Source organism: Myodes glareolus, chromosome 14 (genome assembly GCF_982192425.1).
Source record: "Myodes glareolus chromosome 14, mMyoGla1.1, whole genome shotgun sequence".
Lineage (NCBI taxonomy): Eukaryota > Metazoa > Chordata > Mammalia > Rodentia > Cricetidae > Myodes > Myodes glareolus.
The window spans coordinates 20,843,649-20,987,827 of record NC_142039.1 but is presented as its reverse complement, the minus strand read 5'-3'; the positions used below and the strand labels follow the sequence as shown (position 1 = coordinate 20,987,827).

Sequence of the window (144,179 nt, the reverse complement as noted above, 5' to 3'; positions counted from 1 at the left end):
CTGTGGGAAGTCCAAGACCCTCCCCCGCTACATCCAGGCCTAGGGAGCTGTGCATCCAAATAGACTAGGGTCCCAAAAAGTCAGTATATGCAGTAGAAACAAGTCCCAGTGCCTTTATCAATCAGCCCCCATTGTTGTCCACAATCAGAGAGTCTGGTTTGATCACATGCTCATTCAGTCCTGGTCCAGCTGTATTTGGTGAGCTCCCATTAGAACAGGCATGCTGTCTCAGTGGGTGGACCAACCCCTCGTGGTCCTGACTTCCTTGCTCATCTTTTCCCTCCTTCTGCTCTTCAACTGGACCTTGGGAGCTCAGTCCTTGCTCTGATGAGGGTCACTGTCTCTATCTCCATCTGTCGCCGGACAAAGATTCTATGGTGATATTCAAGATAATCATCAGTGTGATAGTGGGACAAGGACAGTTCAGGCACCCTCTGCTCTTCTGCCCAAGGACCTAGCTGGGAACAACCCTGTGGACACCTGGGCCTAGTCATAAACAAAGGACATTAAGCCTATAGTTCACAAGACTAGAGAAGCCAAATAACAAGGTGAACCCAAAGAAAAACATATATAGATCCTCCTGGACATTGGAAGCAAACAAGATTGCCAGGCAAAAATAGGGAGCATGGGGGTGGGGGTAGTGGTTGGGGAAGGGGAGAGGGGAAGAGGGAAGGGAGAAGGGAAAGACTGGCAAGAGCTTGGGGGACTGGGAGGGTGGAGATGGAGGAAGGGCGGATATAGGAGCAGGGAAGAAGATATTTACATTAAGGGAATCATTTTAGAGTTGGCAAGAGACTTGGCTCTAGAGGGGTGTTCTTTAGTTCCTTAGGTCCTGAAGGAGTCACCACAGACCGGTTTGGGTGGGATTTTGTTCATGAATCAGTCACCTGTTGTGTAGACCATCTTAACTCCCCCCTCCTCATTAGGTGAGAGAGCTGCCTTGCTCTTTATTCCTTAACACTCAAGTAAAGTGCAAGACCAGGCGATCAACCCAGACAGTGCTTACGGCTAGGTCTGCACAAGCTCAATTCTATACCTGGCCCAGCTCTAATCTTTCGGCCAGTATTTTACATTTATTTCTTTTCTAGACATTTTCTTAGTTTATTTAAAAAGCTAACTTTTTAAGACAGCTGTTAGAAACTGGTTGTTTTGTGGGCAGAGTGCTGTGGCTAGCCTCTATTTATTGCCATATTTGATACCTTGCCAGATCCTTGACTACTCCATCTTCTTTATTTTTTATTTTTAATTTTTAACTACAATGCCGTGATTAGTATTAATTTTCAATAATACTTGGTGTCTTCTTCTGTCTTAACACCTACATTATTCTGTTATTGAAGAACTAAAACCCACAAAGCTACACGAGAGGAAATTAAGACTATCTACGATCGATCAGAAGGAATAATCCTGGGTGACATTTTTAGAATATGCATATATGCTATTTATGGTCATGCAAGAATATATTTGGTTTTAGTAAACAAGAAATTAAATTTTGTTCAGTTACTTAATTTTTATATGCAGCATTGCGAATATTTTATGCTGGTAAACCCTTTCCAGCACAGAGTTTTTAATTGCAGTACATAATTATAGTATATGATTAAAGCCGTACTTTACTAATGCACATTAGTGAGCATTGTTTTCTGCCTCCATTTTTGTCATAAATGAAATATAAAGCATCATCCTTTTATATAAAACATTAATTAGTATTTTATAAATTGTTTTGCTAAAACCGAACGTATTTATATGTAGGCCATTTAGAGAATATATAAAGGGAAAATATTTGGAAAAAATAAGCCATAATTTCCAGGATGGAGAGAGAGTCATTTACTTTCGTCACATATTCTTTCAAACATGTTTTGATGTGTGTGTGTGTGTGTGTGTGTGTGTGTGTGTGTGTGAGTGCGCGCGCTTGCAAAATGCAGTTGTAGTTCCTGAAGATTGACGCTCAGACGCTTGTTGCCCAGGGGGCCGCCATGTGTCACCCTCAGGCCTGCACACAAGTTAATCTGCTTCATTCTCTTGCCTTTCCCAGGAAACGATACTTTCAGAACTGCCATTTTATAGATGAGGACAGTAAAGTACAGGAACGGGTTATCTTCAGAAGTGGCAGAGGTGGGATTCCATCAAAGAGCCTCTGATTCTATCTGCTATTCTGGAGACTTTGGACACAACTCAGGAGTTCACACCCAGCCAAGGCTAACTAATACCCAGGTACTGGGTTGACTGATAGTCATGAGATCCCGGGACATGGTCCCAGCTTGACTTCAGTTTGATTCAGGAGACTTCTGTCTCAAAGATTCTTTTAATTCTCTGTCTTCTTTGCCAGCTGACAGAGTGGTTAGGTCCCTGGCCTGTTGGAATTTGCCTGCCTTCTGTCTCTACGACCTAAGGGTCTGCTCTGTTCATCTGACAAATGGACACGAGTCAAGGCTAACGTGCCTGGCCGCTCCAGGGCACAGACATATTCACACATTAAAGGAGACTTTCTGGACCCTTCCATTGTAAGGAGAGTTAGGAAATCTGAGAAACTAAGGCGAAATTATGAAGAAAGAAGTATGTATGGCCTGAAAAGCATCCATGAACAGAGACATCTCTCCAAAGCTGGGCCTTCGTCTACACATAGATCATATTGAAATATAAACTGTTCTTAAGATAGGCAGTTTGAGTGTCCGCTGAATTGGCATTTATTTATTTGCTTGTTTGTTTATATTTTTGACAATGTGAGTTTGAAATTCCCAGCAAGCAATAGGGTTAATGCTTAGGAATATGAAACTCATAATTTGAGGGACAAAAAGGTTACATTGGAACCTAAGGTTGTGAAAATAAACAACACTCTTTCACTCTTTTTCTTTCTTTTCTTCCTTCCTTTCTTTTTTCTTTTCTTCCTCTCCTTCCCTCCCTCCCTCTCTCCTTTCTCTTCCTTCCTTCCTTCCTTCCTTCCTTCCTTCCTTCCTTCCTTCCTTCCTTCCTTCTTTCCTTCCTTCCTCTCTCCTTCCCTCCCTCCCTCCCTCCCTCCCTCCCTCCCTCCCTCCCTCCCTCCCTCCCTCTCTCCCTCCTTCCCTCCCTCCCTCTGTCCCTTTCTTAAATAGAGCCCAAGAAAGAAATACTCCCACTGTCTACCTTTTCAGGGTTCATAGGAGAATGTTTGGCAGTTTGTAAACTTGAGCTTCTTTTTGTCCATACAGATGGGAGGAAGTGTTGTCCTCCAGCGACAGAGGTAGTCATTTTCACAGCAGAGGTGACACCAGTAAGACCTAGATACCATCAGCCAACACTAAGGTGGCTCAAGCAGATCGCTCGCTCGTCTCATGCTCATTCCAACTTCCATTTGAAGTTCTACTTACAGAAGGATCCTGCGGACCTTACAAAAAGTAAGAGCGCTGCAGAATGTCCTTCTAAGAAACCCTTTTCCCAGCAAGCAATGGTAGAGGAACAGGAAGTGCCAGAATCAAGGATCCTTCGGCACTGTGCGCGACACACATTTCAGTACCTTGGGACTATTCTACCACTATCATCTATTTTGCATTCTGGCGAACTAGCTTATGCCGCTCTACTGGGGATCAGCAATCATGTTGAAAGGCCTCAACATGAACTCCATTGCTAATGGAGAAATAGCATTCAGAGTTCAACATGGGCCCACACACATTCATTTTTGAGGTAGGCAGGGTGTACTGTGTTTTCACTCATGCTAATATACGTACATCTCAAAGTGAAGGGAGCTGGTCCAGGACTTCCAAGAACATGGTTGTGATGTAGTGAGCCCCAAGTGCAAGCTCTTGGAGATACCACTTCGGTTGTCCAGACTGATAAGATGGTTTATCTTCTACCCAAGCTAAAATAAGTCTTTCTGTGGGCTGTGGTGTGAATTTCTTGTCCCTATAAACTCTTAGGGAAGGAGATTGTTTTCTCCTAGTTAAGTCGGAGAGCTTATCCCATGCCTCCTCTCACTCCCTGAGCCCAAATGGAGAATTGCAAGGCTGAGAAATCTCCCATGCGTTTCTCTATTTCCTCGCGAGTTGCCTGCTCAATCAGATGCCCTGTGATCTCAGGACAGGCTCTGATGATGGGAATTAGGCAGCTGGCTGCTCCATTTGAGTACACTGCAGGCTGTGCACCTCCTGTCTGCCCTTTTTTTACTTGCAAAACGGAAATCTCTCTAAGCTCCATCATCTTTGACACTGCTGTGAAAGCCAGTTTTAGCGATAAGATGAACGAAGCCGAATGGGATGTGTGGCAGGGATATATTTTTGACCCCATATTTTAAAACTTTGGATGCAGCAGACATATCTAAGCAAAGTTGTGCCTCGTCTGCTAAAATGGAAGATTAATATCCAATAAATTACCTCCCCAATTCCTTAGTGCCGATTTTCTGTTTTTAATGCATGGTGCTATATGCTATCATAAAGAATCAATTAATCTTCTCATTCTATTTTTTCCCTAACTTTTTTCTTTTGATTAATGTGTTTTTATTTTCAAAAGTGTTTTTGTGTATTATGGCATTTTATGGCAATTTAAATATGTCATTAATATTTGAATTTTTAAATCAAAAATCATAGAATTTTTTTCTGAATATTTAAAAGTAGAATAGGGTAGGATTATCATTTGGGAACTATTTTGATCCAAACCTTTCTGGAGGCAGCAGAATTAATTTGACCTCTAAATGCCTCCTTCAGAACTATGGCTCTCTTAAAATGAGAATTTGAATCAGGTAAGGGAAAGCCAATCTCTGTAAAGTCTCCCACAGTGCACACAGTAAGTAGTTAATGTAAGCATGACACAATCTTTCAGACTTATAACCAGATAAACTTGAAGAGATATCTACTTCCCCATTTTCTTTTACAGTTACTTTTACTTATTTATTTTGTTTATAGCCACGTGGGGGTGGGGGATGGGCATACATGTGGAAGTCAGAGCAGAAGCTGCAGAGGTTGGGTCTGTGCACATGGTTCCTAGGGATCATACCAAGGTGTTAATCTTGGTAGCAATTACTTTTACCCACTGTGTCATCTAGAGCCCGCTTCTCCTATCCTCCCTTCCCCCAACCCCCACCTTTTGTAGATTGTTCTGCCTTTAAGGTCTAGCAATGAAGGCATCATGGAGATGGGGTTACAGCATTGGGGTTACTTTCTAATTTGAGTCTTCCTATAGGATCCTAGGAAATGCTTTGGTTTGCATGCTTCATTTCCTCCTCAATAAATGTTGGGAATTTATTCCTTGCATTCTTGAAGGCTGTGTGATATAGAAAAAGGAGCTTGAATTTCAAAAGCAAGGCTATCCAAGTTTAAGATGATTTATTTTTTTTCATCTTACTGTCTGAAAAATTAGGCAAATTCTTTAACATTCATACTTCTGATATACTGATTCTGATTCTGATATACATATATATTCAGAATTCAGATTCTGGATATATATATAGTCTCATCTATAAAATATAAGAATCACATCACAATTTTGGTTTTATTGGGGGATTTAAGGGAATGTTGAATGCAATGCTTCTGACATTGACGAGATGCCCAGCACATTCTGATGTTGCTCATTCCCCACTTCGTCCTCCAGACCCTTGTGTGGGATAAAGGTAGCATCCCCACTTGCATGGCACAAGACGTGAAGCAACCTGCTAAGCATTTTATTTTGAGATAGGCACTTATGTAGCCCAGGCTGGCCTCAGAGTTGCTATACAGCTCAGGACTCAAGGATGTCTTTGAACTTCTTTCTTCACCTTCAGAGTTGGTAGGATTACAGGTATGAACTATGGTTTTTGTGTTGCTAGGGATCAAATGTAGGGTTCTGTGTACATTTGGTAAGCACCTGCCAACTCATCTACATCCTCAGCACTAGCATGTTTTATTAAGTCATTCACTCTTCATAATGACCCTCTGAAGTAGACATTATTATATTAGCTTTGTAGATGAAGGAGCTGGCATACAGAGAAGTTAAATTATATCAATAAAGTCACAAAGCTAAAAAGAAAAGAAACCATGGGCCCGAATCCAGACCCTGTAGTTTAGAAGTTCTTTTGGCTTTCTGTCAGAACACTGACAGGAGAGCCAGGCTTACCCTTTCCTGGGTGGGGCCAATTATAGTTGAAAAAGCCTATGCTATTCGTTGTTCTCATTGCTGGGGCAGAATCCAGAAAGAAGCAACTTAAGAGAGATTTCCCTCCACCCCTCAGGCCCAGAGTTCAGAGTGAACAGTTCCTCATGGCAAGGAGGACATTGTGGTTGGCCAGCTCCTGTCGATGGCAGCAGGTATATGGAGCGTCTGACTGAGAATTGGACCAGGCTGGATCCTTCAAGGCCCACCGTTCTAATCCTTCATTCTCCCTATAAAATGCATGCCTAGAAGATTCTAGTACCTTCCAAAATAGGGCCAATAGCAAGGGATCTAGTGTGCAAACACGTGAGCCTAAGCAGGATTTTCCATATCAAACCAGAACATCCCTTTAGAAACTTTCTGTATAAGGGTTTGGACAGTTATAGGAGTTTTACTTTAATAGGTTGGAAAAGCAACATAAAAAGTTCAATTGACCATCTCCCCTTCCTTCCACCCCCCCCACCCTCCCATGCACCCAAGGTTGCCTGGCAATCTTGTCAACTTCCAATATCCAGGAGGATAACTATATGATTGTCTTCAGGTTCGCCTTCTTATTTAGCTTCTCTAGGATCACGAATTATAGGCTCAAAGACCTTTAACTATGGCTAGAATCCACTTATGAGTGAGTACATACCATATTCCTCTTTTTTGTGTCTGGGTTACCTCACTCAGTAAAGCGCTTTCTATTTCCATCCATTTGCATGCAAAATTCAAGATGTCATTGTTTTTTACCGCTGAGTAAAACTCTAATGTATATGTTCCACATCTTCTTTAACCATTCTTCTATTGAGGGGCACCTAGGTTGTTTCCAGGTTCTGGCTATTACAAATAGTGCTGTTATGAACATAGTTGAACAAATGCTTTTGTAGTATGATAGGGCATCTCTTTGGTATATTCCCAAGAGTGGAATTGCTGGGTCCTTAGGGAGGTTCACTCCCAGTTTCCTGATAAACCGCCACACTGATTTCCACAACCACAAATTTATGGATGCACAAGTTTGCATTCCCACCAACAATGAATGAGTGTTCCCCTCACTCCCCATCCTCTCCAGCATAGGCTATCATTTGGTGTTTTTGAGTTTAGCTATTCTGACAGGTGTAAGATGGTATCTCAAAGTGGTTTTGATTTGCATTTCCCTGATCGCTAAGGAGGTTGAGCATGACCTTAAGTGTCTTTTGGCCATTCGAAGTTCTTCTGTTGAGAATTCTCTGTTCAGTTCCGTACCCCATTTTTTTTTTATTGGGTTAATTAGAGTTTTAGTGTCTAGTTTCTTGAGTTCTTTGTATATTTTGGTGATTAGACCTTTGTCTGATGAGGGATTGGTGAAGATCTTCTCCCAGTCAGAAGGTAGCCTTTTTGTCTTACTGACAGTGTCCTTTGCTTTGCAGAAGCTTCTCAGTTTCAGGAGGTCCCATTTATTCAGTGATTCTCTTATTGTCTGTGCTACTGGGGTTCTACGTAGGAAGTGGTCTCCTGTGCCTATGTCTTGTAGACTACTTCCCACTTTCTCTTCTATCAGGTTCAAAGTGGTCAGATTAATGTTGATGTCTTTAATCCATTTGAACTTGAGTTTTGTGCATGGTGATAGATATGGCTCTACTTTCATCCTTCTACAGGTTGACATCCAGTTATGCCTGCCCCATTTGTTAAAGATGCTATCCTTCTTCCATTGTATACCTTTAGCTCCCTTGTCGAAAATCAGGTATTCATAGGTTTGTGGGTTAATGTAGAGAGAAGAGAGTAGAGGAGGATTGGGGAAAGCTTGGGGAAATGGGATGGGGGGAGGGAGGAAGGATAGATATGGGAGCAGGGAAGTATATATCTCAACTAAGGGAGCCAGTTTAGGGTTTGCAAGAGACTTGATTCTAGAGGTGTTCCCAGGTCCAAGGAGAGGTCCCCAGATTGTTCCCTGGACAGCAGAGGAGAGGATGCCTGAACTGGCCTTGGCCCATAACCATACTGACGAATATTTTGCATATCACCATAGAACCTTCATCTGGCGATGGATGGAGATAGAGACAGAGACCCACATTGAAACACTGGACTTAACTCTCTAGTTCCAAATGAGAAGAAGAAGGAGGGAGAACATGAGCAAGGAAGTCAGGATCAGAGGGAACCTTCATCCGACGATGAATGGAGATAGAGACAGAGACCCACATTGGAGCGCTGGACTGAACTCACAAGGTCCAAATGAGGAGCAGAAGGTGGGAGAACATAAGCAAGGAAGTCAGGACCGTGAGGGGTGCGTTCACCCACTGATACAAGGGGACTGATCTAATGAGAGCTCACCAAGGCCAGCTGGACTGGGACTGAACGAGCATGTGATCAAACCGGATTCTCTGAATGTGGCTGACACAGGGACTGTCTGAGAAGCCATTGATAATGGCACTGGGACTTCTTTTGTCTGCATGTACTGGCTTTTTGGGATCCTAGTCTGTTTGGATGCTCACCTTTCTAGACCTGGAGGGAGGGGGGAGGAACTTGAACTTCCCACAGGGCAGGAAACCCTGACTGCTCTTAGGACTGGAGAGGGAGGAGGAGAGGGAGTGGGGGGAGTGGGAGGGTATTGGGAGGAGGGGCAGAAGTGGAAATTTTTATAAATTAATAAAGAAAATAATAATAATAAATTCAATTGACATTTTTTGTAAGATGTTATTAGACTATCTCAAGATGATAGAAGTTACATTTATTCATTTTTGTTTGATTTATTGTGTGTATATGCCCATGCATGTGCGGGCTGGAGAACAACATGTAAAATTGGTCCTCTCTTTTAACCACATGGAACATAAGGATACACTCAGATCTTCAAATTTGTCAGCAAGGACCCTTGCCTGGCCCATTGACAAAGTATCTGATATGTTAGTATTTATTTAAGATCTCCAAAAAGAAGTCTCTCTCTCTCTCTCTCTCTCTCTCTCTCTCTCTCTCTCTCTCTCTCTCTGTGTGTGTGTGTGTGTGTGTGTGTGTGTGTGTATGTGTGTAATGCAGTCATCCCCCCAAATTCTTGTAACTGTTGTTTTCTGGGAGCAGCATTCAACTCAACTCACAGTTTGTGATTCAACTGCAGATGTAGAAATCGGTGTCCATGTGTAGAGTCCAGCTCATTCAGCTGGCAGATGGCTAATTGGTGGCAAAGTTGAGATAAGACACAGGCCTTCATCCTCCAAACCGGGTGTTCTTTCCCTCCACCATGTAATACTTCTCTGGATAATAGCACCCGAGATAAAGAATCACATTATGATTTTCCAACGCCCTTGCTTAATCCAGTTAGTACATTCAATAGAACAGACATGTGTCTTTACACTGTAATATTTTTTTTCAAAAGGACACAATGCTACTTCCAGGGCCATAATTAATGTATTTGATGATGGTATTATTTTCCTCTTACTCTTGATTCCAGGGCTGTGTGTAGAGTTCTTAAAAGCCAGACATCAGCCTTAGGCTGGCTTTTGGTGGTGAATGAGCCTTCCAATGCCAGAGACCTCATCTCTAAAGTGCTCTTTAGATAAGAGGGTCATATGGGCAGCACAGCTTTGGAATACAGTTCTAAAATCTTTAAAACATTTTTCATTCGATCACAGATTTGAATATTACATTCGACTAATCCAACAAACACAGGATGTCAAGTGTAAGATAACAGGTTAAGTTCTGGGAAGGGAAGAGTATGGAAAATGCATCCATGTTGAATAAGGAGGATGCAAATAGAATTATAGAGGGACTCCTAATTTAGTAAATCCTACTTCCTACTTCCTGCAAGTGGGGAAGATCAGAATTGATTTGAACCCGAAGCTTTCATTAGCTGGCTCCTGGTTTAAGGGAGAATCGTTCCAAGGGAAGGCACATTGGCGTTAGTTAACCCCTTGAAGACACACCCATTGTGGCAGCATGCCCCAATGGTCTTGAATGAAACATTTACATCTTGCCACCAAGTTAGGTTAGTATCTGACTCAGCGCATCCAGTGGCCCTCAAGGTTTGCATGAGAAGAAGTTTAAAGGCTGAGGAGATGATTCTGTCGGCAGAGTGTGGTACAAGCGTGAGGACCTGAGTTCAACCCCAGTGCTGTGGAGGTGGAGACAGGTGGATCCCTGAGACTCAGTCTAGTTGGTGACCTGTAAGCTGAGTATCTTTGCCTTGAAATCAACATGAAAGACACCTGAGAATGACACTTGAGTTGATCCACATACTACATGCACAAACACATGTGTGCGCGCGCACACACACACATACACACACACACACAGAGCGGCAACTCATTAAAATGGTGGATATCTTGTTTTACAGAAGGAGTAAATATGTTAAAAATTTTAAGTAAATAATGCATTGGAAACATAAGGACAGGACCCCTTAAAGGTCTCAATTTCTGGACAAGAGAGCAAATAAGAGCACAACGTAATCCCCTGACCTCCATTCTTCTCGAAGCGCCTTGGGTTTACAAATGTTCCTCTGTAGCTCTAGTGGGCAACTGGGCCTGCAACTATCTGCAGGCCACGCCTGTGAGCCGCCTGCTTACAATACTATATTTGATATGCAAATGACAAGGCAGAAAAGGGAGCTGGCTGATAAGACGAGACAAATTCCAAGCGAGGGTCACAGTCTGGGGAAGCACAATGATCAACTTCACGCATTAGATGTGTGTCTCCTCTTCCTTTGTCAGAGGGAATACTTATTAATTAAACCAAAGAAGGCAAATGTGTACCCCATGGGCAAATTAGAACATCAAAACCTTAGGGAAGAGTGGGTGGGAGTCGTGAGTGAGCCTGGAGAGGAGCTCTGGGGAAGGAAAGGAATCTAGAATTTACCATCATTTCCACGAGAATCAACCAATAGCCAAACATTTTGTTAAATCAGAGGTGAGAATTTCAGGTAAAGGAATGCCGTGGTTCCAGTTAAAATAATTTATGACTCCCGCTTTCTTTGCAGGAAGGATAAAATGAGGACTTGGAATTCGTAGTAATTACCACCAGATTACAGTGATTTCCAGCTCACTAGCCTTCCAATTGCACTGCGGCAGACAACACTAAAATCTTACATGAAAGTATTAAGAAGAAGCACAAAAATTAAGACGGTGAAACTACTTCCCGAGAAAATTGTGTCCCCCCTCCCCGACATCTGGAATTTCAGAATTTTTGTCTTTTTCTGTTTCCTGCAATCCAAGTTTTTAGTTAGTCAGAAATTTCCAAGTTTCTAAGCAAAGCCAGCTTGCGAATGCAAACACTACCCAGTGAGGGAGATTTTAAGTGGGATTTGCAGTTCTGCAATCCTCACCCTGGGCAGGCAGCACTGGCTTCCTTGTGTGGCTGCTGGCCCCATTGCTTCCCTTTGCAGCAGTTCTCAGTGGGAGCTTCTTACTGTGTCTTGCTGTTTCTTGGCAGGCGCTTCCTTCTGGGGTAGTCTTGGCAGCATGTGTAGGAAGGAGGTAGATGAGACATCTTACCCTCCAAGTGCGGATTTCTCCATCAGTGACAAAAGCATGCAGGCTGGGATTCTCAGCATTGCCTATAGTCAGGGTTAGCTAATTCCCAGAAATTCTGATTTGATTACTTCCGAGTGGAGCCCAACACTGGTACTCTTCTATTTAAACATTATTTTGTGTGTGTGTGTGTGTACTCGCTTGTGTGCACAAGTGCTAATGTGTGCTTGCGTTCTTGTGCATGTGTGTATGTGTGCTCATGTTTTGCAGTGTGTGTGTGTGGAGGTCAGAGGACATCTTACTGGATGGTTCTCTCCTTAGACCACGTGAGTCCCAAGGACCAAGCTCAGATTGTAAGTCTTGGCTACAAGTACCCTTACCTGCTGAACCGTCTCATCACCCTATGGTGTAATTTCTAGTGGGACGTCATTCACTTTACTGTGCAAAGTTCAAAACAAAATTAAGGATTTTATTAGATTCAATGATGCAGGTGAAAAATCAAGATGATTTCACTGAACTATAGGTAAGTCGAAATTTGATTCAAGTTTGAAGTGGTCTACGTTACTGGTTTAAGTAAGTGTTCCAAAATCCTTGTTGGAGTGGAGAGAGACATCTCAACAGTTAAGAACACTGGCCCTTCTTTCAGAACACTTACATGGTGACCGATAACTGTCTATAATTTAGGGGATCCAATCCCTCATTGGGCCTCTGTGTATGTGGTGCATAGACATACATGCAGTGAGAACCCTAACAGACATAAAATAAAAATAAAGGTAAAAAAATTCAAAATACTATTTGAACACCCAGAAGCATAAAGCCTACTGCCCTTTTGCCATGGAGCTTGCAGCTTGGTGTGAGTAACTTTGTTTTTTTTTAATATGTATGTATGTATGTATGTATGTATATATGTATTTATTTATTTATTTATTTATTATGTATACAGTGCAGGCTAGAAGAGGATACCAAGTCTCATTACAGATGACTGTGAGCCACCACAATGCTGGGAATTGAACTCAGGACCTTTGGAAGAGCAGGCAAAGCTCTTAACCACTGAGGCATCTCTCCAGTCCAACTTTGTTGTTCTTTACTTGACCCACAGTCATGAGACCTTAGCCTCAGCTTGTTGTGTGTCAACAATATTGAGGAATATGTTAACCTTTTCATTTCCTGAGGCTTGCCCCCTTTTTAAGAATCGGCTTTGCTCTGGATGGAGGCTTTCCCAATTCAGAAACATGCTTGCTTCCTCAATTAAAAGTAAAACAAATTTCTTGAATATGGTCCTCTCAGATTTTTAGAGTTTTACACGTTTGTCCTGGGAAGAAATAGCTGAAGTTCTACTACCATACTGTGAGATATTTTACATTCAATCAGAGAGTAAGTAGTGATCTTTGAGAGATTATATCCTATTTTGCTGATACCAGGTCTATTTTCAGTTTGTCACCTTGCTAAATAATGCCAGACAGGACCTTTAAAATAGCAATTGTTTGAGGGACTGGAGAGATGGCTCAGCAGTTAGGGTCACTTGTTGCTTCTGCAGAGAACCTGAGTTCAGTTCTTTCTTTGTAGCTCACAACCATCTGTAAGTCCTGTTCCAGGGAATCTGACACCCTCTACTGGCCCCTGTGGGTTTCAGGCACACACATGGTACACTTCCTTACATGCAGACAAACACTAATGCACATAAAATAAAACAAATGAAAACATTGCTTGAGTTAGCATACACGATCATGGGTTTCACCCGTGGGAAGATGGCTCAGTAGGCAGAGAGTTTGCCTTTCGAGTCTGAAGACTTGAGTTTGATTCTTAGAACCTATGTAAAAAGACTGGTTATAGTAGCAAGAGCTTGAGATCCTAGGGCTGAGGAGAATGAGACAGGAGGATGCCTAGAGTCTATTTGGTGTGTACCTACTCCCACTGTGCATGCGGTAATGGGTTTCATTATGATATTTCCTCACACATGTGCCATTGTACTTTTTCATATCTACCTCCCCCTCAACCTCACCCCAACTCTCTCCTTTGTAGTAGTGATCCTCTCCCTTCCCACAAACCATTCTCTCTCCGGGCAGCATGGCTGTGCCTTAGGAAGTCTTATATCAAGAGAGTTAGTCTCAGTGTAAGACTGGATACTAAACCCATTTACTAGAGCTTCCCGAATGCACAGTGCCCTCCTGTGCTGTGCTAGGTGGGACAAGACAAACTCTGGGGAAGACCAGGAAACTTACAATCCCACTTTGTAACAGGGAAAGGAAGGGACTGAAGCTAGCTCTTCCATGGCATCCTCTGCTCCTCCCTTCTTAATCTTCTTAGTGAGTTTATACTCTGCTCTGTTTTATGTGTACCAAGATACAATTTGAATAGAATATGTGATAGGGTGATTTTTCAAGGTAATCCCAGGCAATTCTCCTTTAGCCATAGGTGGTTGGCCTCTAGCTTCTGCATCTCATCATCAGGGACTAAATTCAACACGGACTCACTTAAGGTATCAGTGGCCTAGGGGAATTTCCTAAAGCCCTTTTGGGTTTCTTAATTCCAGCGTTGCCTGGGGCTAAATTTATTTTTCTAGTGATGCTAAATATAGCAGCTCAGTATTAAACAGCAGACATCAGAAGCAGTTTGCATTGAGATTATGAGCTTTATATTATAATCAGCAAGTAATGAGAGAAATTTCCAGCAACATCTCAAGGACAATCCGCCTGTGGACTTGCCGTTTCTACTCCGCACTCAGGTCTGGTTAGGAGACCTGGCACAGTGCACTCCCTAGACTGTCAAATCTCCTTTCGGGTGTCCTTCAAGAGACTTAGATCCTCTAAATCTCTCTCTTTTTCATCCTCTACTCCTCCCCCCGTCTTTACCTCTTTTCTTGCTTTCTTGACCTTTCCCCTTCATGGGGGCCTAAGTCTGTTTTTTTTTCTTTATTTGACAAGAGTCGGAAGATTGTCACTCAGTTCGGTTCTGCTTTCCCGGGGGGACCGACTCTATTGGGAGCCAGCTCTTCTAACTAAGGATGCCTTCAGGTGTGATTCCAGGCCACAACAGTAAGCAGGGGTCAGTGTTGGCAGCTGCATCACCTGCTTGTTCCTGAAATGACTTTAAACTCTTTACTAAAAAAGACATGTTCAAACTACTTGCCAAACTTAGGCTGGTTTAAAAATAGGAGGGAAAAGAGGGAGAGATAAGGAAGGAAGATGATGAAAGTATATCAAAGGCATGAAAATGTTTTAATGAACATCATTATTTTTATTATTTTGTGGGTGTGACATTTATTTACTTTTGCTACTTTACTTGTTTATTTATTTTGAGGCAAGGTCTTCCTTTTTTAACTGGAACTCATTATATAGCCCAGGTAGGCTTCAAACTCATAGAAATCCTCCTGCCTCATCCTCCCAAATACTAGAATTACAGATGTAAACCACTACACTTGTCTGAAATTCATTGTTTCATTCATATATATATATGAAATATATATATATATTTATAAGAAAATACACTGGGGGATGCATTTAGTGGTTTAAAGTTGTGGTGGCTAATGCCTTCAATTTCCAAGTCAGATTTTACTTTACACTTTGCAAACTTATTTGTCTGTTAGTGATATCTGTGGTCAGGAAAGACCAATTAGGAAATCAAGAAAATTAGCGAGCACACTGGCACAGGCCTGTAACACAGCATGCAGAGACAGAGCCAAGTGGACTGTTAGAGGTTTGAGGCCAGCCTGGGCAATGTAGCAACTTTCAGCCCTGCTAGGATTTTTTAGTGAGTCTTATCTCAAAAATATTAATATATAATAAACAAAAATTAGTTAACCCATAAAAATCTCAGAATGAACCTATGTACCAGAAACACATGTCTGGTGGCAGATTACTCTTTGCCATGAGAAATTTGGAAATGAGCAATACTGAGACAGGGAACAAGACACAGTGAATAAAATATTTGGAGACCAGAGTTTAGGCCCTCGGTACCTCATAAACACTAGGCAAGTGTGGTGACCATGATCCACATGTAATTCAGAAGCTGGAAGGTGGAGACATAGATTTCCCCATTGTTACCTGACTAACTAAACTAGCAAAATCCGGTTCAAGTGAGAGACCCTACCTCAGTGTATAAGGTGGACCATAATTGAGGAAACCATAAATTAACCATGTACATGTATACGTGGGAACATGCAAATACAAAGATACACCACACACGTGCACAAAATTGCCAGTATGCTTAATGTTTTGTTAATAAATGTGAACACATCTCCATGTCATATTGAAGTTAAGAGCAGGCTTCAAAAATGGGCATTAGTTTTTAAAAAAAAAATCAACAAATGTCTATTGAAATCCATACCTTTGATAAAAGGAGACATTCTTGGTTTTGTTCCTTTTTCCATTTTTAGGGGTAAATGGAATGTTTATATGCATGTTTGCATGTGGGCATATGTGTGGATATGTGTGGATATGTGTGGATATGTGTGTTTGTGCATGTAGAAACCCAAGGCTGATATCAAGAACCATCCTTGATTACTCTTTGATATTATTTATTCAGAAGAATCTTTTAGTCAAACCCAGGGCTTGCCAATATGACTAGTCTCACTAGCCAGCTTGCCTTAGGGATTCCTTGTCTGTTTTCTGAGGTTTAAATGATAGGGTCTCCGATGCCCACCTAACACTTGTGTGGCTTCTCATACTTGCGCAGCACGCACTTTAACTACCTAGTTCTCTCCCAAGCCTGAGACAGTCTTGCCACTTGAAGTGAAATATGTCGCAGTTTGAGTTTTTCATGGTGTATCAGCATGCATTTGCCAATGGAAACACACATTTTAGTCGTGTTCTAAACACGTCAGGGCCACAGTCCACGGGAGAACTCATCTTCATTTTCTTTGCTCAGAATGTGTCTTTGGGAATGCAGACTCATGATAAGATGTAAATTAGAAAAAGAGTAAGTAAGAAAATAAACCTCGATTGTGAGACCCTTTCTTAAAATAACTTTTACTGATGTACTCATTACATGAATAAGATACCCCAGCACTGTGTAGACCTGAGATTCCCCAGCACTGTGTAGACCTGAGATTCCTTAGCACTGTGTAGACCTGAGATTCCCCGGCACTGTGTAGACCTGAGATTCCCCGGCACTGTGTAGACCTGAGATTCCCCGGCACTGTGTAGACCTGAGATTCCCCAGCACTGTGTAGACCTGAGATTCCCCGGCACTGTGTAGACCTGAGATTCCCCAGCACTGTGTAGATCTGAGATTCTCCAGTACTGTGTAAATCTGAGATACTCCAGTGCTGTGTAGACCTGAGATTCCCCAGCACTGTGTAGATCTGAGATTCCCCAGCAATGTGTAGGTCTGACTTTGGATTTTTCCTAATACATACATAGAGTACCGACCAAATGTCTAACATTTGTGCTACATATTGACGATAAAGTAATATCTGTCCAGGTTGGATACAGGCCATGAGTTCCATATTTAAATACATAAAAAATGTTGCTCATAATGGTGTATGTCTGTAATTTCAACTCTGGGGAGGCAGAGAAGACGAACAGGTCCTTGGGGATCACTGGGTAGCTAACTAAACCTATTGTCTTTATCCAAGGCAATTTCTATGACAGAGAGACCCCATGTTAGGGGAAAAAAGATACATAGGTCCTGAGAAACAGTATGGCTTCCATGTGACATGTGCCTATATGTGCATACCTGTGTCTACAAACAAGCTAGCATGTACCCCACTCACAAGCTTACTCTCTTGCTTCCAAATGTCTCTGTTTTCAAATTCGTAGGTCAGGTGGGGAAAGGGACAACTTAACAAACAAGCTTTGTGTAGTACGGCTTAGGACTTAGCTGTGGGGATGTGGAGGGGAGGGACTGGCTTTCCCATGGGCAGAAATAAGAGGCAGTTCTAGAAATACGTTTACGGGTCACCATTTCTATGAGACTATAAAGGCATGAACTTCTCCACTTACTTCTTTAAGAGGTGCTATTGACCAATTGAGTTTTATAAAAATGAATGACTAAGTAAATAATCAATAGTCAAGTGGTGAGACTATATTGGTGAGCTAAATTGTCATAGTATCTGACTTATTAATGAGTCACCAACATTGAATAAGTGAATAGTTGACGAGAACTATCACATGCACTCCGAGACATGCAGGGCATTATAAGCAAGGGCAACAGGAAATTGATGTAACTAGAAGATTAAAAAACAGGCTGTGAGATTCATGGATACTTCAGTAGTTGGGGCTGGAAAGATGAGTGAAGGTTAGAAGCAGAAGAGCATGAGCCAGGATTTGCCATGGTGAAGGGTGAGAGTGTCTGAGCGTGGGCAGAGATGGGAAAGGATTGGGAGAAGTGTGAACTGGGGAAATGCCCGTGTTGCTCCAGGGTAGTGTACTGCCATGCTCCCTGACCTCCATGGTGCACCGGTCGGCTGCGACTTCTTTTTCTTTAGTATTATTTTCTGTGTATGGATGTGTTGCCTGAGCGAATGTGTCTGTTCACCACATGTGTGCCGGTGGAAACTAGAAGAGGGAGTCAGGGCCCCTGAAGGTGGAGTTACAGACCCTTGTCAGCTGCCCGGTGGGTGCTGAGAATTGAACCCAGGTCCTCTGAAAGAGCAGCCAGTGCTCTTAATCGCCGACCCTCCCTTTCCAATTCAATTTCTTCTTTAGAGACTGTTAGTATTTCTAAGTAAATATCCACACTCTTAGGCTGGCTGGCTAGAATTACACAAGAAAGGCCACATCCTCCTGAGACAGTCATCGCGGCGCACTTCTGTCATCAGTATCTTAAGATCTGAGCTTTTCTATGAAGCTAAGTGAACACCAGGGATAGGTTTTGCTGGGAAATTAATATCACAAAGACTGTTAGAAATGGTGAAATTGAAGTCATGCAGATTTGCTAAAGTATGTTGGACACTTTTGAGGCCGTGTTGAAAATTTAAACTATTTTCTAAATGGAAAGACATGCTAGCTTTCTAATTGAAAGACATGACGTCATCCAATTATGCTCTATGAGATGTCTCACGGGGCTGTGTGAAGGATGAATGAATTGGATCTCATCAAAATAGAGATAAGCAGACACTTGTGAAGCTATAGTAACACTGAAGGATGGGAGAGCGGAGACTAGTGTGGATGGTCACAGCGGAGGTAGGGACCAAGTTAGAGACGCTCTTGGGAGCCAGTATTGCCAGGAGTTGGCAATCAGCTGAATGGGGAAGTTAAAGACAGAAGATGTCGGTAAGATCTTCCATGTTTGTGGTGAGAATGAATGAATGAATGAATGAATGAATGGAGTTGCTAGGTACTTAGAAAAGGCATCAGGACCAAGGGCTCATATCTGAAACTTTGCAATTTGAAAAATCAGCAAGCTACACAACTGGACCTGTTATGCACTGTTGGCTATGTGGCTTGAATCTCAACGATGAGACCTGAATTGAGTTCAACATGTGAGCACCATCAGTGGGTAGAAGGGTTTCTATGTCAAGGGAGCTGCGGAGACTTTCTAAGGAAGCCAGTCACTGAGGGGAGGTTTAAGAAGACTGGGATTGTAGCTCAGCAGGCAAGCACTTCACTATGGTATATATGATACCTTGGGTTGAATCCCCAGTACTGCAAGAGGAAGAAAAGTAAGATTTAATTTGAAGGGCAGGGGACTCACTGCCATTATCTTGACTGCTTAATATCTATACCATTGTTCTAAGTTTGGGGAATTACACTGTTTATGGAAGGTGGTAAATGATAAAGTCAGTCACACATGGTGTCATGAGCATCATAGCCTCTGTTGCATGACAGGAGATCGTTCACTGAATCAAAGTTCAGGAGCTGGCTGAGGAAGTAGAATTCTTTCTCAAGAGAAAAACTGCAGCTACCAGGGCTTGTGCCAACACAGGCACCTATATGTGACTAGAACGTTCCATCTTAACTGTGCGAAAGTCAGGCAGACCTTGGGCATGGAGTGTGATAAGTACCTGTTCCAAAGTCACCCGTGGTAGCTCATCTTCACAATCAACTTGATTGTATTTAGCATCACCTAACTGTTCCACTTCTGGCTGTGCCTGAAAGGGCGTTTCCAGAGAGCTCTAACTGGAGAGAGAAGACCCGCCTTGAAGGTGGGTGGCGTCATTCTATTAGCTGGGGTTCCAGACTGAATCAGAAGGGGAGTGGGGAAAAGCCAGCTGGGCACCAGCATTCATGTCTTCCTGATTTCCGAGTATGGAAACAACGAGGCAAGCCCCCTCATACACCTGTCACCACAGTTAGAGCCATTTTCTCCCCCCCATACCTCCCCTCTCATGACGGACTGTACCCTCAAACTGTGAGTGAAACAAAACCTCCCTTCCTCATGTTGCTTTGTCAGGTGTTTGGCCATGAGCATGCGAAAAGGAACCAGTGGCTCAGCTATCGCTGTCTTCACTGAAGGAACCAAAGTGTGACTGTGCAAGGCTCAAGCCAGATCCGAATTCTAGGGGCCATCTTACTTTGTGCTCGTGCGCTGGGCTCTATCAAAGCTAACCCAGGGAATCCACAAGGTCAGTATGCTTTATGATGTCTAACAAGCTTGTTAATGTACTGATCAGGCCTTACAAAACAGCAGACTGTGGCGATGTTGAAAAAAAATTAGATTTTATTTATATTTAGTACATTTGCCTGTCTGTGTACGCAGCCATCAGAGGACACCTTGCAGGCATTGGTTCTCTCCTCTCAGTCTCAAATATCAAACTTAGGCCACCAGACTTCTCAGGAATCTCCCTCATTCACTGAGTCACCTGGATGGCCAGGTGGCAGGGTTTGGCCTTTGCTTCAGATCTGAGTGTATATACTGTAGCATTAAAAAATGCGATCTACAAGCATTTTGGGGTAAATACATTTACATGCATGAAAAATACTATGTCTTTTCATTCACTTTGATTTTCTCTTGCTTGGCCTGGAGGTTCCAGGTGGCCTCCCTTCAGCACACGATGGTAGAATGAGAAAACCCCCTTCAGATGCCTGTGTGTCAGTTGAGGGAATCCATTGCTAAAGGCACCATTTAGTTTGCCTAGCAATTTTGGCTAGGTCTCAGAAAATGTCCATCTTTCCAGAGATAGCGTTGCTGATTCCCAGTATGAAGGGGCTTACAATTCTGTAACAAGCAGCCGAACCTGCTTCTAAAGCTGACTTAGTTTGCATACTAAGGTCCTCTGGGATTTTGCTAGGGCTAGTTTTCCTGAGCATGTGCAGTGGCTCCTATTCCAAATGAAAGAACTAGTTTGTTTGTGTTTAATTATCTCCTCTTACAAGATCTACCCAGCAGTATTGCTCCACACAGCTTGAAAGAATTTAATTAAACAAACAAACAAAAACAACCCTCGCTTTTGTTGTTATTGTTGTTCTTAGTTGCTGGAATGAAATCAGGCAACGATTGTGCCAGTACATGAGATTTTTTTTCCTTCTTATGAAGAAACTGCTATTAAGACTAAGGACAAAAATACGTAGGTACATAATACAGTTTTTTTAAAAAATCATATGAAGGGTCTCCTTCTTTGTAATGGTCCAGAAGAATGCAAATTCTGAGATGAGTACCTTTACTTTCCATGGAAAGTTCCAGAACTCTATAGGCAAATTCAAAGAGAATGAAAGGATTTACTAAAAGCCAAGTGTCTTTTTTAATTTTTCCAAAAAGATCTCAGAGAAGTAACAGAAGATACTTGTCCTCACACCGAAGATCAACTCTGGAAATAACTCTGAGGTCATTTGGTCTACCTGGGTGAAAGGACAAGGGCCGGGAGGGACCCATGATGAATGGTTAGTGACCAAGATGAGGTCTTCAGCTTCTAGTGACACAAGGTTTTATTATCAAATAAAAATATTAGGTTATTCATTAAGCACATACAGGCTTGTGGTAGGAAAATGAAAAACGAGCAAGGCATGGCGATATCTCAAAGGTGTGTGCTGCATCTGATACGTTCCTAAAACTCAGCGTGGGGACGCAGCTCTTTCTGTCTCAGCCTCTGTTACCTCCTTTCTCAAGTCTTCCGAACCCTGGTAGAGAAAGAGAAGATAAAACAGAAAGGAGAATCTGATATCCCCTTGCAGTTGAGAAACATTTTTTTCTACACGGCAGGCCTGAAAAGTGAGCCTTGGTTCTTAAGAATTAATCCAATGGAACACACTTTTATTAAATACACTCTTAGTATGAACCACTGTCCAGGACCATGGTAGATATTTAAACAACTAAGAAATTATAACTGGTTGCTTTCAAGATACATCAGATACGTTCGGCTAAACTGTCAGCCGGCTGTGTATATTCTCAAATTAAAAATTATTTTGCTTATTGTTAATATGTTTGTGTGTACGTGATGTATGGATGCATGTTTGCACATGCCATAGCACATGTGTGCAGGTCAGAGGTACCTTCCCAGAGTTAATTTTCTCCTTTCACAGTGGGTTCTGTGGGTCAAAATCTGGATATAAGCCTTTCAAGGAAAAGCACTTTTACCAACTGCCTAGCTTTCTTGGCTACATTGTATATTTTAAAAACACTGATTTTTTAGTACAGTGACATGTACCTGAAATACAGGCTCCTTTGGAGACTGAGATGGGAGATTTATCAGAGCCAAGCATTTAAGATCAGTCTAGGTACCATAGTGTGACCTTGTCTCCGAAGATATTGTCCAATATTTTAGGGAAAGGAGATGCTGGATGAGCCAGAAAAGCCAGGCTTGCTTTCAGTTTCAAATTCTACATAGTACTGAAGAGACAGGAAAGAGGACAAACTTTGTATAGTTTCTTTTCATTACTCATATCTTGGAGGGTCTCCTCTGTCGTCTCGCTTCAGATAATAACATTCAGATCCTGTTTCTTTATTGCAATAGATATTTTTTTTTCCTACTGAGGCATTCTGATCATATGACACTTTTCACTAAAGCCTTGAGAGCTAATGAAGAGATATCGACAAGCTCATGAATGTTTTCATTTTACCATCACTGAATAATTGTTGAACATCTATAATGCTTTAGGTGCCAGGTGTTAAGAAAGGAAGAAAATAGCAAAGCCCAGTTTATGAATGCATAGATCCTGATTGGTGTTCTGTGTAGGTGTAAAATGGTTGAGAAGTTATTTGCATCTTTTAGTGACAGAAATTCACTGTTCTGTGTGATGTTCTTTGAAGGCCTCTTTAAGAACTTTGCTTTAAAAGTACTCCTAATAGCGTGCACAGATACACACTGAATCCCACTTTTTTTATTCCTTTAAAACAGACAAAGAGGAGACTGGGAAAGAGCTCCACTGGTAAAGCGCTTGCCTTGTGACCATGAGGATCTGTGTTCGATCCTCAAACCCATGTTTACACAAAGCTGGCATAGCGGCACACACTTGAAACTTTAGGACTTGTAAAGCAGAGGTAGGCAGGTTCCTGGGGCTTGCTGGCCAGCCAGTCTTGCCCACTAGCACCAGGCTAGTAAGGGACTCTGTTCCCGAAGAATTAATTAAACGATTGTGGATAGCACCTGAGAAATGACACCTGAATTTATCTTCTGGCTTTCACATGCAGGCACACATAGGGGCAACCTTATATACAGGAACACATGTACATGCACACACAGGAGCACACATATTAAATCGTATAGACAAGAATGGTATGATGTCAGAAGCCTGTAATCCAGGCACTTGAGAAACAAAACCAGAAGGATTACAAGCACAAGGCTAACCTGGGTTACATAGAGAGACACTGTTTCAAAGAAGAAGAAGAAGAAAAGTAAAACCGAAGCCACATAAACATCTTGTAATGAGTCACAACTGACGAATTAGAAGCTCCAAGGAAATCAGTGAATGCCTGGTGGATCCTTTCCAATACATTATTTGGGTCTGAACCAATCGGGTATGCAGGAGGTGAGTGTTGACGGAAGGATGAAGCCATGTGGCAGGGAGAATAAAAGTGCAGAAGTTAGAGCCTGGAGTGATGAAAGGTCGCAATGAGGAAGGAAAACCAGGCAACACTGAGTGGAGGGAGAGTGGAGGGAAGATGTAAGGAGAAGGGCAATTGAGATAAACTCAACTGTGGCCACAGTTCTGTGGTTAGCTGACCTTGATCCTTGGATAGATCAAATCTGTCAACCATCCTGTCCAGACAGCAAAAGGGGACCTCTGCTGACATTTTGGAACAAATCTTGAGAAACCAGAGCTGACCCGTGGATCTAAAATTCCAGCCTGAAAAAGAATGTGACAGACAACAGGCTCATTGCTGCATGTGACCCAATGGCTTTTACCTTGTCCTACACATAAATGTTAAAGTATTGACCCTCTTCTAAATTACTAAATAGAATCAATTTAGCCTTTTGGCTTCAGTTAATTTACTTATAATCTCAGCATTATATTTTGTTTAGTCTTTGGACTATAGTTTTGATGTACAAAATATGACATCTATAAGACATTGTCTTCTTACACTTAGGAAGGTCAATCTAATGTATTATGTCAAGTTTAAATAAATAAAGCACGCACCCTCAAAGCTCTACCCCGCTTTCTGAATAGAGAGCTAGGAAAGCATGTTGTTGAGCCTGGTGCACACCCTTGGGCGCGCGGGTTTGTAATTGAAATGTTGACATGACCTTAAAGCATCGCAGTGTGAGCAGTGTTGTTCTAATAAATTTTGTCCCTAATCCTCAGAGAGGACCTAAAGAAGAGATTCACTTTCTGTATCAGGTTTCATTTACTGAAAGGCTTCTGAAGATAAAGCTCATAAAGAACGGAGGGACAGATACGATGTGGGCTAACGGGTTAAAGGGCTCGAGACAGCTCTGTAATTCTCAGAAATGGGAAACAGATGTTGTTTGACATTTTGAAGCACAGTTTCCTTCTTTGCGTACTTTTTTTTTTTTTTTTTTTGCTATCGCAGTTTTCAAAGCAGAGATGTATTACTGTAAATGAGAATAGCTCGGCAATGAGTTTCCTGCTTAGAGAACAGAGGGACCTAATACTAAGACTAATTTTTATTTAATGCAGTGTCTTTTCACATAAATGGAATCACAAATTGCATTTGAAAAGCAAATGGCCTTGGTGGAGTTTATCACGAAACCCAGCGAATTAAATCACACCTTACGAAAATGAGTAAATATAATTGGAAGGAAACATTGCGTGAGCCTTGGACTCTCCTACATATTAATTTTGGTTGCTAAGGGAACTGCCCTGATTTGTGCTGACTTCAGGTAAACTCTGTGCAGATAAACACCTGCAGCTTCACACCTGCGGGCTCAAGTTGGAATGAGGACTTGGGTTTATGTTTCAAGAGAGAGAGAGCAGCAAGAAGGACGTGGACGTGGAGCATGATTCGTGGGATAGACTGTCTTGGGGGACAAGATTCAAAATGAAACTGGGGGCACGCAAGGCTCCAGGTGGCCACTAGCTCTGTCCTATTGGAAGCTGCACTATTGAGGAGAGTTTGTTTCAGAGTGGCTGGATTGGACAGGAGCAAGGAATGAATCCAGATGTTGGCAACGAAGTGAGTCTATCCCAAACTGGGAAAAGCAAGCATTTCTGTTTGCTTAGTGTGTATCTCACCAGTGGTAGTGCTAGCAATTTCAGTTTCTGAAAAGATTAAAGCATGAACTATAGCAGTTGCCTCTTTTCAGAGACCAGGAAAAACTATGGTTAAATAGAAGGCAATTTTAAAATTTAGAAAAGCTTCAATAAGAGGGCAAGTTAACAAGATGAACTGAGTGAACCATGAGACCCATGGATGGTTTGTGCTAGATGCTTTCTCAAGGTTACACAAAACTAATGTGTCACTTGTATAAAAGACATGAATTTTGTATTAATTCTAGCAGAGAAAACTGAGTTTATTATATAAGGATTAAAATTTATGCAATCAAAATAATAAGGAAAAGCAACGACAAAGCATTGGTCTTAGTTCTCTCTCTCTCTCTCTCTCTCTCTCTCTCTTTCTCTCTCTCTCTCTCTCATCTTTTTGAGACAAGGTTTCTCTGTGCAGCATTGGAGCCTGTCCTGATACTTGTTCTGTAGCCCAGGCTGACCTTGAACTCACAGAGATAATCCTGTTTCTGCCTCCTGAGTGCTGGGTTTGAAGGTGTGCGCTGCTACCACCTGGTGGTCTTAGTTTTCAGGACATACGCAATGAGCCATTCGACTAAAGGCATATCAGGTGGGTTTAAATTAAAAGGAAGGATTTTTTTGGGGAGGGGGAAGTGGCGAAATGAGGCGAAATATCAAGTGTTCATGGATTCCGCTTTTTTGTTTATGGGGAAAAGGCATACCCCGATGCTGAAACTCAGCATAGAATCATATCTCATTTGAGAAAAATTCCCTACCATTTCCTGTTGCATTCTTCTCCTCTGTAGTGCTGTAGTGTGGTCGATATCAACGACCCAAAGAGCAGGGTACTGAGAAAACGAGATTCAAGACAAAATGAAAACAAAAATTAAAGGCTACAAAAGCCCTCATCAAACCGAAGAGCACACGGAAAAGACCCTGCTGAGTCAGTGGCCAGGTGCTTGGAGAGGCAAAGGTCCCTGCAGCATGACTCAACGTGAGAAGCCAGAGCAAGTGTCATGGGACTTAGTGTCATGGGTTTAGCTGTAGAATACCTGCAGCCAGAAGGGGAAAAAAGTTTGAGTCACAACCATGCGTTGCTCTGTGAGGTAGAAATCTGGTCTGAGCCAGAACCAGAGTAGACTCTGTTGAGACCACTCCGATGGCCGCATCTACTCAGGGACTGGGGACAGGAGAGCCCGCACCTATGCCCACATTGAGACTGCCTATAGACTCTGTCCACGCCCAGTTGTCTTTTCTTTGTTTTTACATCTTCGTTATTGGGCAGCTACTTTCAATTGAGTGGAGCAATGCCGTCCTGCTCTCTTACCTTCTCCTCTTTCTCATAAGCTTTCCCGAAAGCAGAAGTCAGCATGGGAGCTAGGAGTCTGCCTGCGCCAGTCTCCCAGGTGCTGGGATTATTTTAGGCCTGCCCAGTGAGTTTCTGTACCTCCCTTTCCTTCTACCTTTAGCTGGAAGAGCCACAATTATTCTCTCTGCTTGCTCTTATTGCTTCTCCTGTCTACTTTCCCCCCCTCTTTCATGCTTTCTGTATTGCCTGAATTTGAATCTAATACTGGTCTTTCTCTGATTATTCCCTTTCTGTTCCAACTCTTAGAAACTAGTATCTCAGTACACACCGTACTGTTCTTCTACTGCTTGTGGTAGGGGTATCTGTAGACTTTATTTTACATGGGGTAAGACTAATATATGGCAGAAGAGCTATCTTTGACCCTGATCACAAGCATCACAAAACCTGTTCTGTCCCTGCCCTTTGGTCCTCCTCTGGTAAGACTGGGAGCTGGACAAACAGCCTCTGGGTGTGGGCTTTGGTATGCAGGGGTGTCCTTTGTCCTTGCCCAGCAGGCTGGCACAGGGCTCTCGGTTTTCAGTCATTTCTCTTCATGTGACTGACCTCCTGACGGCTACCCTGCAGTGGCCATGAGGGGCAGAGGAAACAAATTCTGGACAATAGAGCAGAACCTGTTAAGTCAGAGTCTAATATGAAGTCTAAGAGAACGCAGACTCCTGAATGGATTAAAAGTGAACACAGGCAAATAGATTAATGAAATAAGAAACTCAAATGGGATATAAAAGAAAAAGTAGATGAAGAGATAGAAAAGCTGAAAAAGAAAAAAAAATGTATTTTTTTTCAAATGTAAAGCTCCAGTAGTCAAATAAGAACATCATCAGAAAGTCTCACCAGGAAGACGGATTAAATAGAAGACAGATTATCCAGGCTTGCAGACAAGTGGATGAATTAAAAAAAAATTAGAAAATACAATGTTGAAATAATAGGAATGTATGAACCATATGAAATCTATGGGAAAAATAAAAGACCAAATCTATGAATCATGAGCACACAAGAGGAAGGCGTTAAAGATAAAGGAACAGAAAATATATTCAGCACAATGGTAACAGCAAATACCCAAATTTAGGCCAAGGGATGGCCATCCAGATACAGCAGGCATTTAGAACATGGACCAGAGAAGATGATGAATGAACCCTTCATGTAGTATTAGAGACATCAAAGAAAGAATATTGAAAATTGCATGAGAGAAGCAACGAGTCACCTATAAAAGCAAGCCCACCAGAATAACAAATTTCCCATCAGAAACTCTAAAAACCGAGAATGATGTTTTGAAGCTCTGAAAGGCAGCAGTTGCCAATCTAGATGACTATATCCTGTAAGGCTCTCCTTCTTAGCATCCTTTCTATGATAAACAGAAATTACAGGGACTTCTGGCCCCTAATTCAACAGATGGTACCCAAGGAAATCCTACACAGTGAAGAGAAGGATAAGCACAAGCATGAAGTCACAGGAAAGAATAAACTACATCTTAATAATAAACAGGCAAGTGAAGATTAGAAAAACAATAAACATTACAAAGAGAACAAAATTACCGATTTCATTATGTGCCTTTCAATAAGTCTGAAAGTTAATATTCTCAATTTATCAATCAAAAGAACCAGACTAGCAGATTGGATTAAAACAACAAGACTTCCAATTGCCTCTAAAATATTCACCTCAATGGCAAAGACAAGCCTTTCTCAGGGCAAAATAATTGGAAATGCCTTCCAAGCAGGGAGTCTAGAAAACAAACAAGTGTAGCTGCATTAAAATATATCACAGAGTAGATTTAGAATCAAATTTGAAGAAATAAAGTCACTTCATACTGATTAAGGGAAAAAATCTATCAAGAGGACATTACAGGGACCAATGGGGATGACTCATCATGCTCAGGCAAATACCTCACAAGTCTGGTGGGCTGAGTTCCAACCCTAAAATTCATGTAAACATGGAGAAGGGAACATATTTTGCAAAGTGATCCTCTGACTTCTATATGTTCACTGTAGAACACACATGCAAATACACACATACAAACATACACATTAAGAAAAATAAAAATTTAAGAAAATTAAAAAAATAAGAAAATAATAGAAGTAACAAACACTCCCAATGATGTAGCAGGATACAAAATCAATATTTAAAAATTGGTTTCTTTTCTGTATATTAGTAGCAAAGATGCTGCGAAAGAAATCAGGAAAGCAGGACCACTCAAAATAGTTTAAACAACAAAATCACCAACAATCTAGAAATAAAACTAAAGAGAAATGAAATGCCAAAAGATCTGAAAAGATTTCTATAAGAAATGTTTTAAAATACTAAAGAAAGAAATGAAAGAAGACATAAAGAGTAGAAACATCCCAATGCTCATTAGGAGGCAGAATATTGAAAATTGCTCTATTATCAAGTCATATCTTGATGCAATTCCTCTCAAAATTATAATGATGTTCTTACAGACATAGAAAACCAACCTTAAAATTCATGTGGAAGTCAAAAGACCTTGGATTGCTAAAGAAATATGAGCAGGTAAACAAAGTTGGAGGCACAACTTAATCAATAAATGAGCTAGTGAACAGACCATTTTCAAAGGTGAAGTGCAAATGTCCAATAAAAAGATGAAAGAAATGTTCAGTGTCCTTAGAGAATCAGGTGAAACTACATTGAGACACCATCTCATCTCAGTCAGATAGGATATCATAGACAAAATAACCAACATTAGCAAGAATATTGGTGGAAAATGATCTTTAGACACAATTGTTAATAGGAATGTAAATTAGACCAACTGTTATGGACATCAGTATAGACATATTCCTAAAAAAAACCCAGAATCACCATATTGTTCAGACACATCAAATCTATGTATGCAGACCCTAAGTCAATATTTCACAGACATACTTGCAAATCCATGATCAATGAAGTCTGTTCACAATATCTAATTTTGTTATCCACCCACAGATGAATGGATAAGGAAAGTAGAGTATTAGAAGACATAAATAGGAATAAAATTATGCCATTTGCTTAAAAAATGATACAAAAATATCAATGTTCTCACTCATTTGTGAATTCTATATTTCACATAGACACATAAACACACACACATAAATACATATATATTCTTCCTGTTGATGTGAAATATATGTGACATATATATGAAATATATATGACATATATTCTGATGTCATATTTATGCATGACATGAAATTAAAAATAAGAGGTGAAGGAAAGAAACTAGGAAGAGGGGAAAAGAAGAATGGGAGAAAGAGGAAGATTCGGAGTTTAAATATTATCATCAACATTCACTCTATACTTGAAAAAAATGGTCTTTATGAAGTCCTGAATTATTTATAGTATATTAATACACAAGCTTCAAAGGAACACAGTGAGGAAAGCAAGCAGAAAAAAATGAGAACAAAGAGTTTATATTTGGGTTTATCTCATGGAATGTAATTTATAAAAACTTCTAATGTATACTCAACATTCAAATCTTAGAAGCACATACATACAGACACAGGGCAAGCAATTTTAAGAGCACTTGGACAGTTCAATCATAACAAATTCAGTTTCTTCAGTGTTATGTTATATATGATATAGCTTTGTTTGTATAGCATTATTTTATTTGGTTGTTTGGTTTTTGAGACAGGACCTTACTCTATAGCCCAGGCTGGCCCTATATTTGTTCCAACCTGTGTTAGTTTGAGTAATCAACCATTCTGACCTCAGAGTCTCCAGTTTTAAAACAAAGTAAGAAATAGCTAAAATCTTTTGAGCTCCTTTAATTTGACTCATCATCTTAGGAGCAATAAAAATAAATTTTATGTCAGGTCACAATCATTACCTGCTCTAGTACTTTGCAAATGCAAACAACTATACAGTTATTCTCAACCTGTGGGTCATGACACCCTTTGGGATCATTTATTGGATATCCTGAATTTCAGATGTGTACATTATGACTCATAGCAGTAGCAAAATTACAGTTAAGAAGTAGTAACAAAACAATCTTATGGTTGGGAGTAAAAACAACATGAGGGATTGTGTAGTGATATTTCATTTGTATTTTGATAAATAAAGCTTGCCTGAAGATCAGAGTGAAACCGCGATGTGGAATTTCCCTCTGCATGTTGTGAATACCATTGGCTAATGAATAAATCTGTTTGGGCCTATTGCAGTGCAGAATAGGGCAAGGTGGCAATTTTAAGTAGATAGAGGAGGAGAGACTAGACAGAATCAAAGAGAAACCATGTAGCTGCTGGAGAAGACAGATGTCCAGAGCCTTGATGGTAAACCACAAGCCTTGTGATAAAATATAAAATAATGGAAATATGTTGATTTAAGATATAAGAGCTAATCAATAAGAAGCATGAGCTAATAGGTCAAGCAGTTTTGTAATAATATAGTTTCTATGTGATTATTTCAGGTCTGGGCAGCTTGGAAACAAATGAGTGGCCTCTCCCTACAGATTGGCACCAACGTGGTCCACTACATCCACGTAAAACATGAGAAAGCTTCGAAAGGAATTCTAGATACAAAAACCAACAAACAAAAAGCAGAGTTAAGCACAGCTTCTTGGTAGGCACCATTTTTTTTTTCCAGATGGTCTCTATTTGGTAGCAGCAAGCAGGAATGCCAGAGCTCCTTTAAGAGAAGTCTTACTGACCCAGCAAAGAAATGGTGGCTTCCTGGTTCATACTGCCAGCATGAAATCTGGCTCTTTCAAGAGGCTGAGCACTTAAATGGGGTTTATGAGCAGCATTCTATTAGTTGCTTAATGGGGACATAGACCTGCTGTCGCCATTGAGCTGGTGCAGCACACATGACTCTCAGAGGCAGGGAATATGCCTCTGCCATGTTGGACTGGGAAGAGCCAACAGGCAAGGCAGCAGAGTTGGTCCTAGTCGTGCCTGTTCAGCATTTGAAAAAAAAAAGGTGCTCATGGTCAAAAAGTAATTACAGAAATGCAATAAAGACAGATTCAGACAGAAATAAACCCGTAAATGGGTCACAGTGTGTTTTAAAAATGTACAAAGGCTTGCTAGAGAGATGAAAAAGAATATAGATAGTTATTAAAGGAAGCAAATGGTTGAAAAAATAAAACAGTCTTTAATGAGACAGAGTTCAGACAGTCATAGCTGTATTTCTTAATTATACATTATATTTTTAAGTGAGCTACACAAACACAATATCTTAATCAAGAGTCAAAACATACATATAACAAAATTGACTTTAAATTTGTATCAATAAACTAAGATCCATACCAATGCAAAATATTCATCTCTATATCATATCCCATTTAAATGTAAGGAGACATTTATAAACAATCATTTAGGGAATTTGGGTGCAGTTCTCTCCAAACTGCTTCCTTCTTTTCCTTGGGTAAAGTAATTTACATACCATGTTCCTCTTTTTGGGTCTGGGTGACCTCACTCAGTAAAGAGTTTTCTATTTCCACCCATTTGCATACAAAATTCAAGATGTCATTTTTTTTACAGCTGAGTAAAACTTCAATGTGTATATGTTCCACACCTTCTTTAACCATTCTTCTATTGAGGGGCACCTGGGTTGTGTTGAGGTTCTGGCTATTACAAATAGTGCTACTATGAACATAGTTGAACAAATGCTTTTGTAGTATGATTGGGCATCTCTTGGGTATATTCCCAAGAGTGGAATTGCTGGGTCCTGAGTTAGGGGGAGATGGGTAGAGAGAAGGAAGAAGGGGAGGATTCAGGAGAGCTTGGGGGAATGGGATGGGTGGGATGGAGGAAGGGTGGATATGGGAGCAGGGAAGTAAAAAAGCAAAAAAAAAGAGAAAGAAATACAGATAAATAATCATCTGTAATAGTCAAGCTTGTAGTCATGTTAGTTAGGTTATCTAGATACATACATACATACATATATATATGTGTATATATATAAGTATATATATATATATATATATTTCAGTTAAACACATAATCTTCAAACCTTTCAAAGACCTACAGAATATGGGATATAAAATATTTTAAAAAGTTAGGACTTTTTATGACAATGAAACTCATCTGTTCCTGGCAGCACCAATCTACTTTAAGAGGATGACGGGCATCAAAGAGTCTCTTTACAAAGTTTGTTAGCCATTTGGGTAAGATACTGCACTTGCCTGGACTGTTTGATACTATGTTGTATGAACTGGACATGCAGGACCCACAGAAAAATAAGTGCTGAACTTGTCTAAAGGTGAAATGGTTCTTCGCAGTTCTTGTTTTATGAAATAGTCTGGCCACCTAGATTGCTCAGTCGTTAGAGCATGAGACTCTTAATCTCAGGGTCGTGAGTTCAAGCCCCACGTTGGGAGCCAATCTGTAGAAAAGAGTAGTGGGCTGCATTCCCGCCTAGTTTGCGCAAGGCTAGCTTTACACCTGAAAGAGTCTGCCAGACATTCTGCAGGACACAGAAGAAAGTGACTGACAAACTGCCAATATAGGCAAAACTGTCTTTGAAATTTACATGGAATTTTCATGGAAAAGTCTGCTGAATACTATGAGCCTACAGTCTGAAGATGGATGCCCCATGTTACATAAGAACTTTGGGTGACTATACAGACAGAATGATGTCTCTGTCAATTCTTGAGTTTTGGAAGTTGCTTACAGTGCACTTCCTGTTTACTTAGGTAACATTATATCCTTCTGGGGTCTCTAAAGAGTTGTAAAATAGATAGATATAATAATTATAGTTTTCATTAGTTATAATAAAAGACAAAGTCGATACAAATATTGAAACTATAATTCTTGCGTGGTTACTGTTTTGTTACATGCGATCTTGCTATGTTAAAGTTAAAACCTTATTTTTTATTTAGACAGAAAAAGGGAGGTGATGTGACACTTCCCTCTGTATGCTGTGAATACAATGGATTAATGAATAAAGCTACTTTGGGTCTGCTGCAGCACAAAATAGGGCAAGACAGGGATTCTAAGCAGATAGATTAGGAGAGAGCAGGCAGAGCCAAATAGAAGCCCTGTAGCTGCTGGAAAAGAAAGATAATCGAAGTCTTGTCAGTAAACCACAAGCCTTATGGTAAAATATAAAATAATAGATATAGGTTAATTTAAGATATAAGAGCTAGCCAATAAGAAGTATGAGCTAATAGACTAAGCAGTGTTGTAATAATACAGTTTTTGTGTGATTATTTTGGGTCTGGGTTGCTGGGAAATGAATGAGTGGCCTCGGAATACAAAGCAGCCTCGCTGGACAGCCTAACAGGCAGTGGCAACACACACCCTTAATCCCAGTAGCCATACCAGTTTGCCATAGAAACTGGGAGGTAGTGGGGGCACACCTTTAATCCCAGCCCTAGAGAGTAATATAAGATAGGAGGAGACAACTCTCACACATAGTCTCATTCTGAGATTCCCGGAAAAAGGATTGCCATTTCAGACTAAGGTAGAGGTAAGTACCAGTAGTTGACTGTTTTAATTTTCTGACCTTCAGGTTGAACCCCAATATCTGTCTCTGAGTTTTTATCAATTATGCTATTGTCCAATGTTTGGGGTACAAATTCATAAAAAAAAAGCCATTTGCCTGAGGTATATTAGAAACTATCACAGGCCAGAGCTAGACCCAAACCTAGTCACTTGGGTTTGGGATCAAAACTAGCTCTGCCCTGGCTTAACTTCCTGCCCTGCTGCACCCATCTACCCAAGAGGATATAGAGAATGTAAATGGGAGCCTATATTTATGAAAGATCTAAAACATATTAAACAAGCAGTAGTATCTTATAGTATGCACTCATCATATGTGAGTCAGTTGGTAAAGGCATGTGCTTTAAGAAACAAAGTTATTTCACATGACTGGCTTAAATTAGTCCTGGCTGTATTAGATCATGGTCCACAGTTACACTGGAAGAATTATTTAAGAGAGGAAGCTAAAGCTCTTGACCATCAAGGTAGATTCAGAGGTTTTGATACCTCCCATGATAAAATTCTTGGTGAGAGCCATTATGCTGATTCAGATAGTCAAGTCATATACAGTGAACACATCTTGTCCCTATGCTGCACAGCTGCTTTAAATGCTTGGGACAAGATTCAAGAACTAGGAAAAAGAATTAAATAATATACTAAAGTTATACAAGACCCAAGAGAAACATTTAGTGACTTTTTGCAAAGATTAACTCAAGCTATACAAATAGTGATAGCAGATCCAGAAGCTAGACAAGAATTTATTGAATATCTGGCTTTTGAAAATGCCAATTTAGAATGCAAAATGATACTTGGACCTTTGAAAATCAGATCAGCACCAATGGAGAAATTAATTCTATCCACTGTCATTGTTGAGTTCTTTGACTATAACACTGAGCCTTTGGTAGGAGAAGCAATCTCCAAAGATATGAAGAGACATCAGAACACCAGCTGTTTAACTGTGGTAGAATATACCATTTGAGAAGGGATTGTAGACAGTGCATGCCCAGAAATAATATTTTTTTTCTTGGAATGACCCAAATAGAAGGCCCCAACCTTCTGGACTGTGTAGAAGAGGCAGCAAAGGCTGACATTGGACCAATGCATATAGATAAACAAGAGACAAACAAGGCAACTCATTTACCATTGGGAAACTCCTTGGGGGACTTCTTGTAGGGCACCAGGTCAAATGTGGTCCAGTCATTTCCAGTCACTGTTGAGGACACACCTCCCAAGGAAAACTAGAAAATTCAGTGCCTGTTGTAAAAGTCATTATACACTGAATGAGAGAATAACCATGGAGGATGAATAAAAAACTTCAATAGAAAATGTATATTTTGGAAGATACCTATAAATGATCAACAATCAAAGCTGAGAGTACAAATAAATAACATTATAATAGAAGGATTATTAGACACAGGTACAGATGTGACTATTATTACTCCAGAATCTTGGCATCTGAATTGGCCTCTTCAGGAGGAAGATGTTCAATTCCCAGGAATTGGAAATTATCTCAGGTAAAACAAAGCTTGAAATGTATTGAATGCATAGGGCTAGAAGGACAGAGAGGAAGGCTGAGGCCATATGTGGCTAATTGAGCAGTAAATCTATGGTTTTGTGATCTGTTACAACAATGGGATACCCAGGTTAATATTCCTGCAGTCTTAGAAACTGATCATAAAGCAACTCATGTTTCTGGGAAGGATATTATAAGGTACTATAAAAAAAACAGTCACTGATCACTCAGGCTGTGCAAAAACACAGAACAACAACTGATGAACTCTCAGAGGTACCAATGGCCCTAACTTTAAAATGATTAACTAAGGAACCCATTTTTGTTAAGCAATGAACTTAAAATAAAGAGAAACTGAAGGCTTTAAAACAAGTGGTACAGGAGCAACTAGGTGTTCAGTATATTTATTGAAGATTCAATCAGCCCTTGGAATTCTCCTGTATTTGTTGTTAAAAAGGAATCTGGAAAATGTTGAATGGTAACAGATCTAAGAGCTGTTAATAAGGTAATTCCGTCAATGAGCTCTCTACAATCTGAAATTCTTTTACCTTCCCTATTCTCTAAAGGATGGCCTCTTATATTTATTAATTTAAAATATTGCTTCTTCACTATACCTTTACAAAAAAAATGACAGAGAAAAATTTGTCTTCACAGTGCCTACTTATAATAATTCTCAGCCTGCCTAAAGGTATCAATGAAAGGATCTCCCACAGTGAATGTTAAATAGTTACACTCTGTGCCAATATTTTGTAAGTCAGAAATTTCCTGAATCTATAGTTTAACATTACATAGGTGACATTTTACTATCAGGTTCAAATTTAGATACTTTAGAGAGAATGCTTGAAGAAGTTAACAAAGTTTTACCTTGTTGGGGATTTCAAATTGCTCCTAAAGAAAATGAAGAGAGGAGATTCTATTAATTATTTATGCTATAAAATAAGTTTGCAAAAAAATTAGACCTCAAAAGGTGCAAATTAAGAGAGATTGATTGCAGTCTCTTAACATCCAAAGATTGCTAGGTGACATTTCTCATCTACTGTCAACAATTGGGATAGAACTTGAAGACCTGATTAATTAAAGCAAAACCTTAGATTGTGACAAGGACTTAAATAGTCCCAGAGACTTATTAGTTCAATCTGGGAAGGAACTGAGCTCAATTGAAGAAAAATTTCAGAACTCATATGTGGACTGTGTGGATCCAAATCTTAACTGCATTCTTGTTATTTTACCTTCCAAAAATTTCCCTTCCAGAATTTTAGTGTAGAGGAAAGATAGTATCGTAGAATGGATCTCATTACCACATAAACTGAGTAAAAAGTTAAAAACTGATATGGAAATGGTCACCAAGTTAATTATAAAATAAAATTGATACTTTATCAATTAGCAAAAATATATTCAGCAGAAATGAAAGTACCCTTTCATTGTATGCAACATACCAATAACTAGAACCCCTACATTCTATACTGATACAAAAAATCAGGAACAGCAAGTTACAAATCAGAAAATTTAAGTAATGTTGAACCAAGTTCTTATGATTCTGTCCAAAAGTCAGAATTATATGTTATTCTCTTGGTACTAAGGGATTTTAAGGAACCTATCAAAATAGTTACTGATTCACAATATGCAGAAAGAGGTGTTTTGCATATTTAAACCAGATGTTACAGAATTGGCTTTATTATTTATTCAGGTCTAAGATATAATCAGGAATAGGCATCAACCCATATGCATAACACATATCTGATCCCATACATGTCTGTCAGGTTCTCTAGCCCAAGGTAAGGCAGAAACTGATAAATTATTGATTGGAAATGTGCTGAAGGCCTCAGAATTTCATAAAATGCATCATGTCATTAGTAAAGGTTTTAAAAAAGTTTCCACCACATAGCAACAAGCAAAGGAAATTATAAGGAAATGTTTTATTTGTTCTTTATATGTGGATGTGTTCCATTTTGTAGAATTTGTAAAATTAAAATATATACACCACACCATTGATACTTTGTCAGGCTTTCAATGGGCAACTGCTTTGTGTCCATAAAAGACTGATTCAGTAATCACATATTTAGTAGAAGTTATGACCATCATGACTATATCTGCACAAATAAAGACAGACAATGCTCCAGCATATACCTCTGAAAATGAAACCGTAGCACAGACAATAAGAGCAACAATGAATAAATGGGACCTCCTGAAACTGTGAAGCTTCTGTAAAGCAAAGAACAATTTCATTAAGACAAAAAGGCAACCTACTGAATGGGAGAAGATCTTCACCAACCATGCATCAGACAAAGGCCTGATCTCCAAAATATATAAAGAACTTAAGAAACTAGACATTAAAATTCTGAATAACCCAATTAAAAAATGGGGTACTGAACTGAACAGAGAATTCTTAACAGAAGTTCAAATGGCCAAAAGATACTTAAGGTCATGTTCAGCTTCCTTAGCAATCAGGGAAATGCAAATCAAAACAACTTTGAGATACCGTCGTACACCTCTCAGAATGGCTAAAATCAAAAACACCAATGATAACCTATGCTGGAGAGGATGTGGAGTAAGGGGAACACTCATCCAATACTGGTGGGAAAACAAACTTGTGCAATCACTTTGGAAATCAGTGTGGCAGTTTCTCAGGAAACTGGGAGTCAACCTACCTCAAGATTCAGCAGTTCCACTCTTGGGAATATATTAGGGTAGATATGGGAGCAGGGAAGAAGATATCTTAATTAAGGGAGCCATTTTAGGGCTGGCAAGAGACTTGGCTCTAGACGGGTTCCCAGGTGTCCAACGGGATTTTTCCAGCTCGGTCCTTGGGCAGTAGAGGAGAGGGTGCCTGAACTGGCCTTCTCCCATAGCCACACTGATGAATATCTTGCATATCACCATAGAACCTTCATCTGGCAATAGATGGAGATAGAGACAGAGATCTGCATTGGAGCCCTGGACTGAGCTCCCAAGGTCCAGATGAAGAACAGAAGGAGGGAGAACATGAGCAAGGAAGTCAGGACTGCGAGGGGGTCCGGCCACCCACTGAGATGATGTGACTGATCTAATAGGAGCTCACCAAGGCCAGCTGGACTTGTTTGATCAGCATGTGATCAAAGCATACTCTCTGAATGTGGCTGACATTGAGGGCTGACTGAGAAGGTAATGATAATGGCACTGGGTTTTGATTCTACTGCATGTACTGGCTTTTTGGGAGCCTAGTCTGTTTGGATGCATACTTTCCTAGACCTGGATTAAGGGAGGAGGACCTTGGACTTCCCACAGGGCAGGGCACCCTGACTTCCCTTAGGACTGGAGAAGGAGGGGGGAAGGAGAGTGGGGAAGTGGGAAGGAAATGGGAGGGGTGGGGAGGAGGTGAAAATCTTTAATAAATAAATAAATAATTAATTAATTAGTTAATAATAAAAAAGAAAATGAAACATTTTTTTGTTTATTATAATTAGAAGCATGTTATAGGTATCCCACACAATCCTACAGATCAGGCAGTTACAGAAGGATCAAACTGAACTATAAAGGATATGTTAAATAAACACAAAGGGATAATAAATACCCTCGGAAATAGATTGCATAATGCTTTATAAACCTTAAATTTTCTTAATGCTAATGAGAAAGGAGAAACAGCTGCAGAGAGACATTGGATAATTAAATAAAAACTTCTGTATTAAATCAGCCGGTGTACTTCAAGGATGTGTTGACCTCAGAATGAAAACCAAGAGATGTGCTCTTTTGGGGAAGGGGTTTCATTACTGTTTCCACAGGAGAGGAAAACCTACGGATGCCATCAAAATTAATCAAGATTTGGTTTGAAAAAGACAAACCTCTTGAGAAAGAAATGATGGCTCATCCACAGAGGTGACAATCTTCACAGCTGCATGGAAACCTCAAAAAGTTTGGGGCAGTGTTCTGTTTTTGTCTTTGCAGGAAAATAGAAAATACCTATCTTTGGGAAATCAAGAGACCTTGGACACCTAGATTTCTAAAGAAAAGATAACTATCCAGAAAGTATCATCAAGCAAAGAGAGATCTGACTTATGATGCCAATATCCTCTTCAGGGTAAAAACTCACTACTTAAACATACATATCTCCTTACTTCTCAGTATAATGGTAGTCCCAAATCACTTAAAAATCAAAGCTGGCTCAATGTTGCAAAGGAGTTTGGGTGACTGTCCAGGCAGCCAGCCCTCTCTGTCATTTCTCACATTTTTTGGAAGTCGCTTGCTTGCACTTCCTACTTACTCATTTAATATTATTTTCTTTTTAGGTCTCAGAGGGAGTTCAAGATTAGATAGTTATAGTTACAGTTTTTCTTGTTTACCAGATGCAGAAAGAAAGTTATGCTAGAAAGTAAATTAAGTACAGAACTTTGGACTCACTAAGCTAGGGTAGATATGGAGTATTTTCTCTGAATTTGTCAAATGCAAATGGACTAGAAATTGTTGCTGTTTTTATTGCTTGCGTTTATTGCATATAGTCATTATACTTATTGTATATATTTTTATGTGATTTCTAGCCTTTTATTATTTTAGACAAAAAGGGGGAATGTAGTGGTATTTCATTTGTATTTAAATAAAGCTTGCCTGAAGATCAGATTAGAGAGTGAAACAGTCCCACTAGTCAGGCTTTGACCAGGCAGTGGTGACACACACCTTTAATCCCAGCAGCCACACTAGTTTGCCACAGAAACCAGGTGGTAGTGGTGCAGGCCTTTAATCCTAGCACTAGAGAGGAATTTAAAACGGGAGGAGACAGCTCTCACACAGTCTCATTCTGAGGATTCCTGGAGGCAGGATCACCATTTCAGACTGAGGTAGAGGTAAGAGCCAGTGGCTGACTGTTTTGCTTTTCTGACCTTCAGGCTGAACCCCAATATCTGTCTCTACGTTAATATTAATCATGTTACAAAACTATATTAAAGTGTCATATCATCAGGAAGCTTGAGAACCACCAAACTATCAGCAAATTTTTATCCTTAATAACGTTTGTAGGAAAATGAATCCTAAGTAGATCTAGGGAAATGTAATATGCATAGAGTTCTAACTTAGGCCAAGCACACCATGGAAACTTCCAGCTCAAGCAGACCAGCCTGCATGCATCAGGTAGCAGCTGAACTGTTTTACTCAGGGCAATCATCTTACTCCTTTGGTTCCACTGTCAGGAGCTTATGTGCAATGTCTGCACTACGCTCCAGGGCCTGAGGCAGAACTATGCACTATAGGAATAACATTGCACTTTTTTTTTTCTAGACAGAAAACAAAAGCCTTTGTTTCATGTCATGAAAACATATATGCCCTGCTGAGAACCTCGCAAGATGATAATCTGGAAGCTGCTAGCAGAAGACGCTCTGGCATGGCGCTGCTTCACACTGTGATCCTTGCCATCAGACTTCTATAGGTTGCCAGCGCTTGGGTTTCTGCAAGCTGGCAATGCTGCCTTGGGCACTCCTGTAGCCTAATGAGGGTGAAGTAATATGGCAGATCTTACTACCCCAAGGGGCAGAATGCCACCAATGTAGGGGTCACTTTTAGGAAAACTTGGAGAGAACAGAAAAGCAACTGAGATGAGATACAGAACTAGATAGAACCAGCAGACTTGAGTCTTGCAATTTCGGACAGAACCCAACATAACAAAGAGCATATGTTGATAATATTGCCACTTATGAATGTTAAGGACTATCACCTGTCCTTTATGTGTTATGTATCAAAGGCTTCTTAAAGTTCCTCGAGCAACATGCTATCTGCACTTTCCTGGGAACTTGGCATTCTTGACAGAGGCAGAGCCTTAGTTATCGGCTGCCAGTGAAGCTTATTCCAACTATTGATGTTGAAATCCTAGAGTAACGCTGCGAAAAGACCCTTGAACTAGAAGAAGCAGAAGACAGCAGTTCAAGTTTCACAGTCAACCATATGCCTGAATCTCGTCAAATGGGTTCTTTTCTCTGGCTCTAGTGCTGTAAAAAGCAAAAGGTGGGTTAGAGGAGCTGTGTGATCCCTTTCAGCCTTGCAGTTCTTGGTAATTATTCTTTTAAGGTGAATAGTGCTTAGTACTTCCCAGCTCCCCCCTGGCAATTCCTGATATGCATGCATGGAAAGACAGCCCATCCGAGCAAGGATTATTGGATAGCTCTTTGCTCTGCAGCGACTTGTCACAAGAAACGTTGCACAATAAGCGCCGAGAATTTCAGTGCCTTATTTTCAGACCTTTTATGCCAGAAGATGTTGTTGCCCCCAAGAAAGCAAGGCCTTGCTCCTTCACCTCCGCTGGAGTTTTGTTTGACTGTTTCCTTCCCAGTGAGGTCTTTCTTCACCACTTTGCTAATAGAAACCATCATCACCTCTTCACTTCCCAGCCCCTTTCTCTGGCCCTTATATACGGCTATTAGGTAGGCACATTCATGAGCGAGAATCACATAATTAATCTAACAGTGGGAATTTACTAGAAGAGAGAGCTAGGCTATCGTACACACCTATAATCACAACTCTTGGGAGATAACCGGGAGTTCAAGATCATCTTCAATTGCATCGAGAGTTCAAGTCCAGCTTGGGTTGTATCTCTCTCCCTGTCCCTGTGCTTTTCCCTCACCTCCCTACTCCTCCCCACACATACACACATCAAACTAAGTAAACAGAAGTCTGAAGGAAAAGAGGTCCTTCTCAGCAAGGAGGCAGTTCCAAGAAGAAACCACAGCTGTTAGTGTTCTAAGCTTTGTTTGTGTCCTACCAAAATGAGTTTGTCCTACCTGTTGAGTTTGAGGTCAGTCTGAGCTATAGTCTGAAATTTTGCCTCAAAGCAAAACAAAGCAACAACAACAACAAAACAACAAAGAAGGAAAAGGAGAAGAAAAAGATGACCATAGCGTTAAGACATAGACATGCAGTATTAACTAGCCTTGTTCCTGGAACCAAAATACCTGGTGACTGAAACAAGGGGCAAAATCCATACAGTGGTAATAGCATGTTATGGTTGAACTGTGAAGGATACTCACACACGCTTTGTTTGGTTAAGGTCTCTTACAGAGTTAGGAATTCAGAATTACTGCAGAGTGCTAGCTCCTCCTGAGATATGACGAAGAATTCAAAATTACATAGATCATGTATTAAGAAATACTTCACTTAGATTGTAATGACTGGCAGCTTAGCAGGACTGTGTAACCAGAATAGTTGAGTTCAAATCTTGTTTCACCATGCTAGGCTGTGTGATTTTGGGCAAATGACTGCTTCTCCATTTCTTCACAGACTGATGTATGACATCCAGCTCCTGTTACATATGTGTTGAACATCACTCCCATTTTATGACAAAATAGCCCCTATTTTTGATCTTCACAAAATAAAAATGGAATAGTCTAATATTTATATTAGTAACTACTATTCATTGATCTCTGACTATATGCAAGAGATTGACCGATATTTTATATAAATTTATATAAATTTGTTAGTTATTCATCTGACAACACTGTGAAGTAGACATTATACAAAAAAGAAATTGAGGTCCATAAAAAGTATATAAGCTGTCCATTGACATTCAATAATCTTGTCAAAATTTACTCTTAGGTCTAATTCTAAAATATATTTCTTCCCAGTAGTATATCTCCCTTGTCTTATTTTGTGTAAGTTCCTGGTGTGATTTTAAACAAAACACAAGCACTTGAGATATGCATGTATTTTTCAAATATCTTGTACTTGTATAACTTTTATTTTTGTTTAACAAGAAACATTAACATGAGTTCACTTAATTCTCTTATCAACACCATAGTTCATTGACATAAAAAAGTAAGTCTTTTGACTACATATGAAAAAAAATCACTCAAGGCTCAGTGGATACTTAAGGGGAGCAGCTTTTGTCTCCAGCGTCTTTGATCTATAATTGTCTCATTTGTCAGCAGGTTGAGCAAATAACTTCCACAAGATAGGTTATGAATGAATTGATGGGGAGCTAGTCTCAGGGGGGAGAACAAGTGTCTGATAGGAAAATGAGGCAATCCATATTAGACATAGTCCAGCGGCGCAGCAAAGGAAAAATCCCCTGTGTACTTCAGTCTGGGTTTTGATGTGGGAAGAGCCAGAGAGACCATACTTGTTAGCTGTCTTAGCCTCTTTACACATATCTTGACAATTAGCTACCCCAATGAAGTTCAAATGGACCTGGGCACTTGTAATGATAGACATAAAGGGGGTTGGGGGAACCTAGGCCTCTATAGAATAATTCTCACTGAGAATAGAAAAGAAACAACTCTTATACAATATCACCAAAGCCTTTAATTGTACACCTGCAACATTAAAATATGAGGAAGATACTATACTGACTAAATCTCCTTCAAGTGGAAGGGAGTGAAATACTGGTTCTTGGTCATACTTTCAAAACTCTACAACCATCTCTAGAACTTTGTTTTTTTGCATATGTGTATATATGCGTGGTTTATGTGTGTTTGAATGTATTGGGCACATGGTGTGTGGTGTGTGTGTGTGTGTGTGTGTGTGTGTGTGTGTGTGTGCCTGCTTGCAGAGGCCCAAGGCTGATGTTGAGTATCTCCCTTTGTTGCCCCTCATCTTCCTCTTTGAGGCACAATATCTCAGTTAAACCCACAGTTTACCAAACAGCTAGACAAGCTAGTGGACTTGCTTTAAGGATCCTCTCTATAACTTCAGAACAGTAGAATTGTAGGTGGGTAACCACAACTGCCAGCATTCATATGAGTTCTGGAAATCTAAACTCTGGTCCTCATGCTTGGACAGCAAGGGCATTATCTTTCAAGGTATTTTCTCAATCCATGAATACCTAGAGTCTCTAATTGTTTCTCTATTGCCTGTCTCTAATTGTTTCTCTATTGCCTATTTTCATTTCAGGCTGCCATTAATTAGCTTAAGCATCTTTTTCTGGGTATTAGGAGGAAATAAATATCAAGACTCACATAGTTTTATCTCTTTATTATAGTAATGATGTTTATAATATATTTCACATAATCTCCAATCTGATAGACAAATGTTTCAGACAGCAAGAGAATTCAATTTGACCTCCTGTCTTGGGATACAAGTTGTTATATAACACAATGCTGGGGATGTTTTTCTTTCAGTTCAAGCACATTTTGTTTCATCATCTCAACAGTCACCATGGCTGACTACGTAATATTTTTGTTCACAGCTGTGCAACTACTTCTTCATATGACCTCGATTCATGGAGTCTACATTGCTGTATAGTGAAATGGTGCTTCCCTAGCAAGGATAATACCACATTTTGAATATGCATGCTCTAAAAAGCAACACGTGTAAGATTTCAACCCACAAATTGCTAATTCTTACCATTTTAGTATTTCCTACCTATGTTGCCTGTCCATAGTTACAATATATCAGATCACAAATATATTGCTTAATGCCAATAATACTTTTTTGCTTTAGTATTTAGAGTTTGCAATACATTTTTTCATGCTATCTCAATAATAATGTAAATGACTTATTCATCCAACTTTGTGGATGAGAAACTTACACTTGATGGAGCAAACAACTTACTTAAAACCACACAGCTGGCAAGCAGACAAGGTTAAAGTCTTCAGATGAGCATGTCGTTATGTAAGGAACACAGAGGAGGGCAGGTACAGATGTGCTAGCAGACAATTAGATATCATGGACCAGAGGATACTAGTACAGAAGGTATTTCTCTGTTTTTTTTTCCCATAGGCATCATGAACAAAATGCTTTTTTTCTCAATTCTGTATAGAATGTAGAAGACAAAGGTCTGATTATCAAAGAACTCCAGTTGTCCCGAACATTAGTCCTTTTACCATTTAATTTCTTGATCCCTCTAGCTAAAATTGGTGTGCAGAAAGTCTTAACATTTGTGTTTCTAGTAAAAATTCTGAATTATTTTGGGATGTGCTTGTGTGTTTGTGTGTTTCTGCATGCTAGTCAGTAAAAGCACTTGAAGAGCCAGAGGTCAACACTGAGCATCTTCCTTTGCCAGTGGTCTTATTACTATTTAAAATCTTTGTGTGTGTACGTGTGTGGGTGCATACAATGATATGTCTGAATGCAGATGCTCACTTTCTACAGTGAGGAAGGTCAGAGGATAACTTGAAGTGCCAGTCTTCACCCTTCACCTGGCTGGAGACAGGCTCTTTCATTCTCTGGACATATGCCAGGCCTACTGGCCCTCTAGCTTTAGAGACTCTCCTTCTCAGCGTCACCATCTCCCTTTAGGACCTAACGACAACACATGCACAGTTCTGCCCTGGGCTTGTGTGTTTGGGGGGAACTGGAACGTGGGCCCTCACATTTGCCTGGTAAAGATTTTACTCCCCGAGTCATCTCTTTAACCTTCCACCTAATCACCTGAGACAGAATCTCTACTGAACCATGGGTTTGCCACGTTGGAATTTTGGCTATTTTGACAGTCACTGAGTCTCTGGGACCTGCCTGTTTGTCCTTACAAATTCTGGGGTTACAGGCACATATAGTGTTATCCCGCTTTTATTTGGGTGCTGGAGGTTCAAGTTCAGGTCCTCCTGCTTGCACAGCAAAACACTTTGCTACTGAACTATCACGCCAGCCCTCGGTTTTATACTTTTATGGGCAAATCCTTCCAACATTTTGCAGGGCTCCCTGGTTTCTCAATGAAAGTTGCACAGCATCTCTTTTATTACCATCAAGTGGCATGCTTAGAGAGATAGATAAACCATGAAATTATAGGGTAGAGCTGTAATTACCTCAGCTTTCTAAACCACAAGGCGGTATACTACACTACTTTCTTTGGAGCATGATAGCGTTAATTGTTATTGCTGTGTTATCACGGAGCATTAGCTAACAAAACCAACTCGGCTACCTAGTAATTCAAGAGTGCTTGTCTAATGCGTCGTCTGCGTGTGATAAATTTCGATATGCATTCATGGGAGGTGCGGCCGCCACCGCCGTCCTTGTAACCCATCATGGTGTTGTTGCTTTTGTTCAGACGGGGATTACAGAGCTCATGAAAGCCTTAGGGCTGGTTTAGTGGGTCGAGACTGAGGTTTTGAAATACCCGAGACTTCAAGTAGGTTCAGAGTCCAAGCATGGTTGATTCAAACGTGACATCTCTTAAAGGGCTCTGTGCGCGTGCGTCTATTAAGGAAGAGAGCTAAGAACTTGCTTTCGTGATGCACCCAAGTGAACTTGGAACATCCGGCAAAGCAGTGGAAATAAATACGTTTATGTTCACTGAACAGTGATACCAATTAGCTAGTTATTGGTGTAGTGGGGAAAGAGGAGAACTGGTTTGGAAACAGTGAGAACTCTGGTTCTTCTCCCTCCCCTTTTCACCCATCACCTAGTTCTGAGACACGTCTGGAGCCAAAGTTTGGAGCATTTCTCTCGACTTGTAAAGCACATCTGAGTTTTGGAATAACAAGCAGCTAGCCTTCTGGTTAGACACTGTACCTGGATTTGCGAGTCTCTGTTCTGCGGTATCAGTCTATCTGTATATCTTCATATCTGTGTACACCTATTTGTGAATGTGCATATCTCTATTTATATCTTTATGGGACATGTTGGCAGGAATAGGCCCAGATGGCTAATTCAAGTCTGAAGTTAGTGGATAACAAAAGGGAGCCCAAAGAGGGCCTGGATTGTTTAGGGCCTGAGGCTCCAGAGTTTTTCAGAAATCTTGCCATATTTTCTGTCAGCCTGAGTTCTATGCCACCTCGTGCCTCTATTGGCTCCCGTGGCTGCTGTGTAAGATGAGTTCCATAGTAATTAACAAGCAGACATTTAAACAGATTTGCAGATAGACTTTCTCCCATGATTTTCAACTCACATTATTCCATACACTCCTTTACAATGGCTTCCTACAGCTTAACATGCTGTCCCAAGGCCCTTGTGGACTTTCTTCTGTTTCTGTTGACCTGGAAAGGAAAGATCTCAGTTGAGGTCCTACTGGAGAGGTTGCTCTTCTTGGAGAGTTATGTGGCAGCTTCCTGCTCGGTTCCATTTCGTGGGCTAGTCCTCTGAGACTTAACATTTTCCTTCCTCTCAGTCACTGGGTCTGACTCAGGTGTCATTGGCCTCATAAGTTTCACAGGTTCCCGTGAAAGAAACTGATTCTTCAAAGGTGATTTTTATCCCCTAATTGATCACAGTCCCATTGCATCTGGGAACTCACCCAGTTTTACAATCCCAACTAGCCCCCGAACTGGAGCCTTCCTCTCTACTCTTTGCCGTTACCTTTTCCATGAGGGTTACTCATTTGTTTCGTAGCCGTGCACCCAGCACCACTCACGTGTGCACTTGGCACCACTCGCGTGTGCACCCGGCACCACTCGCGTGTGCACCCGGCACCACTCGCGTGTGCACATGGCACTACTCACGTGTGCACCCGGCACCACTCACGTGTGCACATGGCACAACTCACGTGTGCACCCGGCACTACTCACTGCTTCTGTTTCTTCAGCCACCCACCACCCTACTACCCGAGAACCCACTGCTTAAACATTGCCATGAAAGAAGGTAGAATGGGTGGTGAGTGAGGTCTTTACGTTGACTCGCCGTATGCTTAATTCTAAAAATAAATGCACAGATTCTTTTTATAATAAAAAAAGGTCATTTCTTTGTCCCATGCTTTTACTTTGACCAGTGTGTTACTGTGAAGCATCTTTTCCCAGTTGATTAATTTTTTTTATGTAAGCCTTCATATATGAAACAGGATGTTTTGTTAGCCACTTCTCGAACTGCTCTAAAATAACCGCTGAAAGCAACTCAAGGGAGAACTGGTTCATTTTGGCTCACAGTTTGAAATTAGTCACTTAGGGCAGGTGGTCACATGGTTTCTAGTCAGGAGGCAGAGAGATGAGTGATGGTGTGCAGCTCACCTTTCCCTAAGTTTTCAAACTAAAGACCTCCGGAACGGGGAGACTCTCACTCAAGTCTCGGGATAACATGACCCCCCAGGAACTCACGAGAGGCCATCCTTGTTGCAATCACACGAGGTTTATTGACCAAACAGGAACCAGTGCACTGGGGCCGAAACTCATTTCCCATGCAGGGATAGAGAGTTCAACCCCGAGTTGCTGGGAGGAGTATTTAAGGGAAGAAAACCATCCAAAAGGGGTAGGGAGGGTGTCATTGGAAAATTCCAAAAATCCCAGTGATCATTGAAAAATTCCGAAAATACCAGTGATGATCACAAGGGAGTAACTCCCAGTTTCTCAAAATTATTCTCAAGATTATAATCTAACTTTATCTTCAGCTAGTTCCTGGAATAGAGTCACTGAACTGGCTGACCTAGATTTTTGGCTCTATTTTTCCTGCTGGGGGGTCTGGATTTATCTGGGTCTCTCACAATCTAGAACACCAGCATATGGGGACCTTGGCATCCACGTTCTGAGCAAGTCTTCTCTCCTCAGGTGAACCCTTCTGAAAATAGCTGATAGACACACCCAAAGGTGGATGTCTGTGGTCTAGGGAGACTTATTTCCTAATATCAAGGGCATTTAGACACTAGGCAGTACCCCATGGATCTCAAGGCTTTTTCTTCCGACTGTCAGAAATAGGCACTATTCCCAGTCTTATATGAATGTCAGTGCTTGTGACCTCTGAGACCTTATATGTGGTTCTACCTCCAGACATGGGAGTTTTTGCATAGGTAGACTACAAAAAAAAAAGATGGATATTGTCAGGGACTCTGCATATTTCTGGCATCCAACTTAAGCTCAGCTCTCTTTGATACTTTGTGCTTAGAACACTAGCTGCCTTTGTCCCTTAATACCTCAGTTCCATAATCCCAACCCACAGATGTTGCCAAGCTCCTCCTATACTGTGCTACGCAACACTGGGGCCCAGAAAGTCTCTGAAGGGGTTTCCTTACATTTGGATTCTTTGCTTCTCATCCTTCTGCAATCACTGCTCTGCATTGCCAGGGAGAAATGGTTTCAATACACTGTGAGTTCATGTATTTTGTCCATTTCCTTTTTTTGGTGACTTTAGATGGGATGGCTGCCATTATTCAAACTTGACTGGATTAATTTATTTGAAATTGTATTTCCCACATTTCTCTAAGAATATACAATGATCAGGATAGACTTAAGTCCAATTAACCAATATTCTTGTAATATTTTTATCTTTTAAAGTAATTTTCCCTCCTCTGAGAAAGGTTGCAAATTGCTAAAGCCATGTGATCTTCCAAATTATGAGTTGATAGTTCTACATGACTTTCTCTCCTTTTACTTTATCCACAAAGAGTTAGGCTTATTCTAATAGAGTTTACTGCTGGTCTGCAAATGTCCAGAGAAAAGCATGCGCTGTCATATTTGGCTCTATTGTATCTCACTCTATGCCACTTGCTTCATTATGTATAGCACTTGAACAGACCAGAACTTACAAAGGGATGTGATTTGAGAAGCCAGGAACCATGCATCTCATGAATAATTAGATTTCATGTGTCTCATGGATAATGTTGCTAGCGTCTTCTCCATTCGATACTTTTCTTCTCTGTGATCCCAAATATTTGGATGCCAAATAGTGTTAACTTTGCTCTAAATCTTTACTCATCTGTCTCTCTTGCCTTTCTGTTCCCTCCTTAATAAGATAGCTTTAAAAATATCCTATTGCAACAGACACAGACACCACATACACACACACACACACACACACACACACACACACACACACACTCATGTACTCTCTCATACACACATCTATGGGTTTTACTGCTACTAATTGGTAGCCACCACATAGGGATGTGGTGCATTAGATCATTACATTGTATTTCTTCTTCCAATATTTTTAGCCTTTGAGCAAAATATTTCCTTTTCTCAACCATTCCTATCACCCACAGGCTCTGGTCTTTCTCTCTGCCTTATTTCACTAAGCATCGCATTTTTTCACTTTATCTGTGTTGTGAGTGATAGAATTTTCCTTTTTTAAAATGTCTTATTCATTAATTAACAATAAGGCATTTGGAAGATTGGGGTGGGGGCTGACTAACATCTGTCTTCTTTTTGGTTGGCTTTGGTGACAGAACTAAACAAGCATTGGAATGTATGATATGGAGATGAGAAGTGGCTTAAATCAACTTTGTCAAATTACTTCGAGATAAATACACAATTTCAGAATCATTGTTTGGTACCCACTTATGACCACAAAGAAAAGAGAAGCATTATTCATGTTTCACTGAGTTGGGGAAGGAGGAATAACATTATATAAGAATGTTCTTTTATGTTTACCTCTTGAAAAATATCCATTTATAATATGTAATTTCATGGCTTATTGTTTTAAAGGCTAGCCTCGAACTTGCTAGTTAGCCAAGGATGACCTTAAGGAGATCTTCCTGCTTTTGTTGCATGGGTGTTAGAATTACAGGCATGTGTTGCCAGTCAATGCTAGTGATGGGAGCCAGTGATTGCTACATACTAAGAAAGGACTCCAAAAGCTGAGCCATATTCCCAACTCTTGAAGTTAATAATATGAACAACTTGAGGGTCAGCTAGGAAAATTCTGTGATGCTTACTATAGCGGTGCTATGCATCTCAGGCCTGTGTTCATCATAGCTGGATCGTTTCAGGCACTGAACCCAGACCAAGGTGTCATGGTAACAAATGGAGACATTTGTGTGGCATATTGTAATAAAGAATAGACTAATTTTTATTTCAAATAAAGGTTATCACTTGATACCTTAAAGCTGTAGAAGTGGAGAATACTGACAACGTTTAAAAAGCTTTCACATTTTATTCATGAAATGCTCTGTTTGCCCTCCCACTTTCCAGTCGCAGGATCTCCAGCAAGCAGCTGAACTAAGTCTCAATCTCTTCATCTGAAAAATGAGAGTAATGGTGTCACAGTGCCATCTTGAACAAGGTTCTAAGCATCATGCTTTTCATTATTCTAGAAAGTATTATTAACTTTTCACAGTTACACACTACAAAATATGTACACTCATTTCCTTGCTTGGGTATAGGCCATAACAAATAATTTGCCTCCTACCATTTGCATGCTGGATATACTCAGAGTGCAGCTACTTAGCTAAATGTGTGAGTCCATCGAGGTAGTCTGTACTGAGAGGAAGCTATTAAAACCTTGCTGTGGGGATGCAGACTAGAAATAGTAGCATGAGATACCCAAATGAGAGTGAGGGAATCCTCTGACTGAGATCGTTGGGATTAGGAGAGTAATTCTTTGGGATTAGGATAGTCTGAGTCATTTTAGATAAAATCTGGTCGGGAGATTTGAGAAAGCTGGAGGGCAGACAAAGTCATTTCCATTTCATCCTTCCCTTATAACTGCAAACAGCAACCGTCCAGGCGCACAGGCAGTGTGCATCACTCACGTCCAAGACTTTGAGAGTATTGACTAAGTACCTTGAGGACATAGCATTTGCTACACTTTTCCAGCCTGCTACTTGCCATCAGAATGTAAATTATAAGCCAAAATGTACAGAACCCGTATAAACAGAAAAGCTAAGTATATAAAATAATATTGTTAAAAGCTAAGTGTAAAAGAATATGTGGTCACCTAGAGTGAGAGTGTCTACCCAGCTCAGCCCGTTATAACAACTCCTGTAGACAGGATGGCAATTTACAGCAATGTTTATTTCTCAGAGTTCTCCAAAGCGGGAAGTCCAAATCAAGGTGCTGCCAGATTCAGTGTGTGCTGGGAGTTTACTTTTAGATAGCTGGCTCCTTTTTGTATCCACATGAGGCAGAGGAAAGAGAGAAATAGAGAAGAGTAGAGAAAAAGAGGAACAGGGAACAGATAGGAAGTGGGGAGAGGAGAAGTTCTCTGGTTTGCCTTGTTTGCTTCAGGACACTTAGTTTCACTTTGGCCATTTCGTCATTCCTTTAGATGACCTACTACTACCTCATGACCTAATTATCTCACAAAGCCACCACCTCTTAAGACCACCCCAATGAGTGCCTAGAATTTCTTCCTCTTTTTAATTTATTTTTTTTAAAAAGAAAACAAACTGTCTTTCTGTCATTATACATACCAATCCAAGTTCCTACTCTCTCCCCTCCTCCCATTCCCTGCACATACCCTCCCACCCCACTCCCATCCACTTCTCAGAGAAGGTAGGGTACATTGCTTTGGGGAATGCCCAAGGCCCTCCCTACTCTATCTAGGCTGAGCAGGGTATCCATCCAAAGAGAATAGGTTCCCAAAAAGTCAGTATATGCAGGAGGGATAAATCCTGGTGCCACTGCCAGTGGTGGCTCAGTCTGCCCCAGCCATGCAATGAACTGTCAACAACTTTCAGAGGGACTAGTTTGGTCCTATGCTTGCTCCTTCTCAGTACAACTGGTGTTGGTGAGCTCCCATTAGCTCAGCTAGGCTGTTTCAGTTAGTGAGTGGTTAGAATTTCAACATCTGAATTTGTGGGCAACATTCGGTGCGTATGACCATCCTATTGGCAAGTATACATTTTTGAGTTGCTACAGTGCTTGGATTTCTATCACTATGAATCTTTGGGGGAGATTGAAGGTAATGCCTTTTACCCACCTCACATTGCTGTTATCACAAAGATGGCCACATTGGCTCTGAAACCATTTGGACCATACGGATGTTTTCTTCACATGAATGGTAAAACGAAGGTTTCAGAAAAGCACGGTTATCCACGAAATAAGGATTTGGACGCTCTTTAGGCATGTAACAGAGCACCTACTGTGTGTGTAGGTGGGGCAGGAGGAGAATAGAGGCCACAGAAATTCCTGCTAGAGTGCCTTGGTGGCCGGAAAGTGGGTTGGGAGGCAGAGAGAAACGTGGAGAAAAGGACTTAGAAACTGCTGAGCTGAGAGCCCTCTGACTCCTTCCCAGAGCACAATACTCACACTGGAAAAGAAGGTGTTTGATTAGCTTTAGTGCTTCAAAGGCCAGTCTACACTCTGACCCTGAAAAACCCCTTGGCGAGAAGGAGAAGTAAAGAAATAATCAGGCCCACTTTGGGATAGGACAGAGACTGTGTTAGCTACTTTTGTTATTGCTCTGATAAAATGCTGGACAAGTAGTTTGGAAAAAAGAGATTTGTTTTGACTTATACTTTGAGGGATACAGTCCATCATGGCCAGGAAAACATGGCATCAGGTGTGACAGTCTGCTGGTCACACTGAATAAGCAAGTGGGACCGGGCTATAAAACTCCACTACTGCCTTCAAGTCACCTACTTCTTCCAGCAAGCTTCCACCTCTCAAAGGCTGTACAGCCTTCCTAAGCAGAACGTCCCACTGAGGACCAAACATGCCAACATCTGGGATGGTGGGAGACCATGCTAAAATCACAACAGGGTCCTGACCTGCAGCTACTGTGAATATATCCAGAACACTGTGTCTTCTTAGTTTTTCAGACTCTCAACTACTATGTCTGTGGTTGGAGTTTGGAATCCTGGTTTGCATTTTATCCAAGGTCACCACCAGCTAAAGCGTGCTGGGATTCAGTGGATCATCCTCCGCATAATATCTGTCCCTACACATGTGCTAAGTTCATCAATCCAAGATTTACGAGCCATAGCCTTCTCAGCAACGTCACACTGCTATGCAGGTAGAGGCACCTGGGATGTGATAAATTGAGTCAATTATAAACACAAATCCGGAAAAGCAACACAAAGGAAATTTAGCACTTCTTTCTCACTTATCTCTTTCTCTCAAGGGACAGAGGTTTTAGGGTCTGAATTATCTACATGAATTGTCTCAGCATTTTCTTTCAACTTCTATATGGAGATATCTCAAATTATAGCCAACATTACCATTGCCCCCAATCTCTTCTTGGCTTCAAGATAATAAATATCCTCTTACAACTTAAAAAAAAAAATTGAGATGCCCTTTTCACTTTGACCATGCAGATGGAGAAATTGTAAATAACCAATCCTTGACACTCTTCAGAAATAAAATGTGATGAAGAGTTCAGTTGTCTGATTAGATTCTTCCAATAAAATCTCGCCCACCCCATTCTTATCCCAGGACTAAGGAGCAAGTGCACAATAGACATTATTTTCCCTTTGAACGTACTCGTATCTTGTCAAGATGTCATCAATACAAATACTTTGACATTTTTAGTACCATGATGGGTAAGCAGGTTGAATTTTTCAATCCTGCCCCCCCCCCGCCCCAGCCAATATAAGTCAGTCTGAGATACTTAATTCTATTTGAGATCCTTTGCTTCTATTATAAACAGATCCCGCAGTGGGAGATAAATTTCATGGCAACAGTTTGGACTTTTTTATGAACCACCTGCAAATTTTCTGCAAACAACATGTTTTATGGGAGCTCAAGGCAATGTTCACCCATCAAGACCTGACAGTCAGGGGAGGATGGATGAGGCCTTATCTCAGGCACACACGTAACCTTCCCTGTCCCCTGGCCTGACCTCCCTCTGCACTCATTTATGAAAATGATTCATCTTTAAAGAGCTTCCTCGCTCTGCCTGCAGGCAGTAGATCTTTTTGCACTGGACTTGTGTAAGCTGAGGTTATAAACTTCGATGTGTAAGCTAGTTGGAGGGGCTTAATTTGGAATATTGGGAAAAGAAGAGTGTACCGTTCGTGTACTTCCTTAAAGGAACAGCTTCATTAAGGGACTTCTTTCTACCGAGAGATGCTTTCATGGAATTTCACTGAGAAGCCATTGCTAGGGTGTGACTTTTCGTAAGTCTTGCCTTGTACTGAGAACGTTGGAAAAGAGGCTTGGCAACTCTTCCCTGCGCCGTACTGACATTTTAGCTAGATCTCTGGTCAAGAGAAATGGACCGGGCAGTATAGACGTCATGTTGTAGAGGGCACCGAGAAGGGCGTGGAAGATACTGTTATGTAGCATTTGCATATTCCTTAGAACTGAAACCCTTTAGCAAGAAAGGAATAGGAACTGAATGAGGGAGCCAAGATCTCAAAGGGAGTGAAAAGGGAAGAGATGGTTCAATGATGTAAAATGCTCATGCACAAGCATGAGGAACTGAGTTCGAATCCCCGACACCCACATTCAAAGCCAGACTCTGCAGTGTACCTGTAATTTTGTCACCAAGGGGGAATGAAATGGGAGAGTCCCTAGCACTCACTGGCAGCCATTCTAACCTATTGGTGGGCAGTTGGAGTTGCCTATTGAAGTTGCCGTTTTCAAAAGTAACATGGAGAACAATAGAGAAAGATGCCCATTTTCTGAGCTCTCGTCTCCACAGGCTGTACACAGAGGTTTACATCACCATACAGCACTTGCACGTGTTCCCTGCCCTTCTCAGACAAATCTTTAAAAAGTTAAAATTTGAGGAAAGAGAAGACAACACAGATTGGTTCATTCCCTTAGGCAGAATTTGTGGGATGGAACACCTGGCTTTATTTATAGAGTTCTTGAGAACTGAATCTCACGTTAGAAACACGGCAAGAAAATACGCCCGGGTGAGGGTTGGAGTAAAGAAAGCAGTGGAGTCTCTGGGTGTGATGCAGGGGCAGAGAAATGGCCCAGGAAGCCAGAAGACCAAAGTTCATTCACCAACCCTGTAAACAAAGAAATAAACAAGTAAGCAATCAAAACAAACAGAAAACTAAAAACCAAAAAACATTTTTTTAAATATTTATTTATTCATTTATTTATTATGTATACAATATTCTGTCTGTGTGTATGTCTGCAGGCCAGAAGAGGGCACCAGACCTCATTACAGATGGTTGTGAGCCACCATGTGGTTGCTGGGAATTGAACTCAGGACCTTTGGAAGAGCAGGCAATGCTCTTAACCTCTGAGCCATCTCTCCAGCCCCCCAAAAAACATTTTTTAAGCATACAGGAGCACTGATCTGTCAGCTCAACTCTGCGGTGCCCTTTATGATCTCTGAGGATGTTAAAATGAGGCAGAGGTCAAGGGATTAGAGCAGCTCATTAGTTTTCCAATGAGAAACCCTGAGCAGTCTTTGAAGGGTGTATGTAGCCCTTCATTTCTCTTCTTGGAGTTCTTACTGCCATGAAGGAAACAGCTTTGCACAGCCACACAGTTCCACCATTGTGCTCTGGCTCACCACTGGCCTGGAGAAAAGATGGAGTTAGACAACTGTGAGTCAAACCCATGAGTGTCGAGGCAAAATGGATTTTTCTTCTTTTAAACAATTTCTCTCAGGTGTTTGTCTCCATGCCTAAACGTTTCGACTAAACCCCCGCCCACTCCTTGTCTAATTGGATGACATGTAAAATAGAAAACACTCCAATACCACTTACAGATAATTAAGATGAAGGGTAGAGACAAAATCAAGGGACAGAGGTTATGTTCGGAGGTTTCTAGGTTCTAAATAGAGATGTACAAACCACTAACATTCAATGTTATTTCCTCGACTGGGGGGTGCATAGGCATTTTGTAATTTCTTTTCAAACATTCACACAAAGTATACATGGCCATCTCCAGTCCTCACATGTAACATGAGGGGGCCGGCTTGTTGGGGTATCTGTCCTGCCCAGTACCCCACAGCAGGCAGGCCCCAAAGAAAATCACGCACAAGACTCCATAAGATTATAAACTGATTGGCTCCTTAGGTCAGGCTTCTTGTTAACTCTTATAACTTATATTAACCCATTATTCTCATCTATGTTAGCCATAATGGCTCCGTACCTTTCTCAGCTGGGCAAGTTACATGCTGCCTCTTCAGTGGTCTGCGCAGGAGTGGCTGAGGAAGTTTCCTCCTCCCTAGCCTTATCCTATTCTCATTGCCCCGCCTCTACTTCCTGTCTGGTTGACCCGCCTATACTTCCTGCCTGGCCAATCAGCGTTTTATTAAAATACATGATTGACAGAATACAGATAATTCTCCCGCACCACTCACACAACATATCTGCTATAGCTTTATAGATTTCTAATCCCCCATGACTTCTTTCCCATTTCTCCTTTCTAAGTATAGCCAGAAAGTCCTCTGAGCATTTCACGGGTTGTGAGGAGTTTGTAATGTTCATCAGGCATTGTAAGGTCCTCTTACAGGATATGTCTTGCTTGCCCTGACTCTGCACTATTGTCTCGTTTCTCAGCTGCCCTCAGCTTTGCTAGCTAGCTATGTGTAATTTTTTTCTCCAAGAGCTCAGTTTATCCAGAATACGGTACCATTTGTCCACCACTGTGGGTCTCCTTGGGCTCTCAAGGGCAACAACTGCACGGTGCTAGAGAACATACTTCTGTACTTGTGCTGTATCCGTGGTTCCACTGTGGATCCCGGCAAGATGAGGCTACACACCCCAAGTACCAGTTACCAGAATCTCTGGCACATCTGAAACTTTACACTTTGCCAATGGGCTCAGTGTGCTTACACAGTGGACTCTGTTCTTTTCGAGAAAGGATTGACAATAATCTCTGTGAGCATCATGCAAACAGACTTTCTGTTTTTGCATTTATTAGTTATCTTAGTATACTTGGGCATGTCTTGGAAGTAGGGACAGCATAGACTCTACTTTCAATCCCTAATCTGTATAGGGATGAAGAAACAGACAACTATACTCAGTGATCTTGTGTCCCATTAACTTTCTTTACAAATTAGGGAATGGAAAGAGCTATATTTCTATGTTCAAACATCTGTTTAAAGGGCTGAAGATGTGACTTATTGAGAGAATATTTCTGTGTAATGTGTAAGAGATTGGACTTGTTCTCTAGTATGGCAAAGAGAAATCAAAGTATTTTATTCTTGATAGGAGAGGTGAGGGCAGGGAAGGTCTTCCTAAAAATCCCGTTTCTTTGATAGGGAATGATGAATTACATTGAAATTATCTGTTGTTTTCTTGGAAGAATTCTGTGTTTACAGTAGTCCTTAATGTCTACTATTACACTCTTAAAATTGGATAATGGATTGATGGATTTGGAAACAAACACATGCTGATAAAACAAGTCTGGAGATATTGATTTGAAATAAAAAATGTCTGGAAAAATTTTATGCTTCACGATTTGTTATAAATGTGTGAGATGTTGTTATTAGATATTTACTGCTTAGTCTTAGGCACTATTAACCTTAAATAAGACATAGTTGCATTGGAATAGTAAAGATCTACGAACATTGTCTTGTCAGGGTTTCTGTCCTGCCTGGTTCCTGCAGTCGTTAAGTTCCAAAGAAATCATACAGAGGTCTACATTAATTATAAACTGATTGGCCCATTAGCTCAGGTTTCTTATTAACTCTTTATAACTTACATTAGCCCATTATTCTTACCTGTGTTAGACACATGGCTCAGTACTATTTTCAGCAGCATAGTCACATCTTGCTTCTTCTGTACCTGGACAGGACTGCAGAGGAATGGGCTTCCTCCTTCCCAGAATTCTCATTGACCCGCCTCTACTTACTGTCTGGTTGCCCCGTCTATACTTCCTGCCTGGTTACCGGCCAATCAGCATTTATTTAAAACATAATTGACAGAATATAGACAATTGTCCCACACCATTGCCTTATTTGAGTTCACTAAGTGAAAAACAAAGGATGAAAACATTCTCAAAAAAGTAGCTCTCAGGAAAAAAGAGAATGCACCAGTGTTTTAAAAGCTTGTAAGTAAATGTGTTTGAAATGAGTTTTTGACAGCTCGTAGAAAACAAAGGAAGAGAATTGTGTGCCTAATGATTTATCTATTTATTCACGAGGGTACCAAGCTTTATAACCAAAAATAACAACAACAAGAAGATTAGTTATGGGACTAGGTTCACGCTTGGTCATTTAGTTTCTTGATCAATTTTGCAAAGCTAGGAAAAATGTTTAATGAAATAGTTGAGTCAAAGAATTGCTTACTATATGCTAACTACAAAAACCACATATTTGATAAACAAAGAAAAGACATTTGAAATGATGGGGTTGTAGCATGAACACTGAGCACCTGTCTGTTACCACACACAGAACCAGCCCCACTGTTCCAAGTTTCTCTGGTGGAGATCTTTGTTGCATTTATCTGAGTCATTATTACTTGACTTCATGAAAAGATGCTTTCAAAATTTTACTTTTTTACAAACGGCCAGAGTTCCTCTTGCTAGTCACACTGTCAGACCTGACATTTGGCTCCCATGATACGCAAAGTTCAAGAAGACAGGGAAAAGGTTTTCTGGGAACTATCGTTCATTCCTGCTGCTAATGAATTGTCATGCCCTTCTGAGAACATGACCCATCAGTCCTCTGAAGCAGAGTGTCAGATAACTAAGTCATGCTCAGCTGATCCTCCAGCAGATAGACGGTGAACTTCACCAAAGCTATCTGCCCACAAGTCTTCTGAGATGAAAACAGTTGAGTTTCAGATAACGAGGAAACTTGATGACTTTTAGCACAGTCATGGTTTTCCTTGGCCCACACATTGACAATGGTGATTTCTGGGTCTTTATAAGCGCTTTATTTGCATATCTCATCTTTAGTAACTCATGTTGAGACCACAGAAATTGTTTGAGAATTCGTGATGCCAGGCACACAGTATATATTCAATAAATATTAGAGGGGCCAAGGAGAGTGAGAACTAGTCTTGGGTATGAGCAATTGGACTTTGATAGCACTCTTGCCTTGGTTATTCTCCCACAAAAGTATTCTATACATGTAGGGTCCAGTTAATTGTTACAGAAATGTTGTCCTCCTAAAGCACAGAAGTTCATTATGCTGATTTTACTATCTTCCCATTCTGACTGTGGCTCACTAACATCGGAAAGACACACTAAAATAAGCTAAGGACGTGAAAGAGATGTTGATAACAAACGCAGATTAGACCATAGCTAGTCACTGACAAAATAGCCTGGGGATGGAATAATGTTAGCTGATGTGTATAGATTAACTTTTCTAGACTTCTCTAGAATAGAATATGGCAGGTTTTTTTTCCTTTTGTAAGGAAGGCACTGTTTTGATGTCATAAAATGATCCTGTAGCAGGAAGCCTGGAAAATAGACTTAAGAAATTTTTAGTCACCTTCAAGGTAGCATGCATCCATCCAGAGTCTTGTGGAAGTGGACTTCAGAGGATGTGCTATTTTGATTTTCTTATCTAGACTGATGATGTTGATGAAAGTAATAATGATATAAGCAGTAAGAAGGATTGATATTTATAGAGCGTTTACAACCTGCTGGGGATCCCTGATAATTGCTTGACATCTAGTTTTTTTTTTAATTTAATGCCCACAACAATCAACCTGTCAGATAACTGCTTATTACAATGAGGAAACTGTGGCTTTGAGTTAAGTAAACTGCCCAAGGCCACAGGGCTTGCTAACCATGAAGATCTGCAGTGGATTCTGGGAGTAGATTGTACTGGTTTAGATCACTCAAAGCAGAAATACTTACAGCGATTTTAGGATTTAAACGATTGCAATGTAAACATAGCAGACAAATAACTGTGATTCATATTTATTCCACATGTGTTTTGCTTTCATTGCACTCATCCCTTTTGAATAAGGCTCTGCAAGCTATGGCCTCTGGCTCAAAATTTGCCTACCACCCATTTTTATATGGGTTGTGAGTTAAGAATGATTTGTGCATTTTTAAATGATTGAAATTTTTTTCCAATGGTGTTTTGTAGGCATATGAAAACAATATGAGCTTCAAACCCCACAGTCTAGAAATAGGTCTTAATAGAACAGTGTTTAAGTATTATCTCCAGTTGTCCTAGGCCTACAGGGGTAGAGTTGTGTAGCTGTGAGAGGAATTTGGTGGCACACAAAGCTGAAACATGTAGTGTGGGGTTCTTTACTGCAAAAGCCTGCCAGGAGCTAGTGATGGTATATACCTGTAGTCCCAGCATTTGGGACATAGATGTTGGAAGATCAATAGTTCAAGTTCATTCTTGGCTACATCAGCATTCTTGTTTCAAAACAAAAGAAACCAAGAAGCAAAAAGCATGAAAGTAAAAAAGATAGAGAAAAATCAACACCATGACAGCTTTTGCTCTTGCTTTTCCATAGTAAAGTGCTGAGAAGTAAAGCTTTGAAGGCAGATTAAACATGTGCATTTTGTCTTCCTTGCGTTTATATATGCTTGGAAAGGGCTACTTAACCTTCATGTACCTTAGTTTCCACATCTGAACATTGGTGACAATGGTACCAACCTCAAAGAACTATAGTAAAGGATGCTAATCTATCAAGAACAATGCTTGGCATGTGGCTAGCGCTATCCCCATCCTTATCATGCTAAATTTTTATGGGATAGGTACTAATCACTCTTGTAAACATCTTGTAGCTCCTTCACGGATTAGTTCAGATAGAGAAGGTGAGTCTCTTCTTGACCTACATCGCCTCTTCCCTTATCAGAACTGGGCTCGTTTCCTTGGCTCCTCTTGCCTTAGGTCAACAAGGCACTGACAGCTCATCCACACACCCATCTTCTCGAGTACATCTGGTTCTGTCTTCTCTGTCATTGGCCTTGGGCTCCCTTGGCTGGTGTAACTGCTTGGGTGGGTGTGGGAAAACCCTGTGGACTTGGGAACTGAGGCAAGACATGAAAGCTCACAAGGATTACTGGTGTGGAAAGATGGCATTGAAGCCAATAGGTGTTTTAGGAGTGAGTCGGATGAAGTGTTGCTTCTATGAAGTGACTTTAAGAAACTTGATCTGCATCCAGATCATGTCAGCCCCACTGAAAAGGATTTGTGACTTCAGTATGTGATGGGTATACATGTGGGGCAGGGGAAATGGGCAGTGGGGAAAAGGGAGGAACATACAATAAAATCTAACTATGCTTGTTTAGCACGCCGGAGGCCAACTCTTGCCAATGACAATATAGTGCGGTATGAAGAGACGCTGGGTTGTGGTGGGTGCTGGTATCAATTGTTTTCTTTCTAGAGCTCTGAGATGGGTGTCGTTCTAGAACAATATGGATCTGGATCTCACTTAAGCAGGGTGAGGGTTTTATGGGACTAAAAACGTTAGAGAAATAACTAATTTGTCACAATAATGGGATTTCAAGACAGTAATGATGTTTTCTGGTTCATCACTCAAACCCATTACTCATCTATCGCTTGGTTTGTTCTGCCTTCTTTCTCCTGCCTTCTTGTGCATCTGTCTTTGAATGGTTAAAGGACTGAAGAATCCTAAATTTACAGGTCATAGCTCCCGACTCCATGACTCACCTCAAATGCAACTTTGAACTTGTGCAATTTCAAGGTCATCTTTCTTTAGACTTGGAGGAGAGAGGAAGATGAATGAGGAGGTTATTGTGATTAAATGTGTAGATTCCAGACTCACGCCTACTTTATTCAATTTATATCTCCCCAATCTCAAGACAATACATCCTTGTTTTTGTATCTCAGGCTCTGCATCTATAAAACAGGAGTTGCTCTCCAAAGGCTATTGAGAAGATTGAGCGAGCTACTTGGCTTAGCTGGTTAACAACAGTGGTCACTGTTATCAGCTTGTTGGTTTGGGTTACCATGATCGCTGTCCAAGGAGATGTTTCGGCTACATATATTATTATAATGAGTCCCCATAATTGGCCTAAGAGAGAGGTATTATCCTCCCTACTAGATGGGGTTTGATTAACTTGCTTAATGTCATGATGCAAAGTGACAGGGCATGGATTCCATCCAGGCTCATAGCTGCAGATCCCATGCACTTTCAATTCTCAGATTCATTGATTCTATACTCACACTATACCTAATTATGCAAATTAGGTAACTTTTTGCATACTTAATAAGGTAGCACTCAACACTTGAATAGTTTCTTGTAATTTTTTATTTTTTGCATCCATCTTCTTACGGAATCAAAATGTGAAGGTAAAAAAATGTAACACAGGCTCTAGCACTCCCCTAAGACTAGTTTTGAAAGAAACTACTTTGCTTCCAGCTAGACACCTAGCAGGAAGGCACAGACATTTTACTTCTTATCTCATTCTGTGGGTGCCATGCCAGGGAACCTTAGATGATCTTGTAACTCAGAGTAAGTATGTAATGCTGGGATGTGGGATTGTGTGCTGGTAGAGACAGGAGTGAGAAAATATAATTAGTTGTTACCAGAGGGAAAAGTTGAGCTGGGTGGAGGCTCGGAATGATTCACTTGGTCTTTGACTGAGGTGACTTAATGAGTTTCTGCAATGCCTCTGATAAACATTTGGTTCAGGAGATTGTGTTTTGCCCAGGGAATAACCATCCCACCTCTTCATTATTGTTTAGAAGCAATGAAGCCATTTTGTAACTTGGTGATTCAAAGATAGAAAAATAGAGGGCTGGAGTGATGGCTCAGTGGTTAAGAGCACTGACTGCCCTACCAGAGGACCAGGCTTCAATCCTCAGCATCTACATAACAGCTAACAACTGTAACTCCAAGATCTAAGACTCTAACAAGACATATATGCATGCATAACACCAATACACATAAATCAAAGATAAATAAATCCTTAAAGAGATGGAAATATAAAGGAGAGTGGCTCACCTTGATAGGGTTTAGAGTTCCACATGATGTGGGCTTCACATGATGAACCTATCCAAGAATAAAATGGTATATTTAAAGATACCAGAAGCTAAACTGTTCTAAAAATAAGACAAGGCAGCTCAAAATCATAGGGAAATAGATGGTCTTTGGAGACAGACTCTGATAGAAAATGATCTACAACAAGCAATGCCACAAAGGTAATGCTAATAGTGGGATGACTTTTCATGAACATATTGGGTTCCACAAACATGTTTAAATTTCTAATGCAACTTAAAAAAGAAAGATTTATTATTTAAAAAAATCATTTTGTGTGTGTGTGTGTGTGTGTGTGTGTGTGTATGTGTGTGTATCGTTGTGGGAACATATGCATGTTTATGTGTATGTACATGGAGGCTAGAGGTACCAAATTGTCCTTCCCCATGGGAGGTGTTGAAGTTGGGTTTTCTGCAAGAGCAGCAAGTGTTCTTCATTCCTGAGCTAATGTAGGAGGGTCTTCTGTCTATGTGTTACTTTCATTGGTTAAATAAAGAAACTGCCTTGGCCTTTTGATAGGCCAGCCCTTAGGTGGGTAGAATAGACAGAACAGGATGCTGGGAAAAAGAAGGCAGGCAGGGAGAGCCGCCATGGAGCCAGCTGCCAGGTTAGACATGCTGAATCTCTCCGGGTAAGCCACTGTCATGTGGTGACATACAGATGATTAGAAATGGGTTAATCAAGGTGCGAGAGTTAGCCAATAAGAGGCTAAAACTAATGGGCAAGGCAGTGTTTAAATGATTACAGTTTCTGTGTAATTATTTTGGATAAAGCTAGCCGGGAGCCGGATGGCAGGAACGCAGCCTGCCGCTCTTCATTTTACAACACTGAGCCATCACTCTAGACCCTTAAGGGGACTTTTGAAATAGTTTTTGCCTTGCAGTATTTGTTACCATTTGCTTAATATACAGAGTATAGGAGATGACACCTGGTATTGATTTTAAAACTGTTCTTCTTTTTGTATTTAATTTTATTTGATAAATGCTCTTTAAAAATGAAACCCAAACAAGATATCTCTATCTGCTAGATGTGACTTTCCAGGGCAAAGCAATGAAGGTGGCTGAGTGGTTGTGTCTTTTATAAAAAAAAAACAAATGAAAAGGGACAACCACTTATAGTTGCTGAAAGCTCTAAGAATGTCTAGACGTTAGCAGAATGCCAAGAATCAGGTGAGAGTAGGGTTCTACACTCTATCTTATGATTCTTTCTGGGAGCTCTACACCATTATCAATGTAGGATGAGCAACTTACAAAAGCCTTTCAGGGTGTCCCCAGACCTTTGGTCTCTGTGCATACAACATGTTTGCCTATATCATGTGTCCCCATTTTCCCACACTTAAGAAATTTCCATTCTGCTTTAACAGTATGCAGATCCAGACTCTTCCAAATGGTTTCTCTTTTGACAATCTTTGCAATTTTATGTATTCATACAATGTATAGTGATCATATTCACCCCTCATCTTCTTCTCTGGCCCCACTTCCATTTATGCTGACTCCATTCTTTGTTTTAAGTAACGCCCAATATCATCATGTCTTTGGTTCAAGTCTTGTCTAGAGAGCCATAGCTGCTGTCTGTTCTTGAGTCCAACAGTCATGTCATATCAGGAAGACAGCATGTCATAGTGTACCCACATCTTCCGGCTCTTACAATTCTTCTATCTCCTCTTCCCTGGTGGCCCCCGGGCCCTCGAGGGGCTGATCACCTACTCAACAGTCACTTTATTCTCATCAATTTGATCAGTTATGAGTTACTGCATTAACTATTTTTTTTTCACTGAAAAAAAAATCTCATGAGAGCAGCACCTGTTTCTGGATACAAATATACACATCTAGAAAGTAATTTAACTTACCTTTAGCAGAAATTAGTAGTATGTCGCTCCCCAGGGTTTGTGACTTCCCAACCCACAAGTTTTTGACCAGACTTACAGTACCAGACATGTGCTCTTCTGAAGAAGCCCATTTGGGTTCTCAGTATGCAGGTCAGGGGGATCTGCCTGTGGCCTCACCTGGGCAACTGCACTCACATCCGCACATCTCAGCACACATGTACCCATAACCCAAAAGTAGTAGCAGCAATAAATCAAATTCAAAGAAACTGGAGATTTGAATTTGAAACGAACAAACAAAAAACCCAACCATTTAAGGATGAGTAGGGGTAAGAAAAGACTTTTTAAGAGATACAGAGGAAAATTATGAACTCAGAGGAGTCATTTCTGTGTAAGTAGAGTTCCTGGAACCACAGGGAGGTGGTGCTTCCAGCATGCTGCGTTCTGTCCATCTAGAAGGCAGAATTTGAATGATTTGGAAGAGGCAGTGGTCTTCTTGGAGCTAAGCCCAAAGCTGCCAACTGGAGCAGGGAAGGCGTCTTGTTCTGGTGCTGTCATTAATTTTACCATTTACCTCTTCATTGCTTCAGACACTGTTAGGGGTTGGTAGTAATCTGGTCCATGTCATCATTTTAAAGGAATCCAAACATACCTGAGGACCACCATTAGGTGTTACCTTCGGAGCTTGTCACTATGGTTTAAATGGAGTTTCTAAAGATCATGTTAATTTTGCCAAAAGTATGTGTGTGTGTATGTATGTGTGTAATGTGTGTTTATGTGTGTATATGGTGTATGTGTTCGAGTGTGTGTGGAATGTGTAGTGTGGACATTTGTAGAGTGTGTTTATGTGTGTATGTTGTGTATGTGTTTGAGTGTCAGTGTGGGGGGCATTCCCTTGTATCTGTGAATATAGAGAGGCCAGATAACAACTTCAGCTACCAGTCCTAAGGCTAGATCCATCTTGTTTTTTTGAGCTGGGGTCTTTCACTGGCCTGGAACTAGTCAAGTCGGCTAGCTGACAAAAGTGGCCCAGGAATTCTCCTGTTTCTGCCTGCACAGCTCTGGAAAGAATTAGAAACAGATGCCACCACACGTTTTTGTTTGCTTGTTTGTTTGTTTGTTTTTAACTTTTGTCGTGGAGATTGACCTGAACCCAGAACATGTTTTCATGACAAAACCCCTGTGTAGCCATCTCCACAGCCCCAAACATTCACATTTTTAATGTAGTAAACATTGCACAAACACCTTCTGAAACATAGCACTTGGCTGTCCTCATAATGTACTGAACTAAGAAGGAAAGTAATTACTTTTCTTTCAGTTTTGCAGGTGACAAGGCTGAAGCTCTGGGAGATTAGCTGATTTATTCAAGACAAATCACTATCTATTAAGTGGCCGATTCGAAATCAGTTTCAGGCATCTGGGACGAAGATGCGATTAGAGTATTTGCAACTTTCCCAGAGAAGTCTAATGCTTTGTCTTTGGATTAAGATGAAAGAATTTAACTTGGTCAACTAAAGAGTCACCTTAGCCAGTATAATGGACACCAGCCAAGAGTAAAGCACCATGCGAGGCACCAGATGGATACATAGACAAACGTACGGCATGGTTGAGGACCGAACGTCTCCACAAAGCTCATCAGATGCAAGTGCAGATTCAAGTGTAATATGGTAATACTTGAAAAGTGAGCACACTAATCCCAGAGAGAGCTTGATGCAAAGAGAGGGAACTGCTGGGGGAGGCTTTGAGAAGACAAGTCGTTTGCAAAGAAATCAGGAGAGAAAGGTCACCTTGGATGCAGCTGCGGAAATGCTCAGTGAAGACGATGAATACGCGGCAGACAACCACATAGAGAGCATGGTGAAGAGAAGTGAAAGTCAAGGTAGGGACAGCTCACCCTCACTCTTTCATCAGCTGGAAAGTTCTCCATGCAGCAGTGCCCCACAGAAAATTTTGCGCAGGTCAAGTGGTCGGTTATTGCAGAAGCTTGGACTGTCAGCCTAGGAGTGTCCACTACTGTGTGTGTGTGTGTGTGTGTGTGTGTGTGTGTGTGTGTGTGTCTGTGTGTCTGTGTGTATGTGTGTGCGCGCGCGCATGCGTGCGCATACGTGCATGAATACCTGTGAGTATGGAGGCCAGAGGTCAACCTTGTATGCTGTTCCTCCTCAAAGATCATCCACCTTGTTTCCTTGAAACATGTTTGCACACTGGTCTGGAACTTACTGCTGCAGCTGGGCTGTATAGCCCATGAGGCCCCAGGAGGCCTGTCTCCACTCCCTCAATGTCCCCACTCTCTCCTTTTTCTTTCTTCTTAATAACGTGGGTTCCCAGTAGTGAACTCAGGTCCTGGTGCTTACAAGGCGATAGCGTCACTGACTGGAGCTGCTATTCTTTCTTTAACCTAAATTATTTTATTAAGTTAGTTTTTTTTTTAAAATATGACGGTTAATTTAGCGAAAGGTTTCCAGAAGTTCACATCCGTTTTTGATTGATTGTCTTTGGAACTGACCCATTTTTGTTCTGTTTTCTAACGACAGGTATCAATAACTTCAATAATGAAAGCTTAGGCAGAAGGCATGCGTTATTTTCGCCCAAAACATTAAGGTTTTCATAGATCAGTCAGCAAAGGCCCATTGATAAGGGTTTTTCTGCTGAAGGAGACTCCCCCTCAGGCTACTCTTGGGACTTTCCTGAGAATCTCCCCAAGGTTGACTCTCTTTATGTCACTGGATTGAGGTCTAACATTGAAAAATACATTTTTTTTTCCAAAAAAGAAGAAGCAAATGTCAAGTCAACAATGTCAGAAAGAGGGCTGAGTCTTAGGCATTTATAGAAGATGATCACATCTGACATTTAACGTCACTTGTTCGAACACACACGTACACGCACGCTTGTGCGAACACGCATACAGTGTTACGGAAGTGAAAAGTGAGGCTATCTTAAATCTTATCAAAACCACTATCAGGAAAAGATGACAAAAGTGCTGTATGCTTACTGGTAGCTCCAGTCCCTGCTAATGTTTGGCAGATTCTATAGCCAGTGGACAACTCTATGTTATCTGCTTGAGATAGTGGTGATACTATAATGCTGGAGGTAGCAAGCACAGTAAAGAGAAACTAAAAGGCTCCGTAGTTAGTTGCATAGAGTTGTGTAATGTTTAAGGTGTGCCAAAAGCTTCTCATTAGCATGAGCGTGTTCCCAGCAGTGAAAAGGAAAACATGTCATCTACTCTTGTTTGGATGCTGTATATATCGGGAAATGTGTTACCTGGACTCATAGGAGCCCTGTGGTTCCTCTCACAGGATGCCTCCCTGCCTAGCAACGATTTCACCATCACAAGATGGAAGTTAGGAGTTAGGTACAACTTTTATCTATGCCTTTAATTATAGATGCACCATTCTAGTCAACTAGCTGACCTCCTGAGTCTGAGGAAGAGGTAATTTCCATTTCTATGATATGGATGGACACTCCAGAAGGACAGGCTTTACCATCCCCTCCCCCCCCCACACGATGAAGGAGACCTGAAGTCTGTAGACAATTTGCAAGACTATCACTTGAAAACATGATTTCATTATGGTTTTAGAAAAATCCCCTTTAAAAAAATGTATCTGAGTCTCTAGGAAGATGATTCCATGGGTGAAGGATCTACTGTGCAAGCAGGAGGACCCGAGTTGAGAACCCAACACCCAAACAAAAGCTTGGTGCAGGGGTGTGTGTCTAGAACCCCAGCACAGAGGGGTAGAGACAGGTCTATGGGCTTGAGAAGTTTGGTGATATTACCGTTGGAGGTGTTTGTTCCTATGCATCCCAATAGTAGAGCTATCAAGGTACAATCAGACCATACATAGTGCATAAAACCAAAACTAAGCTAAAGCAAAGACTACAACAAAGCATGTCTTGCACCAGGTGTGCTACCCCAGTTCCGCACCAGCCTTCAGTGAGTCACCAATAGGCACCTACTTGAGTGGAGTCACAGGGGCTCAAACACAAATTCTGATTTCTAGTCTTCTAGTCTTATGTTTTTCAACCACCCTGTCATATTCTCAACTTTATTTCATGTATTTATTTTCTGCCAAAACTTATATCTTTTCTTCCTGGGGTCACTAAGTCTCTCTGTCTGTTAGGGACCTGGATGAGGAAAGAAGAATGTGGATAAGAAGGGGGTAATGAAGCATGGATTCAGTCAAAGTATGTTAGCTACATGAGTGGAGACGGCAGAAAGAAATCATACGTTTCCACACAATTAATGCAGACTGATAAGAAGTCTATCGTGTCCCAAACTGATGTAAGAAAGCTTGGCTTTACAAGAGTGCCCTTCACCTTCCTTACACCTCATATAAAGTGTTGGAAGACAGCAGTGCTTGATTTTCAGTCATGAAAAGTGAGGAACACAATTGTGGGGGGAAAGCATTTGTCTGCTCTCTTTAGAGTTTTTACCCCCAATCATCGACGGAAACCAATGCTTTGGTTGAGGGGCCCAGAGGCAGCACCAAGACAGAAGCACCATGAATTAACTCAGTCATGGTTTACTTGTTCTAATTCTGCTACTCTTCTGTGAAGAACCTAAGTATCTATGCCCCTAGCCATCACCGGTGTGACTACAAAAGGAGCAGATACTGCATTGCCATGGTTGGAGCCTATTCTTCATCGGAGATAGAGAATGGTGGAACAGGAAACCAGGAAGATAGCTTAGTTGGCCAAAGACTTGTCACATAAACCCAAGGACCCAAGTTTGGATTCCTGTCACCCACGTAAAAGTCAGTAGCCTGCATATGTAACCATAATACTGGAGCAAGAGAGACAGTCTGATCGTGGATCGTTGTTGGCCAGTCAAACTAGCCAAACTGGTAAGCTCTAGGTTTAGTGGGCTATCCTGTCTCATAAAATAAGACAGAGGGTAGTAGAAGAAAGTACCTGATGGTGACTGCTGGCCTCTACATGTAAACTCATGGGTGAGTGTGTGCACATATGTTCATGTGCACACATGCATACATCATAACACATACACCATATGTACACACACAGAAACAGAGACATATTAAAAAATACAGACATCTATGTGTCTCATGTGATTGGTTTAAGAGGAGGCTTCTGATAGGAGTAGACACAGCAGGTAAGAGGACCTCATAGACTATAGACACACAGCAGAGTCTGTTCTTAATGTTCTGCTAAACACAGATTAAGCAAGCTTGTAGCACCAGCTGCCACTGGCAGCCACCTGACGACTGTCAGGTAACAGACCTCAAGAGGAACTCAGTGCTTGTAGGGACAGGCCTCAAAGAACAAAGAGGACTGTGAGGTGAGAGCCCTCTCTTTTCTGCATTTGCTGTTCTATTAAACCGAAGTTTCCCTTTTATTCCACCCACTTTGTGGTGAACTACCAAAACCATCACCGTGCGTATTCTGAGCATGCTGGGAGAATTTGAAGAAAGGAAGTTCACCTTTCTTTCCTCCTAGCAGTCAACTGGCAATTACGTTTATACGAATAAAAAACCCCAGAATGGAGCTGGAGAAATTGCTCGGAGATTAAAACATAGAGACCAGCATGAGAACCGCAGTGCACATCCCTAGTATGTATGGAAGGATGGGTGGGCATAGCATCCTGCCTGCCCTTCTAAGTCTCCAAAGACAGAGACACGGCATACCTGTAGCTGGATGGCTACGAAGATTAGTCTTGATTGGGGAGCTCTGGATTCAATTGAGAGATCTTGCCTCAAAGAGTAGGGATTGGGAGTGATGAAAGAAGATTCCTGGCTTTAACCTTGAACCTCCATATGCAAGTACATGCATGTACACATGTGCCACACCATAGTTGCAGCCCACACATGCAAACATGAATGTATGGATGTGTATCCACTACACAGGTATTTAAAAATATGCCAGAGTAGCCAAACATGGGTCTCGTGGGTGGAACCCCAAATTTCGGTTCTGACCTTCATGCCATAAACATGGCATTGAGCCCAAGCTTCCATTTCCCTCCTTTGAAAGGTAATAATAACCCTCACCCCACCTGCTATATGGTTATTTCCTTAAGGCTAACATAAATAGAAGTGTGAAACTGCCTTGAAGACCCAGTTCAATTGAATGTGTTTTAGGTATTAACTAAATACTTCAATGAGTCAGGATCCTTAAATATGTTTGTGCCTAAATTCTTCTAGCAAATTCCCCAGGTAAATCCCTGTGTCCCCAAAGGCAGGTGAGAGAAACTGGTTTAAGAAAGTCCGAAAAATGTTCATAAAACCCTTGTATAATAATAAATGATGGAAAAGAAAGTTTCCCCTACATTTGTCTTATATAAGGCCAGTTATGGAACCTGTGTTAGTCTTTTTATTTGTATTTATTTATTTATTTATTATTTATTTATTTATGTCACCACGACAAATACCTGAAATGAGCCACTGAGGAGAAAGAAGATTTTTTGTCTTCTATTTCAGAAGCTTCGGGTCATGTGTTGGTGCCCTGGCCAGACACAATATGACAGCTGCAGAGCTTGTGGTGCTCACTGCATAGCAACCATGGACCATGGAGTGAGGTGAGGAGCAAGGGATGGAGGGAGGATGGAATGGGGGAGGTAGAAGGAGGGAAGGGGCTGTGTGTTTACAGAGCACATCCTAGGTCATCACTTCCTCTCACTCGATTCCACCCTCTGCTTTTTGCCACTTCCAATAATACCCCCATGTTAAGAATGTGTCACGAGAGTTTAAGCTGTTGTTTAAGCCAGATTTTTTTTTCATTTACTTTCCCCAAACCCAAAAGCATGCCACCAAGTGACTCCCTGTGACATACATGAACCCATAGAGGGCATTTCATGTTCAAACCATACTAGCTAAGTAATGTGACTATTTATGTTTGAGAAGACATTCAAAATTCAATTGCCATTATAATAACCTAGGACTTGAAATTAGATCTTCGGGATTTCTTCTCTCCCTAGACCACGCTCTGTGCCCAATCTCTCATTTATTCTCTCTGATGGTCCCGGGAAGTGAGACATTAGAATCCACACTCTCGTGTGAGAAAGTGATGCACAGAAGTCTTTGCATCAATGTCTTATCATTCAAGTGACTGAGTCAGGATTTGAACCTTATTTCATCCAGATCTGCTTGAGTCCTAATGTCTGAGCCCATTATCTTCAGGATTAGATTTGGAAAGAGGTCACTGGTGTCGAGGTGTGGCGCGAATGCGGCAGGAGTTTGAAGTCAAATTCCTATAGGGAGGCTTTGTCACACAGGCAGCACTGGTTACCTGGTTTGCCGTCTTCCTGCCCTTTGCCAGCTTCCTTCTGGGAGACCAGAACATTCTACACAGTCCTCCTACATATTGTAGCGTGCCAGAGAGGCCAGGTCAGGAGAGACAGGAGGGCATCTCCTCCAACCAGAGGCTTAAACAGCAGTCAGTGCCATTTGCCCTTAGGGAATATGATCGGAACACTGACAATCCTGAGCCTATAAAAAGCTCACCGTGTTTGATAGAAGTTATTTTACTCTTGGCCACTGCCTAGAGCAGTGTGCTCAATGTAATTAAAATTGTTTTAATGGCTTGGAGTCACGGTGGTGTGCGTCGACTTTACACCGTGGTAGCAATTGCTTATTCTCTCATCCCCTAATCTCAGGCTGCAAATGCTCCTGTTCGCCAGGTGTTTTCCTTCCAGTATCCCTTCTCCTTCCTAATTTGGACATCTAATTTTCTGTGGCCTAATACGTCAGATAAACACAACTGTCCAGGCTCCATGCAAAATAAGAACCCATAAGACCATTAGTGGGGTGGATAGGGGTTGGTAAATAAGATTTGAGGCTGTAGAGCTGTTTGGGCGCTCGAGTTGTAAGCTGCATTCCAGGTGGTGGAGGCTTTCCAATGGGAAAACCCATTAGGTCACCTGGTAAGCTTCCCTAGCTGTACGCGAGAACTGTGACTCAGAGCTAATAACAATGGCTGATATTTATTGAGCACTTAGGATACCTCAAACAATACTTCTTACACATTATTTCATTTGCTATTCACCGCACATCTATGAAGTAGAAACTATCCTTGCTCTTGTTTTAAAGACGAGGAAACTGAGGCGTGAGAAGGTTAAGCAATGGGCCTGATGTTGCAGAGCCACTAGATGGTTGAGAAACAGTTCACATCAACACTAACCACTGGAGCTGACTAAAGGGACTCGCCTGGAGCCAGTCAAGAAGTCAGTGAAGGGTAAAGATGAGAATTCAGGTCATCAGATGATCAGATTCCCAATTTAGGCATGGCAAACAGTACCCTGATGTCTAAATCCAGTGTATTACACACACACACACACAATACACGCACACACATACAGATATACACAAAGACAAACAAATTCACTCAGAAACATATACATAGACACACACAGATACACGCACACACAACCATTTGTGTCACACACTCTTCCAGAGTTATCTTTCGAACCACTTATGTTTTCCCTTCTCTTTCCTTCACAGCACCATTGACAATCTTTAATGTTAGTGGATTTGGGCTCGTATAGGAATTTGGGCTATTAGGATTCCTTCCCGTCTTTGATGGAATTGCCATGAAGACAACGAATAGTGACTTCCTAGAAGGAAAGTATCTGGACACCTGACTCTGAGTCTTCATTTCATAAGGAGAGACCTAAATCAGTAAGAAATCTTTTAGTTTTATTTTTTTAACAATCATATGTATGTCTACAGTGTATTGTGATTTTATGCACCACTGCTACCCTGTATTATTCCTCTCCTATTCTTGCTAATTCCTTTCTTTCCAGTTAGTTCCCCTTCTACCTCCATGTCTCTCTCTCTCTCTCTCTCTCTCTCTCTCTCTCTCTCTCTGTGTGTGTGTGTGTGTGTATACAAGTGTTGGGCACACTTGTTGTGTTTGTGTTAGCACAAACATGAAATATCCTGATGACAGCCCTTCACAACACTCCTCTGCACCCTCACTTTTTTTTTCAAAGTTTATTAAATTATGAAAGTTTCCATTTCCGCCCCTCCTCCCAACACCCTCCCACGCCCCACCTCCCCCTCCTCCTCCCTCTCCATCCCTAAGAGCAGTCAGGGCTTCCAGCCCTGTGGGAAGTTCAAGTTCCTCCCCCCTCCCTCCAGGTCCAGGAAGGTGAGTATCCAAACAGACTGGATCCCAAAAATCCAGTATATGCAGAGGAAACAAGTCCCAGTGTCATTGTCAGTGACTTTTCAGAAAGGCTCGGGGCCAGCCACATTCAGAGAATCCGGCCACATTCAGAAAATCTTGTTGGATCACATGCTCGTTCAGTCCCAGTCCAACTGGCCTTGGTGAACTCTCATTAGATCAGTCCCCTTGTATCAGTGGGTGATCGCACCCCTCACGGTCCTGAGTATTTTTTCATGTTCTTCCTCCTTCTGCCCCTCATTTGGACCATGGGGGGCTCAGTCCGGTGCTCCAATGTGGGTCTCCATCTGTATCGCCATCCATCGTCGTGGACCCTCACTTTTATGGTCTTTCTGTCCCTGCTTTCAAAATGCCTCTCGGACTGTGAAGGGAGCTATAATGGTGTCTTGTTTAGGGCTGAGAATTTTACAATCTCTGTCCTCAGTACTTGATAAGTGGTGAGTCTCTGCCAAGCTGTCTCGCTCTGAGTATGCAAAATTCTCAACCATGCTTTTTTGAACACTTATATTTTTAAAATATTGATTTCTTTTATGTATATGAGTAACCTGTCTCCATGCACACCAGAAGAGGACACCATATCTCATTGTAGATGTTTGCTAACCACCATGTGGTTGCTGGGAATCGAAACCAAGACCTCTAGAAGAGCAGCCAGTGCTCTTAACCGCTGAGCTATTTCTCCATTTTCCATACTTGAACACTTATAAAGAGTTTATTTCTAAATGAAAATCTATCAGCAGATGTCAGACATCTCAGCGTTTCCCCTCTCGGAGATGGCTCCGAGGTTAAGAGCACTGACTGACGAGTCCCCATTTGATTTCAAGTCCTCCTTTCCCTTCCCTTTCTCACTTGTCAGAACATGATTACCTGTGCTTGGCGGACTGACTCAGGGCACTTGGGTTGATAATTGACGCATTTTTATAAACCACCTAACTTCATTCACAGCTAAATGAAACTGCGTTGTGTTTCTTACTGTCTGTATATTTTCATCGGCTGAAGGGCACCTAGATGGGTTTCAGAACTTGGTTATCACGAACAGTGGCAAAATAAGTATAGGTATGTGGGCATTTTTGTAGTAAGCCGACTCGATTCATATCTACTTATATGTGAAAAAAAATGTTCTCTTTGGTGGTGGTACAACAGAAGTCAAGACGTGTGAATTAGAAAAGTTTCAGCATTTATTATTTATGCTGTAATACATTTTGCATCAGGTGCATTGATAACACTAGAGGCAGCCTTTCTTATCCCCTGTGGAACTCGGAGAGCATTGATTGTGTTCCCCCATCCTATCTCAGAACGATCGTGGCCAGAGAAGAGGGACTAACATCTTCCTTCTAGAATTCTTCCAATGCAAGACTGGAAGCCCATTACTTCACATATTTTGGCTCCCTACTCTCCTTTATTGGATGGCAGGGGAGTGGATTAAAGAACCAGGAAGCAGGAGCGTTGGTAGAAACATGCTGCAGTGGTTTCCCATGCAGAGCCGAGTGACTGAGTCTTCAATACATTTGGATGCACCTTATCTAATTATAACTCTGCGGCTGGATTGTTCTTCTTTCAGTCAAGGTTTCTATCCAAGTTTCCATCTCTGTATCTGCTCCAACAGATCATTCTCAAATAACTTTCCCCATCGTTTGTAAGTACTTCCTTTGAAACCTGATTATTAACTCTAGGGAGTTCTCGCTTGTGTGTTTGCTATTTCCCAACAGGAGTCCTGTTCAGCATATCATTTGGTAGCGTTGTGGTTTGTTTGGATGGGTGGGTGGGAACACTCGTTTCTGCAGTGAGAAAAGACACTTAATGCTAGATCTGATAGTGGTGAACATGTATGTGGGGGAATCCAATAAGAGTTATAAATAGTAGCTACTGTTTATTGATCACGGGCCACACATCAAACAATGCCATGGCTCTGCATACATCATCTTAAATCTTCTTAACTGTGTGAATGAGGAAACCAGGCTCCAGTTTTCTTGAATTTATCACATGAAGCATAGTTTTTTTTTCAAAGTAAGTTTTAGAGATTGAAAACTGCATGTATGGGTTCAGATGGTTTGGAATATAATGTAGATTTTGAAAAAAAAAACATTGCTTAACCTCATTTTCTTCTGGGATTTTTGGTTTTAGAGTTTTTGTTAGGTGAGATTGTCCAGAATATACTGTGTGCTGCAGAACACAGGTAAGCAATGCTCCTTTGTTATTTCATAGGGAGCATGGCAAATCAATTACCTTTTCTGTACCTTAATGGTTCTGCTCTGTAAAATGGGGGTAATTATAGCACCAACCTCATTGAAATGTAATGGGGATTAAATGAGTTCACACGGGTAGCAATCTTAGAAACAGTTGGCGTATGGTAAGCAGTATATCAGTTAATTACAATTATTTTCATTTTTATTCCCACGTTGGTTTCTAGTTTCCTTACACTTTCCTGGAGCATGTCTTTCACAGATGCACATTTGTGCAAAGCAATGGTGTGCTCTTTTCTGTAAATCTCAGTGGATTGAACACTGAATCGCAATCAAGAGTTTAGCCCTTCATTCAATAAAGGAGGACTGCCCACAGGGACCTGTGGTCCTAGTGGGTCCCCCAATCCCAGCGACAGCCGATTAACCAGATTGTCTGGCCGAGTCTGTGAGAGTCGAGATCGGGTAGGAGTGTTCAGGGCCAGTTGCTTTTGTTAAATTCGATGAAAGTTGACCAACCCGTTGCCTGTAGCAATCTAGGTTAGTCAAACTGAGACTTGACTAAGAGGCCCATCATAATAAGCTAACAAGAAAAGCGAGCGAGGCGTTTGAGTGGCAGAGTTGTGTGGGTGGCACGGCTGTTGTTGAGGGAGCTGATGTTAGAATTTTATTGCACTGTTATTGCAGTTGAGTGAAATAGCCGTGACAAGACAAGACAGAGTCCCGGAACAATACCTGCACGCTCTCCTCTTTTCTTCTCTTTCTCTTTCTTCTTTTTGTGCCTCCTCTCCCTCCCGTCTCATCACTCTTCTCCCTTTAGTTCTTTCTCTCATCCTTCTTTTCCTCCCTTCTCTCTTCTCGTCCTCTCCTCTGTCCCTTCCTATCTTTCCTATTCTCCCTCCTTCCTTCCATTCTGGGCTTGCCTTCCTTCTGCTCTATCTCTGTGTTTTCTCATGGAAAGTCAGGCCTTTCCTTTGGGGGACAGACAATGCAGTGACTTTGGTAAGAAGTGGAACGTTCCAGCTGACCCCAGGTTAAAGGAATTCTCCTGTCAGCCCCGACTATGAAAAATACATGTTAGACAAATCTTCTGAGTGCATTCAATAAAGTTAATGCAAGGAGCAAGAAGAGAACTGCAGAGGGTCAGGGTTGAAATGGCTGCACTTGACAGAGCTCACAGAGCAATGCCAAGGCGAGCCCAGTGCGGTCTCCATTGACTGCGTGCTTGTGAATCTGTAGCAACTTGTTAGGTTGACTGTTATTGCAATATCAGAGTGGGAGACAAAGAAAGCAGAGTGGAATTATTCCCTGTGCACAGAGGTTCTGAGGTACCGGGCCTCATCTTCCCTACAAGTCGGGGGATTTGGCACCTGACACTCTGGCACTGAAGGAATACATTAAGACAAAAAAAAATTAAAGAACAGAAAAAAGAAAAAAAGAAAAAGAAATCTAGCAATATGAAAAGCTCTGCTCATGCTCTTTTTCTGCTGCCCCTTTCTCAGTGATCACGAACTCATATCTAAGCCATTTGTACATCAAAACTTGTGGTGCTGTCTGCGCACTGTCCCAAGTGTGAGCTGCCCCAAATCTGATTTCTTTCTTTGAGGACCCTGTAATTTTAACTTCTCTCAAATCCGGTATCATGCATGTATTGTTGTACTATTATTTAAGTTGTATATTAAGTGTCATTCACTCATGGAGACTATGAACCCCAAAAAGGAGGACTACATCTTTTATGAATGCTTCTCCTGTGACAGCCTCCTACCTATGATAACAGGTTCTCCATCGGTATTTGTCTCTTGATTGTTGGCATGCTTTGCCCCTGCTCCCTGCGGGTCCATAGCTAGCGACCTTAGCATGGGAGTCCCTTTTGCAGGGGACTCTCTGCTTGCTATAATTAGGCCTCCATAAATAAAAGGAGACGGCTCAGAACCTGTTCTAATACAGCCTCCTCTTTGTCCCAGGAAAGTGACAAGCCAGAACAGAGGTATTCACGAATGGACACATTTCAAGTTTGCTTGCTTCCGAGTTCGGGAGGAATTATACATATTCTTGTCTGTAAATTCCCAATGGAGCTAGCATTGCCTCATTCACACGGGTCTGAGAGGTGAGGCAGGAGGATGAGGCTGGAGGGATGATAAGCCACTTACATTGGTGGCTGGGCATCCCGGGAAGCAAGCAAGAGTCAGATGTAGCTTGAGGTGGAAGATTTATAATGATGGAGGCTTTGTGGAAGCTGCAAACCCTATCTAGAGGGGAAGGGGAACAAATGGGGTGACCGGTGTGTGTCTCCTTATTTACCAGTTGGAGATGGAGCTAGCATGCTCCCCTTGACTTCAACCTCTATTTTCCCGGCATTTTTCCAGACTCTCACTTTTAATTTGAAAGCCAATTGTGAGTGGGAAGTTTCAGTCCTGGCACACAGGTAACAAACAAGCAAATAAGCAGGGCTGAACTCCTCACTGGGTTTTCAGGTCATTCACTAACCGGTCCAGGTATCCGATTCCAAAGCAAACATATCGCATATCTATTAGGATCTCCTTGAGTCCTTTTAGAGCGAGCATAGATCTGTAGAGCAGATTGCAGGCCAAGCCATTGAGGTTTCTGAAGATGGACGTTTCATTTTTCTTTTTTAACTTCTGTGTTCAGTTTTTCAGAATGGACATTGTGACTGGTAATGTTTGAGGGAACTAGTTAATGGGGTCACCTGATAGAACTGCATTCTCCACAATTGCTCCTAGGGTGCTCACTAACCTTCTTGGAAATGTCTTGCACCTCCAATGATCATGGGAGTTTCCCTGGCCTCAGTTTCTTCGGTTATAATAAAGCGATGCACATTGATGCGCTTATTAAATATTTAGTTTCATTTCATTGGTAGCATTCCTAAGAGTGATCATATGTTTGCACAGGAAAATTCGTTGGGGAAAAGATCGCCACCTTTATGCACATTTGGTGGAGGTGGTCAGGGGGAAGGGACCGTGAACTCTCAGAGCTATTGAGTCACAGAAGGTAGGAGTAACAACTGTGAGAGCTGACCTACTTAAGTGGATTCTTTTCAAAACTTGTTATGCAAGCAGCTGCTCGGGAGGCCTGTATGGCCTCATACTCTCCATAAAAGAAAAAAAAATTTGGTTGTTAATCACTGTGGTGGGTGGTACTGTTGGGCACAGTTTTCTTAATCAAAAGGTGAGACAAAGCTTATTTTAATTGTTGGATTTATTGGCATCTCCTGACTTTATGATAAGTATTCTTTTCAGTGCAGAAGCGGGGAGCCTGAAAACTTCACTGATGCTTTGCCTCTATGACCCCATCTCACATACAGAAGCTTATCAAACGCCAAGTTGTTATCTTTCCGAGCTCTGCTCACACAAAGCGCTTCTCCATGGACATGTGCTTGCTCAGGGCCATGCCTAGGAGTCACATTGCTCTCTCTAGGTTGGAGTGGAGTCTACTGAAATGCCAAGTGGCATTTGGCTACTGACTAACCGTTAGCTGGGCGAATCCTTTTTCTCTGTAGTGAGATACTATTTAGTATTTTGGTTTTCCACATGTGGGGCTTGTTAGCTTTGTTTTGGTGCTCCTATGTGCTTCTCTGTTTGTACGAGTGTCTTGGTGGGTTTCCAAGGTGAACACCAACTGTTCCTTGATATGCCATCTCTATATGCATACAGCAGACTTCAGAAAGTCTCCAGAGACAGATGAGGAGAGCCGTTCCTAAGGTTCCATTATGAAGAGTGTTCTTCTATCCTTCTGCAATTCTTTATACACACAGGAGACTGAACCCAGGACCTTTATTTAGTTAAATGTATCCTTTACTGCTCAACTACACTTCCAGCTAAAATAGTCTGCTTGTTCAAAATTGAATCTGTTCAAATTGACCTGGGATCCTCAGGCTTTAGTTGTATTTGGAAGCCTTGTTTCACCTTAAGAGGATGGAGCTTTCAAAACCGGAATGCTTAATCCACGCCTATGGTCACAGTCTTCTCTAGAGGTCCTGGATCTTTGGGACTATAGCAGTACTCAGAAGACATTCAGAGTCCATCAGATTTGGAAGCAGGGCTAGGCAGCAGAGACCAGAATCAGGACATTCTTAGAAACGAATTGAGCACGTAAAATCAATGGAGTTGGCTTGAAATACTTTCACCAGGAGTGAATAGATGTCTCAGTTGGGTAAGTATTGCTTGTGAGCATGAGGCCTGCACACAGATTTCCACCACCCACCTATAATTCATGTACAGGGGTGAGCATTTGTGTCATAGCACGGGGCAGCTGAGACAGCGCTAAGCTGGGTGCTCCCTAACTAGTCCACTTAGTCAAATAATGAGTGAGAGAATCTGCCTCAAAGAGCTCACTGGAGAAGCAATTGAAGAAGATACCTGACATTAATTTCTGGCCTCCACACATACCCACACAGGAAAGAGTTCCTCCTCTACACATCCTGTACATGCACGCATGCACACACCCCCCCATGCATGCATGCGCACACACACCGCACACATGCATGCATGAGCATACACACGACACACATGCACGCATGCATACATACATGCACGCATGCACACATGCATGCATCCACGGACACCACCACCACCATTACTACCACCTCTTCTGATTAGCAAAATAAATTCTTCTATATAAATTATAAAATTGGAAAATTCAGTCCTTTTGATTTTTGCAAAGGTGACCTTGTGACCATGTTTGGTTTTTTTTTCCCTAAAAAGTCTTATTTTTTCGGTGTGTATAAACTTTTTTTTTTTCCATATGTGCACCACATGAGTGCCTGGTACCCTTAAAGGCTAGAAAAGGGTTTTGAATCCTTTGGAACTCGAGTTGAGCCATCATTTGGGTGCTGGAAATTGAACCTGGGTCTTTTGAAAGAGCAGTCAGGGCTGTTAACTGTTAAGTTACCTGTCTAGCACCAGCTACAGCCTTTCATAAGGACAGCCATCTGCAGATCAGAACCACTAGACACAGTGCTGGTTCTCCTTATCATTATTGATGAGACACTCCAACACTGATTGTTAAAACGACCCAGGTCAGTTAGTTTTTCCCTTGCCTCCTGAACCAAATGCTAGTCAGAAGGAGACCCAATGACCATTTGAATTTTGTCTTTCATTTCGTAAACTGCACCTTAAGTGTATTTTGAAAAGACCGGATGTTATCTAGAAGACTGACTTCTAGAATTTTCCACTACGTGTGAACGTCTGACTTATTTTGCCCAAGCACAGAAAGGCTCTGCCCTCTTGGGTGACTGGGTGACTGTGGAACGCTTGCTTTTGACTCTCAGCAGCAATTCATTATGAAATAATGGCGCAGCTTGTTTTTCCTGCCCTGAGTTTACCACAGCCAAGCCCACGTGGCTGGAGACTAACCCGACTTCCTCACGGCACAGGAAGGTTTATCGTGTGCATTCTCCCCAATTTCAGCATTTTATTAGACTTTAATTAGCATTTTCTCAGAGCTTGGCAGTTTCTGAATGTTTTAAAGTCATTTTTATTAGCAGCTTCTCCAACACACCCGTGGAGTTGCTTTGTGTTCTGTGCTTTTAGGCATGCTATTGTTTTAATGGGTTGTATTTGAGCAAAAGTGCAAAGAGGACAGACAACATTTCTGTGTGAAGCTTCGTTCCTTGCTCTAAACTATGGCAGAAAGACAAAAGCCTTGGCTGCTTATTCATGTTTGCTGTAAGCAGTAGAGTGATCCATCTCTCTCTAATTTGCTTGTGGTCTAAGTTTCTTTTTGCTTCTGAAAAAAAAGAACACCTCAAAAAACAGAAACCTCCTCAAAAATTTAATTTATGGTAAATTTGGGAAAACATCTGACTTAGAGGGAGATGCATCACTTAAATACAGCCTGGAAAAAGGTAACAGAACTAAAGAAAAATGAACAACTATGCAATTTTAGTAGGTAATAAATTCCATGTTTTTTTTCTGGTTTACTCATATGAAAAATTAGTGTAATGATATAATGGCTTATGTACCTCTTTTTATCACATAAAGGGCATCTAATTTTCTGAAATATAAACTCATGATTAAGATCTGAGAATGTTTATTAGTAGCTTCCTGATTTTCCCATTCTTTCTTATGAGCAATCCTTTACATTTGGTCTATTTGAATACTCACGGAAACTAATGATCACAATTCCAAATGAGTTCAGGATATTTCCTTTTCTAACCCTTCTCTAACTCAGTCACCCCCTTTATACATGTAATGTGTCATTTACTGAGCATTTGAAATTTGAGTTGAAAGACCTAATAACCATCTTTTTTCCTTCCTTTGTTTTACAACAGTTTGGATGATGGTTGTTAGAAAATGAGCCATTAACACTGAATTAATAAAGGATTTACTTACATGAAATAGTTTTCTACTGAAATTTATATACTTATAAAAATAATATTCTTTCTTTATCTAATATATAAGTAATTTAGTGCCTCCTGACTCATTAAAACTATTTCAATAAGATTTATAATCTGATAAGTAGAGAGAAAGACTCACATTACGTAGAGGTTTAAAACTATATAGTCATGACCATATATATTTACTTTGCTTTTTTAAAAAGTGTGTTAATTTTGCAGCTTTAATACAGAATTTATTTCTGCCTTGACAGTTCCTTACACTTTATCTTTTAATATGTAAGATTGGAAAGCACACAGCCAGCAACTGAATGAGCAAAATAAATTTAAAAACCCCAGCACATGGGCTTAGTTAAATTAGAAAATACTTGTTTATAATTAATAACTAGTTACTTGAGAGAGTTAATATCCTTATCAATGCACATTGCACACTCAATTGGTCTTTTCCTATTTACTGGTTTCATAGATCAAAAGTAAGCAAAACCATATATTTTTGAGAAATATAAATGTAGATGCATGTATGAGTATTTGCATATAACAGTTCAATTATGTGATAAAATGAACCAGAGGAGTTTTTTGACCATTTCAAGGAGACTCCACAACTTTCACATATGTATTTGTTCATTTTCTCTCCTTTGCGCCAAATATATTTCTATTTACTTCGTGATGTATAAAAATGCTTAATATTTATTTCAAAGAATCAATTTCAGAATGATACAACAAAAGATCAACTTATATTTTAGTGATTTTCCTGTTGGCCATGTGGTACTGAGAACGTGGAAGAGGGCGAGTCCCGAGAAGCACAGAGGACTCACCTTTTCCAGGTGACCTGCGTGACTTCGGGAAGGGAAACAGATGCAGGTTCTCCCTGATAGTTTTAGATCAAATCTGTTCCTCTGAGAATAATTTTGGTTTTCCTTTTCAGTCCACATTTCTCCTTTAATTACTATGACTCACCACTATTGGTGAATAATTAACACTCTTAAGACTCTGTGTTTTCACAAATCTTTCCTTTAACGCTGATGGCTGAGTCTCGGGAACCTTTCGCTGACTTACTTTCTGCTAGGATTTCTTCATGTAGACTGGTCTAGGCTTTCCTAGGTAGTTTTGACTCATGCCTACCAAGATCTGCTACACAGCATTTTCTTATGGAACTGAACTTTTGAAATGATATTTTTACAGTATATACTCAAAGAAGGGATGGCATTTCTTTCTATTTACCTGGATGGGGGCAGAATGAAAGAAAAATGAAAGCAAATTCAACTTTGTAGAAAATTGTTAAATTTACTTGAATTAAAATAGCTTTTTGTAGTATTTAAGTGGTCCATTTAAAGGTAAAAATTTGTAGCTTTGAGGTAGCCTGCTCTCCCAACAGCATAAGATCTAACATTTTAATGTTTTATTGAAGAACAACGACAATAAAGTTACAATTAGTCACCATTATAGACAAGTACAACTCTTTCCTAACAGAAAATGTTTTCACGGTTTACAGTATCTTTGAAACTTGGGTCCAGTGAGTGAGAATCAACTGGTTATACATCTTTAGGAGAAGCGATCATTTCCTGAGGGGTCAGATTTGGAGAACTAGTTTACCTACGATCGTAAACCTGATGGGTCAAATCAAAACGCTAGCTACATGTCCGAGGGACTAAGACTGGAGGAAGGTTTAACTGAGACCTATCTTAGCCGTGATTCGACACCCACGTCAATGGCATAACCCCAGCAAGAAACACATTGAATGTTCCGAAAAATTCATTCTCAAGGCATGCACATGCAAACAAAGAGAACCCCAACAACACTCACAGTTCATTTGAATTCACAAGGGAAAATTTTCAGGACGAATGTTGCTTTGACGTTGTCTTATGGATGCAGAGGGAAGCCAAACCTGTTTTTAATTGCAAAACCAAATGGTTTATGCATGGGGCTCTGCCATGCTTGTGCGAACATGTTGCTTTTATAGTTCTCTCCCCTTCCCCCCACGCGAGACTAGGCTTGCCAACATTGTGTTGGAGCATGGTCACATTTAAAATGAGAAGCCTTGCAGGGATTTTGGGAGGTGGGGGGTGGGTGGCGATGTCAATCTGTCAGAGATGTCGCCAGGAGTGGATCTAACTGCCTATCTGTTACCACTTGCTAATTAGGGATTGGGGTGATCATTGTCATAAACCTTGCCATGAAATGTGCAATAAAATGCATTTTCTGCGGGCAGAGGGTGCTGTTTTCAGAGGGTGGAACAAATTCTAAGGATTTCTAATAATCAGAACATCGCAAAACCTGGACCTAGAGTTGTTTTACTGTTTAATGTCCCGATGAATACACACATTGTTGCTTGCGTTGAGTTGCTTCAGGCGCATAGCTGGAATTCCAGTACAGGAAAAGTAAGTAGAATCCAGGCCATGGAGAAGTTTATCTTCATAGGGCCAGCAAGAGCATTTAGAAATACACTGTTCTTACTAGAGTCATGCTGGACAGGCATAAGAAACAAACCAGGAATTAGCAATAAAAGCAGTTTCCTTGCCTCTGCAAGGAGCAGAGAGATCGTGACACAGTCAGCTCGTAAGGTGTTTTGAGATGAGTCTGTGGTTCTGAAGATTACTTACAGATAAGGTAGACTCAGAAAAGGAGGCCCAGGCTTTGTGAAGGAAATCTCTGTGCTTCTGCCTAGGACCGGCAAATGAAAGGTTCCCCTAAAATGTTTTCTGCTTCTGTGTCCAGTGCTGAAGCCTTTGGCACTGCCAGCTCACTGGCTGTCACTGTCACCTCATCTCCACGTTCCTCTTATTGGCTGTCCTTTATACAGGGCACATACACACACTCCCACTCCCCCATACACCGACAGACACATAAACACACACAAAGATACACATTGACAGAGAGACAGACACACACACACACAGACTGAAACACACACAAAGTTTGGCTTTAAATGTTAATTTCAGAGCCATTGGGAACACGAATCCAAATGCTAAGATTAAAAAGTATGTTCTTTTATTTACGAAAATATCACGGGAGTACCATTAACCTGTACAAACACTATGTTAATAATTAGAAAGTATAAAAAAAGAATTAGAAAGGAGGTCACTCTTTTCTCAATGAATCAAGTAGCATATTTTTTGATAATACTTTTTCTTCTGTTCTCTTCTGATACAGAGTCTTGCTATGTAATTCTTGCTGGTTTAGAGCTTTCTAAGAAATCCTCACTAACCTCAAACTGGTTATCCCCCTGCGTCTGCTCCCAGTTGCTGATATTGTAGATATATACAAAACCTTGACTATATCAACAAATTTTCTTATGACCAAAGATGTTGACTTATCTATTTATTTATTCTCAAAGGAGGGACTGAACAAACCTTGAGGAAGACAAGATCCTAAAACGCCTTCCCTTGAGTACTTTGGAAGCTGTGACCACCAGGAGAGCAGGAGCTGAGCTACCCATTCGAGGAACTTGGCCTGTTGGGTGGAGGGAATCACGTGATAGAGCAATGGGAATGTCCACCCATCTGTAGTCTTCGAGGGTCAGGCTACAAAGTGTAGTTTATTCAAAATTGTTTATTGATGCGTATGTACATTTAAGCGAATTGATGAAGAATATTCCACTCTGACACTCAATACAAACTGCTTTTCAGTTCTCATGGTCTTTTTATTTCAGAGTCTATATTTCATCCTTTAAGTCTTTTTCATCAGAACCAGATTAATAGCCACAGTGCTTATACTTGAAGCAGGTGATTGGCTGGCTGTTTTGGTCTTGTGTTTCTTCTAGATTATGTATCCAGAGCTCATAACACTGGCAACCATCCTCAAACAGAATTCAAACTTCTTGAAGGCAGAAATGAGCACCATAACCTCAGTTATATGCCATGTATTAACAAAATATGTGACAGTTATTGAAAGCAGGTGCTTTTATTAGAAATTTGTTAGAAAATATAATAAAATGACTCTTTAATAAAATGACTAATAAAATGAAGAAACGAAGGTTCATATAACTTAAGTGATTTTTCTACAAGTGTTTGCTAGAAGCTAACTTGTGAATCAAAACCATAGCTAAACATCACTTATGCCTTCTATGTCAATCTAACAGAGGATGCCATGGAAGGAAGGAGTTTGGTGCTAGGGCAGTGGCATGGTTTTTGGGTTGAATTAGTAGATGATCTGTTTTGAAAGTAGTTCAGTAAGACAATAAAAATACAACACAGTTCTTTCCCCTGTAAGTAGGAGCTTTGTGGAGACAATTTTATTTGTGTGTGTCTGTGTGTGTGTGTTTGTGTGTGTGTGTATGTGTACAGATATGATATATGGGGGACAATAGGAGGTTGACACTGGGGACAAAGGATGCCATTTAGATTGCCATCTCCATCTTCAAGGGTTGAGCATAAGAGATGAGTTGTATCGGCTTCTTGTCTTGGGCACTCTAGAGAACATGTAGTAAGGTAGCCAGCACAGAGTCAGAGGATCTCTGGTGAAACTTCGGAGGATTCTGGAAACACAGAGGAAGGAGAAGGAGCTGTAGAAAGTGAGGCAATAGGCGAGATGTGCCCGATTTTGGCAAAGCTGTGGGCGGAAAGCTGGTCTGACCTCCTAAGACACACAGCAGCTCCCTAGTGAAGCTGTGACTCAGGACATGTGGCAACGAACCCTAGCGAGAAACACCCTGGCTTTCAGGCACAATGCAGTTCTCAACCCTTGTCAACCAGGGCTGGCTATATACATTTCAGACCCGTGATTTATGGATTTTATCATTCATTTAATACCACACAGTGGCAGTTTTCAATAAAAATATTAGAATATTAAAATTGCTCTTAATATACAAAATCATCGCCATCGTATAATGCATAACTGGTGGCCCATACATACAGATGTATTATGCTATCAGAACAGTGAAAACGATGCAGATCACTAGCTCTGTTTTTGACAGTGCTGAAGATCCAAACAGGCCCTGGCACATATTAGGCACGTGTTCTCTCAGTGAGTTACAGCTTCAGTTCTGAGTCATTTGCTTTTATTTCATTCCTGGATCCACACTTACTCCACGAGCACCATATTATTTTTTCTGTGTTCTGGAGTCTGGAGGATCCCATGGCTCACAGGTCATGGGTTGTCACAAGAACTCTGTGGGAATTGAGCAACAGGAAGGCAGGAAACATTGTGTGTATTTTCTCTGCTTCAGAATATTCACCACCGACCTATTGGATGTCACTTATATGACTTCATTTCCAAGGTGGAATTGCTAAGAATTTCAAGACAGCAGCGGCCAAGCTCTGAATCAAGGGAAGGATCCTTCTCAGCAAGAGGGTGGGTGTGACTGGCTGAACAGGGTCCTGAACCTAGTCTCGCTGTCAGCATGATGTCAACTCTGACAGCAAAGCAAGGGCAAAAGATCAAACAGGAGTTTTCTGCTGTCTGACCCTGAGGGATCAGCCATCCTTCATCTTGCTAAAATCCAGACCACGAATACCAAAGTGAGTATTCAAAAGGCAGGATAAATCTCTACCCCTGTGCATTTGGATGAACTTGAACAGGGGCCCGACTGGCCACATGTACACAGTAGGAATACGTCCCCTGTACTCCCTTTAGATTTTCTGGGTGACTTGACTTTTCCTCTTTGTAATGATATGACAATGGGTGCATGAAAGTTTATGTTGGACTTTGCTGGGGATTCAGAAAAACTTCACAAATATGTTACTTTCATTTCAAACACACACACACACACACACACACACACACACACACACACACACACGCACGCACACAAACTGATAAATTGGTTTTCCTCCTGGGTTAGATTTCAACTCATGGTTTGTCCTAGCAAGCGGTGGTTTGAGTTTCTTCTGGCTAACATTTTCTTTTAGTTTCACATCCCAATATCCTGTGTATATTTTTTCTGCAGCAATAAAACTCCTTTGTTTTTGCAATAAAACTCTTAAGTATTCAAATGTAAGTTAAGTTATCCTTGTAAACCGCCATATTTTGTCCTAATGCATAGTCTATTTAAAACACCCATCTTTCAGGCTTTTTCTTCACCGGCTTTGTGGCTTGTGTTTGGAAATACATCACACAATGATAATATCAATAATGAGACAGATATGTGTTAATATTAGTTAAATGCTTATTTTGAAATAAACATGGTTTTAAACATTTTTGAACACATCAACTCATTTTGATGCTCACAATAACCCTATGAACTCGGTGTCATTGTTAAAATTATACTCTTACTGGCTTGAGTTCTTCAGTCAGAGTCTGAATCCTGATTCGGTTAATCACTAGCTGGGAATTCGTAGAATACTTACTTTCTTCTGTTTGGTTATTGCTAAAATTGTGTCTTCTTTTAATGCTGATCAAGTACTGAAAGGCATGAGACATGCAAAGTGCTTAGAGCAATGCAAGTCACATAGTATCTTTCAATACATGTTAGCAAATTGTTGTTATTTATTATTATTCTTGTCCTTATCACAATTATTATTAACTAATTTTCTTCCAGGAAGGACTTCCTTTTCAGTGGTTCTCTCTTAGGAAAGACTTTGTAGCATCTTAGGGCTCTTAGGGCTTTTTTTTTTTTTTTGTTCATCACCGAACCTCTGCTAATCTGGGAACTTAGCAGAGATTGAGGTGGGGACTATGTGAAAAGGCCGGACTGGAAATGCTCAGCAGAGAGTGAATTTTCATCAGTGATCTGCAGCGCTTTATTACAGAGCTCCTGCTTCACCCACGCAGCTTTACTGGTTCTTGATGAAGCATCTTTGGCTAGTACTCTTCCCTTTGTTTAGCTTTTAAGGTAGAGTTTAATGTAGCCCAGGCTGGCCTTGAGCTCATTATGTAGCTGAGGATGCCTTTGAACTCCAGATTAAGGTTACAGATAATACAAACCCATGCCAAGTTAATGCAGTGTTGGTTATTAAATAGCCTAAGACTTTGTGTATGCTAGGTAAATGCTCTACCAGGTGAGCTACATTTTCAGTCTCCTTCCATCTTCAAAATGGCAATACTGTGTTACATATAGTCCTGAGCTCAGTGTTTTTCTTTCTGACTAGAACTTGACCTTCCCTCCATCTGTTGTTTCTCTCATCTTTATGAATTCCATTGTTGTTATTATTGTTTTTATCATTATCATCATCATTACTATTATTATTCATTACTATTATTGAGGCAGGTTTTTTTCTATGTGGCAGCCGAGGCAGTTCTGGAACTCACTATGTAGCCAGACTGTTCTTCAATTCACGGTCTTCCTGCTTCTGGCTTCACACACACACACACACACACACACACACACACACACACACACACCACATCTCCAACAACTTCCACGGTCTGTACCAAAGCTGCTATTTGTGCTCAACTGTTGGTCTAATTTTGTAATCAGGAGATCCCCTGAGCTCTGACAATGTGACTTCTACTCTGAGGAACGCAAGGAAGGGTGAAGACATGTGCAGTGAGACACTGGATGAATGGAAGCACAGTTGTTCATGGCTGTTTCACGCTTCCGGCCTTCCACAAACTGCCTGCTCACTTCCGCAACTGCGCCATACAACAGGAATGGCCAGCATTGCCGTCCACTTCCTTCTTTCATTGAATCGGTTGATTTCTTCTCTCTTGTAAACTCAAGGCACCTTAGTAGATCGTGTCCGTGGCGTTACTTTGGGTAGTAAGCAGGTTATTTCTGTCACTTGAATTACAGCCCTTAACCAATCACCTACAATGACCAAATATAAAAAGGTGATCTTTTGCATTCTTCTCTGGGCAGTTTTCCATTTTACACCCAGCTTCCCATGGGATTAAATGGCACAATAATATTTTGTAATTGGACATAACTTGAATAAATTAATGTATAAAAAGTGAATTGAATCCAAAGAGATGATAAAAGCTATTGCCATATTTCACAACTTAAAATGTAGCTCGTGCTCCACAGCAGGTTAATTCTGCGGTAATAACTTCAGTGCTAGGCTCTGCTCATCCGCCTCCTTGTTCTTGGCCTTTCTCTTATCTCTCGCCACTGTGGGGCCTCCAAGGCTCAGATGTCCCCAGCAATGGTTCATCGAGTCATCTAATTGGATGGTGGAAAATCACTTTTTCCACACCCTCCCCTTTATATCATTTTCAGCATATAAATATCCAGTTCGTTAATATGAACTTAAGGTTTATAAGGAGTCTCATGAAGTGAAACTTACAATCTTCGCTACGGACTCGTGTTTACTATGTGTCAACAGAGGCTGGAGGGATGGCTCAGTAACATGTGCTGTACAATCTGGAGGCCCCGAGTTCAGATCCCAGAACCCCAATAACAAGCTGGGGAGAGTGGTGCCATCTGTCCCCTCAGTTCTAGGAAGTGGAGGCAGAAGACAATGAGCCCCTGTAGCTCATTTGTTATTTAGTTACCCTGAATTGGTGAGCTTTAGGTTCAGGGAGGCACCTCGTCTCAAATAATCAGAACAGAGCTATAAGGAATGCTCTGTAAGCCAAACGAGGTGTTCATGTGCACATCCATCCACGTCCGTGTCTCCCCACCACATGCCCACTTCATACTAACCTGTCCACATCTCTCTTTCTCACACACACACAGAGAAACGAGAGAGAAAGCTTACTGATATATGTAAAAATAACTGCAGTGCCTTAGAATTCTCTTCTGGGAATCCAAAGCTCAGCCCACATGTCATATGTCATATGTAATATGACCAGGCTGGAGATCTGAGTTTTCTTCATGGGAGATAGAAAGAATAATTTGACCTCTTTTTATTTTTCAGGCATGGTAGGAATCAGTAGCTTAACTATGCAGGGAAAACCTCCAATCTATCTATCAGGAAGATTATGATTATATTCCTATGATAATTAGCTATAATCTACATATACAAAGCAAATTGGAGACATGAAAAGCCCCAATTTTAGACCATTCTCGCACTGGAAATATTGAAATATAAGAAATATTAGGTATTCAGAGTAAAATACTTTGGAAAACATTTTGGCTTGTACTTTCTTGACCAAACTCCAATTCTATATTTTATGTGTGGTGGTCTCCCACTATCTGTAGTATTCGTGGTGAAGGCCTGGCTCAATTGTCTGATTGTTTCAGTGAAGAACTAAGAATGAATTCTGAAGTTATCTTTGACAAAATCTGACCTACGTTTTTTCTTTTACAAGATGCAAATTACATTTAGTTGTTAGTTCATTTCAAAATGGACTTTTAATCGAATTGGCAAATTGATAATTAAGATTTTTTTTTTCTCAGAGAGCAGAGTAGAGTGGTCCTTATCTTTAGGCCACAAGTGTGCATAATAACTGTCGGAGTACATCTGCCGAGGGCCCTTTTTCAGGGCCCCTAAAAGTCCCTAACAACAACAACAGCAACAGCAACAATAACAACACAAACAGTAATAGCAACACTAATGAACACAACAATGCCATTTGATGGGTGGATCCTGCTTTCTCTATGTTTTCCGTGTGTTCACACACATTCTCTCCTTTGCTTTCGTGTGTGGCTTACATATGTAAAAATCCATTTTACATTTGAAAAATCAGATCTAGAATGTTTAAATGATTTTTCTAGAGTCAGAGAGCTAAAACAGAGCAGTGCCCGTGGTTTCAAATTAAGTGTCTTCTACCACCCAGTTTATCTGATGCCTCCCGCTTGAGCCATTGTCTTGGTGCCTCCGTCTGTGCCCCTAGATTCTAAGCCTGACTTTCTGCACCATCTTATTTCCTACTCGCTCATTTGAAAGCCGGCTCCACTCCGGGAAGCCCTCTATCACTTCTGAGGTCCTTCCTATCTCCAAATATAGTGAACTGTCCTTTAGGAAACAAAGTCCTATAGAAGTGTTGGGAATAAGTGACTGTTGAGTACCTTGTCCTCTGTGGGACATTATATCACCTCTTCCAAGGCTCAAGAAATGTCACAGAAGAACCAAAGGGTGGGAGGAGTCCTGTAAAATGCTGTCTTCTGGACCTGATACACAATAGTGCTCTTCTTCATTTCATTATGGATGGGGGAGAGACTACGGTAGTTACACCCTTCCTGGGGGAGCCATTGATGGGTACGATTACAGAGAAAAAGGGAAAGTGGTTTTTTTTCTCTGTTGGTTTTGTTGTTGTTGTTGTTTGTTTGTTTGTTTGTTTTTTGTGTGGTGTAACCACTGGTTAGTTGTCCATGGTCTAATTGCTGTCCTCACCTCCTACCCCCAACCCTATGCAAGCAATCCTAACTAAACTCCATGGGTCACAGAAAAAGAAAGGTCATGAAAGTAGGAGGGGAAATTTTTAGGAAGAAGCGAGTGGGACTAGGATGAGAGAAGGTAACGGGAGGTAAATATTACAAAATGTCTTCTAGAACCGCATGAAATTGTCAAAGGATTTCTTAGAAGTTCTAGTGCCTGATGATTCTGGCCTCTGTCATTCCTCTGTTTTACTTCTTAGCTTCCTCATTATGTTGAGTTCCCATTAGCTCTATCTTATCCTGCCTTCAGGGTACCGAACAAGGGAAGAAGTCATGGATAAGAGGAGGTGGGCAGAGGCCGCGAATGAAGGTCGATGCGGAGAGATTGAACAGGAAGAGGGAGGGAGGGAGGCTGTTAAGGAACAGTGATGTGGTCAGCTACGGAAAGTGGGAAAGGATAAAGAATGGACAGTCTGTGCAGCACGGACTAGGCAGATGGTAGAGGCAGTTGCCAGGGTACTTAGTAATGGAGGGTTCACACAGGAAAGCGACACAGGTGACGATGGTGGACCTGGCAGCGTGGCATGCTTCTAAGGATGCAATCACAGGCCAAGGCTGTAATATTTAGAACTAGACCACTCTTGATGTCGTTATTTGCTTACTTCTCCATTTGTTTTATGGCAAATACTTCTAGGCAGAAGCAGTACTTTCATTCCAAATATACTTACAGCTATCCCCATGTGGACGTGTCTTTTGTTACCCGCATGTCTCTACTTGCGTGCTCACTTTCTGTTTAACTGTAAAACAGCCTAATGATTTCAGGCTCATCTGCAAAACTGTTGCCAGTAATGTTGTCCTGGGTTAATGCAAAGCCATTGCCAACTGCTTTCTGGATGCCTCTGTCCAGTGGGCTGTGCATCCTTTAAACAGTTGTGTGGTTTAGATTAGATCTCCCCAGTTTGTTGATGAGAATGTCAGGTCGGACAGAATCAAAGGCTTACAGAAGTCTAGAGAGATTACATCTTCTGCATCCTTTTTATCTACAAGGTCTGCCACTCCATCATAGAGGGAAATTAAATTGGTCTGGCATGATTTGTTCCTTTAAAAGCCCTGTTGGTTGCTACCCTGCCTGTTATGCTCCTGGGTGATTGCAAATTGATCATTCTGATGATTTAGCTCAGAAACTCCCTTGGCCTTGTGTCTTAGGCCAGCCAATATTTCTCTTTCCTTCTTCTTGAAGATGGATATTGTGTTTACTTTTTTTGATTCTCTAAGGAATTTTCCTGGTGTGTAAAACTTTTACTTCTTGATGTTTGACAATATATTCTGCAATATTTGCTTGCATATTGTTATAGCTTCTCATTTGGACAATTTTGAGTAATTGACTATTATTTTCACCAAATATTAACTCATTTGCTCTAGGGTCTGATTTTGTAATTCATTCAACCTTTATTGAGAGCTTAAGAACTATGAAAACAATTAAGTAGGGAAGCAATAAATTAATAAGTCTCTTTAAAACTTTTTATTAAATTTATTTTATTATTTTGTGTCTGTGTGTCTATAGTGATCAGAGGACAACTTGCAGAAGTTAGTTCTCTCCTTCCATTGTGTGGGTGTCAGGGATCAAACTCAGGTCATCAGGTTTGGTGGCAAGTTCGTTTACACACTGATCCACCTTCCCAGACATAGTAATTGTCTTCTTAAGAAACTAAGTCTTATATGTAAGAGACCTACTAACAAAGAAAGGAGCATAGCATCTTACTGGAATTGCTGTTTTGGGGTGACTCAGATTGAATACCTGGAAGAGGTATTCTTTTGTGCTGATAAAAGGTTTCCCAGAGAAGGGAATGTTGAAAATGAATTCTCCTTGCTAGATACAAGTTAGTAGTTGTCAGGGATCATGACGAGGAGAAAAACTAGTAAGAAACAGAGTTCTTCAAATAGTGAATGGGCTGCCTAGAAGTACAGCTCTGAAGTGGGGCTGCTTGGGGACTGTGGGACACTTCAATAAGATTTAAGCAATGATTGCTTAGACACAGCACAAACCAGATTGTAGTTGAGAACTGGACAGATGTCATTGGCTAGCCAGGAGGGGCTTGGTCATCAGCAAAACAGATTTGTTCTATTTGAATAAAAAGGGAGTTTTCAGCCCACATCCAGTCTTTTATGGGGTTCTCACTGTGATTCATAGATCACACATTTTATAACTGTTATCTCAAAGTAGATTGGATATCTCAATTCCATTTTTAAAATGTCTTGTGTATATTTTTCACAATATGGAATTTAATCTGGGATCCTTGGGCAGTCAAGGCAAATATTTTATCACAGAGCTATACCATTCCCGCAGACCCTGAATGTGATTCTAGTTGGCGCTGAACCTACAAACACTCTAGAAGAAATATAGGATAAGCTTTATTTCAATCAGGTAGTGAATTAGAGTGCTTGAACTGCTTAATTGAAACTAACCTTTGCCTGTGACTTAAGCAAAGTTATTTCTTACAGTCTTGAAGGTGGCCAGACTCAAGACCAAAGCACTAACAAATGTACTGTGTGGTGGGGGCTGTCTTTCTATCTTGTGGTGCCCATGTTATTGTGTCTTCAGTGATGAAGACAGACAAAGGGAGAGGACTTTGTCATCTCTCCTTATAAGGACACTACTTTTGGTTCTACCTCTGTCCTTATGTCATCATGAACCTTAATTGTCTGAAATGCATTCCTGTTTGGGGTTAAGTACCAAACATATGCAGTTTTGTGGGTGTAGGTTAGTCCCTGGCACCCAGAATGAGTCAAAACTTTCTCAGATACTGCAACAGAAGCATGACTCATAAAAAAATGAGATTGTAATTCATATAAATTAAAATTTTATGTACATTGTGTTGGGGGTACTAGAAAGAGAATTTTTATAAGAGGAAAGAATTTTCAAACCAATATTTGTTAAAGTATTGTACATAATATATAAGGACTTGAAAGCTTAAAATTAAGAAAGCAAACTATGAAGAACACACCGGGCAAACAGCTTGAACTATATTCCCCCAAAGACGGTCCATGAGTGGAACTAGACATGTGATATGAGGATTCATATCTTTGTTATTGAGTGTTTGAAAAGATTAAGAATTAGCTGAGATGTATCTACCAGATCGAGTAGAGCAGATAAAATTTAAAAGACTGTACTCACACGGAAGAGCAGGAGCTCTCGTCAACGACTTGTCAGAATATGACACGATGCCAACATACAAGAATTGTCTGACAGCCTCCTCCCCCACCAAGGTCAGAATATATCATGAACTTTATCCATCCCATGGGTGGGTATTTGTGCACAAAAACCACTAGCATGTACAATATGCAAACATGTACACAGATGTAGCTCTATTCACAAGGCCCCAACCTGGAAACAAATCAACTGCTGAAGAACGGATAAATGAATAAAGACTGTGTCCCATTGTGACCTGTCCACACAATTGGATACTTCTCCAAACAGAGGGAGTGATCTTTAGCCCAGGCAACAACGTGGATGGATCTTAAAATAATTCAAGTGAGTGAAAGAAGCCAGACCAAAAAGGTACATTCTGTATGTCTCCATAAATAGTAGAATTCGAGAAAAGGCAAACTCATATATAGTTAAAAAGAAGTTAGCTCTTGACAAGGGGCAGAAGGTCATGGGGAAAGGTTAGGAGGGTTACTGGAGGGCACAAAGAAACTTTTGGGTGTGATGGATATGTTCATTATCTTGACTTTGTGACAGTCTCTTGGGTGTCTGCATGTGTCAATACTAATCAAATTTTACATTTTAAGCATGCATACATTATTGTACGTGAATCTTGCCTTATTAAAGTCATTACACTTAAGTGTCTAAATATATAAAATGTAAATTTAGCATTTATGTTTTTGAGCCTTAGTAACATGAGATACAGAAAAATAAAATTGAAGAAATATGTTAAAGTTTTTTTTTCTGCTAGAAATTTAAAAGGATTGTTGAGAAAATTTAAAGACCTAGTTACATACAGGGCATTTCATCAAAAGACTCAAATATTATTTAAAAAATGTCAGTATTTTCCAGTCCTAATAAAACCACATATTACGTGCATGTGTATGTGTGAGAAAGACAGACAGAGAGAGAGAGAGAGAGAGAGAGAGAGAGAGAGAGAGAGAGAGAACACACACACACACACACACACACACACACAGAGAGAGAGAGAGAGAGAGAGAGAGAGAGAGAGAGAGAGAGAGAACACAGAGAGACAGTAGCAGGGAGAGAGAAATAGAGATTTTTAACTGAATTATAAAAGTAAAAGAAAGATCAAAATAGAAGAAATATTTGAATAAGACATAGATGGGAGACCTTGCTCTAGTTAGGCTCCCACCTGTTTATAAAAGTGGTTATAAGGACTACAATTGTCACAAAGAAATGCAGGTAAATAGAATAGGGTTCACACAGACTATGTGAATACTTGGTCATTTATTTCTGGCAATGGACTCTAAAAAATAATTTAATAAATTCTTTAATTAAATATACATTTATTTTTTGTGTGTTTGCAAGCGTGTGTAGGTCAGAGGACAATCTGAGGGAGCCAGTTCTCTCTTTCTACCTTGTAAGGTCCAAGGACTGAACTTACTCATCAGACTCTGAGGCAAGCAACTGTACCTGCTGAGCCAGCTCAGTGGTCCAAGAATTTCTCTCTCTCTCTCTCTCTCTCTCTCTCTCTCTCTCTCTCTCTCTATTTCTTAAGACAGGATTTCTCTGTGTAACAGTTCTGGCTGTCCTGAAACTAGCTCTTGTAGACCAGGCTGTCCTTGAACTCACAGAGATCTGCCTCCTCTGCCTCCCGAGTGTCAGGATTAAAGGCGTGCGCCACCACTGCCCTGCAAGAATTTCTCTTCATCTTTCTTAGGAACTAAGAATTTATACCATAGAACAGAACAAAACGTTTAGAGCAATATAATACATAAAAACCAAATCAACGACAAACTCCAACAAACCAAATGCACAGAAGGCATGGAACTGAAACAGCTAAGTGTCAAAGGAACGTAAAACGGCACTTGTAGAAATGAAAGTATCCAACTGGGCAGTGAAGATGGAAGATGTGTTAAACATCATTAATAACCAAGGAAATGCTGCCTAAAATCACTAAAATGTCACTATTCATCAGAATGGCCCAAATGGAATACAACTTCCAAGGACAGTCATCAGACACTGGTCCGTCATGAGACATTAGTACAATACATGTGTGTAGGAATCAAATTGGTGTGCATTTTTCAGGCAGTATTTTGGTATCATGCATTAAAATTAAGCCTTTGCAGCTACTATTCTCTGCAGCTTTGTTCTTTGTTGTAGAGACAGTCAAAATGGTTGACTATTGTAAGAACGGATGCTCATTGGGGCCAGGTTATTTCTCCATGTTAAAACCTGAACATAACCCCCTACAACTAACATTGTAACAAATAAAACCAACTGACTATACACTGTAATCAAAATAAGTGAACTTGCGAGTTGCTCGGGTTCAATGCCACAAACACAATGTTGAGCAAAAGGAGGTGGACTCAAAGCAGGTTTAATAAACCATCTTAATAAACATCTCATGGGCAAGACTTTATAAAATAATTGAGAGAACTGTGCATAGGTCATAGAAGTATAAAAACAAAAAGGTGATTGCTATAGAGAGAGGCAGAAAATCACTTCCTCCTTCGGTCCAGCAGGACTTTGCGGTGATGGTAGAAGGGGCTTGCAAAGTTGTACCTTACAAGGATGAGAATGTTTATTTTCCTCAGCATTGAGGGTTTGTACTCTGTTTCAGTTCACAATAATTCTTTGAGTTGCATGCCTGAAAAAAAGTTTTCAGACTTTGCTATTTGTGTGCTGGGTTTTAATATTTTTATGTTGTAGACGAAAAGACACGAAAAAGAGGACTTTCGAAGGAAATAATCTTGATTGTAGGTTTCTAGGAATCATTGCTTGTTGCCCAAACTCTTGTCTGCACACTGGCTATCTTCCAGTGCTTTCTGAAACATTCCACATCATTTCACTACTTATCCCTCCGTTCTGGCGCACTAAGCACCTTTTATAAAAATGCAAACACGCCTGGTAGTTTGAAGGGCTGTCACCACCAGTCTCCTGTTTCTGGAGCCCAGAACTCTGTCCAGCAAGTCTACAGTGATTCATTTACATTATGGGTTAAACTGTCTTTCCTGAGCCGGGCGGAATTTAACTGCCATTTATAACATTGTTTCTGTAGGGATTAAATTCAGATTTCAAAACAAAGTAAGGGAATACGATCTATCTGTCATTTGGGGAATGCCTGTGCAGGCACTTGCATGGTGTAAGGGAGAATGAATTGGAGTTACAGCCTGACTAAGGAGGCCCCAGCTTTGTTCCCCAAGCTGTGTGTTACTTAGTGGTAGAAAGGTGCTGCCTTTACCCTTCACTTGCTTGATTTGAAGTGAACTCAGTGCCGTCACTTAAATGTCTGGACAGAAATATGACAAGAAGTTGTCTCCTGTTCGCATGAGACAAAATATTCTTTGAGGACTAGAAGTGGAGGCTTACAGTAAGAGGCAAGGAGGGCGTAGAGATGGAGTTGACCCGTGGGGGCTAGAAACCAATCATTCAACCATGTTTTCCCAACGCTCACTGAATCTTTGTGATCCAATTCAGATCTTGAGACAGGATGCTCAGTATGAGCCCAATCTACTATGGGATGTATGTAGCTCTGTCTTGCAAAACCACAATATTATAGATCTATACAAATTTTTCCATACACTTTGGTCATAAGAAAGGTGGTTCATGTAATTTGAAATTGTATTGGACATTGAGAAAGTTTTTCAGAGTTTTTTCAGTCATGAGGCAAGACATAATACATTTATTCAGTTGCTTCTATATACTGTCAGTACTTTAAAGGGGTGCTATTGACTCTCCAAGGACCTCATAGCCTAAGCCTTTATGAATTATGTTATAAAACAATGCCACTTATGAATTCAGTTTGTTCATATTTACACCTATCTGTGTTACACCAAGGGAACAACTCCAAGCCACAGTTTAGGGAACTCACTGTGATGAGGATATTTTTTCCCAGGAGTCAAATTTATGTGTCATACATGACAAGCAATTCTACAACTTGTCCCTGTTAGCTCCTTGCCAGTCAAACACATTGCCACCCCCAAGACATTTACCAACAAGTTGTGTGGAAGGTAACACAACTATTTTTCCCAGCAATGTAGCTTTCAGAAAACAAGAACAATACAACAACAAAATACTTAGCATTTAAGTTACTGTAAAACTTGAAGGATTTGGTGAAAATCACCTAAATCTATATCTGTCACTGAGATGGCTTAAGTCAGTTTCCTCTCTACCGCATGGCAGAATTATGGGGATGGCAAATGGTGTCTGTATCATGGCAGGAGAGATGACGTTAGAAGCCGAACTGGTTTTTCCATCTGCTGCACTTCTGTCTGATCTGATGAACTATTTGGACAGACAGAGGAATCATCAGAATATTCCAGCGGAGAATTTTACAACTGTCTTGGAGAAGCCCTTTCTAGAGAGTCCAGAATGTTTGCCACTGAAATCTAAATTAGAGGGAGTAGCCGGGCTGCGACTAGTAAATTAATCAAATGTAAAGAACTCTTACGTTGCCTGGAAATCTCCAGTTCTCAAAGCTTTATCTTTTTTGTCTTCCAATTACATCTCATGGGAAATGCACTCTATTTATTGCTCACACTACAGTGTGATCTCTTCCACCTCACGTCCAGGACCTTTGGTGTCCTAATCAAGCGCTCCAACCTTGATCTACGTCCACAGCCCAAACTAGTGGATTTTAACTCATTACCTGGAGTTTCACACCCAGTCCACTTGAGTACCTTCCAGTTAAGGAAGGGGAATGAGATGAGCAAGGGTTTCCAGGGTGCTGTATCTTGGTAGTTAGAGCTTTTGCATCTTTTCTGCTGACTTTTACTTCCCGTTTTTATTCAAACAGATGAAGGAAGAAGAAGAGAAAAAGCACCTCGTTGTGGTCCTGTTGTTTCTGGTCCAGCAGGGTCAGAAGTGCTTGTAGACAGAAGTATGGCCGATTTCACAGTGACCCAGAATCAGCCCGACTTCAAAGAGCTTCCTTTTCTCTCTGCATGAAGAACCCTTTAAAGACGCTCTCTTTCCTTTTACAAGGTGAACGCTTCAAAGCCCTTGGGGTGTGTTTCCTTCTCAGTGTTTACCTTCAGAGGTGAGGAGTTCACAGACGTTTCTCTGTTTGTACAGAAGAATCTAATCGTTGGCTTGGAGGCAAGGGCTCTCCTCAGCCCTGTTCTACTGTCAGGAGTTTCCCGTGCTCATTTTTCACTTACTGATGCACGAAAGAAACTGTGCCAGGAGCCCAAAAAAAGCTGCATTAAGTTCCCCTGGAGTATATTTCTGTCAACGTTGTGTATCCCTAGAAAAAGAACTTGATTCTGGTTTCAAAGCTTTCTTTCTGTTTCACGGGTTACAGAGTGTTCTCTGAGCGCCTAGAAACGCCAGCCTGAGTGGATGAGAGGGAAGGGGCACACGGGGTCCTCACGGAGGACCGGGAGTCTAGGCAACAGATTTCCAGCTTCTGCACTTGAAGCGGTACATCCGGTGTGAGGATCAGCCTTTGCGGTCAACATAGCTGAGGAAAGTGTGGAAGATACTCAGTGTTGTGCTCCGCGGTGCACAAATAGCTCAGAAGAAATCCTGATGCAGCCTTGCAGCTCATTGGCAACCTACTTCACCCTCTCTAGCAAGGTTGAGGGCAGAGGCTGGGTTTTAGGAGTCTGGAATCTCTTTTTGAGCAGAAGTCCAGCATCTTATACTTTGTGTTGTGAGATTCTCTCTCTCTCTCTCTCTCTCTCTCTCTCTCTCTCTCTCTCTCTCTCTCTCTCTTGATTATATTTACACACATGTGTGAAAATTTAATTCCTATGTAAAATAAATTTGGAATAGCTAAAAATTATTTTGAAATGAATCCGGCAGAGTATGCTTTCATTTTTTTGCAATAGCATTCAACAAAATCAACAGATTACTAAAAACAAATGGTAAGAGGTACATAATACATACATGCATACACACATTTTATATATATATTTCAACGTCATATCTTCTGCAACCAAATGGAGCTAACTACATTGGAAGCCAATGCTGGATGGTAAGATTATAAATTATTTCATACATTTATACTGGAAAAGATTCAGTTCCTTGTTTCATTAGATATGATCTCATGTAGTCCAGACTTGCCCCAAACCATGTATTTATCTAAACTGATATCAAAATGACTTTGAGCTTTTAATCCTTCAGTTTCTTCTGCCTGAATGCAGGGATTACAGGTGTGCACAACCACACTTAGTACATGTAGTTCTGGGATTAAAATCGGGGTTTTGTACATCCTAGACAAGCTCTCTCCATTAAATGATATTAATCCACATTTTAAAAAGGACTTTACTGATTTTAAAATGGCGTGTGTGTGTGTGTGTGTGTGTGTGTGTGTGTGTGTGTGTGTGTGTGTGTAATTCCCCCTGCAGGCCTGAAGATGGCATCCATTCCCCTGCAGCTGGAGTTACAGGTGATTGTGAACTGCCTTATGTGGGGTCTGGGATCCAAATGCCAGTCCTCAGTAGGACCAGGAAGTTCACTTCACTGCGGAACCATTTCTTCAACCCTTTAATTCATGGTCAAAAAACTAACAAAACTAATTTTCTTTTGCAAAAATGTGTAGTCTCTGAGAAAACACAGTGAGAACATTGTTTATTTTATACAGTGTAACCATCACTGTCCCAAATGCAGCAATGGTTGCATTTTACTAATGGGCTATCTGTGCTAAACACAGTGTTATTATGCTTCAAGCAAATCATCTCTAACCAGCGAGCATCTTTCAAAATGATTACTTAATATCACACTCACAGAGATGGATGGATATTGACAGTAGTTTACCTGCTGGAGGTTAAACTTGCTGCATGGGGTTGGACTCTCATTTTCCCTCCCTCCCTCCCTCTTTCCCTCCCTTCCTCTCTTTCTCCTTCCTTCCCTCCCTCTTTCCTTCCGTCCTTCTTTTCACTTTATTGCTCTTCTACCCCGCCTCACATTAGTGTTCTTTTATTCTTGCCCCTTTATTTCTTCCAGGCCTCTTCTCTCTTCACATTTCCCTCATTTCATTCATCCGTTCCCTCCCTCTCTTTTTCTTTTCATATTTCTGTGTTTGTATAGGTGTGTATTTGTGTGCACGTGGAAGGCTGAGATTAACCTCAGCTATTCCACAGATTTTCCACATTTGTCTTGTTTTTGAGGCATATTTTCTCACTTGCCTGGAACCTTTACAGTTGGTAAAGCCTAATTTTTACTGATTTCGTTACCTTCTCCTTGGAAAGTCGTATTTCTTCCATATTGTTATTCCATACTTTATGTGTGTCTGTTTTTCTCAACATAACCGGATTTTCTTGAAGTTGGGTGTGTACATATTTATGTATTTATTGTGGGATAGCATGGTGGTAAAGGCAGCAGAGCACAGAGTTAGTGAGTTCATGTCTCTACTGCTTTTGAACCCTATGACCACTTACAAGTTATTGAATGTCATTGCATTTTATTTTTTCCATTCAAAATTTGTGGCTATTATTGCTTGCTACATGGAGTTGCTGGTAAGACTGCCTAGCTTCACTTGTTTACGCTTCACTTGTTTAAGGGCCACTTAAGTCATCCAATAAATATTACTACTGGCAGCAAGAGTAATGTTCCCATCATCACCGTGACAGCACAGGAAACTGAATAATAAACAGACAACAAACAAAAACTTGAAGAACAGGTGGTTGATTTTGCTTTGGTTTTTGAGACTGTGTCAAGCAGAGATGAGATTTTAGTCCTCCTGGCTCAGCATCTCAGATGCTGGGATGACAAGCATCTTCCACTACATCAGTTACTGTAAAATGTGTGTGTGTGTGTGTGTGTGTGTGTGTGTGTGTTTGTGGGTAGGACACAGAACATCCTTGGCTGTCATTGTCTCTCTCTCTCTGTGTCATTGTCTGGGTGCATTTTATTTTTTTTATGTGAGTTTTGGGGACCATATCCAGGTCCTTGTGTTGTGTGACAAGCACTTTACGTCCTGAGTCATCACCCCAGCCACTCCATTATTATATTTACAGAATTGTTTGCATCTACTGTGGCATGAATATTCATGATAGCTCTTATGTACTTTAAAGACTCACTTGATACACCTTTTCAAAATGCAGAGGGTTCGAGTCTTCCATGCTAGCCACAGCAAGAGTGGAAAAAAAAATAGAGGAAAAGAAGGAAATGAGAATATTCACAATAGTATTACAGTTACTGCTGTAACAAGGTGAATTTCAAAATCTAGGTATACTGGAAGAACAAACTTCCAAGGTCAGTGTGAATACGGATCCTGAGAGATGGATGGGATCCTGAGTGGGGACGGGTGGGCTTCTCAGTGATGGGCAGGACCCTGAGTGAAGGGTGGGATCCTGAGAGTCTGGGTGTTGTCATAACAGCATGGTCCTCATCTTGGAGAGGCCTGCAGGGAAGGACGTGAGAGTGCCAGCTGCCTTTCCTGTTTGTCTCTCACCCAGGCCATGACTCACCTCGAGTCAGAGCATTTTCTCCTTCGGCATGATTATTAGTAAACGGTGACTAATGTTCCCAGGCTAATTGGTGATTCTAAAATGTTTTCCAAAGAACTAAGATGCTCCGTTGTGCAAGTCCATGTCCACAAACCTTATCAGATAAAGCGAATGATCTCACCAGGCTCCTCCTGCCTGCCTCTAGAGCGCTGTCCTGGTCGGAACATTGACTTTTCAGATCTAGGGTTTCAGAGGTCACAGGTAAAGCTGCTTCTCTTTTATTGACACTGAAGCCATGCCATTCAGTATGACAAGAAGATAATTGGAACTTTTGAGCTCTAGGCCATTGCTTCTACCTGGAGTTGGTTCTGTGTGGGTGTGTCAACTTGCAGCTTGCGCCTCAGGTTGTGGCCCTTCTGTGACTGGCAAAAGGAAGGTAGACGATGAAGGTTCCAGTAATGGGCAAGGAGGGTAGTCATTACGGAGAAGTGTTAGGTATTTGATGTGTACGTAAAGGCTGGGCTGTTGAGGAACCAGCAGCTCTGGAGCTGGATATCCGGCGTGCGTTTGGAGCCCGTCAACAGTCATGCGCTGTCATTCATGCGTTACGCTGTTGACGTTACAATTTCTTCCACTGCTCTTATTAGCGATCAGAATACCAGAAACAAAATTTATGATGCTTTAGAAAACATCCATAGTCCACCAGTCAGGAAAAACTCAGTGGGAAGCACTCCCTAAGGTGAGTGACTATGTTATTCCAGTCCGTAGGAGGTAAGTGATTGAATGAACAACGTGTCACTTTTCGGGACCTACGGAATGACAGGTGGTGTGTATCAGAGCTGACTTCCAGTTCAGTGAGTGTGATCTCACCCAGCTGCAAAGTTCATGGTGTTCCCTCCCTGCTGGGCACTGGTGAGTGACTTTTCATGTCTTCAGGCCACCACCCCAGCTCGGCCTGGCACAAGACACCCTCTGCCTGGTCTGACTGCTTCTCACCACTCCAGCATCTAGGGTGGAATCTCACCGTATTCGCTTACCTTCACTTCACACTCATATCCCATCTGTGTCTGTGCAAAGGGTGATGGTTGGCAGAGCTGCAATATGCCATGTTCTGGAGTGCCCACAGGCTTCCCCTTGATGTCCCCTCGACAGCGGCAAGCTTGTCCACCCCTACTTCTCATTTCAATACCCGCTTCTCTTTCCTTTACCTATCTTCAAATATTCCTTATTCCCAGTCATGGCTTAGACTCTGGCCTTAGATGCTCCTTCAAGTCCTTGTCCATTGTCAGTTCCCTCTTAGAACGCTGTAATACAAGTCAGTGTTTGTCGTGGATCTTCCCCAAAGACTTCACGCTGCCTGTGTATTACAAATGCTAATATACAGAAGAGCTCAATGAACATTAGGAAATTCGATCCAATAGCTCATTCAATACATATATGATCACCCTCGTTGTATGGATTTGGAAGTAGGAGTATACTCATTACCAATGACACAGTAAGATTGCGGAAGAGCTTGAACAGTCTGAAAGGAAGCTATGGTTTTCTTGAACGTAGTCAAAGTCCATTGGTTTTGGGGTGCTCATAGAGAATGCTAAGTTGAGGAACAAGTGGGCACATAAAAGTTGGTGAGGATGAGTCAGAAAGGTGATGTTAATTTCCTAAGTATCATCTGAAGGGGAATGAATGAATGGGTGAAGTTAACACAGACTTTAAAGGCTACATTCTGTCTGACCTGTGACATCCACTAACGAAGTTAGAGAGATTCAGCAGAAGGTGCAGAACTGCTCTTACAAAGCCAAAGCATTGTTCCTTAGGCACCAGGCTTCTGCTCTCTCCTGACATGCCGCTCACCAGGGAGCCATGCTCTGAACAGCCTTCTGTTGCTTCCAAGTCACCCTGCAGATGAAACCTGGAGTTTGCTGTATGCATGGGGTGATTTATCTGAACTCAGGGACTGTGGAGTGAGAGACTTGGGGAGATAGGGGATGAATGAACCAAGTAGTTATTCATAATTTAGATTCTCTGCCAATCTCTATTCTGAGTAGCATAATACTTCGAATTCCAGCTTTCCCTTTAATGCTTCCTATTGTATCTTAAGTCTCTTTCTTTTGGGGATTTAACTGTATCCCAAATTGCTACAGTGAAAAACAATACAAACAAATAAATGTAAAAATAATTAACTTTTCAAACCTCGTCACATATTTTTCTATTTAGACAAACTATGTGCAAGACTACCATGTGAGGGAGACATGGATAACACATTGGAAATTCAAAGGTGGAGTTCAAATTTCTTTTATTTTGGTATCATTTGTCCACATGTTCCAGCATTTTAATGAACTTGAAGTCTGTGAAGTGAGTTTGGGAGCAATGGTTGGGTGAAGTAATGGCAAGATCTCAGCAAGCTTCCCTGCGAACCTTCCTCCCCTTGTAAGACAGTACTCTGGGCTGTCAGTAGCTTGATGCATGAATTATCAGAGAGACTTTGGCTATGTCTCCAGAGTATGTTTTCTTAGGATAGCATTTGCTAAAGTCTTTCAGGAGAGAATAGGGGTAAACAATTCCCAAATTTTTGCTCCTTTGTTGTCTGGATGCTTAAAATAAAGTTTCAGGCTTTAACCATAAAATTTTAAATTAATTATTTTATTTTATTTATTTGCATGTATGTACGTATGTGTGTGTGTGTGTATGAAGGTTGATCTACAAGTATTTATGTGTATTACATGCATATGGGGTCCGTAAAGGCCAGATTCTCTCGAAGTAACATTACCGGTGGTTGAGTCCCCACATAAAATTTGAGAATAAAAGCTGGGTCCTTTGTAAGAATAATCAATTCTCATAATTGCTGAGTGATCTTTCTAGCCTCTAACCTTAAGATTTTTAATTCTGAAGATCAGAATGACCTAAGAACCTGAATTTTGCTTTGTTTGCTTATTTATTGCTTTTCTAGTCTCCAACCATGATGCACAGAGCACTGTGGGACAGTTTTAAACGAGCTGGCATGAGTTCTTTTTAATTATTTATTTATTTATTCCACATATATATATATATATATTAAATTTGATTATCTTTATCTTTAGTTACTTATTTGTTTGTTTGTTTTACATCTAGACTTCCGTTTTCTAGGCAAAGGAGTAGGGTACCAAAAGCAAGCAGAAGAGGCAAAGACAGTCCTTGCTCCCGCTGTTAGGAGTTCCACCAGAAGGCCAAGCTACACAACTGTCAGATACATGCAAAGGGCCTAGGTCAGTCCTATGTTGGCTCCTTGGTTGTCAATTGAATCTCTGTGGGCCCCTATAAGCCCGGATTAGTTGATTCTGGCCATTTTCTTCTGGTGTCCTCGACTTCTCTGGCTCTTACAATCCTTCCTTCCTCTATTCATCAGGATTCCCCAAGCTTGGCCTGATACTTGGCTGTGGGTCTCTGCATCTGTTTCTATAAGTTACTGGATGAGGCCTCTCTGATGACTATTGAACTAGGCAGCAATCTATGAGTGTAGGAGAATATTGTCGGGCATTGTTACATTGACTTTATTTTTCTCTAATCATGTTTAGTTCTATCCTTGATCTCTAGGTCATCCAGACTCTGGGGCCAGGCCCTCCAGGCAGTGTTTTAGGTGGGCTCATTTTTGTGGCATGGGCTTTGGTCAGACTAGTCATTGGTTGGCCACTTCCTGTCTCTGTGCAATGCTCACCCCAGCACCTCCCCTAGGCAGGACAGACTGTACATTGAAGGTTTTGTGGCTCGATTGGTCCTCCGATCCCTCCACAGTAGTCTTGCCTGGCCACAGGAGATGGCCAGCTCGGGGTATGCATGCCCTGTTGCCAGGAGTCTTAGCTGGGTTCATTCCTGTAGATTCCTTGAATTTCCCTCGGACCAGGTTTCTGCATGAATCTGAAATGACCTCTATTCCCATCATCTCAGTGCTCTCCTCCACCCCCAGGAGTGTACATTTTAAAAACCAAGAGGATGCAAACCTGGCCTGGGTGACTTATTTCCCATCCTTTGGAACACATTGCCTGTCTTGTTTTTGAGATTCCGAAGTGACTTTGGGGGATTAAAATAGTTATATGACCTTATTCTTTTCTTTCATGCTTAAAGTTAAAGTCTATTAATTACACAATAGTGTTTAATTTAAAATATATACCGAGAACAAAGGACTCCTTTTTGTACATCTAAAGTTGATCTCGCTCATCTCATTGTTGGAAGGTCTCTGGAAATGTTGTGCGTTTTCTGCAAATAATTGGCATTGTGACAGTCCTCTATCTTTAGTGTTTTATGTGATTTTTCTCCCTGTGTCAGCTCCCCATTTAATCTGCTGCTGCTTCTTCTATCAGCCTCCCTTCACAGCAAAGAGTGAGGCTGCTTTCCTTAGATGATACATTCTGCGTTCTCCTTCATTCTTTATGTTTCAGCTTTCAGCTCTATCTATATAGTTAGACTATAGCTGGGAAGCAGAAAGTGCTAGAATGTCTCCCAGTGCAGACAAATAAATTCAGGAAGAAGATACAGGGTCGAGAATCTGACTATGTAACACCTCTTCCCTTTTCCAGCCTGTCTGTTCCCTGGGTGCTCTTCCCAGGGCTCAGATGTTCCAATTGACCTGATCTTTATTAACAATGTCCCCTTCCCTTATACTACAGGTGAGCATGACTTGGCTCGTTGTCTTCTGTATTCCAAAGAAGAGACTGGTCCCCTAGAGATATACCATTGAAAAACAGAAAGGAGGCAGTGGTAAGGGACGTGAAAGATAATTCTTCGCTCTTCTGGAAGGCTGGGAAAACTAAACACTTTGCGTGGTATAACCCAACATCCCACGAAGAGCAAGGAGTGACTCTTAGACCTCGGATGCGCATCTGCCGGCCTTCTCCAAACATGCAGCTCTTTTCAGCCCTTGGCTTGAACCCCCCACCATGGCCCTTAATCTGGATTTAAGTCTTTTGCACAGAGTATGATGGGTAGGGTACGCCTCAGGACTATAACGTTTCTGATGTTGGATGAAATGGTTGTGTGTGCTTATGTGCATTTTTATGAGACCTTTCTTAGACCATAAGAGGTTTACAATGAGACGTGGCACAAAAAGACTAAGAGCCATCAAAGTCATGACCCAGCACGCTGGACCACAAAAAGTAGTCTCATGTTGAAATGGCACCATCTTTTCAGAAAATTTAACTAACTCCTGAATAAACTTGATTTAAAATGGGAGACTTTTGTTCTTTCGGAGGATTGCTCTTGTTTTAGAAAGATCTTGAGGGTTCCCCCACCCCGCACAGTCAAGAGGTCATCTACCCCTGAGTAAGCTTCTATGGCCATCCACATGAACCGGTGACAGGGTATTTAGCTCAGTTGTGGTTAGCTTCTCAGCCTTTGATTTTATTTGTTTGTTTTGTTTCGTTTCGTTTGTTTGTTTTGGGAGTGCTGGACATTGAACCCCAAGGCTTTGCAAGCATCAGGTGAGCACTCTGCCAGGATTGCAATCTCCATCCCTTTCACAATTCATTTTCTAAAATCAATTTTGCTTATTGATAGAATTTTGAGGACAGAGGGAAAAGACAGGAGATTTAAATGCAAACTATGCGGAAATTTCTCTGTTTCTCTCCTAGACTACACCCCCTTCCTCGCTCTGCATAAGGCAAGGATTCCTTCCTGAAAATACTGCCCTAGCCAGAAGAGCATATTAACAACTTCAGCTTTTAGAGGGATGTCAGAAAGGATAGAAGATTTCAAAGATCCCGTTGTGTTTTTAGTATTAATATTTATTACTCAAGAGTTTACCAAGCTTTACTTGAATAAACTCACCCAATATTCTATAGGATAAAGAGAATGGGAGGAGGAGCTCGGGCTCCCCCCGACCCCATAGACGCCCAGGTCACCCTGCAGTGCTGGCTCCCCCCTCCCGCCTGCCATCCCAGCTCCCATCCAGGTACGAATTCCTATATTTCTCCCTTCCCCCTGGGGCCATAAAATTTCCCCAGCTCACCTGCCTTGCAAGCTGGGCCTGCATTGTAAGCGCATCCCGGAAAGAGGGAGTGCCTGTGCTTCAATAGCCTGCCTGAGGAAAGGTGGGCATTCTGTCAGTGAAGTCCCTGCCCAAGAAGGGAACCTGAACCTGTACCAGAAGTTCCAATAGAGAGCATTTGAAGTAAGAGATGGGCAGACGCCAAGGCAAGACCTCATCCAACAATCTGAAAAACAACATGAAAACACCAGATCCCAAGGACCCTACAATAGAAGGACTTGAACACCTTAACCCAGAAGAAGTGGAAAAAAGTGCCATTATGAAAGCAATAGAGTCCCTTAAACAGGATATGAATAACTCCCTTTAAGAATTGGATGAGAAATATAACAAAAAGTTTGAAATGAGTATAGAAATAGATGAGAAATATAACAAAAAGTTTGAAGAATTAAGTAAATCTGTGAATGATACCCTGAGAAACCAAGAAAAAACAATCAAACAGGTAATGGAAATAGTTCAAGAATTGAAAACTGAAATGGAGGCAATGAAGAAAACACAAACCGAGAACCGGCTGGATATGGAAAACCTAGGTAAACGAACGGAGATTACAGAATCAAGCATAACCAATAGAATACAAGAGATAGAAGAACGAATCTCAGATTCTGAAGATAAACGGCAAATCCAACAAATTCTCTTCACAAAACATTCAGGAAATCTGGGACACAATAAAAAAACCAAATCTAAGAATAATAGGGATTGAAGAAGGAGAAGAACTGCAGATCAAAGACCCAGAAAATATATTCAACAAAATTATAGAAGAAAACTTTCCCAACCTAAAGAACGATATTCCTATGAAGGTTCAAGAAGCATACAGAACACCGAATAGACTGGATCAGAAAAAAAATCCCCTCGCCATATAATAATCAAAACACAAAACATACAGATTAAAGAAAGAATTTTAAGAGCTGCAAAGGAAAAAGGTCAAGTAACTTATAAAGGTAAACCTATCAGGCTTACACCTGACTTCTCTATGGAAACCATGAAAGCCAGAAGATCCTGGATAGAGGTACTGCAGAAACTAAGAGACCATGGATGCAAACCCAGACTACTATAACCAGCCAAGCTATCGTTCACTATCAACAGAGAAAACAAAATATTCCAGGATAAAAATAAATTTAAACAATTCGTAGCCACAAATCCAGCCTTACAGAAAGTAATAGAAGGAAAATCGCAACCCAAGGAATACAACATTGCCATCACTGCTTACAATAACCCAGACATTTAGCGACCCTTCACAACCACAACTCAAAGAAGAGAAACACACAAACTCTACTACACACACACACACAAAAATAATAACCGGAATCAACAACCACTGGTCATTAATATCACTTAATATTAATGGTCTCAATTCACCTATAAAAAGGCACAGACTAAGAGATTGGATACGAAAACAGGATCCTACATTCTGCTGTTTACAAGAAACATACCTCAACCACAAAGATAGACATCTACTCAGAGTAAAGGGTTGGGAAAAGGTTTTCCAAGCAAACGGACCTAAGAAACAAGCGGGCGTGGCCATTCTAATATCTAACAAAGCTGACTTCAAACTAAAATTAATCAGAAGAGATGGAGATGGACATTTTATACTCATAACAGGAACAATTAATTAATCAGGAGGAAGTCTCAATCCTGAATATCTATGCCCCTAATATAAAAGCACCCACTTATGTAAAAGAAAAACTTTTAGAACTCAAGGCAGTCATCAAACCACACACACTAATAGTAGGAGACTTCAACACACCTCTCTTACCAATGGACAGGTCAATCAAACAGAAACTCAACAGAGAAATAAGAGAATTACTAGAGGTAATGAATCAAATGGACTTAACAGATATCTATAGAAAATTCCACCCGAAAAGGAAAGAATATACCTTCTTCTCTGCAGCTCATGGAACCTTCTCAAAAATTGACCACATACTCGGAAACAAAGCAAACTTCCATAGATACAAAAAAATATTAGTGACCACCTGTGTCTTGTCGGATCACCACGGAATAAAGTTAGAATTCAATAACAATTCTAACAACAGAAATCCTACAAATGTGTGGAAGTTCAACAGTCAACTACTGAATCATCCCTGGGTCAAGGAAGAAATAAAGAAAGAAGTTAAAGTCTTCCTTGAATTTAATGAAAATAAAGACACAACATACTCAAATCTATGGGACACAATGAAAGCAGTGCTAAGAGGAAAGTTCATAGCACTAAGTGCCCAATTAAAGAAAACGGAGAAAGCACATATTGGAGACTTAACAGCACACCTCAAAGCTCTGGAAAAAATTCTAGAGATGAGTAAAAGACACATTTGTTGTTCAACCTAAATCACTTAAATTATCCATTAACATGAACACTTTTCCACACCCCAAATTTATGCTGAATTCCAATGTCCAGAAATATCCATTTGTAAGTTTTCTGTTATTTTGCTTATTTTTTTGTTGTTGATAATGTCTCCTAAGTCTTGGCTAATGGACAAGACTTTCTCTTGGCTCTGAGCAATTCGTTATCCACCTGTGGAATTCAGCACAGGTAAGGGTGCTCTACTGGCTTATGGAACAGAATGTTTCTGATAGGGATTAAATATTTATGTATGAAAAAGAACAATTTTGGTCACTCCACTTTGGGTCAAATTACAGCCCACCATCATTTTCCGTGGGGTGAAATATGAAGTCAACAAGTATCTTTCCCTCCTAGAATACTGTGTGGCACAGAGACGTATTTCAGGAGCAAGGCTCCTGCCAGAAAGGCAGAGGATGGGGAGTGAAATGTACCAGCTACACAGAATCGAATCATCCTGATGGCGATGTCTGTGTTATGTCCCAGGGTGGCTTCTTCATCTCTGCCCTTGGGCACTGAGTTTGACGAATCACATGCCACCTTTCCCACTGCTGTTTGCGCCCATCACTCACGATGTTGACATGGCTCCCTAGATCTGGGTACCTGGGAGACACATAGATACTCATTGTACGACAATGGGAAAGAGGTCAGATCAGTGGCTGTTTGCGAGGCAAGAAAGCGATGAAACCAGTAATTTGTTTGTTTAGCCACATACTTTGTCTGTTGTGAAAATTAAGTTATTTGATTAATGCCAAACTTAAACAAAAAAACCAGGCTTTTAAGTTTGTTGTTTAAGTTGATAACTGAATGACCTTTACCTGGCTAACTCTTTGTAATGAGAAACTTGCAAATTAAGTATACCATCAGTCCTACTTAGGAGAGTGGCTTTGGTTGCTTTTACTTAGAAGTGTGTCCAAATGTTCCATACAGTAGCTACTTGTTTCATGTAACTGCCGCGCTCTTGAAATGTGGGTATTTCAAATCCAGGTGTGTTTGCAAGTATAAGCTATGTTATACCCAGGATCTCATAGACCTCATATGAAAGATAGTTCAATTACTTCTGTGTATTGTAGGCAAAAAGGAAAACATTTTGAAAATACTATATAAAACACATTATCAAACTCAATGCCTCTGATTTCCTTTGTCTTTCTGTACGTAGCTATTAGAAAGTTTGCATTATACCTGTCATATGCATTATATTTCTGCTGGCTGGTGTTTTCTTCATTGAATCAGCTGACTCAGCAGTTTAGATTTCCAAGTCAGTGATCTTGGGAGGAACTTGGACCCCTGAGCAGTCCTCATCATGAACGCAAGTAGAAAGGTTATTTGTTTTCTTGCAGCAGGAAAGGAACAGAACAATGGACTGTGCAGGTGTTTTTCTCTGACTGAAGGTGCCTGTCAAATTCCAGATGTCACCTGTTGAACATGAACAAAATCAGAATGATGATGTTTGTGAGAAGAAAAGTTCTGGAGGCAACGAAGTCCTGTTTGGTGGAGATATGACTTCTGACTGACACAATGCCATTCGTTCATAGCTAAGAGCAGCCCTTGACGGCAATCATTAGACAGTGATAAATTAGAGATGCGTGTATGTGTGCGCGCGCTCATAGTGTGTGGGGGAGAAAAATGTTCTGTATAGATGAAAATCTTCTGCGGACCACAGTATAAGAGGATTTCTTGATTAGGTCTTAGTGCTGAAAGCTTTTGGAAGTGGCACAAAGAATGCTCATAGACTAGTCATCTATATAGGTTGCATTATTTAGCATTAATTGTATTAACACTTCCCTGTTAATATTAAACTTAGTTTGAATAGTAAATTGAAACCATCCTTTTAACATAGGTATAATTAATGCTATCACTTATGCTTGGCACTCCCATCAAATAAATGGTTTCTGGTCCATACAGTGATTAATACAGCATCAGATACAATTGAAATCTTCGCTGAGCACAGATTCTGCTGTCCAAGATCCTTCGTATGTTCCCAGAGTGGGAGCATGAGAAAGCCATGGCCATCTAGAATGATCCCCCAGTTTCTACATTGAGCAGGAGAGTAAGTGCATGAGAAGCACACATGTAGAAATGGAGACATGCTGGGTTTTTATTCATATTTATGAGCATGTAGAAGAGCTAGGAAGAAGGACCCAGCAGAAAATCATGGCCCAAACTTGAGGCTCGGCATAATTCATCATATATTGCATAAAAAATCTAGGGAATCTTCTTGCCTTGTAAGAAAAAAAAAAAAAAATAAACACACATTTCCATGAAACCCCACATACAAATACATTCAGCAGCTTTACTCACAATGCTGCACAAGTAGAAAGAATCAAAATGCCCACAACAGAGCCCAACAACATGTATATTGACGCGCTGGAAGCTTGTCAGATAATAGGAAGAAGCGAAGCGCTGAAGATTGAAGTGAGAGAAGAGAGCACCAAAGCCAGGTATTGTGGTTCATTTCTTCATTTCTTCTCTCTTTCTCGTTTTCCCTCTTGCCCCTTCCATCTTTCTCTATCTCTCCCTCACCCCCTCTCTCTGTGTATGTGTGTTTATTTGAGTGTGTGTATGTATATGTGTATGTGTGCACACGCATGCGCAGTCTCTCTCTCTCTCTCTCTCTCTCTCTCTCTCTCTCTCTCTCTCTTTCTTCCCGCTGATGGATTTGGTTTCTGTTTCCCTGTTCATGCGGAGGACTGTGATCTGTGAGTCTACCCCTAAACAAATAACCCTTTATTATACTCAATTCTGTGCTAGTGTGGGATTTCTTTTTAAGGTATTTCTTTTTAACGTCCGTTTTTAACGTCCGTCTTCAAATCTCTGTGTAGTGTGCTTGCTGTTAAAAACTACTTTGCAATTGACTGCAAGCCCATTGCACAATGATGTGAAAGTGCTAAGCCTATTAAACTGTATGCTTTAAAGGGGGAATTTTACGATATGTTCTTCAATGAAGCTGTTAAAATCAGAAGTATACGTCATTTCCACTTTATTGACATGGTGCCTTGCGAATACGTGATTCAAACAAGGGGACATTGCCTTTGGAGACATGAAATCTTAAAATAGACAAATATTCTAAAAAATAATCTAGAAATGACAACAAAATATAGCAGTGGGTCTTAATGATACAGAAAGCTCAGAGATGCCTCAGTGTCCGGGAGAGGGCAGAGCATGTCTGGAGGAGTGGGCTTTGTTTCAACATCAGCCTCTGGCTGAGATCCCTGGGGAAAGCAAATGGCAGGGATGATGGCCTTGTGATGGGGAAGTAACTCAACCCTAAGGCTAGATTGCTGAAGAGATCCATGATCAGCAAAAGGGTACGACAACAGGAAACTAAAAAATTTTCTCAGCAACAGAAAACGGCTCCATCCACCTCAAAAAGTTTATTCCCGGCTCACTTCTTTGTGGAATGAAGATTTATTTTAAATTCTTTCCATTAATTCTTTGAGAATGTCATACAGTGTATTTTGTTGCTATGCATCCCTCACTTCTTACCTAACTTCACACTTCTCTAATTTGTATCAGTTTTGATTTTTTAATGTATGATCTCAATATACTGATGGGTCTGAAGCCATCCACTGAAGTGTGGCCAGCCTATTTGGGACCATACTCTTAAAACTGATTTCCTGGCTTTCAGGAACCTATTCCCCATACTGCTTCACCTTGCCCAGACTATATACATGGGGAGGAGCTCGGTCCTTCCTCAACTTGATATGCCATGCTGCGTACAAGCCCACGGCACATCTGTCCCTTTCTGAAAGGAGACAGAGGAGGAGTTGGTGGATGGGAGGGGGGCAGATAGGAATCTGGAGGAGGAGAGAGGAGAAACTGTGGTCAGTATGTAAAATAATGGAAAAATGTTAATAACAAAATAAAACAAACATGCAACAAAGATCTCATTTTCCCTCTCTTAGAAGCCACCTACTGTCAACAGCTTCTCATGGTAGGAGTTGTGAACCTGACTAGAATCTTGTGTAGGCACCTACACCCACCGTTGAGTTTATGAGGATATTGGTCTTGCCATATCCAGAAAATACTGTTTTTCTCTGATCCTCTGATACTCTGACTGTTACCATCTTTTAGGCCAATCTTCTGTCTCTGAACCTTATTCCCAGGGGACAGGATGCTGTTATAGATGTACTATTTGTAGCTGGCCACTTCCCTGACTTTCTCTGAACTTCAGTCCTTTGTGAGTCTCAGAGCTAACCACTATCCACCACACAAAGAAACTTCTCTGATGAGGTCTGAGAGGTCCTTTAATCTATGGTATATAAATTTAGAGGACACTTTTTCACTATGTGTAAGTAACAGAATAATAGTGTAAGGTCCTGTGAGCTTTCCAACCATGGGTTCTTGGCCAAATGTACAGTACCAGGTATATGTGTTCTCTATGAAGAAGGCCTTACATTTAGTAAAAGAGCAATTGGTTGCCTCCATAACAGGTTGCCACTATTGCACCTATGGGCACATCTTTGCCATGCTAGTCATGAAGCTTCAAGAGGCTCATAGCTGGGTAAGAGCATTGATGATGTCCCCCATGTAGCATGCAGAACATTCACTTTCAGGGCATATGGAAACTAGCCAACAGAGAGGAAGGATCATGGTTGGTACCAACACGATATCTATATGTCCTGTCACAGAAGTGTGTGGTGTCTTCAGCAACAGAGTCTTACCACTAAGTTTTAGGGGCAACTAAAAGCAATGCAGTTATCTGTATTGCCATGAGTCTTTTGGTCATTCCTGACTGACAAAACTGGCACTGGACTAAATATTTGACAACCGATGGCTTCTGAAATATACATTATAGCCTGTGTAGGTCAACTCCAACTAAACTTTTTTAAAATATGAATGTATTGTTATCTTTTTGCAGAGATTGTTTATCTAAAGATAGATGTGTTATTCTCTGATGTTGGCCCAGCCAGTGAGGTGACACAGGCCAGACCTCTTGTCTTTGTTGAAGACAACTTTTGTAGTGATATCTCATTTGTATTTTAATAAAAATATTTGCCTGAAGATCAACCGCACTGATTAGCCTTACAGACCTGCCAGTGTTAAAACACACCTTTAATTCTAGTAGCCACACTAGTTTGCCGTAGTGGTAGTACGTGGGTAACTGGGTGGTAGTAGTGCATGCCTTTAATGCCAGTCCAAGAGAGGAATATAAGATGGGAGGAGACAACTCTCAGGAAGTTTCATTCTGAGGACTCCTGGAGGCAGGATCGCCATTTCAGACTAAGGTAGAGATAAGAGCCAATGACTGGCTGTTTTGCTGTTCTAGGTTTCAGGTTGAACCCTAATTTCTATCTCTGGGTTTTATTAATCATGCTACAAACTTTTAAAATGCATCTTAGCCCTACTTCTTATAGGAAGGCTTCATAGCTCAACTATTTTCTCTGCACAGGGTTGCTCTCTTTTCTTTCCACTTCTGCTGATGCTGAATTTCAGGATAATTCCTAATACGTGCCCATCTCTCTCAGAGTCCATCTTCTAACACGTGACAGTTGCTATTATTATTATTTAAAACACAATTTAGTTCAGCTTTCTGTACATAAGAATCCAATACACACACACACACACACACACACACACACACACACACACCACACACACCAGCGCTGAAGGTATGATCAAAGAACAAGTCATTAAGAAGCCAAGCAAATAGAAAAAAAATCACCAGATGAAATTTTTACAATGGAAAATCATCATAGAAATTGAAATACAATAAATAAAATGAACGGTAATTAAATGCAGCTGAAGAAGTCAAACACTAGACATCATATATGAATAAATTATCCAGAAAGAAGCATATATACAAAGTTCGAAAGTCTTACAAGGAGGTTAAGATACATGAGAACTCGAAAAATCTTACATATGTATATAGGGAAAGGGATTCAAAGGGAAAGAATAGAGAATAGAAAAACAGAAATATTAAAAAACACAAAGATGGCTAATTTTAAAAATACATATTCAAAAATACAAAGCTTTCAAATGCACCGGGACATAAGTCCCAAAGATGTGTAAGAGTCTCTTAGGCATCTAGTGGGTAAGTTGCAGCCAACCAACAACAGAACTTAAAGCCACTGGGTGGAAAAGATTTGTAGAAAGAGGGAAAAATGACATTGACAGCAGACATTGAAAATCCAACTCAAGAAAACTTCAGAATGACCTTTGTCTCGAATGGAGGAGAGATTACTACTGGTCAGAGTTCTATACCCAACTGTTTTAGCATTTGCGAAAAAGGTATGATTAAAAGGTCCCGAGGCTGAGATACTACTTGTATACCTCACCTAAAAGACATTATTTTTTTTAAAATTTCCTTTTTTTTTCCTAAAGGACATTATTAAGGATGACTTGAAGAAGAGATTAAACTCAGTTATGTAGTGGCATGCATGTAATAATCCTTATTAAAACTATTTGTGGTTAGCAGGCAAATTTAAAAAAGAAAAGAAAATGAAAACAATGATATTAATAATAATAATAATAATAAAACATTAATAATACAATGTTTTAAGACAGTAGCAGCAACAATGGCATATTTAGAGACGTTAAAATAATGAATAGAAGGGCTGGAAATGTAGCTCAGTGTTTAAGAGAGCATCTGTTGCCCTTTCAAAAAAATCCGAACTCAGTTCCTGTACCTGGCAGCTCACAGTCACCTGTATCTACAGCTTCAGGGTACCATACAGTTTCTTCTGGAATGCATGACCACGTCCACCCAGATGGAACACACACACACACACACACACACACACACACACACACACACACGAACCCATGCAGCGAGAGATAGAGAGAATAATAAAATGATAAATAAAAATTAAAAAAATAAAGAAGAGAATGTATAAATAGTTTATATATTTGATATATAACACAGATATTATTACTAATCAGGGAGGAATTAGCAGACTAACTAAATGTAGTTATAGAATAATTAATTTTTCCAGCAGAGGAGAATCTGAAAACCTAAATATGAAAAGCAAAATGTAAAATGTTGATCATGCCTCAATGTCACATGTTCTAATCATGCTTCCATTTCTAAATAGTTTCCCCTCTGGAATAAAAGCTACCATCTAGTTCTCACTCTGCAAACATTAATCCTGCTGCTGCTCTGATTCCACACTCTGCCTAGGTCCGTAGACTGTCTCCCCCCAGTTTCCTCTGTTGACTCCTCTTTGGAACACTGCTGTTTTCTCCCTGACTGGAATATACTCAGCAGCCAGACTGTCATGCTATATGCTTTCATTTTAACTTTGCCTGGATCCTTATTTCCTGTTCCTTGAGTTGAACTTAACCCGTTTTGATGGTATCTCTTCCTTTACCAATGAATATCTCATTTGATCTTTGTCCAATGGACTCCTTTGGTCAGAGAGTATGCTCACCAGTAAATCATAAATACAGGAAATCATCTCCTATTTCATCTACTGGACGTATTTTTTCTCCTCATTTAAATTACAAGGCCTAAATTTAGCAAACAAAGCAATGATTATTGCTCTACTCTTCACTGGCTTTGTTAAAAACTCCATTATCTCTTCTGAAGGTGAGCTTTCAGATGAAAGAGACCTTCAGACACTACCCATGCCCTCCGGTCCCTGTTTGCTGACCTGAACTTCAAAGTCTCCACAGATGTGCTGATGATCTTTGATGACTATGTCACTTCTTCCTACATGAATCAGCAGAAGTCGGCAGTGAACCTTAATTATTCCTGGCAGGTTGTCTGCCATAGCTTGTATATGTGTTCCGGGAACATGGCAGCATTCCCAGGTTGCTTCATATCAGAAGGACATGTATTCATCTATCTCTCCATTAAGTGTTACTACTTTTGGGTTCTCTCTTCAACCCTGAGGTACAGCAATCATTTTCAACATTGCTCTCATATGTAGAATTAGGTATTCAATGTAGACAAGTATGATGTTTTCTTCAGAATGGCTTAGAAACCCATGAGTAGGAAATATAATAAATTAGGGAGCACATTTGATAAAGAACTAGAGAACCAGAATTTGGCGGCATTCTTTCGTTACAAAGAGAAAAATAAGTACAAATGCTATTTTAGAAGTCTTATGTCTTCAATGTTAAGTTTTCTGGGATCTCATGTAGGTTACTCCAATTCTGCTTTTTCTTGCTGTGCTCAGGGCAAGCATGCTCAAATTCCTTTGCTTCGGGGGATACTCTACTGGAGGAAGGGATAATAGAGATATATAAATAGTTTTATAAATTCTAAAATTGCAGGAATATCATTTAAGGGGAATATTTTATTCAAAAGTGCTATTCTAATGAGAAAATAATTTCTTTTTTTTTTCTGTCTCTGCTCTGTTCTAACTCCAACACTCCCACAGACTTGCATCTCTTCTTCCACTCCCTTGGAAACTTTCTCTTTTTGGCTATCCTCCTGGATTTTTTCCCTCGTCTAGTCTAAGAATGTTTCATTGTCATTAGTAATCAGGAGTGATGAAAGGGGCCTATGAGGGCTGTGCCTCACCTTTTAGCAGGAAGATGAGATTTACTTGTCACAAACAGTGCTGCTCACCACGCTGGGCTTCTGGGAGGAGGCCATTCCTTATTTCTGCAGCCTACTGCATCAGCTCCTAGTGTCTCTTTATGCCTCTCACTGAAGTAATAATTTTTAAGATTTCCCACGAGCATTCCCGTAATCTTATTTATTCTTGTATGCATAACAAGATCTTCTCTGTGGGTGTTAAATCTGGGACAGAGTTTCACATATCCAGAGAGCACATCCTTTGAAGTCTTGAGGCCTCAGAATATTTCCATAGTTATCGGACAGGTGATGCCTTCAGCACTGATTCATAAAGCCAGATCTGTGCTCATTAATATGTGAGGACAATGGAAACTTTAATGAGAACAAAGGCAGGATCAGTGTCAATAAGAGAGCCATTTATTCATTCATTGAAGGTTACTCACTGATCTAAACACTGGTGACAGTTAGGACAAACAAAAGGCTGGTATTTTTTTTTTCCTGCTTCAGAAGTGACTTCTACTTTAGATATTTGAAATATATAGAAAAGTATAAAGATGAAAAAAACCCTGAAAAAAGAAGTCTACCTTCTCTCAAAAGAAGCAATTATGCTTTTAATGACGCAAGAGTAATGGTGGGTAATAGGCACAGTTAACTTGATGTCAGGAAACAGCAACTGAATGGGATGCCACACTCAGGCTGTCTGATGACATTGGTGCTCTTCATCCCAGACACTGTTCCCCGCTAGCCATGCTCTCTCGTACGGTACTTCAGGGATCCTAGAGTGATCATAGCGCCAGCAGGACGGGTACCGGCTGCTCACACAAATTGTCTTACTGAATTGCTGTCTCGGCTCTTTGTGGTAGATCCATGTCATTAGCACTCCCATAGTAGTTAGGAGAACTGCCCATGGTCAGCTTTCCACAACTGGTGAACAGGGGGACCGAGATTTTAAATAGGTCTTTGAATAGAATCTTTCCTCTTGGGCAGTGTCAAGAGCTTTATTGTTTTTCTGTGCTCTCTGGATTGGAAGGGTCTCAGTTGTGGCCTCTGCCAAGGTGCTCATTTTATAGAAGGGATAGCTCAGAACCAGAGACACAACTCAGTTTTCCAAAGGAAATAGAATCAGGTAATGGCCTTGACTAGCACCCAGATCACCTGGCTCATGGGGAAGTGTCTTTTCTGTTGAATGAGACTCCAGGTGGGCTTGTAGGAATGGGGTTACTATCCACTAGGCAGTTTATTTCAGAGATTTAAAACTTCAGTGCTGAGGATTGAACTCATGGCTTGTGCATGCTAGACATGCACTCTGCCACTGAACTAAACCTCTAACCTTCACGAGAACTTATTTTTTAATGAAATATTATATGTGACTTGAACATAAGTATAGACTTTATTGTTATCTAGAATTTATTTTTATATACTTTTATAAAACTAGGGTGTTTGTCTGTGTGTGTGTGTTAGTGTATGGTGCATCTCAGGCCATTACCTTTCTCACCTCATTTTATTGTTGTTGTTCTTGGCTTTGTGTTTGTGATTATTTAATGAGTGTATATGTATGTACATATGTGTTGCATGATGCATGTGTGTTTATATGCATGTTTATATGCATGTATAAACATGTAGAAGTCAGTGGACAATCTTGGGTGTCAGTCTTTGCCTTCTATCTTGTTTTAGACAGGGTCTTTTTCTGATTTCCTCCTGCAATACAACAGACCAACTGGTCCATAGGTTTTTGGGTATCTTCTCTCTCCACCAATGTCTATCCAGGGAGGTTCTGGGGTAGCAGGAGCTGACGTCTCTCCTCCACGTGGGCTCTGGGGTTTTGAACTCAGGTCTTTATGCTCATGCAGCAAGAACTTTCACCTGGGGAGCTGTCCCCACAACACTTCTTCAGATCTCCTGGAGAAAAAGTTTAGGTGAATATTCAAGGCTGCAAGGTTGGTCTTGAAGTCCCTGCATATTCCAGAAGGTTTTGAACTTTGCAGCAATCCTTCTGACCCAGTGGTCTGAGTGCTGAGAATAGAAACAGGACGTACCACACAAATACACACACACACACACACACACACACACACACACACACACACCCCGCTGCCGCTTTTTTCTTTTAAAAAATAACTGACATCTAATATGTATAAGTAATCATTGAGCAAGGCATGATAATTAGACATATGAATACTGTGAAATAATCAAATCAGGACCAACAACCTAGCTACCTTATCCTCTGGTTCTTCCTAAAATGAATTTATTGTTATGCATGATGGCCACTCCACTCTGCTATGTGGCGTTACTCCTTATTTCTTCCACGTGACTATTTGGTGACAGCCACTCAGCCTTCTTCTTTCTTCCTCTCTAAACTTCAGTCATCTTGTTTCTTCTCTGCATCATGTCACTGGGTTTAAAATCTCTCCCGGGAATTATTTCACACTATTTTCTGAACATTACTTCCTATGCCATTTTTTTTGAATCATCCTGCTGGGTAGTTTACAGAACAGCAACAAATGCTGCATTTAATCTTTTAATTTTCTTTTCCCCACCATGATCAGCATTCATCCAAGAAAAGGGCAGTACTGTCTCCAGAGTGTTAGGCTCCTAATTCCAAAAGACTCAAGACAGTCTCTGAAAACCAAAATTTCAATCCCATTTAAGTCATGAGATGGACTTTTGACGCCTCAGCTCCAATGATTAACACACTCGTGTGCTCATTATAGATCAAAGAGGAAAAAAAATAGCTCAAAAGTTATTTCTTAACTGTGGACAGAAAGCCCCACTGTGTGCTTTTTTTTTTTTCTTAACTTAGCTTCAGGGAGCGAGCAAGGTGAAGTGTATTTATTCTTTGAATGACCACAAAAGCCTTTTTAAACCTTCTACCCATTTTTCAATCAGCAGAGGCTCCCTGTATGGAAGAGGAGAGCCGAGCACAGAGTCACAAACAAGGCAATAAGGGAAATATTTAAGGTCACAAGGTGAGCCAGTGTGAGGAGCCAAGAAAAGAATTCCAGGGGCATCATCGGTAAGAAACAATGGGTTGTGTCTTCTAACAAGGATCCCAGTGGACAGCTCGTGTTGGGCAATCGTCTTGCTTTCTTCCTGAACTCGTGACTCTCAGGCTCTCTCTGCGACCCTTTCACCTGTTACATAATGCACTTTTTTAACCTCACCTGTCCGCTGAGGAGGAAGGGAAGGACCACAAAAACCTCTGGTTTTGCCACAGTTCTTGCCAATTGTGCATCATTTAGACAACCACATAGTCTCATTTAATTGGCCATCAACCAAGTTTGTATTACTTAGTGTAACTATTGACCTTCCTAGGTATGTAGAATAGACATGGCCCTCATACCCAGTTATGATTATAGAACAATTTACATAGAGTGTTTGAGGCCTTTGAATTTCTTGTTTCACTTTCCCTCCACCATAGACAAATCATCTACTGCTTTAAAATCTTTATAATTCTATCATCTATATGTATGTATGTATGTATGTATGTATCTATCTATCTATCTATCTATTTATCTATCTATCTATATTTATGAAGGTATTCAAGTGCCACAGGTGGAAGAGTTTGTTCTTTCCCTCTACTGTTTGGGTCTTGGGGATTGAACTCGGGTGCTCAGGCTTGGTAGTAGGTAGGTTTTTTCTTTTGTTCTGAGACATCTCACCAGCCCCTGTATATGTATTTTTAATTAGACATGTTTTTTGAAGGTAATTTAGGATATATATATATATATATATATATATATATATATATATATATATATATATATGCAATCTATGCTTTCTTCACGCTTGTATCAGGCCTTACTTGTGAAGGTCAGACATGTTTTCTGGATGGGAAAGATGATATCAGCCAAACAAGGATCAGGTATCAAGTTATGTCAGTTCCATGATTTTCAACAAAGAAAACTCATCTGGTGGTTGATAATGCTTGCCAGTAATTAAAATAACATTCACTTTATAGATCAATTTACTGAACTCATTATAAAGTTGGATAAGTGAAGAGAAAACTTCCAGTATTACAAATCTCAGCATCCCTCAAGGATGTAGTGGGAGATCCACATTAAAGACTCTTGGGGTGTGATGTTTTGTCTTCTCCGGGGCTTTAAACAGTCTTGCGAGTTTGGCAAAAAGTAACACTTTACGTTTTTCATGCCCCTGGGGTACCCAATGCTACTCTCCAGTTTTCATATCTGATGGTGGGTTGGCTTTTTACAAAATCTACCAGATCTGCCTTTTCTCCCTATAATGACTTATCAATTCCATTATCATTCAGCTAAGTAGAGGGCCTTACTTAGTTGCCTACACTTCCCGAGGAATTAAAGATAACTATCATCAATAAATATTTATTGAGTGCCCTTTTATGGTTAAGTGACTGTGCCAGGCACTGTACAAAACTTGATTACAAGCCCACAGCTACTGCCCAAAGGAGCTAGCAATCTAATTACAGATAATCCAGAGGAGATAAATTCAGATGACAAGCTCTTGCCAGGCAGGTCTACAATGTCCATCAGAAATGTGGGGAGGGAAAAGGGGAGAGAGGCAGAGGAGGAGAAAGAAGGCGAGGGAGAAGAGTTCATTTTAGGGTGTTAAAATTTACAATTTGCCTTTTCTTTGCCCCTTATCTTTTGTGTTTATTTCAAACTGGATTAAGGAAGATAAATTTATATTTGAGCAGATACTGAAGTCCATGAGGTCTTATGCGATAATGATTAAAACTAAGACACACCTCATAATTTGTCTTGTCCCCACCTCCTTTGCCTTGTCTACATCCCCAGGGCTCAGCCACTAATTAGTGTCATTCACAGGAGGAACAAGTGGTCTCTGAAGACCTTTTGAGTAACAAAAAGGCTCATGGTTCTCAATATGCTCCAACTTATAAGAACAGTAGACAGGATCGGGTAAGAAACGGAATATTGAAGTTTCAAAAATGATTCTTATGACTTACCAATAATCATCAAAAAGAAGCAGCCAGACCACTGCATTAGCATCATTTGGGACCTTGTAAAAAAAACGTGTTTTTTTCAGGTTCTGGTGGGGACTCAGGGACCTGGGTTTTGAAGAAGAGTTGTTAGCTTGTTCTGAGATGGACATGGGCAGCCGCTGCTTCCTGTGGTAACTATAATGAAGTGGATGTTTCTGTGTGTGTGTTTGTGGGTGCGTATGTATGCATGTGTGTCTGCAAGTGTAGATCTATGTGGAGGCCAGAGGACAACTTAGGCTGTCGTCCTTCATGTGCTGTATAGCTTTTAATCATTTCCAGTTCTTTGTCGATGGGCCCTCTCACTGGCTAGGGTCTTGCGAAGTAGGCAAGGCTCTCTGGCCAATGAGGCTTGGTGATCTTATACTTTCTACCCTCTGAGTGCTAAGATTGCAAGCATGTGTCATGAAGCCTGACGTTCCACATGCATTCTTGGAGTGGATTGGGGCTTCATAGCTTCATGGAAAGCACTTCACTGATTGAGTTGTACCCTACAAGTTCCTTAATAATTCTGGATCAAATCTATGGCTGCCAATTGGTATACAAAGCTTCAACCAAAGTTGCGGCTTCATCATTTTGGAGTCTACAAGACAAAAAGATTTAGGACATGAGCAAGGAAGGACTGGATAAACCTGTGGGGTGTGGACAGGCCACACACTTTCTGGACAACTTGTTTCCTAGATTGTCTCTGGGTGATTTCAGAGAAACCTGAGAGTTGGTCCAGGAAAAGAGGTCTGTGCTCCCTGGAACAGTATCTTTGGCCCCAGCAAAGATCTCATATGATATGACAGTCAAGCATATTACCCGGTCAGTGGCTGATTTTCCATCAAGAAAGAACTTGTGTGTGACAATTATCTCAGACACTGGAAATGACTGTCAGCACCAGATACAAGGATTGCAAAGCTGAAGGCCTTCAAGAACTGTTAGGAGAGTCTCCAAGCTATGACTCAGATGTGCATACTTCAATATGGATCACATGGATCCTCCTTCCTAGGTATGGCTATTAGTCCTAGGTAAGAAAACAGAAGAGAGAGGGGGGAAGGAGGGAGGGAGGGAAAGAGGGAGGAAGAGAGGTGGGAGAGTTTGGTGGAGAGAATATATTGGCAAGGCTGAACAATTTACATCTTTAAACCCTGATGATTTGGTGGGAGAAACAGATGGCTATCATTAAAAGAAAACTCTGTGAGTCTATGAGTGAAGATGGTCTATAGTAAATCTATGAACTGGGTTCTGACTTATTGGTTAGAAGGAAACCTTAACTCCTCCTGGGAAGACGTTTACAGTCTAGAGCTGGATCCTGCCTTCCCCACGTGAGAATGATGAGGATAGACACTATTGAGGCCTAGGTCTTTCATGTAAGATCACAAGTATTTACAAAACTTGTCTTGTTATCATCACTATTAGTTATGTTGACTCCCTCCAACAATCAGAATGTCAGGGAAGCCAGTACTGACACAAGAAAGAGGATGGAAAGCTCTGACCTGGAAATTCTTTCTTGGGAGGGCCTTGCTTCCTCTTGAATCACTGATAGAGCACCAAGGATGCATGAACTAATGAACAAGCTGGCTCTCTTTCTCAAGTTTCCTTTAGAAAATAGCCCTCTAGGAGTAGGTAAGCAATCTGAAAATATAGGACTTGAATTGATTAAAAACATTCTACTAAGAATTAGCTAAAATTATAAAGGAATATATGTGCTTAATTTCAATTTAAATTAATAGCCACATTTTATTTAACATGGGTGTTACTACGATGCTCAACAATTTAATTTTAAAATGAATGTAAAAGCTTCTCCTTCTAATGTTTTTTATAATGCAATTAAAAAAAGAATTCATTTAGCTATAACATGCATATATTCTTAGGTATAATTATGTATGTATGCCACAGTTACCCATTTATAGAATTAACTATGCATAATTTTATAGATTTAACCACATACAAACATAATATTTAAAAGTCTTATTAATATTGAATATTTACATAAATCTCTATATTCATTAATATTAAGTGACTAAAAAGGCAAACAGTGGACATGCTGTTTTCAGTTTAGACTTTGTTGTATTTCAAGAGGATATATTTAAAAGATTTGTTTAATTTAAAATACCCCAGTAAAGTTACTTATTAAAATATAGTACATAGGTTTGTTTGATAAACAATGATGCAATTTAAAGAAATACTGGGCCATTATGTCCTAATGACAACCATAATTAGAAATGTCTGTCTCTGAATTTCTCAAGAATAGAGGAAAAGTTGTTGTTCAGCGGAGCCAAAAGCATGCTCCCCACCCCATCTGAGTAATTTAAGCCCAGGCTGAATCGGGGAAAGGACAGGTGTAATTGGCCTAGTCTCTCCTACTTCCAGCCTTACAATTACCATAATAAGGTTGTCTATAGAGAGGTCAGAAGCTAACGGCCAGTTTGGCTGCATCCTTCCAAGACTGTCATCAGCTAAAGAACAAGGAGTCCATTCGGTCCAAAGGAAAAGCTAAATAGTTATTGATAATTGGCCTAGTGATAGGAGGGTCTGCCAGAAGGCCAGAGACAGAGAGAGGGAGAAGCAGTGAAAGATGAGATCGCAACAATGACAAAGTAATAATGCAGGATGAGTGACTTCAGTGAATTTATAATTACATTGCAAATAAGGATGGGGGACAGTCCACCAGGGACAGTTAGCTCTCCAGATAGTGTACTGATGCTAAGTGCATTGAGAGAGATAGACATGTATCTCTAATTTGTTCATAGAGAAAGGGAGGCAAGTTCTCGGGGGGACCAGTTCTCCCCATTTATCCAAATTCTTCTGGTCATTATGGAAATTTCCCCAGAAAAGTCTCCTAGATGATTTGCAGAGAGTGAAGGAGTAATGAGGTTTATTAACGGAGGTCTCCGGAGAAGTGTGCTTAGAACACCACCCAATAGGGAGGCTCTTCTTCAGCTCAGTTACTGTGCTCTAAGAAGTAGCCTTGATGGTACTCGGATCAGATCATGGGCTTCACACTGCTAACTTGAATCCCAAGAACGGGATCTTGCAGGTTTGACTCTCACTCACTCTATTTGCTTTACAGCTACTGGGATCTCCCTAGCGGGAACTAAGAGCCCATTAATCACTTGCTCCTTCTACTTGCATGTCTATACTGCAGATCTCTACAGCGGATGCCTCCAGCTTCCTCTCCTGGATCAAATCAAAGTTTGACGGGTTCTTTACTGAGGCATCTTCATCAACTTTGTGACCTCTCTTTCCCACTGAGAATGTATTCTGGATTTTTCCACATGATGACCTTTTGGGGGGGGGTAACCTCAGAGTGAGCAGTAGTTTCCGTGATAAAATTCTGTTTTATGACATCCTTTAGGTGTACGAGAGTAGTACTTCCTTCAGGTTACAAAAAGAGGAGAGGGTCCAGATACTCTGTGTTCTGGCCTTATCATCTATGGAATGACGTCATCTGCTAGAGCATTTATAGTGTCTCTCTAAGCATTTTGTATAAGACAATGACTTCATCTTATCTGTAGTTTGGTTTTCCTTTACCTATGGTCAGCTTCAGTTTGATGATTTTAAATGGAAAATTCCAGAAATAACTTATGAGTTTACATTGCATGCCTTTCTGAGTAGCGTGATAAAATCTGACGTCGCTGCACACACAACCTGCTCACTAGTGACTAAGGAAACACCAGGGTTATCAGATCAGCCGGGACCATATCACGGTACTTGACTTCCAGTAACCTTCTTAGAATCCTCAAACACAGTAATTACTGTGCTGGCAATTTGGATATGCTAAAGACACATGATAAGGTAGCCATTTCAAGTGAAATGGTAAAATATATATATATATATATTTAAAAATATATATATATTTTATATATATATATTTATATATACATATAAATATATATATATTTATATATACATATAAATATATATATATATTTGACAGAAACAATGCCATGTTTCCATAAAGTTTTATATTAGCACTATTTCAGTATGGTTATTTTATTTTTGTTTTTGTGGTTAATTTCCTCCTGGGCCTACCATATGAATTAATTTCTACAACAAGGATATATATATAAAATATATACCATTTAAGGACATTTCGGCCAATGGTGGGTTGTGTATGTAACAGTGGTACCATGAAATTGTGTTATCTAGTGAGGTTGTAATCAATTCAGTTTGTGTAAATATACTCTATGATGTTCCCAGAGTAAATGAGTAATCAAATAATGCATTTCTCAGAACCTGTCACTATTATTAAGTGATGCATTGCTTTCTTGGCCTGGATATTACCCATGGTTACAATGGAGGTCTTGAAACATATACCTTACAGACAAGGGGGTATTGCTTTATATATAGTCTTATGGTAAATTTGTCTGGAGAGATAAATTTAATATATCATAGGAAATATGACATATCTCTAAGCATGCTTATATGCACACACATATAATTATATATGTATTTCTATATGTAAATATATATTCATACTGTTCTATATGAGATAGAGAAAATGCACTTAGCCTATCCATGTGTGTAGATGGATGTTGGTAAGAGTTACCGAAAAGAAATGCCTGATGTGAATGCGGCATGAGAAAGAGACAAATTAATTAACTTGTTCATCAATCTTCAATTAATTAGAAATAGATTTCTGAATGAGCAAAGATACAGTCACGTAAACAAAACTGTGAGAGGCCGGAAGAGGGAGAGGGTGATGTCAAGGTGACAACAACAGTTGCACCACGAAGAGGCATTTAAGCTTAAAACTACCAAACATTTACAGAATACCGTTTGGTGACTCAAAGAAAGGAATGCCACAGCATACTTGTGCTGTCCATGTGTAAGCGTGTGCAACTGCCAGGTTTAGAAAAAGAAAGAAAGGAGGAGGGGAGAAGGAGGAGGAGAAGAAGAAGGAGGAGGAGAAGGAGAAGTCTAGGTTTATCTGATTTTTAAAAAATTGGCTTTCTCCAATCAAGGCTGGATTTGAACTCACCATTTGTTCCACACTATTCTTGAACTCATAATCATTCTATCTAAGTCTCTTCAAACACGGAATTACAATGATTTCCATCATGTCTGACCAGGCAAAATTGAAATTACAGTAAATTAAGGAATAGTTTTTAAGCATGTGATTCAACTACACTGAAACATTACTATGGTTTGACCTAGGATTTAATTTAAAAGAACTTTATTTTCTTTTATCTGGCAACTCTCTTCTACTGAATGTGTGCATGATGGGTTTTAGGGAACCTTGTGCAGGAGGATGGAAATCAATTAGGTGGGTAGTGAGTGGTTTGACAAGAGGGAAGATATGGGGATGCAAGATAATTGATTCTAAGTTGGACGAGGAGATCTCCCCTGTGCAAAGGACACCACCAAATCCAGTTGTTCAGGTCTCTTCTGACTTTTCAAGTCATGTCTTACGCCCAGTGGCCCACTCCTCCACTAAGGTTTGTTCCCTACTTTGTCTCATTAACATTGGAATTCTATAGATCGTTTACGAGCAGTCATTACACAAGTATACAGGGTGCCAATTATCACAATGGCTAATTATTCCAAAACGAGTTTTTCCTTTATGGACCTGCTAATGGCTGCCTTTGGCTCAATGTCATTGCGAAATCATTTTTCTTAGCAAGTACTGTAAGCGTTACTTCTTCTATGAGGGGTCCGCCTGCACGAGGAATAAAAATCAAATCTAAGAATGACTTCTGGTGTTTGAGTCAGTACCCACTGTTTATCTTTATTGACTCACTAATGCTTTTTATGTGTGCATTTCCGGTTATTTTACAGTAGCCTTAGGAAGTGACTTCAGTACAATTTTCAATTCAAAGGAGGAAGAACAGCACAGATAGGCGTTGCTTTGGAGGAAGTCTCCAATCCAATTGATAACAACAAAATCCAGAAATATGAAGTGCATAGAGCTCTTGAAACTTATCACCAAACTGAAATTCAATTGTAAGAAGAGATATTAAAAAATTTAGAGACTCAGAGATAACCCGGGCAAGCTTACAAACCACATCAGAATGTGGAGGTTACTTTTAAACATAGGACTTTTCAAAATGGAAAAGTATTTTCTTAACATTTTAATAATGAAGACTAATTATTCTAAACATAGTGGTTCATAAATATTATCACATAACCTTTGGATAATATTTTTACTCAGTGGTAATTTCTGACATATGGACTATATTAGTTACTTTTGTCATTGATGTGGTAAAATAGCCAATAAGAAGCAATGTAAGGGAGTAAAAACTTGTATAGTCTGAGGAGATACAGACAGTCATGGTGAGGAAGTTATGTCAGGGGTTCAGGAAGCCATAGGTCATGTTGTCTCTGTAGTCAGGAAGCAGACAGAGTGAACAGAAAGCGGGTCTGGGTCATACAACCCTACGTCCAACCAGGCATGGTGATGCTTGCCTTAATATTGGTACTCTGGAGGTAGAAACAGGAAGATCTCTATGAATTTAAGGCCAGCATATCCTAAAAAACCAGTTGCATGCCAGCTGTGGCTACCTACTGAGACCTAGTCTTAAATCAAGCCAAAGCTAAGCCAAAGCCCAAATCCCTTATGATCTACTCCTTTCCTTGAGCAAGGTTCTGCCCAAAATTCCGCAACCTTCCTAAATAGCATGACTGCCTACAGGAAGCAATGAACATTCAAACTACAAGATAAATCCCACTAACCTGCTTACTTAATTCTAAGTATTATAAGAAGAAAATAAGTAATTGTGATTGACTCCCTAAAATATTTTATTATTTGTCATTTACAAATATATTAGGGTTTTTTTGGCAGTATTTTTTGTTACATTTAAAACTGAGACTTGTTTCAATGTCCATTTCTCTTGGATCTTTTCTAATGGAATTTAGTTCTTGCGTCCCCAACTAATGTCATTAAATATGCGCCTCACTGTGACAGGTGTCATTAGGACAACAGAGAATAAAAACTCCAGTATGATGCAGTTTTAACTTTATTCTCATAATAATAAACACTAACTAGACAGAGAAAATGGTCTGAAGCCATAATAAAGTTACAAATTTTGGGAATGTCCAAATTAGTCAATTTCTATATATTTTGTCTTGCTTAACTGATTAATCCAGTTCAACTATATGATCAGCATCACTTTATCCTTGGGAACTAGAACAGATACAGAGTGAAGCTATTGCTTTACTCATATCATCCCTGTATTTAAGTGTTTCATAAAAACAGCACTAAAGCAGACAATTATTTTGGCTCTTGGTTTCAGAGAGTTCAGTCTCTGGGTCCATATGCTTGAGTAATGTGCGTATCATAGGAAATTGCTTCACCTCATTGTAGACAGGAAGCACAGAGCGAGGCAGAAAGGGGCAAAGAATGAAGCACCTTAAGATTCCCTCACTGTTCATGACCTACCTATTTCTGTCAGACAGATCCCATTTAGTAGTTTCTGGTATCTAAACAACAACAACAAAACAACAACAAAAAAAACCCTACCATCAACTGGTCAAGTGTTCAAAAAGTAAGCGAGGAGCTAGTTCATACTCAAGTCACAAAAATTTCTTCAGGCAAAAGCTGACCTCATCTTAAATTTCTTCACCTCTCCACACTTTTTTGGTACTTTAAAATTCTAATATTTCAGATTCCCAAGTAAACACATGATCAATTTCTGTTTTAGAAAAGTAACTCATAATTTTTCTATGAGTTACTAGAAACTGTTTAATACTGCTGCCTAACAGAAAGCCTTTATTGATTTATTTTTCCTGGAAAGTATATATATTTGCTCCAAAACAAAATCTTACAGGAAGTTACAAAAGAGAATAACACCTTTACCCATTTTTTAACTGTATGACGAGCCAAAGGAAAAAAAAAATACGTGAAAAATGACAAAATCCCATCTGAAAATAAACTTCAAATCTCAAGATTGGTGGATAGTGTTATTTTAGACTAGCTTAGAAATACAAGTCATTTAAGAAGACAGTTTGTTTCTGGTTTCCCTGGACTCTCCAGCCCCTGCCCTTTCTTTCCCTCTACCAATTCAGAGGCCAATTTGGGGTCAAATTTGGAAGTCAAGTGCTGGTAATACAAATACGTGTTGCTGGGTAATGTTAAAAGTGGAGTGTGAGGTCCATGATCTGCCCTCTGGCTTTTTATTTCTTCATTTTTGGAGAGAATGTTGATTGAAGTCTTTAAAAGCATTTTAACCTGGCATGCTTTCAATTTCTCAGCCTGAGCAGCAATTATCTGGAGGGAAGCAGTTGATTGCATCAATGAACGGGTTTTCATCTGGGTTTGCCAAGGCATTTTTTTTTTGTTAATATGAATTAATTAACTTTGCTAACGTAAAAGGTAGAAGAACAATTTTATTACACTTAATGGAAGAATTAGGCTGTGCAACTAGGAACCTGGATGGCATCATTCAAGATGTGGCTAGAGGGATCAGGAGCAGCCACACTGTTGGTATCCAGAGAAGTTCGAAGTCTTGAAGCATAGTTCAAGGGAAAGTCAGATAGAAACAGAAGTGATTTGCTTCCCATGATGTTTCTCCCTATTTTCATGCTTCAAATCTATGTGTGAAAGCAAGATCCTTGGAGATCTCTGCCCCGACTCTCTCTCTCGAGTTCCTCAAATCTTTTGTGATTTGTGACATGTTCAGCTCATTCCAAGTAGTCCTATATTTCAATCAAACTTTCAAAAGCCATGCCTGGGAATGGAATGTCTGTGTAGAAACATCCATACGAAAGGGTTTCTATTTAGATTTCAAATGTGTTTATTTTAGCACTCTCCTTTTTCTAATTGGGTTCCTATTAAAACAAGTTTGCATGTGTGGATGAAGATAAGCCAATAAAAGGAAAAATAGCTTGTTAGGAGACATGATCGGATTGAAAATCTTGGGTTGTAGATCACTGATGAATTGTTCAAATCTTTGCAGAGAAGTGAATGTTGACTTTGTTTCCCTTGCCTTGCATGCTAGGAGATAAAAGAGGTGATGCACCCCATCGGATTTTGGGTGACTCTTTTGGATTGCCCAACCTTTACTAACAATCAGTGTTTCTTAACTTGAGCTCAGAAAGAAAAATGAGACACTAGTGATTCATTTGGCAAAAAAAAATTAAGGGAAACATTTAGGAGGGTAATTTATCAATATAAAATACACAACACATGAAAATAGTAGTATTTGTAGCCTTCTTAGAATTAAATAGATTTATTTGCATATCGGTTTTGATAAAGTATATATGATATTTCCTTTGCCGAAAGGCAGAAATCATTACCAATGGAAAGAAAGCTCTACTTCCTTTAAACTGCTTTTGCAAGTTCTCATCATTTGAGGGTTTGGTTCTCAATTGCCTTAAGAAAACCACAAACTTATCAGTGTTGCATCCAAACCCTTTCTCACTGTAGACATAGATCTTGCTATTTGATTTGATATTTCTTTCTGATTAACAGTTCAATGGGTCATATTTCCTGGTTCTGATCTTAATTGCGATGTTTGCAGAAGATAGCATTTTTTTTTCCGAAAATGTGTTCAGTCCTTAATCCAGGTTCGTCACAAGGCAATTTGTTCATTTGTTTATAAGCAGAGGTTAAATGAATCTCAAGTGGCGTACTGAATGAGAACCATTTTGATTTTGTTGGTTCCTTGTTGCTGGTATCACATGGTTAGGCTCAGAGCATAAAGAACTGCCCTGGATTAAGAAGCCCAGCTCCCACACACTAATCCATGACCACAGAGCAGTGATGGAATTTATAGCTGGTTCCACGTGTATCTCAAAATCCCTAAAAAATGAAATTTTCATTCACTTCTAAGGCTCTTTAGTTCTGTGATTATTGTTCTTATAGAATTAAAGAATTTAAGGGGTACAGCGAATTTCAGACTCTACCCAATCAACTGTGACCAAAGTTTCCTTGTTTCAAGGTCAGGGGGAAAGAAACTGAAAGATAAGTAGGATGTAGTGGTGAGAATGTAGTTCTCGGCCTTATGGTGTACTCACCAAAGTCTTTTCCTGTAACACAGGATTCTGCCTTCTACATTCCCCTCAAATGTGACTGGCCAGGGTCGAAAGGACTTGGCTTTCTCTAGCACGCTTCCCTACTAGTTGTGTTGAAAATTCTGAGCTTGATGATATAACGTAATTCATGTAAAATTTCTCTCTATTTTTTTCCCCTATAAAATCTGGCAGGCATAGTCATTTGGTTGTTTGGTGGATCCCTTTCGGCGTACAGCTCTGGAATTAGGCCAAGATTCTCCTTATTTGTAATACATTTGGTTTCTGAATTAAAACAGGAAATGCCAAAACAGATGAAGATGGAAACCGCCACGAGCAGTCTTTCCCAAACATGAATAAAATATCAGTTGGAAATAGCGGGGATTTCCATGACCAAAAACTTTTTCATTTCCCTAATTCTGTAAGAGTTGTTTTTCTCATCTGGAATGGTCATATTCCACTGACAGGCACTGATGAAATATGAACAGGAGATAAAGAGATGTCCGGGGAAGGAATGAAGCTGCAGTTCCACACCCAGGGGAGGTGCCCAGTGCATCTGTTGAGTGCCAGGGCACCATGGGACTTAATGGTGTGTGTGTGTGTGTGTGTGTGTGTGTGTGTGTGTGTGTGTGTATTTTAATATTTCAAGTGTCCCACTCACATTCAGCTTTATGTGAAGACAGTGGATTTACTTAATAACATTTTCAGAAGATTGAAGTTGAAGGCAGGACTGAACATCAGGCACCAGGTGTTGTAACCAGAACGTTTTTACTTCAGAAGTATAGAGCTGTGTTCTGCGAGGAGCCATCTGTGCGGTTATTCTTACTATGAATATGTTACCTCTTTTGAAACAGTGTCTTACTGCCGTCCATACTGCACTGAAGTTGTGGTCCTCCTGCCCTGGTCTCCCACACACTGATAGCACACTCATCTGCCTCCAATCTTGGTAATCTGAACGTTGAAGCTGGCATTTCTTTCTCAAATGTTTTTCTCCTTAAGGTGCAATGAAAATAAGTTCTCCCCCCCCCAAAAAAAAACCTGCTCCCTGGCCACCTAGGAAATGCCCTTCTCTCCACTGTTAGAGTTCAATACCTAAGTGACTGTCCATCTCCTAAAATTGACGGTCTGATGTTTCAGGAGGAAGTCGAGATTGATTCTGCTTGCCATTGCAGTTTAGCTTACCGGTTGGAACAGGTTCTGAGAAGTTCTATGCCTACTACATAAACACAAAGGAATAAACATTTCTTTCAGTAAATGTTAAATCTGTGGGCAGAGCTGGCGTCCAAGAAAATGGTTCTGTATATGCTCTCCTTCTAAAAATTAAACAAGAAAAAGGAATTCATTGTTTCTCAGCATTTCTTTCTTTTTGTCTCTGTCTCCCTCTTCTCTCCCTTTCTCTCTTCCTTTCCCCTTTCTTCACTCTCTCCTCCCTTCCCTTCATTCTTTTCTTCCTTTCTTCTTCTTCATGACATGTTTGGGTAAAATCTTCTTATTCAGCCCATATGATGACCTCAAGTTCATGAGACATAGCCTGGGCTTCTTCATTGCTGGAACCACAGGTGTGTGCCACGGTGCTAGGCAGCAGCTTATTTCTTTAGTTTCTGGATTAATTGTCTGGAATGACCTAATCATTATTAGTTTGCAAGACAAAGGAGGAAAATGATGTGTTCATGGAGGTGGCAGGAGGTTGATCTTGTATTTTCCTCTTGTTAGGCTCATGAAATCTCTTGTATTCATAAGAAGATCACAAGGACTCAGAGATAAACACACCTAGGACATTATTTAGATTCCACTTGGCTTGTTAATTTGTCAATAGGATAAAATAGTGGATGTGAAAACCCTCTGTTAAGTATGTATTGCTACATAAATGCCGGGTGTTAATCACCATTGTAGTCTTTCTGCCAGAGGATACAATATGTTCCTTATGGCCAGTGCCTGAGCGGATCAGTTTAATAATAAAAGTATTCATGAAAGAACTGGCCTCTTTGTTTCTCCTGTCTTTAGTCATAGACTGAGCAGATCATCTTCATAGCAAATTCAGTGTACTCACTGGCTTAAGTAAGTCTAGATAGGAAGAGCTAAAGAGGTAATTACTTTGAAAGCCTTATTAAATTGTTACTAAAACGTATATTCTGTAAATGGCAGAATTCTGAGAGAACTCACCTGCCTTATCTCTATAAATGAGAAATGACTTAGATTAGACCCATTTCTCACAATTCAATAACATTCTTTCTAAATAGAGTAAGATGTGATAACTCATGCATACTATATGTTACTACTGGATAAAATGGTGGCTCAGCCTTATACCATAAGGATTTTCATTGCTTTGTGTCCACATTTTGGGAATGAACACTAGAAAAATATGTTACTCAAGAGAAAAATGTATATGATGAAGAGCATCAAGTGATCATACAACTTATGCTTTCATTTGCCCTGAAAGAATCATTTGTGTTTTACACTAAAGCTGTACTGAAATAAATATCACTAATGCTAGTTGTATCGACACCAAAAGATATAAATTCTTTGAAGTTAAAGGCAGAAAGCATGATGTTTTTGTTTGCCTCAGGCTTCAAATGCAAGGAACAAATATTTATTTAGAACCCATAGAGACATGACCTTATGAGTAAGACTCCATGAAGTAACTGATAATTTGGCATGAAGAGAGGGAGACAGACCATGTAGAAGGAAACATATGGGAAGAGCAATTGATGAGTTTCAGGCTTGGGTGTCAATCTGTAGACCGCCTGGGAAGTCACAGGGGACTGGAGACTCCACATGTATCAGGGTCCTATAAGCTTGTTGAGTAATAAATAGAGATCCTACTTGTGACCTTCTTTTCCAAGTCAAATGAGAGAAGAAGCTCCAGATAAATGTAGGCAGGTCTTCCTCGAGTGTCTCTCAGAATAATACAGAAGTGGAAGAGTTCAGCCTAAAATCAGGAACTATGAGGCCCTGACTGGGTCACTGGCTGAAGTGAACAGGAGACAAGTGACATTTCTGGGAGTATCTGATCCCTCAGTCTTTCCTACGTGTATCTGCCATGACAAGAAGGTTCATCTATAGTCTTGTCCAAACATCTTACTCTTCATACCCAGAGCATTGTGGTGGTGTGGTTCTTTTTGTTCTCTTTTCTTAAAACTCATCAATCTTAAAGTTATCTCAGTGTCTTTTTCCTTGTGATGCCAGCTTTGGAACCGAGGACCCTAACACATGCCCCCTAAATACACTGCTCCCCTGTTCTGGGTGGTTATCACCATTCACATTCCTGTTTCTGGCTTCCTTCACACAGTAGACCAGAACCTTCATGACATCAGGGCCCATGCCTGTCTCCTCATTTCTTTACCACTCTGAGTCATATTTATCCTGTCCTTGGTTCTGTGAGTTTCCCCACCTCATTTTCTTTGCTCTGACAGTTGCCCAGACCAGTAGGGCTGTCCCTACATCTTGGCTTACTTGAGTCTTACTCGCAAAACTTCCCTATGCTCTTTAGAACCCATGTTCCACCCCTAAATTCTCAGTGCTGGGTCTGTTGCCCTGCTATCCTATCATGCATCCCCATGTTAGAACCCCAACACAGATAAGGTGGGACTCTGAAATGCGCATCTCAATTCATTTTCTGGAACTTTCCGTGGAAATGACCTTTATTTGCTTATTTTTTAAAAAAATTGACTGCAAAGGACCTTAAAATTAATTACTTATTATTTATTTATTTGTGGTGTGTGTGTGTGTGTGTGTGTGTGTGTGTGTGTGTGTGTGTGTATCTGCTGAGGTCATAAAAGGATGTCAGATCTCTTAGAGCTGAAGTTACTGGTGGTTGTGAGCCACCCCACGTGGGAAGAGAACTCTAGTCTTCTGAAAGAGCATTAAAAGCTCTTAACTACTGATCCATCTCTCTAGACCCTTGATTTATTTTATACATAAAAGTATAAGTGGTCAGGCCTAGTGGAGTCACCACTAATAAAACCCAAAGACAAACACAAAGTTAAAAAAATTCTTTGAAGAAACAAGTAATGGAAAACAGAAAGAACCAACTACAGATCCTCCTGCCACAATGGTGCGTGAACACTGGATTACATCCCTCTGCTTCTGGGGCGTGCTTGTCACAGAATGGAAAACAAATATTAAAAAAATTTGACAAAGGGATCAGGAGGGTTGAGAATGGGTGCATGGAAACAGGCTATTATCAAAATACTCGGGCATTTATTTGAGTTAGACCAAAAAACTGCTAAAATCTGTTTCTGAAGGAATATTGATGTTTATTGTGTCTTTTTTTTAAAAAAAAAGATTTAAACAAAACTGTAAGTCTAAATCAAGAGTTGGGCTATTTTCACCTTTAACAGAATTTTTGACTTTATATTGCTTGTATTATTTACTATATTATGCTTTATTACATATTATTATGTATGTATATGGACTTAATATGTATCCTACTTTGCAACTATAATTTTAAAAATTAACTTATATATTTCATTTTTAATTTGTGTGTGTGTGTGTACATTTGTGCATAAGGGTACATACTTGCATTTTTTTGTATGTGTATGCCTTCTGGTCCATGTTTTGTGGCATATATCTGGCAGTCAGAGGTCAACCTGTGATAATCAGTTCTTTCCTTATGTCGAGTAGGTCTTCAAAATTAAACTCAATTTTCAGGCTTGGTGGCAAATCAAGTTGGTGGCCCTGCAGTTAAATTTACCCAGGCAGAGGGCGTCTTAAGTAGAAATGTGTGTGTGGAGAGACAGGGTCAATGGATAGAGAAGGATGTGCTGGAAGTACACTTAAAAAAAAAAAAAAAACTCTTAGTGTAGGGAAAGGCTGTGATCCTGGTTTCTGTTATTAAGTGAATTCATATCAGGGCAGAGAATGAAGGCCTGGTTTTAGAAAACATTTTTTTTCCTTGAACAAAATTAGGTCACAAAACCAAGAAGACTCTGATTCTATGGGTTCCTCCTATCTACAAGAACTTTATTTTTTACTTGCCCTATACAAATATAGTGCATAGTGAAGTAAGTTTTAAGAAGAGACTTGCATCTGTGTTATCGGGAGACACGAAGAATTAGTCTTATTTTTTTTTCTGGGGACCTATGACACTTCAACATTGGAATAATATTTCTGCTCAATATTTTCTTATTTCCTTTGTTGTGACAGGAATGTTTATTTAGTAAAATAAATGAATAAAATGATGCCTATGTAAATATAGATCTTAATTTGCCAATGATTTGTTTTAGCTGTTATTTTCTTTTTTCTTTTGTCTCCATGACGTGTCACAGTATACAGGCATGCTGCCTGTGAGGCCAATGAGAAAATAGGCTTATATATTTATAAAAAAACATTATATTAGCAGTATTATTGTAAATGTAAATGTATAAGACCACAATCTAGGAACAACGGAAGCCGTGAATACGATTGAGGCTATTTCTCTATAGTGGCCATTTACTTTATTGACTTCTGTACAACAGTTATATACGTCTTGAGGATCTGAGAAGATGTCCCACGTATTACCAGCATCCCAACAAAGCAGGCAGAAGTTGAAATTGTGAGTGACTCTGATGCCCCTGAGAGCTTCAGTATCCAAACCCATTCCAGAAAGCTTTCTCACTTATCAATAGTCTCTCTCTGTGATACTCTCCAGGGGCCTTCTCTCTCATGCTTGATCTCGCAAGTTGGCTCAAAAGGATGACATTGAGCTTCATTCTGACTCTCTTACTCCATAGTTTTTATTCCACGAGAAGTTGAAGGAGAGAAAAGTGATATTATCAGATTATATGTAAGCAATGTGAGTGTCATTATCTTAGATTCCCTTTTAAGAAACATGTGTTTATGACTGCTTTGACATTTCTTTTTTATGCTTACTTATAATTTGCAAACATATATTTTGTCTATGTATATTTTGTGTATAAAAGTGTGTGTGTATGTGTGTGTATGTTTGTGTGTGTGCACGTGCCATAGTACATATGTAAAAATAAGAGGCTATCTTTCAGTAGTTGGCACTGTCTTTATACCATGTGGATTCTGAAGACTAAACTCAAGTGGTTTAGACATGGCTGCAAGTGTCCTAATCCAGTGAGCCATCTTGCCAACACCATGATTATTTCTTACTTTACAGAATACAGATAAACATTTCTTCCACAATTCCAGGAGTCCTTCCCAGAACAGGTTATTTGTGGTCCTCAAATGCTCTTTAGTTTCTTCCTAAGCTTCACAACTTCATTTCTTTCAACAGGACCTCATTCATGTCAATTACTGTTGTCAAATGTCCATCCATGTAGGTTCATGGAACCATATTTGTGTCTCAGAAGCATGGTGTCAGGAACTCTTCATATTTTTTTGTTCAGATTTGCCAACACTATAACTTGGTCTCACAGTACCAGGGTAGCAAAATACTCAGATACATGCACAAAGAGTCACATGCAAGATTCATGTTTTTGAGTTATTTAACAACCCTGAAATAGTAAAAATTGTTTAAGAGGAGTTGCTTTGAAGAGATTGCTCAGTGGTTAGTAGCTTCGCACTACTCTTGTGGAGGACCCAAGTTTTATTCCCATCCCCCACAATGAGAACTCAAAACTGCTTGTAAGTTCAGCTCTAAGGGAAATCTAACATTCCCTTTCGACCTTCAGGGGCATCCACATGCATGCATATATTTGCACAGATACATGCACATAAATTCATAAATACTAGAAATAATTTAACTATACAGCAACAAAATTGTTCATCAAATAATAAGAAAGTTTGTTATAGAATTTCAAATGCTCACTAAAGTCATAATGAATAACTGATACATACATACTAAAGTATTTATTATACTTTTTCAGGCATATAGAGTTTTCTGTTCACAATTTCGCAAAACAATTTATTTTCAGGCAGAGTGGTTGGCATCTTTCTCTGCTCTGAGGAGGCAACACAGTCTGGTGAAGTCAAGCATTGTCTCATGTATTCCCCTGAATAATGAACCTTTGGCTCTTTTCACAAATGAGGGCTAGACTCAGAGGTGACTTGGATTATTCTTCACAGAAGTCCCCCTTGAGCTTTCTAGCTATAGAATGAACAAGATACCAAATCCAGCCCATTAAAAAAATGCACTGTATAACAGGGTGAGGACTAGATGGAAGCCAATGCTGGATTTAGGGGTGGTTTGGTAAGGGCTGTGCTCTGACAAATGAAGCAGATATCATAAAACAAGCTGGTGGAAAGAGCAGAGCCAAATCAGGACCTGCTGGGGCTGGTGTCTCGTCACATAGTCAAATATTTTTTTCCTTGCTTGGTCGAATATGGCCAAACGGAATGTCTTCTCCAGTTTCTGGCAAGAGACCGCTGCGAACTATCACCAGCTTTAGCAATGGGGACTTTTTGTTCTATCATTATATACATACAAAAAATGTAAGATTGGGCAAGCCGATAAACCTTTTGTGTACATAATTAATAACTCACACTTGAGTTTCTGTATCTCATTAGAGGTAGTTGTCTCACCTTTAACTAGAGAAGACAAGCTTTATTTTTGCAGGGCTCTGCCCTATTATGTTCAACAATAATAATTCACAATGACAGATGTAATCCACCAAACTCATTATTTTCAACCCCGATCCATTTATTTTGCATTACCAATACAGTGTTGATGCCTATCGTTCCCTGGACTGGAGTGCTTGATGAAATGTTTTATTGCAATATGTCAAAGTCTAAATAATTAA

At 40.5% G+C, this 144,179-nt stretch overlaps 2 long non-coding RNA genes across 4 annotated transcripts; one reads left to right on the top strand and one right to left on the bottom strand.

The window, feature by feature from the left end:
• Positions 1–55,505: 55,505 nt before the first annotated feature.
• On the bottom strand, positions 55,506–85,009 carry LOC146891940 (uncharacterized). Of its 3 annotated transcripts, XR_015005043.1 has the most exons (5): positions 84,878–85,009; positions 63,553–63,600; positions 62,256–62,305; positions 56,170–56,235; positions 55,506–55,713 (listed from the first exon to the last, which is right to left on the bottom strand). It is a non-coding gene; the product is annotated as an uncharacterized LOC146891940 (long non-coding RNA). The 3 variants fall into 3 exon arrangements; XR_015005041.2 differs by lacking the exon at positions 55,506–55,713 and having other exon boundaries at positions 55,780–56,235; XR_015005042.2 differs by lacking the exons at positions 55,506–55,713; positions 62,256–62,305 and having other exon boundaries at positions 55,781–56,235.
• Positions 83,815–86,704, top strand: LOC146891939 (uncharacterized). The gene is made up of 2 exons (XR_015005044.2): positions 83,815–83,898; positions 86,409–86,704. It is a non-coding gene; the product is annotated as an uncharacterized LOC146891939 (long non-coding RNA).
• The last annotated feature ends 57,475 nt before the right edge of the window (positions 86,705–144,179 follow it).